Source organism: Nothobranchius furzeri, chromosome 1 (assembly GCF_043380555.1).
Source record: "Nothobranchius furzeri strain GRZ-AD chromosome 1, NfurGRZ-RIMD1, whole genome shotgun sequence".
Classification (NCBI taxonomy): domain Eukaryota; kingdom Metazoa; phylum Chordata; class Actinopteri; order Cyprinodontiformes; family Nothobranchiidae; genus Nothobranchius; species Nothobranchius furzeri.
The window spans coordinates 88,931,125-89,075,303 of record NC_091741.1 but is presented as its reverse complement, the minus strand read 5'-3'; the positions used below and the strand labels follow the sequence as shown (position 1 = coordinate 89,075,303).

At 41.9% G+C, this 144,179-nt stretch overlaps 3 protein-coding genes across 3 annotated transcripts; all 3 read left to right on the top strand.

Moving 5' to 3' along the window:
* The first annotated feature begins 88,147 nt into the window (after positions 1-88,147).
* Positions 88,148-92,975, top strand: pmt (phosphoethanolamine methyltransferase). The gene is made up of 12 exons (XM_015946698.3): positions 88,148-88,307; positions 89,232-89,403; positions 89,604-89,759; positions 90,611-90,747; positions 90,828-90,979; positions 91,073-91,261; positions 91,517-91,606; positions 91,710-91,799; positions 91,923-92,045; positions 92,163-92,294; positions 92,592-92,708; positions 92,819-92,975. The coding sequence occupies exons 1-12, from the start codon at positions 88,298-88,300 to the stop codon at positions 92,927-92,929; spliced, it is 1,479 nt and encodes a 492-aa protein (XP_015802184.3). The 5' UTR covers positions 88,148-88,297; the 3' UTR covers positions 92,930-92,975.
* A 1,859-nt stretch (positions 92,976-94,834) lies between these two features.
* Positions 94,835-118,984, top strand: zgc:152774 (MORC family CW-type zinc finger protein 3). The gene is made up of 17 exons (XM_054739123.2): positions 94,835-94,894; positions 95,024-95,096; positions 98,630-98,762; positions 98,952-99,172; positions 99,434-99,581; positions 101,213-101,366; positions 108,406-108,534; positions 109,562-109,681; positions 109,764-109,867; positions 110,042-110,170; positions 111,110-111,226; positions 111,525-111,602; positions 111,884-111,923; positions 111,998-112,368; positions 112,476-112,962; positions 115,883-116,001; positions 116,286-118,984. Exons 1-17 carry the CDS (start codon positions 94,856-94,858, stop codon positions 116,440-116,442), a joined length of 2,619 nt encoding a protein of 872 aa, XP_054595098.2. The 5' UTR covers positions 94,835-94,855; the 3' UTR covers positions 116,443-118,984.
* Positions 118,985-119,751: 767 nt separating this feature from the next.
* On the top strand, positions 119,752-135,414 carry f8 (coagulation factor VIII, procoagulant component). The gene is made up of 27 exons (XM_015946712.3): positions 119,752-119,980; positions 120,404-120,504; positions 120,606-120,728; positions 122,527-122,739; positions 123,268-123,450; positions 123,600-123,703; positions 124,954-125,074; positions 125,154-125,421; positions 125,499-125,664; positions 125,833-125,920; positions 126,532-126,749; positions 126,838-126,982; positions 127,106-127,315; positions 127,406-128,187; positions 128,264-128,406; positions 129,888-130,053; positions 130,147-130,386; positions 130,459-130,687; positions 130,759-130,941; positions 131,162-131,278; positions 131,595-131,666; positions 131,852-131,937; positions 132,235-132,387; positions 132,597-132,741; positions 132,887-133,035; positions 134,757-134,939; positions 135,093-135,414. Exons 1-27 carry the CDS (start codon positions 119,814-119,816, stop codon positions 135,240-135,242), a joined length of 4,905 nt encoding a protein of 1,634 aa, XP_015802198.3. The 5' UTR covers positions 119,752-119,813; the 3' UTR covers positions 135,243-135,414.
* Positions 135,415-144,179: the final 8,765 nt, after the last annotated feature.

Sequence of the window (144,179 nt, the reverse complement as noted above, 5' to 3'; positions counted from 1 at the left end):
TAATAGGATGTGCCGTGCAATAATGTATTCATGAATGAGGATGAGAATGTGAGTGCATATGTGGAATGTGTTTTATTTATTTACTCATTTATTTTATTTCTTGTTTTTATTGTTTTTTTTATCATTTTTATGCACCATAGGAGATGGCACCACTTTTTAAAATGTTGTTGTACTTGTATAATGACAATAAAGGCATTCTATTCTATTCTGTTCTGTTCTGTTCTGTTCTACTTATTTTCCTCATTGTAGATAAAGATTGCTTATTTATTTGTTTATACTTTTATAAGAGCCATTCAAATGTCAACAAACATCTACTTACTACAACAGCTATGCCTCCTAACTGCTGTAAGAGAGTGAAGAGGTCCCAGCAGAGGTGGGAAGTCCCAATTTCCCCAAGGGAGGAGCCAGACACCCCTCAAACACCACCTGAGTTACTGATGATCCCGATGGATGTCATTCAACCTCTTCCAGATTCCAAGAGGGTTATCACATGCTATGTCTGCCACTTTAGTTTGCATGTGGGTCCTGAACGCATCACCATGGCCATTTTACATCGCTGCTTCCTTCTCCATCCTCGTCTCAGGCTCACGACTTACTCTGCAGCCTAAATGGTGCTGCTTCACCTTCAAAATCATGCTGGAAAGAGGAGAGACAATAATCTGAGTAAGTAGGCTACACTTGTTTTGGTCTGAAATGACAAGGATTCTTCCTAAGATTGATTCTGGTAGACTTGGTGCAGAATAGATAACATAGGTAGGATTTACATCAGCATTCGGTGTAAAGTATCAAATGTCACCTGCTGCCATTGCCACACCCCTAAAGAAGGTTACTGTTATCTGACAAATCTGTGCTGGATCTACTGGAGAAGGGTATAAGAGCAACAAAGAAAATAGAAGAGAGGTTCCTACTCCCCTGCTGACCCCAGGCACATCTGAACCAACTTCTGGAGCAATTCCAGCTCCTCCGTCAACCTGCCAAATTAACCCAATCAATTTTCCACCTGCTTCGAGACCTCCACCTCCTCAGAGCACACACACCTTGGCTACTCACCCCCACCCACACTCACTAGTTGTCTCAGCAGCCCAGGTACACATACCTCTCAGGAGGATCAACCCCTGCAAAGCTGCAGGACCTGATAACATTCCAGGCCAGACTCTCAGACTGTGTGCTAACCAGTTGGATGATATTTCCTCCTCCATCTTCAAACTCTCTTTTTCTATCCCCACCCCAACAAGATAAGCAGTCATACCCCTTCCTAAAAAAATCCTCCATCCTGTCTGAATGACTACAGGCCAAGGGAACTCACTCTAATCTTCATGATGTGCTTTGGGGAAGAGAGAGAAAGAGAGAGACAGAGGGGTGCTGTCTCACATTCAGAGCTGTCTACCGGTCACCAGTGACCTCCTTCAGTACACATACACATCTAACAGTTCCTCTTCAGATGCCGTCAGAGGGTATAAGATTGGATATTTTTCTCATAATACCAGTTGGGCAGGCACAGTGAGGCAGAGGGCCCCTGTGACCCATAATCTGCATAGTTTCTCCAACCCCATAGACAATCTCATCTTTACGTATTAAGTTAAAACTCCCATGAGCCATTGCTTCCAGACTAGATTATATTTTGATAGTAATTAACAAAGTCATGTCTGTGAGTTAGTTAGCCAGTGTTGTCAGCATACATGTAGAAAACGAAACATAGTGGAGTCATAAATATATCATACAATGTTTCTGGGCACACCCCAAACAGAATCACATCCAAAGGTAGAGTTGACCAGGGTCAACACTGGTTACATGTAAAAGAAAAAGACACTTTCATAATTTTTTCATACCACTGCAGTCACAGAAATGATTCATCATGAGTCAACAGAATTCAATTCAAGTTTATTAATATAGTGCCAAATCACGACAAGAGCCGTCTCAAGGCACTTTACATGGTAAACATTCCAATGCAGGTCAGTTCATTAAGACAATCAGACAAATAAATCCTATTTAAGGAACCCAGCAAATTGCATCAAGTTACTGACTGGTGTCAGTGACTTTACCGCAATCCTCATACTAAGCAAGCATTTAGCGACAGTGGAGAGGAAAACTCCCTTTTAACAGGAAGAAACCTCCAGAGGATCCTGGCTCAGTATAAGCAGCCATCCTCTACGACTCACTGGGGATCGAGAAGACAGCGCAAACAGACACACACACACACACACACACACACACACGCACGCAGGCGCACACACACACACACACACACACACACACACACACCAAGTAATGTTTCTATGGTTACATTGTGATTTCTCAGTAATTATTCTATTTGGTGAGGGATAAACTTTATTGTAGTTATCCTAGTGAATCTATGATTAAACGGGTAAACTAGTAGTAGCACATTCAATGTCAAAGAAAGTAAAATGTTATTATCAGGAGAGGGAGAATGATTAAATGGTTAGCAACAGTGTTCAAGCCGATGGCCCCCTCCATGAGGCCACCACAGCTCAGCAGAACATCGTTGTAACTTCTTCTGGGGGAAAAATCACTTAGAGAAAAAGTAAAGTTAACAGCCGAAATTGCAGGAAATAATACAGTTAAGAGAGAAATTGTAGAAGAAAGTAGTCGAGTGTGGAAAGTGGTCAGTATGTCCTCCAGCAGTCTAAGCCTATAGAAGCATAACTACAGATACAACTCTAGATAACCTAGCCTTTTAGATGGAGGCATGTTGGAGGCAGGGCAAGGGAGAGTCATCTTTGCCGACTGTGCACGCCTCCTCCCTCTCCCCCACTTGTCCAGATTTAGGCTAACTTCAGATTTTAACCATAGGCCCTATCAAATAAAAATGTTTTAAGCCTATTCTTAAAAGTAGACAAGGTGTCTGCCTCACGGACTAAAGCTGGGAGTTGGTTCCACAAGAGAGAAGCCTGATAACTAAAAGATCTGCCTCCCATCCTATTTTTATATATTCTGGGAACCACCAGTAAACCTGCAGTCTGAGAGTGAAGTGCTCGGTTAGGAACATATGGAACAATCAGATCACTGATGTATGATGGAGCTTGATTATTAAGAGCTTTATATGTGAGAAGGAGGATCTTAAAATCTATTCTGAATTTAACAGGTAGCCAATGTAGGGAAGCTAAGACAGGAGAGATATGATCTCTTTTTTTAATTCTCATCAGAACTCTAGCTGCAGCATTTTGGACAAGCTGAAGACTTTTAACTACATTCTGTGGACTTCCTGAGAGTAATGAATTACAGCAATCCAGTCTTGATGTAATAAATGCATGAACTAGTTGTAGGGGTAAATATAGTAGCTTTTAAGCTTAATATATTACCTTTACTTACAACCAATAAGCTGTAATATTCTACATAAATGAAGGATGTCAACCTTATTGGTCTTCGAATGTTTAATCAGAAGATTCTAGGATTCTTTGCTTTTTCAGCGATCAAACACACTTTGTATCAATTCAGACAGAGTCAGGTTTATAAAAGGTAAGAAATTTATTTTCTAAACAAATTAAAAACAAGACAAGGTAACTAAGACGACTGTGATGGGTGATTCTAAGTGGATGGGATGTGATGTATGGTGATTGAATGGTGTGTGTTTATCAGAACCTTGTATCTCGAAGAACTGAGTTCTGGGTGTGAAAATAATTTGGTTTGCATTAAACTATGAAGTTGGATCTTATCAAAACGGCATCAGACACAGTCATGCTGTGTCTACCTCACCCTTTCTTTGGAGAACCTCTCTGTGGATCCGGAGGTCAGGAAGGTCGGATGACCTCTGGGCACTGAGGTTCAGTAGATTAACAGCAGCACTGACGCTCCAGTCCACAGATGTTGCCAGGCACACAGGTTGGAACTAGTTTGCGTCTAGAGCAGCTGTTTCTGAATAGCTGAAGGAACCGTTTTGCTGTGTCAGCTGTAGGCAGCTTTTAGCTTGGCGAAAGCTTGACAAGAGAGGCGGCGGCTAGAGAGTTTTCCCCCGGTGGCCAGTCCGGAGTTCTGCTCAAACTAACAGAATGCTGACTCACCGAATGCCGAATCACTCCACAAGTGATCCTGTTTTAATATTCTCATATTATGATTTACTTGGCCAATCGGGACGTGTCATGTTAAGAGGGGTTAACAAACAACCCTCAGAACATCACGCCTTCTCAGATACAGGATGCTCTGATTTGTGGGTAAGAAAATATCTATGTGCAGTGACGTTATTTTAACTTTAATTTATCTCTAATGAACATTGTGTCTGAGTGTAGATAATGATTCACTTGTTAAACCAAACATTACTGATCATAACATCAAAATGTGTCTTTGTAACATTAAAATTCATTTCAACTTCATTGAATTAGGCACAGATTATTCAGACATCAATATTATTATTCATATAACATTTGTTCATTCAACCATATTATTATTTAATGATTATTTAACTTATGAGTAGTAAAAGTTCATCTTTTGTCCTGTGAAGCAAGCAGAAAGATAAGGCAGAGAGAAACCTTGAGGGAGGAACTTGATGTTGACAATCAGAGTGTAAACACGCAGTGGCGAATCTTTCTTGGTAGCTTGGAAGATTAAGAGATGCAGAGAGGCAGATTCATGTCTGTAGATGACCAGTCACCGAAAAGGTCAATATGTAGGTGAAAACTGACGGTTTCTGGATGTTACATAGTTTTTCAGCATCACTCCTGGAAAGGATGCTTCTAATCTTAGCAATATTCCAAAGGTGGAAAAAGGAAATCCTAGAAACCTGTTTAACGTGGGATTTGAATGACATGTCCTGGTCAAAGATAAAACCAAGTTTCCTTACTTTGTTCTCGGAGACTAATTTGATGCCGTTCAGGTCAGGTGACTGACTAAGCAATTTCCTTTTCTGAATTTCAGGACCAAAGATGAGAACTTCAGTCTTGTCTTGATTTAAAAGCAAAAAGTTTTGAGTCATCCAATTTTTTTATAACTTCAAGACAAGCCTGTAATCTAACTAACCGATTAGGTTCGTCAGGGTTTTCAGATGTTCTGATTTGTGGCTAAGAAAATATCTGTGTCATGATGTTTAACTTAACTTTAATTTATCTCTAATGAACCTTGTGTCTGAGTGTAGATAATGATTCACGTGTTAAATATAAAATTACTGATCATAATATCAAAATACTACATTTCAACCACAGTAATTTAAGCACAGATTAATCAAAACATTTCATTAGTATTCATATAACATTGGTTCACTTTTTTCACGACTGATTAACTCATATGAGCTGAAAATAGTCACTTTATTCAGAGAGTGAGCTATCCTGCAGTGTTATCAAAAGAAGGCTTTGTTTGGGAACACAGGCTGACATCATGTTCCTCCTGAAATGTCAACAAGGTTTGCAGAACCTTGTTGCTTGTTGGAAGGTAGGACGTAAAATCTACCTTAGAGAATGGAATTTGTGTCTGGCATGCATGGGTATTGTCCATGAAGGAAGCCTCTCCTAAAGCCCATGTACCAAAAGCACACCTAGGATTTGCTAGGGCCCATGCTGAAAGAGATGAAGACTACTGGCACTCTGTACTCTGGAGTGATGAGACAAAGATCACGCTTTGTGGAACTAATAGTTTCAAAACTGAATGGCGTCATGAAGGTGAGGATTTCAAACAGAAATGCATGGTGCCTACAGTAAAGCATGGTGGTGGGAGTGTCCTTATGTGGGGCTGCATGAGTGCTGCTGGTGTTGGGGAGCCACATTTCATTGATGGTATCATGAACTCAACAATGTCCTGCTCTATACTGAAGGAGAAGAGCCATCACTCCATGCTCTTGGTCATCGTGCACTTTTCCAACACGACAATGATCCAAAACACACATTTAAAGCTAGTGTTGCATTTCTGAAGAAGAACAGGGTGAAGGTGACTGAATGGCCAAGTATGTCTCCTGATCTGAACACCTGTGGGAATTCTGAAGGTTGAGCATCGCCCTCCATCCAGCATCCAGGCTCTAAAAGAGGTTATTCTTGAAGAATGGAAAAAGATAGATGTTGCAGTATGTCACCAACTACTTCATTCCATGCCTAGAAGACTTGGTGCTGTCCTTGAAAATCACGATGGTCATATAAAATACTAAATGTAGTAGTTTTTGTTGCAAGGTGTATTCATTTTTGCTTCAACTAATTTTAGTAAAATGGAAGATTTTGTGATCTAAGTTATATTATTACCTTAATTTTATTTTATGAAGTTAAACAAGTTTTCAATGAAACCCAGCCTTGGAAAAATTCTGGAAATTGTTCTTTTGTTCATTGAGCTACTGATTAACTTCATAATTTTTAAAGGGAATGTACTCATTTATGCTGAGAACTGTACATATCGGATCTCCTTCAGGTTTATATGCCCAGCAGGCCTCTAAGATCCTTCAGAAGTGGTCAGCTGGTACAACCTCTGGTCAGAACAGGGTGAAGCTGATTTTAGCTACTATGCTACACAGATGGAATCAGCTTCCTCATGACATCAAATGTGCCCCAACTCTAGAAACTTTTAAATCAAAACTGAAAACTTTCACGTTTTCGTATGCCTTTGAACGCCTGTTCTTATGGTGCACCTTCTGCACGGTATTTGCTCCCCCTTTAACGTTTAATTTGTTTCTTTTTAATTTTTAAATTGTGTTTTCTGTCACGTTGATCTTAATGTTCTTGTTGATGTGAAGCACATTGAATTGCATCTGTGGATGAAATGTGCTATATAAATAAAGATGCCTTGCCTTGCCAGTACCAAATGTTCCATGATCCAGTTGTGGCCCCTGGCCCAGTGATTGGGAGCCCGTACTTTAAACTAAAACAGTTTTTATGAAATTGGCCGTACTGAACCTAATCTTAACTACCAACATTTGGAACAACCTAAGCACAGAAACAACCTAAAGACTTGGTCAGTAACTTTGGTTACAGCTGTGGTTTGAAACCAGCTTGAAAACAATGATAAATAAATAACACTGAAGTTCAATGATTGTTTCAGAACACCAACGTTTTCACACACAGCTGATTTAGACGCTTCCCTGTGAACTTTGAACCTTTGAACTATGTTTGGTTGGCTTGAGCGCTAGACTGGAAATGCTTGCACAGAGTTGTGAAAATAAGAAAAAGCATTGCTTTAGTGATAAAAACAGAAAACACACACACAGGTTTCTAGGATTGTCAGATTTTCATTAAAAAAAACTTCAACACATAGATCATAGTTAATGATAAATGGCCTGCACTTGTATAGAGCCTTTCAGACTCAGAGGACTCCAAAGCGCTTTACATTACAGTGTATCATTCATCCATTCACACACTGATGGTGATCAGAATCAGAAGGGCTTAATTGCCATGTGTGTGCAAGAATTACAACATTAGGAAATTGCTGCGGTACTTGGTGCAAGAAATAATAAATGATAAGCAAACATTTGAATTAATAAACACACACAATGAAATGATAATAATATAGGGAGACAATTAGTGAAGCAGCTACTTTATACAGGACAGTGTAGGCACTGGTCAGAGTGGGTCAGTTCAGGTGTTAACACAACACCGGGTCAGGTGACTGGAATAAAGCAGTTGGAGTGGGCAGTTCTATGATTGGCATTAACCCTCTGGAGGCAGGCGTTGCAGATTTGCAACGTTAAAACCTACCTGGTTACTCCACATACGTATTTCATGAGCATTTTTTTACTCAGAAGTACCCCTGAAGGACTTAGTTGTTCGTTGTTTCATCAAAACTTAAGTTGAGCCTGAGGGTTATTGATTAAGTGATGAGCTACAATGTAGCTGTAAGGCAGTGACTGGAATAAGTCACAAGGTATCACTGTTGAGCTGGATATATATTGTAGATTTTAGCAATTTTGACCATTTGTCCTCTGCAGGACACCATAGTTCAGATTTATCGTTTGTGTGGGTGCCATTTTGGGTTCAGTGTTTACTGTGATTTGTAAAGGTAAGCACTATCCGTGGTGTACTGCAATGGTTTCATTTAAAATAAGTGTTCCACTGTGTAAAATGGCGGTTTGCTAAGCATATAGTGTGTTTGTTGGGAGGTTCGTGTGTTGTCTGATAAAAGTATGAGTAGTTTGTGTGCACGTTTCGTTCTGTAATAGCAGCAATTTCGGGTTACATCCCTGCTAGTTAGCATAGCACCCATTTGGGCAAAGTAATGCGAGATGAAGCATTAGCTGTTCAGTTACGGTTTGCTGATAATCCTGCAAACTGTGTTTTGGGTCATACTCATTCCTGAGACCGAAGAATTGTGTTAAGATGCCTTGACTACATGATTATTTCTTGGTTAATGTGTTTTATTTTATATTTGTTGTTGGCTTACGCTATGATTTGATAATGATGCAGTGTTTACTGTGATTTGTAAAGGGCCAGCAGTGGAGTCGGAGTGGTGTTTGCCCCATCATCTAAATAAAAAAGACGGCGCGGTCCGAGCCACAAATTGAACGCCTGTGTTCGACTGGTCTCTCTATTGTGCACCCCAATCCAACACAAAATTACACAACGCAGAGTCCGGGGTGTAGGGAGGCCCCTGCACGGGTTGGGTTACATAGCCATAACTGCCCTGGGGTGCACTGACAGAGATGAGGCCTGCCGAGCACGGACACCATCATTCCCTCCAACCACCACCAACTGGCAAGGTGGGCTGAGTGTCTTGCCCAAAGATATAGCAGAGTTCTCAGTCCGGAGCCTTGATCGAACCTGCAACCTGCAACTCGCTCGACCTCCTGAGCTACTGCTGCCCCCAACAACTTTCCAACAACAGCTGATGTCATTTACAGCTATCTAGTTCAACCACAACTCATTTAGACATTTAATTTTAAGAAAGTTAGAAAAGCACCCCCAAAGCCTCTTTCACACTAAATGCAAAATGGATGTGGACCAGACGTTGTACACATGGAACAAAAAATTGTGAGTCTGACCAGAGCATTCACAGTGGCTGCAGTGTGGTGCGGATCCCAAACTGGAGCTCCGGAAAATTTCCAGACGCCACATGCGGATCGTCATGAAGTTAAAGAAATTACATGAGCCAGACAGGAAGTGAGACGTGAAACCGCAAGGTGCTAAATAAGGTAATAAAAACTGTGTCACATTATTTTTGTCAGCTTTTTATTTTATTATTAATGACAGGGATATCAGTTCACGGAGTATGATAGTTAAAGAGCAAGTCACCCCCAAATAAACTTTTTTTTGCTGATAAACTAAATAAACGAGTGTCTAATCGTGCTGCAGACACGCGTCGTCTATAATTTGGTACTTCAGTGCATCTTAGTTAAAATTTAAATATTCTGCCTAAAACTGGCAGTGTTGTGCCGTTGTCAGGTAAAAACTCTGCACTGTATTTTAATTTAAATCTGCCACCGCTATTGGCTAAGAGGTATGCTATGATGTAAACTGGTACATTATGATGTCACAATGCTGTCGTGAGCCTGTGTGTGTGTGTGTTAGCAGCTCTGCCCTCTCGGTCTGCCAGGCAACAGCATTTGTTGCATTTTTCAAACATGAAGTGGGAGTGGAGTTAGACTCTGGTGGGGGTTGACTTGCTCTTTATCGTTATTTTTAAAGGTTTATTTTCAACCCATTTATGTCAATGACATATTAGAGGTGCTTCAGCTTTCATAAAACAACAAAAAGGTGACTGAAGGCAGAAGGAGGGAATAAACAGGTGAATTACTCTGACATTCATTCACACAGCTGCTGTTATCACTTCTGCTGGCTGATGAACCTCAATGTGAAGCAGGAGGATGATTTCAGCTCTTGATGACTGCTTATTATAATTGATGGGGTGTAGAGATGATCCCTGTCCAGGAACAATTATGAGACTGATGTCTGCCCAGGTATGTCCTCGTACAAAAAAACTGCACTGCTGCTCTTACATAACTGACAGTTATGTAGGACGATTAAAAATGAAGGAAATAAGGTGAATTTCTTTTAAAGAAATTCGATCTGAAACTATTTTACACTTTGCCTCTTTACTACAACCCTGATTAAATATCCTGCAGGATCCGATTATCTAAAGTCTATGGCAGAAAGGGTTTGATCCTTTGGTTTGATCTCCTGTGCAGGAGTACACACCCATATGACTTCACTCCATCTATTTCGGTAGACTGGTTTCATTTTGGGGCTTGTGATTGGAGGCTTGTCTACCTTTCCATGTGTGACAGATTCTCTGGCAGTGGAGTGTGATACTCACCCTGCATCTGCTTTCTCACACCACTAGCCAGCAAGCAAGCAAGCTGTTAAAGCAACTCGTAATTACATTTCTAATTGCAGAATAATTAGGACTCCCTGTGAAGCTCGTTAAGTCATTTGTCACCAAAGATTCAAATTCACAAAGGCTAATTAAGAGGACTGCAACTTCGACAAGGTAAGGAGCATTTCACTACCTGTAGTTATTATTATTAGTAGTAGTAGTATTAGTATTATTAGAATCATTAGCATTATTATTATTATAATTATTAACATTCTTCTGTGGGTGTAATTATTTTATCGGAAGTCCCATTTTCAAGTGTGTTAAATTTCTGAATATTTAATGTGTGCACCTTGCATTGATGAACCCGTCTTTCTTCTGCTTCCTCCTCATTCCTCTGCTCTTTTCCAAGCACTCTACTGAAGTGGCTCCTAATGCCAGTACATTATTTTGTGCGTTTCAAGATCCCTGTTCTTTCTTGGAGAGCCCTACATGGACAACCTCCAGTGTACATCCATGGTGTATTGCATCCTTACGTCCCCATCAGGTCCCTTAAGTCCTCTGACCAAGACCTGCTTGTATAAAAAATAAAAACAGGAAACACCGGTTTACTCGATTCTGGAACTCTCAACCTCTGGGACACTAATGACTGACCTCAGCCTTTTGAAATATGCTTATTTTAGATGCATCTTGTGTTTTTGTTTCTTTTCTTGTGGCAGCCGTTGGCAGACATAGACGGAGGCAGGAGGTACCTGCTGTTGTGACGAAATAGTTGCAGGTTCACATCACGCTCAATCTGTCTCAGTCGTTGTGTCCTTGGGCAAGACAGTTCATCCTTCTTGCCTGCTGGTGGTGGTCAGAGGGGCCAGTGTGTAGTCATTAATTTGGCAGTTTAGTGCAACTTACTTAAACTGTAATATTTCAGTCCAAAACCTTCATTATATCTCCATCTTCAGGTTAGAACTCTGTTCCACACTAATTTAGAATCAGCCATACCTGATTGCTGTAGAGGTGCAGGGTGACGTCTGAACCGTACTACGTGGGCCACAATGCACTGGCCTCAAGCTGAGTTTTGGCCTCACCTCCAGCTGGCTCAGCCACTCACCTGCTGACAGGACACATTATGGCTTGGAGCTGCTCGCCTCCTTAAAAATATCATCCTACTACCCGCTTTCTTCTAGTGATCATAATGGACAGGAAATCCTCCAGCATGCTGCAGTTTCTGTGTCTGCTCTTCTCCTGAGTGGTGAGCCGACTATGTGTCAGCTTGTGTGCACGCCTGAGTGTGTGCACGCTTGTTAACAATTCGTTTTTCCAAATGAGAAACTCTGAGGGCATGTTGGGGAGGGGGTTGAGGGCAGGGCTGTCAATCACTCCAACAGACCCGCTGTCTCAGTCCGCCAGGCAACGCCTACTTTGGAAGCATTTCTATAAAAGGAAGTGGTTGAAATAAGCCTGAGTACCTGAGTGTTCACCTCAACAGTAAACTGAACTAGTCCCACAACACAGATCCTCTGTATAAGAAGGGCCAAGCCTCCACTTCCTGAGGAGGTTGAGGTCCTTCGGAGTTAAATTCCCAGCTGCTGAAATCCTTTTCTCACTTTGTTGTTGGATCTGTTATGCACTCTGCTGTGGTCTGTTGGGGTGCAGGCAGCTCTGACCGAGACAGGAACAGACTGAACAAGCTAGACAGCTAGCCTTTTAATTATCCCTTTTCATGCTACAATCAGTGCAATATTCAGTACATGTCAAAGACCTGTGCAATACCCACATTTACATATGTCTTGACTTTTAATAGTCTACTGTGTTTGTGTATTATTTACCTGTGGGTTTTTTTTCCCCTAATCTTTAAGTATATGTGCTACTTTAACAGAGGAATTTCCCCACTTTGAGATTAATAATAATAATAGAATACAATTTTATTCTAGTAAAATATTTTGTTTGTTTCTTTCATATCTACAACTCCAGCTTCAATGGCAACTTTCCACCAATAACACGGGTCAGACCGAAAGCAACCATTGGACCATCCTGTTGTCCGTCTGGGCAAACCGCCGCAATGTTTCGGGGTCTGTTTCGCCTTGGCACCCAAATTGCCTTCAAACGGCCCTGGGTGTGTGACTGAGCTTTGAAGGTGATCTGAATTGTATCAAATGTATAAATATTACATGTGTATAATTTATACACATGTAAAAACGTGTAGTAGAGATAAATCTACCTACATTTAACTTGTCAAACATTTTTCTTTGTTTTCTTGTTTTTATTTAACTATTTTCTTGTCCTGTCTATCTCTCATCTTCCTGCTTCGCCTCTAAACTCTCCAGAAAATCTGCTGCCTGGATTCTTACTTTTCGACCTCATCAGTTACTTTTGAGCAGATCAAAGGGATCTCCTGACCGTAAAGCGGAGCGCGTTTCGATGCTGCGTCAGTGAGGTGAAATCACCGCAGCACACAATGAGTGAGAGCGTCAGGCATGATTAAAAGACCAGAGGATATAAGCGGACATGAACAATCGTGTGTTAATTATAGTTTTTTTGGTTGCGCCACTTTGAGAATGTGCCGTGCGCAGAACGCAGCTGCCTGGAGCGCACCAACGATCAGCGCTCTTCCGCTCTCTGTGCTCTCCGCTCAAAGAACTCCCGGTAGCTGAGAGTCGATAAATGATGTAATATAGGTGGAAACATTTTCCAGGCTCTCCCTGGATGTGTAGGATATCCAGCCCCCACATAATTTATCCCTGCTTCTGGATGAAAACCCGGACATTATCATCAATACAAGAAACCCCCGGACGCCCCGGACAGATGTCCGGCCTCCTGGTTTGATGCCAGCTCCGGCTTTCTCCACGCAGTTTATGGAAGATTTAAACACGAAACGGGAGACTGTCTTAAATGCGAGACAGATCTTGGTCATGCTACTCTCCAGGCCACCGCATGTCGGCATGAAGCGCACGTGGGGTGTGGGGTGGTGGTGGTGGTGGTGGGAGGGAAGGGGGGGGGGATGCGTTCAAGAGTTGGGTTTGCTAAGCCGTAGCGTGGCCCAATCTTGGGGTTGCTTTAGCAACCCCTAGCTACCGCCTGGTGCCGCCCATGCTTGGGATCACCAGGAGAAGAGTGTTGTTTAGAGGGATGTCAATGTGTCTTAAAAACACCCAACTTTGGAAAAGCAGAGAGAAATAGATGTGTGGAGACCTTTTTGTGGTGTTTGTAGATGTTGACTATCAATTTATGAGCAGACCCTGCTGTCTCTTCAGTAGAAAATAGCTGTGCAACAAAAAACAAATATATTAGAAAACATTTTTTTTAGCTAATTCAACCAATCAGATGAAGCAAGAGACCAAGTGGAAGGAGTCAGTGAAACGGTTACCTGACTGCAGTGTCAGTAGTGTAGTGTAGTGACTAATTGGTCAAAAAACATTTTTGGTACCCAAAAGCAAATTGCCACAAACCTGAAAAATATTATTTGTGATAGGGATGAGACGAGATGTTTTATTCTTTTTTTTTTTCTCATAAAATTTAGAAGTTGGTTGTCTATGTATACATACAGTGTTTAACTAACTAACTAAAGATGTACTTTCTTAGTCCCAAAGTTGGGAAATTCTGAACATAAAATAAAATAGAAGATCAAATTAAAATATAAATGTCAACAAAATATTAACCAATCACAATCTCTCAGTACATATGCTACTTGTTACAGACTGTTCTGCAGTAACAACAAAAGTGAAAATATTAAATTCCCAGTTACTGTTGTCATTCTTTATGATGTAAACCAGTTTGTGGTGTACAATCTCTCTCTCTCTCTCTCTCTCTCTCTCTCTCTCTCTCTCTCTCTCTCTCTCTCTCTCTCTCTCTCTCTGGATATAAATGATTGACTTTTCATTTAAGCAATCAACTGAGGAGATTTATAAACAGCGCTGATATAAATTGGACACACACATCATTCCCCTCTTAGTCTTGCAATTTCTACAAATATTAATCCCAATAGCATTTCTGCTAATAATCTAATAAACTGTGCAAACAGTAGCAGAGTTAATGCACAACCACAGTTTGGGGCTTTCCATTTGCATATTTATTCACTTTCTGAGGGGTTTTTTTATGCACAGCTCCTCTGACTGGACTTTATGCAAATGACCTTGTGTCCTGCAGGCTTTGCAGCAAACCGAGCCTGTTTCTAATATTTCAGTTTACTGGTCAAATAATCCTAACTACATTTGTTCTTTAATGGCCATCTGCGTGTCAGTGATGTGTCACTGCGGTTCAGGCCTGATGCAGCTAAAGATGTCCAGCTGAGTTTAATGAAGCACAATTCTGCATCAATCCCCTCAGCAACATTTCATCGTTATACACACCTGCTCACACTCCTCCCACTGTGCTCTGATATTCACTCGCACATAACTGGTGGTTTAATTACTATCTGCTTAGGTGCATGACAGGCTTTGTTCAAAACCTGCATAATTTGGAGGGAGAGCTGCTCTTACATGGGATAGTTTGACAGAACAATTGGGAGTGGAAGTGAGCCAACTCCAGGGTCTGGTTTTTGTGGTGCCTGATTGGCTGGGGCTGTTCCCTTTCAGTCGATTCACTCGGTACAACATATATAGTATGGGATATCACGTCCTCGCGTGGTCTGACTGAAGAACACCTCCCACTCAACCTGTGCTAGCTACCACTAGTTAGCACTCTTCTTCGCTGTGTTTTTTGGGAGCTAGCTTAACTGTTCGTGTTGAACTAGACCGTTGCCTGCTGGTAAGTGGGCCTACTCGCCGACCACTAGCACCGTTAAACCTCGCTAACACCTCCGCTGTTGGACCTCGTGGTTCGAAATGAGCACCAGGTCTGACCCAAAGAAGCAGAAGTCCACTATACGACCCTGCCCGCAGGGATGTGGCTTCACACAAGGATTTACATGAAGCTTGCCCTGTTTGTCTCTGTATTGTCCACGCCAGGAGAGCGTTGACGGAGCCAGACAAATGCTCGTTCTGCAGCTAGCTTAAGCACTTGCAGAGGTGGAAAGAGTACTAAAATTTCCTACTTAAGTACAAGTACCAGTACTTTGATAATTTTTTATTCAAGTACAAGTAAAAGTACTTGCCTAAATTTTTACTCAAGTAAAAGTAAAAAGTACCATAAATAAGATGTACTCAAAGTAAAAGTTACTTAGTTACATTTTTGTCAGCGTAAAGATGGTTACATCAGTGCAAAACCACAACACCAGTTCACAACACGCTCGTGTGTGCACGCACACACACGGACACACACATAGTTTGATGGAAGGATTTCTATCCAGTCAGTGAGAACAGGACGTGCACATTGATTGGACGAGGTTTTTCTAGGACGTTACGTTTCAATTGTGATTAAAATTATTCTTTATTTTGAAAGAAAAATGTAATTTGTAGATGCCATCAGTATGTGAGGTATCTCAATTTTCTCATGACAAAACTAACATGAGACTGTGCTCTAACCTGTCACATAACAAGCTAAATGAAAGTCAAACATTTCAGATGGACCGTATGACAGCTGCTAACGTTGGCCCTGCCCTACTTTACCTCTACATTACAGTTCCTTTATCCATGTCCATCCTAGAGCTCCTCTCATGCTTATTTAGAGCAGCTGATTTTTAAAGTTAGCAGAGTTCATCCTTGGTGGTGGGTTCACTCACTCATTTAAAGATATCGGCCAGAGGCAAAATTCGTTTAAACAGCATGTGTAAATGTGTATTAAAACCTTAGATGAAAAAGGTTTTTGGATTTTGACGGCTGGAATTGTAAGAAAATCTGATGTTTGTGACCGGCGCGGGAAAAACAGAAACTAACTTCCGGTCTAAGCCCTGGGCAGCTGGTGACGTTTCACATGGAGCTCTGCTGAAACAGCTGTAGTAAACAACGTCTGACTCAGCTGTTTCTGCGTTAGCGTTATAAAACAGAAAAATGTGTCATCAATCAGATGTAGCTTCTGAAGCCTCTACTAGTCGGTCAGATTTGTTTTTTCTCTAGGATACGGCAACGAGAACAGATATTGGATTACCGGAGAAGTTCAACCGAACTCCGACCCCGCCAGCTGGATATCACTACTAGAGGTGCAGACACGTTTTAGACCATTTGGCTCAGAAGGCCTGCGACCCGATTTGGACATAGAGGAGGATTCTGTTCATCTTCAGAACCAAAATCGGTACAGTTTGTTTACTTTTCTTAAACATTTCATTTCTGTGCTCCTCTGGGAGCTCTAAGCTGACAAGTTCTCAGCTGGTTTTAGCTCCATTATGTGTCCCAATATAGTTCAGTAATCTACAGTTTTACTGCTGTGTGTATTTATTGATATAACTCTGGAAAATATTTAACCGACAATTTACCAGAATAAATCCTGATGCTGGAGTAACTCCTTAGCTCAACTCGTTGTTTGCACTAATTCAGGATGTCATGGAGGTTCCAATGTTGAAATATAGAGATCATCTTTTAGATTATATCTGTGTGTGTGTGTGTGTGGGGGGGGGGGGGGGGGGAGCTTTCCCAAAGGACTTGTTCTTTCCTCACCAGAGCTAACACGGTTAGCAGTTTGCTGCAGTCATGCTAAGAGTACTCGTCTAGAGTCCAGAAGTAGCGGTGCAGTTCTAGATGGATTTATAGATGTAGGTTATTATTTTAGATCAGATCTATGTTATTTAAAAATGCATGTAGGACACCGTCACATGGCTCAGACCCAGTGGCGTCTGGCCAGTAGAGGGCGATAGGGTGCCGCCCTCCCAGTTTTCCCCAGTGTTTTTAATTTTTATTTAAAAAAATAAATAAATAAAATTAACAATAATCACTTATTCTAAGTTAATTGTGTGTTTTATAACAAAAACAAATCATATATTTATATATCTATATTGATGAGAAGCTCTCTGCCCGAGCGGTGGAGGCGACAGAAAGGCTGTGGGCTGTGTTTCAATCGCCCAAACACCACGGAACCAGCCGACCAATTGCTGACAAGAAAATCAAATGGTAGGAATGGGAATGTATCCAATCAGCGTCGACGTTGTTTCAGAAGCATGATGGGCGATAGAGCTACCGCCAAAGGCTTTCGTTGGTGTTCGATAGAACTCGGCAGAGTCGTTTTTGGTCGTGACGCAGATGTAACATGGACGCCGCCAGTGACTACAACCAGCATGGACCCGGATCTCAGCAGCCACTGAATTCAGTTTGGTCTCTTCTCCAGTATCCGTTCGAGAGGAGAACTATGGTGGAAAAACTTAATGTCAAAGAGCTTGGACCAGATCAGCCCGACGTAAAGATAAGCCAGCAGGACAAGGAGAGAGGTAAACTGTACACACGAGGCTTCTCCCGACATTGGTACACCAGGAAGGCTTGGCTAGCTGGATGCAATCACGCTAATGCGTTATTTTGCTTTCCGTGTTTGTTATTCAAAACGACTGGGACAGATAAGGCATGGATTGAGTCAGGAGTTTCAGACATGAAACATTTTTCTGAGAAGGTGAAGAAACACGAGTCATCCCGGGCACGCATGGACAACACGGTGAAGCTAGCCATGCTAGGCAGAGCTAACATTGCCATGCAGCTCGACGAGGGAAACGGAAGAAACGGAGGACGTTTGGCCAGGGAGAACAACAGCAGCTGGGTGCAGAGGTAAGCTGTAAATTACATTTCTGTGAACAAGACAATCAGAATCAGAAATCCTTGGTTGTCCCACAAACCGGGACATTTGTTTAATAACATGTTTAATGTGCAATAACTGTAAAAACTCATTTCAACACGCATACTTATACATATTTAATCACGTAAATGTGTATTTCATGTAAATTTGTACTTACATCAATCTGATTCCATTTTACTTGTTACACTTCTGCTGCAGCAAACACATTTCCCAATTTTTGGGACAATTAAACATTTCTGATTCTCAATTAGATGTTTTTACCTCAAATGTAAAAACATCTGATTGAGAATCAGAAATGTTTTATTGTCCCAAAAACTGGGAAATATGACATTTGTAAGAGGATACTGATGACATTATTTCCTATGAAAGTATTTCCTATGTACTTATCTGTTGATTTTTTATTTATCTACTTTAAAGAGGATTAAGACTTTCCTGAGGAACACCATGACACAGGATGGGCTGAATGCTCTTGCCATGCTCTCCATGGAAAAAAAAGCTTGTCACAAACATTCCTGACTTCAATAAAAAGCTCATCGAGAGCTTTGCCACTCAGAAGGACAGAAGGGCAAAATTTCTGTACAAATGAGGTATCACACACACACAAATGCATCCACTTGATCTTTGTATAAAGTTGACCTTGGCACAACACTCCAGAAACATTTAACAGTGTAAATTTCTGGCATTTTGTCTAAGTAGTGTTTACTACCATTACTGTAACAGTGACCTGCTCATAATTTTTCGTGTTCACTCAAATGTTGAAATTAAACAAAATGTTTTTGTTACTTGCCTCTTGCATTGCCTATTTACCGTTTATGGTCGTGTTATTTTATGTGCAATTTAATGCAGTATTTTTCAACCTTGGTCTGCAAGGCAGCGTGCCAATAGTCAGACACACCTGGATTAATCAGTTTGTCCAATGATGTAAGACAGGAAATAAAAGAGCTGTGCTTAATTCAGGAAATAGTGAAGTTGTGCACAAAGCTCAGAAAGCACAAGTTTGTTTAAAAATAAAAAATAGCACAGCCCCACCAAAAATATTTTTCACCAGCCGCCACTGCTCAGACCTTTTGCTGCATCTGTAAACACAATTTTACGTAATAACTAGGAGCATAAAAGTAAACAAATAACAGTGACTCACAATACTAGCAACAGCAGCTAGCTTGTTTTATGCTGGAGTGACGTATGCAAAACACAGTTCTTCACTGTCTGGAGGAGAGGATTTGGATTTTCTGTAATGATTTATGACAAAAATCCTTAACAAACTAAAAAACTGAACACAGTACAAGTTTACATAGATGGTAAAGTGTAGTTATTTTGCATTTCTACAATTTTAATGCCGAGCCAATACCTTTAACCCTTCACCATTGAAATCAGTTTGTTCATTCATTCCAATCCTCCTAAGTAATCCTCCAATCATTCAGCTGGAATCCTTAAGGGTCCCGTAACGTCCATCCTGTCAGAATAGGCCTTGGGAGTTCAGGTGTTACTAGAACTAATGGTGTCCCCTCACCAGCGTGAGCCTCCAAACTGTGAAGGTTGGTCTCCAAACATGAACTTTAAATTCATGCATTTATCTCCTCTTGTAGCACCTTAACATGTTTTAAAAGGCTTGTATCATGTTAAGTTACACCTCCCAGACCAAAGATAGGTCCGATTTAAGATAAAATATTATCATAACACTGTAGAGACGTCATTATTTATGAAATATAAGTTATTTTCCTGAGCCATTACTTCAGCCAAGAAATAAGATGCATTAGATGAAACCATGCTGTCTCATGCATTCCTATATGTGTAACACACACACACACACACACACACACACACACACACACACACACACACACACACACACACACACACACAGTAGAAGCTCAGAAAGCTGACAGAACTTTACAACCTTACTTTGCTCTAGCAAGTGGTGGTTCTAAGTCTTCGAATAGTACGACCAGTTATTTAGTAGAAAAGGACATATTTTATTTTGATGTTGGGTTCAGCCCTCTGCTAAAGGGGCCGACTGGGGGAACATAAAGCAGATTGTCGTCCCTGTAGAGTTCCGTTCCCACATTTTGTCACTGGCTCATGAGAGTGACTGGCCGGGTCATTTAGGGATAAATAAAACATATGATTCCATTTTGCGCCATTTCTTCTGGCCTGGGTTAAAACGTCAGGTCTCGGACTATTGTAAGAATTGCCCAACATGTCAGACAGTGGGTAACCTGAACCAGACCATACGGCCAGCATTTTTACATTCCACTCCTGTGATCTCAACCCCCTTCGATCACATAGTCATAGACTGCATAGGACCTCTTCCTCCATTTTGTACTGGGAAAAAATATCTACTCACCATCATGTGTTCGGCTACCCGTTTTCCGGAAGCCATTCCTCTGTCATCAATTACAACAGCAAACGTCATTAAAGCCCTGACTGGTTTCTTTTCTGTTTTTGGCATGCTTAGAGTCATCCAGTCTGACCAAATTTCACCTCGCGGATCTTTGCCCAAGTGGCAGAGACCCTGAACATTAAGCATCATAAGTCGTCTAGCTACCATCCAGAAAGTCAGGGAGTGGTTGAAAGATGGCACCAGACCCTTATGACGATGCTTAAAAAGTACTATTTTACCACAGGCAGGTCTTGGGAAGATGGACTTCCCTTTGTGTTATTCACTGCTAGAGATACCATTCAGGACTCCACTGGCTTCAGTCCTCACCAACTGGTGTTTGGCCACGCTCCTCGAGGCCCTTTCAAGGCCCTACAAGACAAGTTTTTATGGCCCGTTCCACTCGCTGGATCTAGTGTACCTCTATATGTGGACTCTTTTCAAAAAAAGATTAAGAGAGGCAAACCTCTTGGCTCAGCAACATCTAAAAGATGCAGAACAGAAAATGAAGAGAACCTTTGACAAAAAGTCAGTTGTCGTAACCCTGCAACCTGGTGACCAAGTTTCACTATTGGGTCCTGTAGTTGGTTCTTCTCTGTTTCTCAAGTTCGAAGGTCCTTTTGAGATTCACTCCAAACAAAGCGAGTGTAACTATGTGATTAAAACTCCGTTAATGCGAAGGAAAACCAGGATTTGCCACATTAACTGTTTGAAGTTGTTTTGTGCCCGTGATGACGCTGTGCTTCAGTCTTGTCTAGTTTCTGCAGAGGGCATTCCCCAGTTGCCGATACCTCGCAAGACGACGCTGTACCGTGGAGTCTGAGCCCTCCGATAACCGACTAAAGCCCCCTTCAGACAGGCCATGAAAAACGGAAATGTTCCAGAATCTGTCCGTAAGACCTTTCTGTCTGAATACAAACATCCGGATAACGTGTTCCGGAATTTATCCGGACGAAGCCCCTAATAACAGGTCCGGATTTGTTACGGACAGGGTGGCTGCTTCAGACTGGTGAGGTAAAGTTCCGGACAAGAGGGAGGGGAAGGAGGAGGGGACCGGGGGACGCTGTGCGCACATATAGCCCGCTGCTGTAGAATGCGGCGAACCACGGCAGCTCGCCTCCTACGGTACCGCCTAGACCCGCGACGGAGCGCTTCACACCGCTTCAGTGATTCCTTTAACCATTGAGCTTCATCATCCAGGTCTCTTATGCGTCTTCGTGTGCACAGAATTATGCTTAAGCGCCTCGTGATTTTTATCTTGAGAGGCGCTATAGAAATGATAATTTCTTCTTCTTCTTCTTAACATAAGTCCGATTCCCCCCACCCCCCACCGCCGTCAGACATCTGGAACTTTTCCCTGCTGTGTGAACGCAGCCGAAAGGACAAGTTCCGGTACAAAAGTGGTGTGTCTGAAAACACAGTTCCGGTTAAAAACCGGATTGAATTGTCCGCAAATGTTCCAGAATGTCTGTCTGAAAAGGGCTTTTGTAACTCTGAAGCACTCTCCACCCTGTCGTCTAGTTTGAGCCATCTCACCTCTTCCCAGCAGATGGAGCTCTCTCGCCTACTTCACTCCTTCCCAGAGTTGTTTTCCGATGTACCTAGTCAAACTCACCTGATAACACATGATATCACGCTTTCTGATCCAACTCCTGTACCCTTACAGGGCTAGTCCGATGAAACAAGAGCAAATGAAAAATGAGGTAATTTGGTTGGTTCTTTTCACAATTCATTTTTTTTACTCCCTCCTTAACCATCATACTCCTAGTAGAGCTGAGGGACGTAAAATAAAGTCACTACTACTATTTTTTCTTGGCTGCCATTTCTGCTTGCCATGTTGGCATTGATGGAGTGACACCAGGTACACACCCCTTAGAGGTTTGCTTCCTGAAAAGGGTCCACAGACTGACACCAGGAATTAAACCAAGCCTTCCTGGGATCTAACAGTTGTGCTGGATGCTCGGTGTGATGCACCGTTTGAACCATTTGAGTCGGTTGATACTAAAATCTTATACAAAGCAGCTCTGCTTCTTGTACTGGTGTCTGCCAAACGTGTGAGCGACCTGCATGCACTTTCCGTGCACACGTCATGTGTGCAATTCTCTGTGGATGGCTCCAAGATCACATTACGACCTAATGTTTCTTATCTCCCAAAAGTGCTTGCACCTAGTTTCAGCTCCATGATCATTGAGCTGGCTAGTTTTCATCCATCTCCTTTTGCTTCAGAGGAACAAAGTAGTCTTAATTTTGTGTGCCCAGTCCACGCATTACGTATCTACGTTAACCGTACTCAGAGTATGCGGTTATGTGATCAGCTGTTTGTGTGTTTTGCCAATCCAGCCAGGGGTAAAGCTCTATCCAGACGAAGACTGTCCCATTGGGTGGTGGAGGCTATTTCTCTTGCTTACTGTATGTCAGCAAGGGTCTCCATTTACCTCATGGAGTGAGAGCTCATTCGACCAGAGGTGTAGCTGCATCTTGGGCCCTTTTCAGAGGAGTCTCGTTGGGTGACGTGCGCTGCTGCCAGTTGGTCTTCACCACACACTTTTACTCGGTTTTACCATTTGGGTGTGACTGCACTGTTGCTGGCTCACTCTGTTTTGTCTGCTGGATCACAAGGCTCACACTAAAGCATCACCTTTTGGGCCTGATTTTTTGATGACTGCTCTGCGGGGCATGTACATATGTCCCATACTACATGTGTTGTACCAAGGGAATCGACTGAAAGGAACATGTATATAACTACTGTTCCCTGAAGAAGGGCAATGAGGCACAACACCTTTGCTGCGCCGCCGTGCAGCTGGGCTCGGTGAAGAGCGGCTATCGAACTGGAGCATGATGTGTGAGTAGGGGTATGTTTATGTTTATGTTTATTTATTTAGCAGACGCTTTTGTCCAAAGCGACTTACAAGTGATTTATAAGCAGATGGACCCTGCCCCCTACGTCACACGTCATGTGGCCTAAAGGTGTGCTTAATGGTGTCTTCAGTCAGACCACGCGAGGGCATGATATCCCATACTATATGTGTTGTACCTCGTTCCTCTCCTTCAGGGAACAGTAATTATCTGCATAACTTAATGTTTTTATTTCTGCTGCTTCATGTTCAACCACTCCACCTTCACCTTTGTTAATTTTTATTCTAACCACATAAAATACATGAACATAAAACGTTACTTCATGAATCATAGCTAAGTGGTAAAAAAATGTCTTATTTTGAACCTTTTGAGACAATTATTGCTTTCACCTCTTAAATTAGGATGTATTTGATGGAAACGAATAAATCTTGGCTGCCTGTCAGCAGGTTGATGGAGGACAGCTGTGAACTCCAGGAGATGAGGATCTGAACAGGTAGTAGACTACCGAGCCTGCTCTGCTTCCCTCTGACACCAAAGTGCTCTCTCACACTGCTCACAATCAATACTTTGATTAATCTCTGGGGGTGGAATCAATCAACACTCCCCCTGTCGTCTCAGAGAGCCCCAGAGGTTTGATGATCCTCCTGAAAGAAAGCAATATGTTCTTGTGTTTGAGAACGATCTGGGCCTCTCCATCTGAGGACGACAAGGTGCAAGTAAAGTTGAGGTATTGCTGCTAGAGGTGACGAACATGAAAAAGAGCAGGATTTGAGGATTTGTCCTGTCCGTTGAGGAATAAAAACGAACCTGGACTTACTAAATACAGAAGCTTTATGTTTTAATGACTGAAATGTGTATTAAATCTCAAAGAAAGATGATGTTGCCACCTTTTGTGAGTAATGAGGATGTTTAACATCTGTTTAACATTTTAAGATGCATTTGTTTCAGTTATACTGTCACGATGTGGGTGTGGATGACGGTGGACCATGTGTGGCAGAGCTGACCAGGAGGTAAAAAAATGCAGGCTTCAGTAAAAGTAAAATGGTTTTAATAGAGGACTGCGAACGACAGGAACAAAACACAAGGACTACAAGCAACAATGATCTGACAAAGGACAGGAGCAAAACAGGTGGTATAAATACAGAAGGCTAATTAGGGAAACATGGGCAGGTTAACGAGGGACAGGTGAGAACAGTACAGACTAATCAGGGCAGGAGTGAAACACAGTCAGGAGGGCAGGGGCAGAACGTGACAGTACCCCCCCCCCCCCCCCCCCAAAGGGCGGATACCAGATGCCCACAAGGCTACACAACACAAGAGACCGGGAACACTCGACTAGAGACTGGAGACGGGAAACACTCGACTAGAGACGGGAAACACTCGACTAGAGACTTGGGACGGGAACCACTCGACTTGAGACTTGGAACAGGAACACTCGACTTGAGACTTGAACAGGAACACTTGAGGAGCAGGCGTGGGACCCAGGCAGAGAACTGCAGGAGCATGAGACCTGCAGGCATAAGCCCCACCAGCATGGACCAGGAAATGGACGATCTGTAGGAACGACGCGAGGAAACCAGGACCGGCGGCAGGCACTCGGCAACCGGTCAGAGCAGGTGCACAGCACGATTGCTGGGTTTCAGGCAGAGGCTTGGGTGCAGGGAAGCAGGAGAAGAGCGGGGAGACCAGCCCTACCACCCCGGAGAACAATGGCGTGCGTAGGGGGTGTAACTCCCTTGAAGCTCCAGGATCCGCGGCTTCCATGAGAAGAACGGGACGGGGCAGAAAGCAGGAGAGGAGAAGGAATTCGACCACCCCGGGAACGAGTAGGATGCGCCGAACCCCCTCAATGGTTCGACCACCCCGGAGAACAGGTAGGATGCGCCAAACACACTGAGTCCGAATCTCCCTCCGCTAAAGGAGAAAAAGTAAAAAAATTAATCCTCCAGGGAGATGAAACAAAGCTCACCACAGGTCCAGGTTGTGGTCAGATCATTCTGTCACGATGTGGGTGTGGATGACGGCGGACCATGTGTGGCAGAGCTGACCAGGAGGTAAAAAATGCAGGTTTCAGTAAAAGTAAAATGGTTTTAATGGAGGACTGGGAACGACAGGAACAAAACAAGGACTACAAGCAACAATGATCTGACAAAGGACAGGAGCAAAACAGGTGGTATAAATAAAGAAGGCTAATTAGGGAAACATGGGCAGGTTAACGAGGGACAGGTGAGAACAATACGGACTAATCAGGGCAGGAGAGAAACACAGTCAGTAGGGCAGGGGCAGAACGTGACATATACTTAGCACAGGAGCTTGAAATCCCTTAATTGAATTATGTAAAATGCTATTAACAGCTTTATAATAATTTACTGGGGTGAAGATTTTTCTCCCAGAATATGGTGGACATGTGCACCCTGGAGATTTCTGTCTATTGGCCAGTAGCGGTTTTAGGCACGGGCAAACAGGGCAGTTGCCCGGGGCGGCATTTTTTCATGACACAAAAGGGGCGCACAAGCGCAGAGTAAAAAAAAAAAAAGGAAATCTGCGCCGCACCGAGGTTTTCTATTATCTGTCATATGACAGTGTCTGGATTGGAAACAGCGAGTTGGCGCCCCCTGCAGCTGCAGGCGCTCCTGCTGACTGAGAACGTTCACGTGCACCGTGTGTCTATGAAGAACAGGAAGGGGAGGGGTGCGGCGGGGGAATTCACCTCTGCGTCTTTCCCAAATGAAATGAGCGTGCAGGGGCTGAATCAACTGTATTAACGTGGCTAAAGTCAATCACATCTTAAAGTTCTTCCATATTTCATTCATAATATCATAAACACAGGCCTATCATTCTTTCAGGTTTCTCTGAATTGTATGAAATGGCCGAATAAAAAAAGGAAAAACAAAACGATTTTGTGGTCACCCCCCCCCCCCCCCCCCCCCCCATCAAGGTCAAATTGTTTAGTCCTGACTAAAGGAAACTTACTGAGTCAGGAGCCAAACAGAAGAGATGAACATAAAAAGGCTAAAACCACCAGGTGCCCCATTCAGGGGGAAAAAAAAGAAAAAAGAGGAGAAAGATAAAGGTATGTAGCTCTCATGATGCATGTTTTCAATTTTTTGAACCAGTTAACTGGGATTTTAACAGTTAAATGCGGTCAACTAATTGCTAACAGAGCTAATAGGGCTGAAATATTGAAACGAATATTCAAATGGTTCGAAAAAAGTCCTTGAATCATTTTTTACTGATTCAAACTAGGATTTGTTAAATGCTCGCTGCAGCCTGTGGCCTGCCTGAACAACAACAAACACATGTTGATCATGTTCACATAATAATAAATAAAACAACTCTACAAGCAGAAGAAAACTCCCAAGTCACCACTAACTATCCTGTTTATTTATTGCATATGGCTGCACTGATTATTTTTTACCTGATTTTTTCTGTAAAAGTTGGCATTTTTGTTAGTCTACAGTTTTTTATGTCAGTTTAAATTACAATTTCAGAGGCAGTTCTAAAATATTATGGATCATGATAAAGATCTATTGGAGATCTACCCCAACTTTTGGACTGCTCTGCCAGTCACTGTGGCTCAAGCTGAGAGGAGCTTTTCAAAACTTGATCAAGTCATACCTGAGGTCACCTATGTTTCAGGGGCGGCTCACTAACCTGGCTCTGATTAGTATCAATCACTCATTAGGGGAGCAGATTTCATGTGATGACATTATTGATGACATTGCATCAAGGTTAGGTTTTAATTTTAGTTTGTGTTTTCTGTTCTAAGTGCAATGCTGTAGTGATTATCTTTAGTTTGTTATGTGTGAAATATTTTTGCTATTTAGAATATTTATTATCTATTATGTTCATATATTCTTAATATTTAGTTATTGTTTGTTTTTGTATATTTGATTCTATATATTTTGATACAGTATATAATGTATAGTGCTTTACATTCTGACAACTTCATAGTAATTAATGTAAATATGTGCAACTTAGAAAAATGAATGTTCAATAGTCATTCTAATAAAACATGCCTGTTTGTAGAAAACATGCGTGCGTTCATGCAGGTGGGGTGGTGTGGTGGTGGTGGTGGGGGGGGCGGTTGGGGGGGGCGCTCAAAGGGGGCCTCGCCCGGGGAGTAATTCGATGTAGAACCGCCACTGCTATTGGCTTATTATTTATTCAGTTCAGTTCATGCATCTCATTTTTTATCTGCTCTGATTGTTCCTTTTGTTTAAAAAAATTAAATAGGTTTAAACAAACATCCTTACATTTGAGAGTTAATCTGGTGATTCGATGAATTGTGATAGCATTGAAGGTGCATTATGTAAAAATGAAGTAAAAATTACATCCTGTGGAAAAATTTGGTTACTTCAACCCCTTTAAACAACTCTGGAGCTTTTTGTCAGCCGCCATCAAATTACCATTGTCTGTGCTGCAGTATTAGCTCCCAGGAGACACGGGACCCCCACAGCCACTGATGGTAAACAGTTGTTACGTCACTCCTTCCTTTGTTTTTAAAGGAGAAAAACTGACAATCCCCACAGCTGGATATGAAATGTTGCAGTATAACCTTCCTTCCTAAATGACTGAAACATTAGACTCTTTTGGGATTTTCTTACTGTAAAATTATCTCTATATTCTTACATGCTGCACTTTTAAATAAACCATTGATAAGCAGAGGAGACAAAAAAATTATTAAAGGGTCATTTTTGGCCAGAGATGAAGATAAAGAATGGGTTCTTCCTTTGTGACAGTGGAGATTCAGCAACAGGCAGTAAAACAAGTAAATCTAGGTTTTATTTCATGAAATGATCTGAAATAATCTAATGAGAAACTAAAATGGCTCAAGTGCCCTTTCTGAAAATATATATTTTCAAGTATAATTATTGAAATTTTGCATATTTTGATTATTGTGTACCTACAGTATATCATTACAATCAAATGTTTCTGTGTAAAAGTAGAAAAATATTAACTGATAACAGGGCTGATGTTTATTTCTGGACACATGTCAGTAATTTCACCAATTGTTTTAATATCATTCAGTTTTAAAATGATTTCAAGCAGCAAATTAGCAAAAACAACAACCATCCTTCTCATAAAAAAAATGTTTTAATGAAAAAGCCCTTGACCGCCTTCAGTTGGTCCAGAACTCTGCAGCGAGGCTCCTAACTGGAGCAACCAGAAGAGCACACATCACTCCTATTTTGCTGTCTCTGCACTGGTTACCCATTAACTTTAGAGTTCATTTTAGAATCCTGATTACAACTTTCAATGCTCCACATGGCCAAGCTCCTCCCTATATTACTGAACCCTTAAAGCCTTATGCCCCAACCCGAGCCCTCAGGTCCACACACCAGAACCTTCTAGAAGATCCAAAGACCAGATATAAAAGTCGAGGTGGTCGCTTCTTCTAGACTGTTGCACCCCGGCTCTGGAATGATCTTCTTTTATCCTTACGCAGCATTGACAGTCTGGACACTTTTAAAAAACAGCTAAAGACCCTTTTATTTAAAGCTGCTTTTAACGAAACCTTTTATTTTCTTATTTTTAACTCAAATTTTTAATCTTTCATCTGTTTATGAAGTTTTATAATAACGTTGTTTTGAGATCATTATGATTTTATGACTTAGTTTTATTTTGTTTTGATCTATGTGAAGCACTTTGTGATTTTATGTCAGTGATAAGTGCTATATAATTAAAATTTTCTTACTTATCTCACTAGAAAATGTAACCAATGAAAGGCATTATTTGAATCTGATGTGAATGCCAAAGGCTGTAGAAAACAAAACGTGTGTCTTATTTCATATTTTATTAGTTGGATTTTCTCCTGAACATACTGGTTCAACATTTAAATAAAATTTTACAAGAGAACCACTCATCCAAACAGATTAACTCTGCCATTAGTATCATTGTGTTCTGCAAAGGTGTATCTGAAACACCAACCAGTGACCAGAGTTGTTCAGTGAGGCTGCAGCATTTTAACCCTGTCCATTAGATTTTGTGCTTCTATCTAGAAGAACCAGTTCAGGAGAGGTTTTACTTTGGCCAGAGGGAAAAGTGTCTCCAAGGAGCTTTTTACACTCCCCTGCAGTCTCTTTTAATGAATGAATAAAATCCACTCAGGACTTTCTAACTGATGACCTTGGGCTTGCATTTTATACAACATTTATAAACTAGATGGTTGGAGCCAAAACATGGACTTGGTCGTGTATTTTTGAACATCATCATAGAGGGCTGGTAAGGACTTTTGTTCACAGAACAAAGCTCCATCTAAAATGGTCAAAAATGCTGAAGTAGCTGTAAAACAATCTTTTTCTGTGAAATAAAAACCAACACAAGCTACAAAGAGACAGGTAAACAAACTGACATTAAGATTTCATGCACACGTAGCTTTGTTTTCAGCATCTTTTTCACCGGCATGACTGCAGGCAGTTGAAAAGGAAACAGAACAAAATTCCTTCAAGCACTTCAGGCACATAAAAGCATAAGTGAATTATTATCTGAAGCACTGCTATAACTCCCTCCTTGGGGAGAGATGATAAAAGCATCTTAATCATTTTGTTTTGTGAACCATAACAATGCTTTCATTCATGCATGTTTGATCCAAATACTAAAACACCTTCACCATTTAAACGGTGTACTCCATTTTCATTAATACCAAATGGTCTCCCTCTTGTCTGTCCCTCCTCATTCTCAAGATCTCTTTCATACTGATGGAAGCTCATTAGTCTCTGGTGCTTTCAGAGTGACATGGTGGCTTCATTTAACAGAGGACGTATAATAAACAGCTGTCCTTGGTCCGAATGATCCACCTGTCAGGATTAAAGATAGGCCTGACACGTAAGGGCAGAAAAATTATGAATCATGGCTACATCACTGTAATAAAAACATTTCTAACTTAATCTTGCTTGTATCTATTTATTTATTCTATTTGTTTTTAGCAGCTGTCACTATTCTGTTTTCACTGAACATGCAACGGCACTAGAATAGAAACAACTTTTTATCTGAACAAATTTTCAAAACCTCATTTATTTTCTTCTGAGCACATTTTCATTGTAATAATGTTTTTATCTCATTTTATTCTGTAACCATTTTGTTTAGGTAAATATTTGTCAAGAAGTGAGAAAAAAAGATTATATAACTTAGATTTGTTTGTCGTTGGGAGCTGGTCTCCAACAGAGAATGAACAGTTTGTTCCCCACAATGAAAAAAAAACAGTGACTTTCTTTTTCTTTTCATGAATCTTAAACATGAAGAGTTACAATTAAACAAAATTTTAAATATTCTTTTCTATTAAATACTATCACAAAAATGTTATGAGAATGATAATAAAATGAATAAAACATTATTAATTCTTTTTAGAATTATTTTGTTTAGGTTTATTGTTGCAATGAAAATTTTTGCAGCTTTCAGAAAAATATAAAACAGCCATTCTAATCCACAGAGCCATGGTACACAGCTGGGTCAACAGCTCTACCTAAAGGTCCACAAGAAACTTCCAGTTTTATACGTGTGGGCCGCAAGATGATTGGTTGCAATACAGGATTCACCTTCTACAGCGCAGATGTTGATCTGGACAAAGAGCAGAGCTACAATGACTGACAGTTCAGTTTTCAGCTTGTTTTTGTTCAGCACTGCATAAGCCTCAGTGGTGGTGTTAACCACTGCTTCAGGGCATTGTGTGTTGCAGTCCTCAAATGTGTCTCCTTGCAGCGGCGTAGTGCTGATCAGGTGCTTGGTAAGGGCAAATGTCTCCTTTGCATGGATCAAGATATTGTCACAAAACTATAAAAAACTGCTATTGAATAGAGATTAACTTCTGTTGTGCATTCAAAGTTGCAATAAATATGTACACTACCAGCAAGCATAGAAATGACCATGTTTCTCATGAAAAGGGACACGCCTTTAGTTGTTATCATCATTGCATGTGGTTTTATAATGATCAGTTATCCTTTTAAATTAGACTCCTGTGTTGATCATCATCTTTATAGACAACAGTTGCTCACATATGAGCTGCTAAACATGGAGAGCATCTGAGCAGCTAAGGCCGGAGTTGGCTCGGTGTGTCAGGGAGGAGAGATAAAAACTGTAGCAGCCACAGAGTCGTACTCTGACTTGGGCGTGTCACTTAACTGGACTTCATTCAGCTCCGTCTGGAGGCTGGTTGGTGCTCTTTCCAGGTCAGCCACAGACGGACTAAAGAGCGGTTGAAATCACAATTTCTGGGCTTCACAGTTGGCAAATCGCTGAGTTAACTCGACACTAAGGAGCATTTTCAGCTTAAAACTGAGGAGGGTATCACTGCAGAAGCTAATTCTAGTATGCTAATGACTGTAAACAGAAAGGAGGTAGCACTTTGACTGATGCACTAACACTGCAGTCTTGTAGTCTTTGCGGAAAATGGGCCAGCGGACCAGTTTTATTAAATTTTTATATTTGATCTCGCAGGTCAAATAAAAATTTACCGTGAGCCAAATTTGGTCCGAGCGCCTGAGTTTGATGCCTTTGGCCTAAGTCAAGAGTCCCAGATGTGCCCATGCCCGCTGGACATGCCCGTGTGGAGGAGCAACGGATCTCCAAGCCCCTCCCGGATGACCAAGCTTCTCACTCTATCTCTAAGGGAGAGTCCAGCCACTCTGTGGTTAAAACCCATTTTGGCCGCTTGTATCCGCGATCTTGTTCTTTCGGTCACTACCCAAAGCAGTGACCATAGTTGAGGTTAAGAATGTAGTTTGACCACTAAACCGAGACCTTTGCCTTCCGGCTTAGCTCTCTCTTTACCATGACAGATCAGTACAACACCCGCATCACTGCAGATGTAGCACCAATACGCCTATGGATATCATGCTCCATTTTTCCCTCACTTGTCAACAAGACCCCAAGCTAATAACCTAGTTTCATCATCAATTTAATTTTAAAGATTCAATAAAATTGATCATCCATATTTTTATGGAATATTACATATTACAACCATGTTACATCCTCTTAAAGGCTAAAGATAACTAAAGAGTCCTTCTCTAATCCAAAGATAATCTAACTAAAGGTCCACAGCTAATCTAACAAAAACACCTAAATCAGAATGAGCCCCGGCTGCTGTTATTGTGGATAATGGAAAGGCTTCTAGAAACTGGGTGGATGTGCACATAATGGTTAAAAGATATTTCTTACCAGATTTACTTCTGGTCAACGGACCTACACAATCTACCACAACGGTGTCAAAAGGATTCCCTACTACAGGAATCGGGTGGAGAGGTGCTGGGGCTGGCAGCTGATTTGGTTTTCCTGAAATCTGACCGATATGACAACGTTTACAATAATCAGCAACATCCCGCTTCATCCCAGGCCAGAAGAAATGTTCTAGGATGAGCTGGTAAGTTTTCCTGATGCCTAAATGTCCTGCCCGCTGACTTTCATGAGCTAAACTTTATTTCTTGTACTTACGAGGAACCACTATCTGATTTATAGTACCCCAAGGTGCTCCTTTGGTGGCAGGATTATTCCAAAATCGCATTAGCACATCATCATGTAGAAAACTACTGGATTTTTCGCCTCCAGGATTCTCAATATCCTGAAAACATTTATTCAAAGTTTCATCATGTCGCTGCTCCTCTCCTAAACTCAGCCGGGTTAAAGGCAGACGCCCAGACGTGAGTGACACATCATCATTTATAGTGGCCTCTGCGTCCAAATCCTGTTCGTGGACATGATTGTCCGGTTTGTTTTCTCCTTCATCAAAGAGAGAGGATAAATTCAACATTTCTTCCCATTTTCGTGTCTGAGCACGGTTTATGACACAGGCTGGGTAAATTCCTGGTTGAGAGTCCCGACATGGAACAGCTTCTGAAGCAGGTTTACTTAAGGCCTGTAGCGGAGGGACCACATTTCCTCCAGCCACATCGTTTCCAAGCAGGAGAGTAACTCCAGCGACAGGCAAAGATGGACAAACAGCCACATCAAAATAACCTCTGGCTAAATCGCATGAGAGAAATACTCGGTGTAAAGGCCGAGAAATCGGTTCATCATTTATGCCATTCAGAAGAACTGACACTCCAGTGGCACTGTTTTCATCAGAGGGCAAGACATTGCTAGATATGAGAGTTTGTGATGCCCCAGTATCACGTAAGATGATAACAGGTGCATGATCTGAAGTGGAGTAATTTATCTGTACCACACCTTTGGTCAAGAAGGGCTGAAAACAGCCATTTACTTCTGACACACTGGACTGCTTGTTTTGTGTTATAAATCCAACCTCACGAGGGGACGTTTTTCTGTTCATTTCTCCATTTTAACTTATAACAGTCCTTTACCACATGAACTGACCGGTGACAGTAAACACATCTCAGCTGGCTTACGTTCACAGAACCGGTGGAAGCGGGTCTCACCGTAGGAGGCCGCCTGGCATCTCTGGGTGGAAGTTCGCCACCAACGCGGTGGATTAGTGAAAACCCATCCGCCAACATTGCTGCAGAAGACAGGGTTGCTACCTTTTGTTCATTTAAATATAAAATGGTGCGCTCCGGTTAACATCTGAAATTCTTCTAAGAGAATTAATTCTTTTAGCTCCGAGAAAGAAGTCACCTTTGAGGCTGCTACCCATTTTTCAAATAACAATACTTTCTCTCTGGAGAACTCAACGAAAGTCTGGTGTGTTTTTTTATGTGACAAAGCTCCAAACTTCTGTCAGTAAGCTTCTGGCACAAGTTCATACGCATTCAAAACAGCAGTTTTAACACATTCATAATCCAAACTGTCATGAACTGATAGAGATGCGAGTATCTCTTGAGCCTTTCTGGTGAGTTTGCACTGAAGGATTAGTGTCCACACATCACAAGGCCACTCAAGAGCTGCAGCAATGCGCACAAACCCCTGGAAGTAGCTGTCCACCTCAGCCTTCCGAAACGGTGGCACCAACACAATGCATTTGCTAATGTCCATTTTGTGTCGCTCTCCAGGTGTAGATTTCTCCTCCGACAGTTTCTCCTAGTGAGGCTCTGTCATCTGCACAGTTCCAGAAACCTCCTGTGGTCTCCAAGCCTTTGCCTTCTCCTCAGCCTCGTACTTCAGTCGGGCCAAACGGACTTGCAATCTCAAGCGCTCCAGCGAACTCGAAGTAGTGACTGGCGAGATAGGAGCGTATTTAGGCAGAGTGAACAGTGAAGGAGGAGGAGGAGTCTTACTTTCAGCCGGCAGTGTCTGGAAACCGGGAGCCGGTTCCTCTGGAACCATTGAGGATGGTCCAGCTCCGTCGTCATCTCCAGTGTAATCATCAGCAAGCGGGGGCCGCATCTTCAGGCTTTCTACAGTGGAAAGTACAGTCTCTTTTAGCTCCTTCTTTGCCATTTTGCTGGCACCACGGAGATCAAGGTGTGCAGCCACCTCCACCAGATCACATTTGCGGCAGGCCTCAAGCACTTCCCGTGACAGTGCAAGCAAGAACTCCTTCAGAGAACACATACAGTGGGGCAAAAAAGTATTCAGTCAGCCACCGATTGTGCAAGTTCTCCCACTTAAAATGATGACAGAGGTCAGTAATTTACATCATAGGTACACTTCAACTGTGAGAGACAGAATGTGAAAAAAATCCCTGAATTCACATGGCAGGATTTTTAAAGAATTTATTTGTAAATCAGGGTGGAAAATAAGTATTTGGTCACTTCAAACAAGGAAAATCTCTGGCTCTCACAGACCTGTAACATCTTCTTTAAGAAGCTTTTCTGTCCTCCTCTCGTTACCTGTATTAATGGCACCTGTTTGAACACATTATCTGTATAAAAGACACCTGTCCACAGCCTCAAACAGTCAGACTCCAAACTCCACTATGGCCAAGACCAAAGAGCTTTTGAAGGACACCAGGAAAAGAATTGTAGACCTGCACCAGACTGGAAAGAGTGAATCTACAATAGGCAAGCAGCTTGGTGTGAAAAAATCAACTGTGGGAGCAATTATCAGAAAATGGAATACATACAAGACCACTGATAATCTCCCTGGATCTGGGGCTCCACGCAAGATCTCATCCCGTGGGGTCAAAATGATCATGAGAACGGTGAGCAAGAATCCCAGAACCACACGGGGGGACCTGGTGAATGACCTGCAGAGAGCTGGGACCACAGTAACAAAGGTCACCATCAGTAACACACTACAACGGCAGGGAATCAAATCCTGCAGTGCCAGACGTGTTCCGCTGCTGAAGCCAGTGCATGTCCAGGCCCGTCTGAAGTTTGCCAGAGAGCACATGGATGATACAGCAGAGGATTGGGAGAATGTCATGTGGTCAGATGAAACCAAAGTAGAACTTTTTGGTATAAACTCAACTCGTTGTGTTTGGAGGAAGAAGAATACTGAGTTGCATCCCAAGAACACCATACCTACTGTGAAGCATGGGGGTGGGAACATCATGCTTTGGGGCTGTTTTTTCTGCTAAGGGGACAGGATGACTGATCCGTGTTAAGGACAGAATGAATGGGGCCATGTATCGTGAGATTCTGAGCCAAAACCTCCTTCCATCAGTGAGAGCTTTGAAGATGAAACGTGGCTGGGTCTTCCAACATGACAATGATCCCAAACACACCGCCCGGGCAACAAAGGAGTGGCTCCGTAAGAAGCATTTGAAAGTCCTGGAGTGGCCTAGCCAGTCTCCAGACCTCAACCCCATACAAAATCTGTGGAGGGAGTTGAAAGTCTGTGTTGCTCGGCGACAGCCCCAAAACATCACTGCTCTCGAGAAGATCTGCATGGAGGAATGGGCCAAAATACCAGCTACTGTGTGTGCAAACCTGGTAAAGACCTATAGTAATCGTTTGACCTCTGTTATTGCCAACAAAGGTTATATTACAAAGTATTGAGTAGAATTTTTGTTATTGACCAAATACTTATTTTCCACCCTGATTTACAAATAAATTCTTTAAAAATCCTGCCATGTGAATTCATGGATTTTTTTTTCACATTCTGTCTCTCACAGTTGAAGTGTACCTATGATGAAAATTACTGACCTCTGTCATCATTTTAAGTGGGAGAACTTGCACAATCAGTGGCTGACTAAATACTTTTTTGCCCCACTGTAATTAGGTAAATTTGGCTCACCTGGGTAGAGCCTGAAACACAACCAAGGAAATTCACGCAAACGAAAGTTTCCCAGGAAACTCACCACACTCTCTGAATTATAACAAACCATAGACAAACCTATTTATTTACCGGGCAGAGTAATATCCAACACAGATATTAACAAAAATACTAAAACAAATTCCCGGATGAGCCCCCATTATATTACGTCCCCTCCTGACCATCCAGGAGGATGAGGGGACAAACACAGTGAAAATAGGTGGATGGGTGTGACGGTGCAAATAACGAGGTGAGGAGAGTAAAAGTTAAAAGGTTTATTAACAAAGGGAGTCCTCTTAAAGGCTAAAGATAACTAAAGAATCCTTCTCTAAACCAAAGATAATCTAACTAAAGGTCCACAGCTAATCTAACAAAAACACCTCAATCAGAATGAGCCACGGCTTTAAAGTCCTTGGGGAGAAATGCACTCAAAACAGAGTCTAGCTCTGTAAAAAGACCAAGTCAGGCAGGATTAAAGGTTAACGTCTAACAACTTCTAACAAGTCCAAAATGGGCAAAGACTGTGGCTTAGCAGTAGTTTAAACTAGTACAGACTAGTATACCGGCGCAGGAGGATCGCAGACTAGTTCTGGACCTCCTCGAATGAAAGCTGGCATCTCCTTTTGTAGTCCTCCCAGGTCTGCGTGATGGCTGATTCAGTTCAGCTGCTCTCGCTGCTGGCGTGCCTCTCTCCAAGGTGCTGAATGGCGCAGGGAGAGTAAGCTGCTCTGAAACTGTCCTTGGTGCTGAATCTTCAGTAGGGATGAGGCCAGAGGCCAGAGCGCAGATAAAACATGATGATGAGGACCGACGGGACGAGGGTCGTCACAAACCGTTACACCTCTATGAACGAAAGCCTCAGCATATAGTTCATCTACCCTGGAATAAGAAGCCCTTAGGCACCTTTCTCTCATCTGTAAGTGCCTTGACTCATGGGGCTTAGCTGGGCTTAGCTTGAAAAGGCTAAAGGAAGCCACTTTCACATCAGCTGTGAGGAGAAAAACAAAGGTCAAGTGAAATATAAACTGAGTGTTATTCAAGGACTGTGCCCTGGACGTGCTGATCCCCAGCATCATACACTGGCTTTAGGTGTGTTAAAATCTAAATATAGTTCTGTTTATTTAAGAAGTGAGGAATTCAGTTGTTTCATTTAAAAGGGCCACAAACATGCAAAAGGTTACTGTCATTTTTGTGAGTCTTCCTTTTCTGATGTGCCACAGGCTATACAAACAAAATTCAATATTTGGCAGCTGATCTCCACATCCATCCAAAATCCTTTGACAATCTGCCTCTTCTCATGGTGATTCATCCTGGATCCAGCATGCTGGTATATGAATCAGAAACCGCATGGATAGGACCTCTACGTTTATAAAACCCTCACCCATCTTAGAACCAGGACTGTAGGATGCCCTCGCTCTTTTTTTATCCTCTCCATCTCTTGCAAGGCATGAAAAGCAGGATGCCTGAGGCAGGAGATAATATTATCTTCAGGCAGAAACTCACCACAGCTATGCATTTCTATCTCCCATCTACCTTCGATGTTCTATAAATAGATACATTTCACTGTGGTAATGACCCTGGTGTTTCCTGCATTTTTGGCTGTGGTTAGAGTTAAATAAAGCCCAATTCTTCCTGTTTTAAAGAGTAGATTTGTATCTGCTTGTAATGCTGAGTACATGTAAAAAAGATCATCAGGTATGGTTTAGATCCAATTGTAAACCTGCTGCAATCACCACAGGCTGAAAAACTCCACTCTCTCTTCAGTCAGCTGATATTTCACAACAGCCAAAATCTAAATGTCACCATGTGAGGCGTACAACTGTCTCGCGTTTCTGTTGAAGCTCTGGCAGAGCTGTGCAACTGCTCAATCTGGCTTGCAGTTTCATTTTTATTATTGCAAAAACGGGGGGGGGGGGGGGGGGGCAACAGCAACTTTAATACTGACTATTGATCAGGAGTGGTGTTAAAAGAAGTCAGACAGAAGTTAAGCTGCATCCTCAGAGCTTTGTTTATTGAGAAAAATGGGTCAGTTATCTCTCCAGAACATTGGAGTTTAAAAGTGTGGGAAGCAGCGCATGTTTTTCTTTACCTTTACATGGTTTGAGAACCTGGTTCTTGGTCAGGTACGAGGTCCTGCCTTAAGTGGAGGAGTTTGCGTATGTTGGGGTTTTGTTCACGAGTGAGGGAAAGGTGAAGCTTGAGATTGACATGTGGATTGGTGCTGCGTCTGCAGTGATGCAGGCTTACCGGTCTGTCATGGTGAAGAGAGAGCTATGTTCCTACCCTCACCTATGGTCACACTCTTTGGCTAGAAAGATCGTGGATGCAAGCAACTGAAATGAGTTTCTCTGCAGGGTGGCTGGGCTCACCCTTAGAGATAGTATGAGAAGCTCGGTCATCTGGGAGGGGCTCGGAGTAGACCTGCTGCTTCTTCACATCTAGAGGAGCTAGTTGAGGTGGCTGTGGCATCTGGTCAGGATGCCTCCTGGACGCCTTCCTGGCGAGGCTTCCCGGGCACATCCAACAGGAAAGAGACCCAGGACACGCCAGAGGGACTATGTCTTTCGGCTGGCCAGGAAACACCTTGGGATTTCCCCAGAGGAGCTGGCCCAAGTGGCTAGGGAGAGGAAAGTCTGGGATTCTCTTGGCTGCTGACCCTGTGGCCTAACTCCAGATAAGCAGCTTTAACAGACTGTTGAGCGTTTTTTTTTTCTGACTGTCACACTGGTGGAGACTGTTGTGGAGGAGTCAGGGATGACAACAACACTTGCAACACTGAGCTCTCTTGCTCCGTGTTGGCTGTTAAATATTTGTTGCAAGAACACAGCACATTTACACACAAACATTAGCTCCCTGCTTGAGGCAGGAAGCAGCAAAGCGTCACCAACATTTACTTGTAAACAGTCAAATGGCCTGGGTGTGAGTGTAGCCTCTTTTGGCTCTTTTCCATTGCCAGGCCTGGAATGGTCCGGTCTAGTTATTTTTGGACCAAAGTGTTTCGGTATTGGTCTGGAATTTTCAGGCGTTTGGGCCATCACGTTGGCAGGCGGGGTTAAACGAACCATCGTGTATGATTTTAAAAAGTTGTGCAACAATTCAATATTTCTGTGCTGCAATAAATAGTCTACAGAGCTAAAGACAAAAACTAAATGTTTACCACAGCCTCCACGTGTCCACAGCCTCCAGAGTGCAGTCACTAAGTCCAGAGGCGTGCCTCGGCTATAAATAGCATCCAGTGTGTTGTGGTAGCTCCGTGTATCCCATAAAAAAAATCCACTCCCCGTTGTTTGTCCGTAACTATTAACTATGATGTGCTTTAATTTCTTCATCTTGGACCGACACAGCCGACGTCCACTCTGATCCTTCGGCTGCCATCCTCTGAGATAAAACTACTGATCCATCTAGCTCCTCCTGTGGACTCTATTGATGACGGTGAGACATGTATGGAATTATGGATGGAGTTTTACAATCAGAACAGAAAAATCAGCGACCCGATCCTTCCCATTCCATGCTAATGTGGGTGAAGGAAAAGACCTATTAGTGCCCCCCCCCCCCCCCCACACACACACACACACACACACACACACACACACACACACACACTGCCACCAGCTTCCTACAGTTTTACTCAGACACAAATGGCTTCAGAAAATGGATGACTTAGGGTTAGGATGGATGGACAATACTGATGAATGGATGGTTGAATTTATGAATTTGTGGATGGATAGACAATACGGATGGACGGATGGATGGATTACTGATGGATGTATGGGTTAATGGATGGATGGATGGATGGATGGATGGATGGGCAATACTGATTGATGGATTGACAATACGGATGGATGGATGGATGGATGGATGGATGGATGGATGGATGGATGGATGGATGGATGGGCAATACTGATTGATGGATTGACAATACGGATGGATGGATGGATGGATGGATGGATGGATGGATGGATGGATGGATGGGCAATACTGATTGATGGATTGACAATACGGATGGATGGATGGATGGATGGATGGATGGATGGATGGATGGATGGATGGATGGGCAATACTGATTGATGGATTGACAATACGGATGGATGGATGGATGGATGGATGGATGGATGGATGGATGGATGGATCAATGATACTGATACAATGATACTGATTTAAAAGAGAGGTCACAAGTCTTTTGAACATTATTGTTACTTTAGCATTTTATTGCACCTATTATTTATATGAAAGAATATTAAAACCAACTGTTCTTGCATTAAAGCAAGCTGTGAATCCTGTCTAGTAAGCTATTAAAAAACCACAAACTTACAACCCAAGCAGTGTGAAAACCCATTGTATTCGTGACCATTTAAATCTTTTGTAACTATTGTAGAAAACTTATTGGAGCCAGTTTCTTCAGTGCAGCAACCTCCAAAACTCGGATTAACATGACACATAATGCAATCTAAAAATATGTTTCCACATAACTCAGAACATCATCTCTGCTTCTTTTTATCAATAAGTAAATTTATATTTTTGTACTTTACTTTGTTGGTTGAATGGAGGGAAATGCTGTGTCATTTAACACTGCAGAAGAACCTTGAGCGGGTACCCAGTTTCTCCTGTCTCCTGCCTGAGAATAGCAGGCGGCTGCCTGTTCCCAATTCCCAGGGCAGCTGGGCCAGCTCTGAAGGAGGCTGTAGTCATGCTGGTCAATGGTGGATCTCAAACACCTTAATTAACAGACTTGGTGACTCGGTTGGGATCTCTGGAACTGTTCTAGACTGGTTTAGATTGTACCTTTCTAACAGAAGTTACAGTGTCTGTATAAACCAAATCATGTCAGATTCTACTGATCTGTTCTGTGGGGTACCCCAAGGCTCTGTTTTGGGTCCACTGTTGTTTCTGCCGCACATATACCCTCTTGGACAGATACTTGATTATTTTCATAATGTCTCTTATCACCTATATGCAGATGATATTCAGCTGTACTGCTCCTTTAATGATTCTGAGTTCTATAAACTGTCTGAATTACTAGAGTGTCTATCAGCTATCTCCAGCTGGCTAGAAGATAACTTCCTTCTGTTAAACTCTGAAAAGACTGAGTGTCTGATCATTGCCCCTGAGAGCATGGTTCCCCTGATTAGTCTAAAACTTGGTAATTTATCCTCTGCCGTCTAGACAAACTTAAGGAATTTGGGTGTTATTTTTGATCAATCAATGTCTCTTGAAGGTCACTCAAAAGCATAGGTCCGAAACTGTTGTTATCATTTAAGAAATATCTCCAAATTGCGAGGGTTGGTGTCAAAACATGAACTTGAAATGGTTATCCATGCCTTTATCTCCTCTCATCTGGATTACTGTAACACACTTTTCACACGTTTTAACAACAAAGCCCTTTACTGCCTTCATTTGGTCCAGAACTCTGCAGCAAGTCTCCTAACTGGAGCAATCATCACTCATTCTAATGTCTCTGCACTGGTTACCCGTTAACTTTAGAGTTCATTTTAGAATCCTGACTATAACTTTCAATGCTCTACATGGTCAAGCTCCTCCTTATATTACTGAACTATTAAAGCCTTATGCTCCAACCCTAGCCCTCAGGTCCACACACCAGAACCTTCTAGAAGTTCCAAAGACCAGATACAAAAGTTGAGGCAATCGCTCCTTCCAGACTGTTGCACCCCGACTCTGGAATGATCTTCCTTTATCCTTACGCAGCATTGACAGTCTGGACACTTTTAAAAAACAGCTAAAGACCCTTTTATTTAAAGCAGCTTTTAACTAAACCTTTTCTTTTCTTATTTTTAACTCAAATTTTGAATCTTTAATCTGTTTATGAAAATTTATAATTTCATGACTATTTGTCCTGATGTTGATCTAATTCTGTTTTGAGAGCATTTTGATTGTATGATGTTAATCTATTTATGATTTTATGACTTTGTTTTATTTTATTTTGATCTATGTAAAGCACTTTGTGATTCTATGTCTGTGATAAGTGCTATATAAATAAAATGTACTTACTTACTTACTACTAAACTGGAGAACATAAACCATCGGGCTGAAGGCCCAATCCATTACTCCATCCATCCATTACTCCAGTTGGCGCCTTCAGCGCCTCCACTCCGGTTGCCACCTCCTGCCAAGTCAGCGACTCCCCCTGCAGCGGCTCCGCCTCCAGTCACCGCTGGCCCTGCCCTCACCAGGCGCAAGCCTCCCAGAGCCCGTCACCGTCTCCTCCTCTGCCCCAGACGCAGGCCCCCTAGACTCCGGCCTCGCCTCCTGTGCGCCAGACACAGGCCCCCCAGATTCTCTCTTGGCCTGCGTTGGGCGTCCAATGCCGCCCTTTAGAGGGGGGATACTGTCACACTCTGTCCTGTCTCCCCGTTCTGTTCAGTCATGTGTCCCTGTTTATTGCTCCCACCTGCCTCTCATCACCCAATCTCCCAGCTCCTCATGTATTTAAACCTTCTCAGTTCTGTGTGTCTTATCGGTTCATTGTTTCCATGTCCTGTGTGCGTTTATCATTAAAGACCTTTTACATGTTCCAGTTTGTCTGCCTGCCTGCTTCCTCCCCAGCATTTGGATCCTCACAACCGCTCAACCCACCTGCACCGTGACATCTTGGCATCGTCCTCTTGGAATATGCGCGCACTATCATGGAAAAAAACATCCATTGATGGAATAACCTGGTCCTTCAGTATATACTTCTGAACAGTCGGAGGAAATTAGGTCTGATGCATTCATGAAAATATCAAATTCGTTTAGCAGTAGATAGAGTAAATAAGCAGCCAGAGGCCAGATCCTTTTTAGCAGACATGATTTTATATTTGTCAGCTCTATTCTCATGTGCAGCAATGTATTCATGTGTCACCTGTTTATGTAACGATCCAATAATCTCTGCAGCAATATGTCAGTTTATTTCTGAGGATGCTGCCCTGATTTAAATCACTGCAGGTTCAGAGACACAAATAGACATGTGGTGGTTTGTTGTTACACAACAGGAAGCTGTGAGTCTGAGTTTTTATCTGAAAGAAGCACATAAATCTAAAGAAAATGACAGCAAGTCACATTCTAATCGATATAAACTCCATACGTTCAAGTAGCTCATTGTAAATCTCAGCACAAGCAAACTAAAACCTACCGTATGTTACTGAAAAAGTATGACCAGGTAGATGAATGTATGAAGGATTTCCATATTTCAAACATGTGTGGTGCACATCCACACTTATTGTCTGTCATACTGCTGTCCTGTTTCACCCTCGTCTGATGACAGTGGTCGGAAGAACAGGTGGTGCCAGTGTACAGCAGCTCCACTCTGTCAATTTGCCCCAGGGCTGTTACATGATGCATGTGAATGTGTTAGTGTAAAGCACTTTGGAGTCCTCTGACTCAGAGATATGCTCTAGAAGTGCAGATACCTTATTTATAAAGTCTGATTACTCACATAACGGGTTGTGAAATCTGCGTAAGTCACTTTGTCTCAATTCAAACAGAGTCAGGTTTATAAAAGATAAGAAATTTATTTTCTAAACAAATTAAAACAAGACAAGTTAAACAGAGCAACTGTGATGGATGAATCTAAGTGGATGTGATGTTATGTATGGTGATTTAATGGTGTGTGTTCATCAGAACCTTTTATCTAGAAAAACTGAGTCCTGGGTGTTCAAAGAAATGGGGTTGCATTAAACTATGAAGTTGGTTCTTATCAAAACGGCATCAGACGCAATCTGGCTGTGTTCTACGTACCCCTGAGGAGACTCTCTTTCGGATCCGAGATGCCTGGTGGGTGGGGTGGGGTGGGGGTGGGGGACCCCAAAGTACCGAAGTTGTAGAAAAGACAGCAGTACGACCAGGTTGGTCCAGAGTCGTCTCTCGGATCACAACAGATAGATGAAATAATTTGCGTCTGGAACAGCTGTTTCTGAATAGCTGAAGGAACCGTTTAGCTGTGTCAGCTGTAAGCAGCTTTTAACTTGTCGAAAGCTTTGGGTTAAAGAGGGTTCGCTCCGGATGGCCTGTCCGTAGCTTTTTCTACAATTGTCTGACCATCTAGTGAGCTTTGTTTTAATATTCTCATATTATGATTTCTTGGCCAACCAGGACATGCCATGTTAAGGGGTGTTCGCAAGCAAACCTCAGAACGTCATGCCTCTTTCAGATACAGGATGTTCTGATTTGTGGCTAAGAAAATATCCATGTGTCATGATGTTTAACTTAACATTAATTAATCTCTAATGAACCTTGGGTTTGAGAGTAGATAATGATTCACTTGTTAAATCTAAAATTACTGATCATAAAACCAAAATGTTTCATTTCAACCACAGTAATTTAAGCACAGATTAATCAACCTTTTTAATTATTCATATAACATTTGTTCATTCATTTCACGATTTATTAACTCATATGAGCTGAAAATAGTCACTTTATACAGAGGCGATAAGGGAAGCTTAGGCCTTGAAACAGTAACAGTTTGTTGACGATATGTTATCATGTGTTCCGAGCTGCAGAGAGGTCCGGACTCCAGCTGATGGAATGGCAGGATCCGGCAGATTAAAGGCAACAAATGTAGACTCCTGTCTCCATATGACCAGATACTGAAGGGGTCAAACTGTACATGAAAAACTGACCATTTGTGGACATTACATATCCCCCCTTGTCAAGGACATGGGGTCCTGGCAGAAACCACGATTCTTTGAATAATTCCAGAGGTCCTAGGGCCTCAGTCAAGGAAGGAAAGGTTAGTTCCCAGGCAGAAACAACAAGAGTGAGAAAAGGCACACCGCCACTGGAGAATAGTCAAAGGTACTCCCAAACTTGAAGGAATAATTCCAAACAGGCAATAATAATTCCACTTAGCGTAATCCTTAGGCAGTAAGCAGACGAGCAGGGACCGGACCAGATCCCAGGTGAACCGTAGAACTCCAGCAGCCAAGGCAGGAGCCACAGGACGTCCAGACCCAAACGAACCGGAACCCAAAGCAGCAGGTAGCAGAATCAGGCGATGAAGCAGAGAGGTTCTCTCGGGAGCGAGGACCATTGGCCAAACTCAGGAGAGGAGCAGAGCACACACAGAGGGCACATGAATGTAGACACGCATAGATTGCATCTGATGTAAAATAACAAATAAAAAGAAACCAAGCACTACATGTCCCTAAATATGCTATGTGAAAGCAGATTATGTGAACAGAGTCCAGGTGAAAGAAATGGATGCAGTAAACTATGTGTACTGGAAAAGTGTTGCAAAAAGAACAAAATTAACAAAATCTTCTAATATAGGTAAGGGAAAATTAACGCTTCTGAGCAAAAATGTTATCAGAAGAGAAGGGCAAAATAATCCCACAACTGGTAAAAATTAAAATAAAGGAGGTCACAATAGATATGACATAAAGGAATCAGCTGTAATGAAATAATGCAGAAATGTATATAAATTAGGGCTGGGACTTGATTTAAAAAAATTAATCTAATTCATTAGAGGCTTTGTAATTAATTAATCTAAATTAATCGCATTTTAATCGTTCAGGAAAATGTGCTCTCAAAGCAAAACTTTTAATTAAAATTATGAGACAGATAATCAAACATTAGACATGGTTATTACTGTAAACTAAAGCTTTTAAAAAAATAAATTTTAATTATTCAAATGTCACTGTGTGATATAAAACAAGACCCAAATCAACTAAAATTTATAATTACAAATAGAAAACACTTGCAAAGGGTTCCTGAGCCTTTAAATAATCTCTCTGTCTAGTTGAATGACTGAAATAAATTTGACTTTGCACCAGATTCAAATTTTTCCAGTTTCACTTGTTTGTATAATTGGGAGTTTTTATTAGCATTTCTACTCATAATGTAGCAAAAATGCATATAAATAATAATCCTTCTAAATGACAGTAGAACAGGCACAAATATGATCTAGGACTTAAACGTACTATTTTTTAACACCAGAGCAGGCGTGACATATTCTGAGAATGATCAGGAACACTAACTGGTTCCAGTTGGATGACTGGAGGATGATGGGAAGACAAAAAATCATGGCGAGGAAATAATGATCTGACGAACAGGTGAGCGGACCTTCCTTACATGGGAAGTCCTGCTGTCACATTAAAAAGGGGATGCTGCAGACCCGCAGATTCATGCCTGCAGCAGCAAATCTGGTGTGATCTCCAGCCTGATCACAACTTTCTCGTTCCTCGCTGCCCCTGATACACTTAAGCATCCGCCCCTTAGCTGATGACAGCTTCAACACACCTGCTGCTGAATGATAGTAATGCAAGTGATGTTTAGACAGAGACTCGTCTCAGAAACGTATAACTCCCCGACAGAATTGTTTAGAAAATCACCAGAAAAGTTTCAGAGTGTTTCTGTTTTAACTTCAACTTCTGTTTTCAACTTTAAGACACGTTGTTTGTAATTGTTTACAGAGTAGTGAGGACAGGGAGCGTTCTCCTAGCGGCAGCCAGGTGCCTCTCGTTTGTCTGACTACTTTCATAAACTACTGTTAGGGCAAAGAATTATTCTGTCTGGTGCTTTCAGCGCTGCACAGATGTTACGTAAATGTTAAAAATATAGCTTACCGCAACTTTTGTAAAGTTTCCGGTGCCACCGAGCAGCCGCAGCAGTATCGATCTCTGAATAATGCCCGGAACACGGACTCCGTTGTTGTCTGGAAGTTTTTTTTCCAAGTTAAGAAAAGAGGCGGACGTGTTTCCTAAATCCTGCATCAGTCTAAGCAAGGCAACTTCTTTCTGTTTTTATTCCGTTTTAGTAGCCATTAGCACTGTGCATTGTTGTGTACGTCAGTGATGTTCAGTCTACGAGGAAGTCGTGCAATGACAAAGGTTCCGCCTTGCTCGAAATGCAAACTGCGATTAAATGCGTTAATTTTTTTTTTACGGGTTATTTTTTTCTAATTAATTAATCATAATTAACATGTTAAAGTCCCGGCCCTACTATAAATGAATATATCTTTAAAGAAGTAATAACATAAAGAAGAAGAAACACTAGAATGTAAATAAGTGATGGTAGTAATTAAACCTATATGTGAATGTACCACAGTATGAATCAGAGATCAGTAGATAAAACGAAGCATAAAATGAACTTAAATCAGTCACAAAATGTTTAAAAATTGCTAAAATTATCAAAATCACTAGGAATTGAAAAATAAAAGAAAATGGAATTTGGATCAAACATAACAGTTAGTGGAGTACTCACTGTTAACTGTCCTGAACTCAGTCGTATAACTATAGAAAACCCACAGCATGACCACAACAAAGTCAACCAAGTCTGAATGTTATGTTTAGGCATGAATTCTATCCACACACACATACACTACACATACACTCAACAGAACTTGTGTGACTTAAATCAGAGAACCGAGCGAGAGCGGACGGAAAATTCACCCCCCCCCCCCCCCCTTTTGGTTTGATTCGAGTTGGGTGATCAGATTTGTGGGTTGTAATATAATCCAAATTAGTGGAACCCTTGTGCGGTTTGATTTGGTTCCTGTGGACCCACTTATAGATGGGATCTTTGTTTCCTTTGGTGATCTTGGTCTGATACACGACCAAAGACAGTTTTTCAGTCACCAGGTATGGACCTGACCACTTTGGCAAAAGTTTCTTAGCCAGCTTACCAGAGGTGACTTTTGTGTGACCAGTATTAGGAGCAAAGATGTAGAACCAGGCCTCATCACCTACGTTGAGTTCAGAATGTGAGGCCTTCTAATCGTAATAAGCCTTCCTGCCCCCAGCTGATTCCTCCAGATTTGTCTGTGCCAAAGAAAACGCTGCAGGCAGATGGTTCTTCAGGCCCTGCAAAGACTGCTCGCTAGTGTAAGCCGGAGCAGCACAGGGCTGAACTGACTGGTACAGCAGGTGAAGTGGCAGGGTCATCATCATTTCTTGAGTATACGCCATTGCAGGGTCAATTTTAACACAGATCTTTTGTGTGTTAGTCATCAGTAGACCTGGGCGCGCTCGGAGAGTGATACCCGAAGAGGGCCCAGGTTTGTACGGTCGTGTTAGAGGAGGCTGTTGAGGAAGCTTAGCTGAGTTTGACATCAGACAGACACACGCAACTAGCAAAAGATACTTTGTCAGTCCTGACAACTGAAACCAAGAACGCTTTAGACTGGAGACTGGTGCAAGAGCGGCCTTGCGAGGGTTCGGCACAGGCGTGCGCTCTGGAGGGCCCTCGGTCAACTAGCAGGTGTGTTACGATCCCTGGGTCTAGCTGTCCCGTCCTGCGGAGGTCCAGCGGCCCCATGGTCTCTTCAGTCGTCTGTTTTTACCGCACGGAAAATCAGCACCCTGGAGAGCAGCACTTCGGTCACGCTCGGCTGGTTCAGCACCATGGAGAGCGGCATGCCTTGGATCCTCACCGGCCCAGCTGAAGCGGATCAGAGCTTCATGAACTGCATTTAAAGACTGGTGCTTGTCACCCGTTCGAGGAGGGTGTCAGATTCTGTCTGGAGCTCTCCATTCAGCACGTTAGAGCTCTTTTGTCCGTAAGAGACTTTATTATTGGGTTAAATTCCCTTTGTGTAAAGCTTTATAAGCTACACTGTGCTTTAGAGCTTTACTGGCCTTAGCTGGACTTTCGTGGTTTTAGGGGTTCTATAAGCACTCTCAGCTTTACCTGAAACCAGCTACCGTTTGTAGGCTCTCTTTGTTCACACAATAAATTCTACCCACGTTCTACTTAGTTATGTTTTATAGCAACCTCTTTTAGTTAAATCCTTTATTTTAGATTTAGACCTCGTTTCTATTAGGTTTTGCCCTCTTCCTTTTGTAGAGGGGCTGTTTGTTAAATAAACCTTTTTCTAAACAGAGGCTACACCTGGTTCTCCTTATTTTCCTTAGGTGTAGATTTGTTTTCTTGTGTTACCCTCTTCCAGATATCCTATCACATTAATCCACTTCATATCCATCATTTCATTCATATCTTGTCATGTATAATCATTAGTTTAGGGAAAAGAAAAAATTCATTTTTAGAAACTATATACTTGACTCTGTCTAAATTAATACGAAGTGTGTTTATTGTCCCTGAATAAGTAAAAGTTACTATAATCTTCTGATTAAACATTGAAAGATCAATCAGATTGATATTTCCTATTTATATGGAATTATCACATCTTGTTGGTCATCTTAATAAATATGTAGTGCACTCATCAACGCTACACTTTAGATCTGGAGTATCAATCTCTGAGTGCTATACAGCTGTTTGGGATGGCATCGATGATCATTGCCATCTGAGGAGTTGGGATGTGATCCGAACATTATAAACTTATAGAAGTATATAAATGCATCAAATAAACTGTTTTGTAAACATTTATGAAAACTTGCACAAACATCTGTTAACATAATTGCATGACTAATCAGTGATGTGAAATAAACAAGGACACATAGTGCTGCTATAACAGAAGTATGCAACAATATTGCATAGAAATATGCTTCATCAAGGTGTCATAAGTAAAATTAATGTTGGTAGATTTGTATAGAAATCAATGTGTGTGTACCCTTGTTCTGCCATCTTTACATGCACTAACTCTTTAAAATATTACCACAAGATGCTTGTGAACTTAGCAATTGTGTACACTATGCAGGTATCACAAATATGAGCATTTGTGCAAAATGTAGCAATATAACTTCAATTTTTATTTTATTTGATGATCACATTATTTTTATGAACATTTGGAGCCTAAATTGAAATTGAATTCTAAATGTTATCAGTTAGGTCATCATGACTTTGTATATCTACAGTGACATCATGTGTCTTGTGTGACATGGATTCTATAACCTTTCAGTAAAGTGTAAGTATAAATTAATTTTGAAAAATTAGTTTTTATTAAATAGAAAAAAATGGACAAACAACACATAAATAGATACTAGATACTAAAAGATACTATTCTGATGGTATTTTTTTACCATATTTTTTAAAACAGTTTTTCTGAAGTTAACGGGGATACTGCTAAATCAGCTGAACAGCAAAAGTGTAATATAGTGTCTCATTAAATGGCTCCTTACAGCGAATACATAAAAACTCTGTCGGCAGGTATCTGAATGGAAATCCTCCCGACACGCACTCTTTTTGTACCTGAAAGGATAAAACTGTAAAAGTCATTAATCAGAACACATATGAGACACTTTCTGATTCATTAAGAAGCAACAAAACACATCTTTCTCTTTTGTCTTCATGGCGGCCAAAGTCTACATCCATCACATTGAAACTGCAAGTGCAGACATTACAAGTTGTAAAACGAATAGCAAATTATTAATTCAACAAGGTCGTGGTGCTGAACAAGATTTCTGGCTGCATTTGGGTTAATCTGATTGTTTCCTGGAGCCAATCAGTCCAGGGTGGAATTACTTTTGCTTCCGGTTAGAAAGTCCCATACATAATTCTGTCAGAATCTATCAATGTTCAAATCTGCAAGAAAACTTGTTTCTATTATCTTTACTTTTTCTAAAATACATCTAATACTGAGTCAGTATCTCTCCAGACTATCATTTATTGAGTTTTTCTCTTATTGAGTTGCAATTTCAAGTGAAAATGTCTTCATATTGTGTGCCGAGAGCTTAGTTTTTCTCTTTTATTGTTTGGCTTCATGACTTATAGAGAGAGGTCTATTTCAATAAGACAGACAAAAACTGGTAACCTAACCTTGAACTCTGAGTTGCCTAAGCTCCAGATCAATGCTGTGGTTTTGCTTAACGCAACAGGAGAAATAAACGTCTCAACAGCAGCGGTGTCCAAAAAACGTCATAATATTCACTAGAGGTGCTATTTTGAAATTTTATTATGAAGTTTTGGTCATAATTTTCCACCTGTTCAGTTTTTTTAATTTGTCTAATACATCTTTTGACTATGCCATCACAATAACCGCCAAGAAAAAGCTGTCACGTGAGAAGACAATACCAGTGTAAGAAGGTTAAATCTGAGCGCAGAAACACAGATTTGAAGGAGAACAGAGTGAATTTGAAAGAGAGCAGACATTTTGAGCGCAAGCATTACAAGTTTTGAGAGCAATAATATAAAATATTTTTCTGAAATTAAAAAGTTGGTCTCTTGATATGAAATTCTGCTCTCAAATTGAAAGTTCAAGTGCTACATTTCTGACACTTTAATTCTTCCACGCCTCCAGAGTGCCAAAACTCCCAACAGCCGAGTGAGCAGGATCAGAAACCGAGCGCGCAGAAAGGCTGCCACACGCGCAGTGAGGCTGCCGCGCACATGTTTTCCTCTGTGGTGTGCTCGTTGGCCAACGCGCGCATGCAGGTTTGTCACTTGTGTACATCCTTGTGCGCTCACAGACACAGTTTGCTCCCTCTCAGTGTACAAATGACCTCCTCGCCATGCATATCTTTACTCGTGGAGGTTCTAACTTCCACGCGCGAGTCCCGTTCGCACGCGCGATGTGGACAATACGCGTGCACGAGATATGGCGGAATTCTGACGCCATACTTTCACCTCTGTGAGAAATCTGGTGTACTCTTCTTGGAATCTTGGCTCTTTGTCAAACTTCCGTTTAAGGCTCTTCAACCGTTGTTCAGCAACAGATTTATTGTTTGGCATGGTGATGAAATCTTCCTTAAAGGGTAACTCCATACAAAATAACCATCTTGCTGACATGTAGATCTTTCTAAAACAGCCATAAACTTCAAGTCCTCTTGTGACATTTCCTGCTTTTCCTCCAGTCTTTTTTCATTAAAATCCTGGTTATACTGAGAGATCAGCAGCTCTTCCAACTTGACAATGGATATCCTGTTTGCATAAATGGCTGAACAGCCTTTCACATTTCTCCTTAAGAGACCATTAATGACCCACCCCAATAAAGTCTTCATGGCATAGGGTCCATCATCTTGGCTGTTTATAATCTCCCAGGGTTCCATAAACTTTGCTGCATTAGCCCCAATCAGCAGTCCCACCGCCACATCCAAACTTGGGATTTTAATACCTTTCAGATAATCCCATCTTTTAATGTCCTCTTGAGAAGGAATATGATTTGTAGAGATAGGTATTGCTTCTTGTGAAAAGGTTTCTGGAAGATCCATGAATTTGTCACTATTTAACTCAGCCACTTCCAGATCGGAGAGTACTTGGGTTTCCACAACCTTTTCCTGTCCCATGGTACGTAAAAGAATGTTAGTTTTAACACTCTGCGCGTTCAGTTTTTCCATCGCACCATTTGTACAGAATGTTGCACTACTTCCAGGGTCCAAAAGATATGTTTTTATCACTTTATTATGTCTTTTGGATTTCAGCTCAACTGGTACAACAGAAAGCAAACATCCATAATCTCCGGCCCCAGTGTATCCACAGGTTTCAAGACTAACATAGGCATTATCAACAACTATTTCTTGATGTTCAACTTGATTCTGACTTTTGGCAAAATGAAGAAAAGTTGGATGCTTGAAGCCACATTCCTCACAAGTTAAGTGATTTCTACAATCTTTGCTCACATGTCCAACTTTAAGGCATCAAAAACAGATTCCCCTTTGCCTTAAGAATCCAATCTTTTCCTTTCTAGGAACACCCTTGAACTTTGGACATTTCATTAATGGATGTGAGCCTTTCCAATAACAACAAATCTTGAACGACGTTTCTTGAGACATCTCTGGTTACTTGAAGGTTTTATGTACTGTGGCTCATGAAGGGAAAGTTTGATTCAAGGTTTCAGTAGATGTAACAAAGCTAGCACGTTTGGTCACATTCCTTTCTGCCATTTTCATTTTGGCAATGCTTCCTGGGTGACTTGGTTTGGGATCTGAAATACCCCCAAAAGCTGGATGAGATAAATTTCTGACTTGTTTTTCCAGAAAATCCACAAGGTCAGAAAACATAACTCTGTTTCCTTGTCGCTCTTGTATGTCGCAAACTGTAGTGCACCATCTTTCTCTTAACTTATATGGCCACTTCATGATGATCTTTCTGAGGTTTGCTGAAATATTCATTTCTTCCATGTATTCAATGTCTTCCATAGTGTTACAACATCCTTTCAGAAAAAGAGCTAATTCTTGCATTCCTTGAGCATCCTCAGCTTTCAGTACTGGCCAGGCAAATATTTTGTGTATATAGGCTGCAACTACTTTATGCTCGTCCTCAAAATGTTCTTTCAGCAGCTCCTTTGCCCTTTTATATCCTTGCTGAGGTGTCATGTGCAGACAGCTTCTTACTAATGCTCTTGGCTTCCCCCTGGTATATTGCTCCAAAAAATACAAGCAATCTTGGAAATTATTTGTTCTGTGTTCCACACAATGTTCAAATGTTCTAATGAATGAATGTACTGCAATGGGTCTCCATCAAATGGCATTATTTCTCTTTGTGGCAAAGTGGTGGATGAAGGTGGGGCACGTTAGCGAGTGCCTGGTGGCCGAGCTTTCATCCATGGAGCCCAGTCGGGCATAGCTTGTAGAGGTAACGTGGGTTCCCCCTTCTGGATGTTGTAGGGCTGTGTTGGCTGATGCAGCTCTGCAATATCACATGGACATTGGGGGTAGTTCTACCGTATTGGCAGACCAGGGTGGTGGTGCCCTATTTAAAAAGGGGGACCGCAGGATGTGTTCCAATTACAGGGGATCACACTCCTGAGCCTCCCTGGTAAAGTCTCTTCAGGGGTTCTGGAGAGAAGGGTCTGTCAGATTGTTGAACCTTGGATTCAGGAGGAACCATGTGATTTTCATCCTGACAGTGGAACACTGGACCAGCTCTATACTCTAATGGGCCATTCCCATCTGTACCGGGTCGGTCCGGACCGGGTAGCGTAGGTTGTTTACATATCTGGGTGGCCTGGTATTTTTCCGGGCCAACCAAGGCTCATTCTCAGCCCTCTTCTCGAGGGGGTCTGCTTCAGGCCGACCAGGGCCAACACACCCACTGCTGACAGCAAATTCACACCTTCCATTAGAGCAAGCCTCTGATTGGTGGGTAGAATCAGCCCACATGGGCTTAAGGCAAGGATGTGTGGAATCAACCGGGCCAGGCTGGAGCCGACTGGGGCTACCCGGCCAGGGCCGACCCGGTACAGATGGGAATGGCCCATTAGAAGGTCCTGGAGGGTGCGTGGGAGTTTGTCCAACCAATCTACATGTGTTTTGTGGATTTGGAGTTCGACCGCATCCCTCGGGGGGCCCTTTGGAGGGTACTTCTGGAGAATGGGGTACATGGTCCTTCGATACAAGTTTTTAGGTCCCTGTATGACCGGTGCCAGAACGTGGTCTGCATTATTGGCAGTAAGTCGGGCTCATTTCCAGTGAGAGTTGGACTCCGCCGAGGCTGCCCCTTGTCACCGATTCTGTCATAACATTTATGGACAGGATTTCTTGGTGCAGCCAAGGTGTTGAGGGGATCGGCTTTGGTGGCATGAGAATTGGGTCTCTGCTTTTTGCAGATGATGTGGTCCTGTTGGTTTCATCACCCTAGAGATAGAGTGAGACACTCGGTCATCCGGCTGGGGCACAAGGGGCACAGATCCGACTGCTCCTCCACATCGAAAGGACCCAGTTGAGGTAGCTCGGGCATCTAGCTAGGATGTCTCCTGGACACCTCCCTAGTGAGGTTTGTGGGCACGTCCAAATGGTTGGAGACCTAAAGGAAGACCCAGGACATGCTGGAGGGACTATGTCTCTCGTCTGGCCGGTAAACGCCTTGAGATTCCCCCGGAGGAGCTGGCCCAAGTAGCTGGGGGGAGGGAAGTCTGGACCTCCCTGCTTAGACAACTGCCCTGCAACCTGACCCCGGATAAGCAGCTGAAAATGGATGGATGAACTTTTTTCCACACAATGTTCTTCAATCTGTTCCGTGTTTGTCACTAAATATATTCAGCACTTCATTTTTTGTATTGTGAGGGGAAAATGGCGGTGCTGTTGAGTAATTTTAAGGAAGCAATATACTGACTAATCACAGGCTTGCGGCCTCCGTCACTTGCAATGTACGTTTTATAAATAGGGCATCCGTCACTCGCTAAGGCCCTGTTGCAGAGCCTTTGCATTGGTGCACCATGGTGTTACTTTTCTCTGTACAACAAAAAGAGAAGTATAAATCAGGTTTTAAAACAGACACAGATGGCATTAGAAACTCTAAAGTAAGTATGACTGTGTGTTGAACGTCAGCAGAATGTCCTGATTCTTAATCCAACTGTGCACGGGAAACAGAGGAGGGATCTGCTGATAAACAAGTCTAGAAAACAGACACCACGCAACATTAGCCTGGAGAATAAGTGTTTACTTTGCTCCAACAGCCTCAGATAATGATTTACTGAATCACTGCGTAGATGTTTGCCAGAACGGCTGAAAAATTAGCCTTGGTGATTTGTTTGTTTGATTCAAAACAAATGATCTGCTTTCATTTTTATAAGGATTTCTTTTTATCACACGGATGAACAGTTGTGCTTCCTAACAAGACTATATATATATATATATATATATATATATATATATATATATATATGTATACGGTATATACACACATGCACGCACACACACACACACGTGTATTGCTCTAAGTTATTATTATTTAATTTTGTGCATGTGAGATGATAGGCTCTGTGATTTTTTTGTGTAAATCTTGGGCATGTTTTTGAGTAATGCGTGTCTAATGGAAAGCATGTCTATTGGACTATGGACTCTGCCACAGGCCAAAACATGCACACAGCACTGCCAACAACTTTACTCTGGTGATTAATGTGGCTTTGGCCATATTACTGCGTCCTATGGAAGATTGTGTCCCTGAAAGTCAGCACAAAGAGAAGGATGGATAAAAATGCCAGCTGCAGTCTAGAAAAACACTGGGACTATGCAAATAAAATAGTTTCTGATTGCAGAAGCTAGAACGAGGCAGAAGATTGTGTGGGGAAAAAAATGGATATCACCAAAGTTCTTGCATCTAATAATAAAAATACTGCAAAAGTAAAGTGATATGAACTTATTGTTGCATCATTCAGACAGAACCATAACACACACACACACACACACACACATATATATATGTAAATATATATATATATATATATATATATATATATATATATATATATATATATATATATATATATATATATATATATATATATATATATATGACATCCTGATGGGTTTTAAAATGAAACTTGATGCTTTTTTCTCTATTATCTGTTTGACATCTGAGTAGCCATGTGTAATATCTGAATAAATACATTTGTTTAAAGGCCGGGGTCACTGAGAAATCTTTTTGTTTGTTTGTTTGTTTGTTTTTACTTTTTACTTTTGAAAATGATCAGTCACTCTAAATTTAACATGCAGGCTGAACATGAAAGTGGTCTTCTACCCCTATTTTCAATATTAGCTTCTGATAGAAAATAGATGGAAAAATGCTCAGTTCAGAAAGGTCTGACAGGTCTACGTTACGCAGTCACTCAACATTCATGGACTCACCCATCTTGGTTTGTGACGCGGAAGGCTGTTGTTGTGTCCAGGAAACAGCAGAGAACATCTTGACTAGTAGAAGCTAACTTTTAGCATTAGCAACTTTACCACATGGCAGGACTCCTTCAGGCTTGTGTTTTCTTTAGAGATAAAACATCAACGTTGCAAAGCAAACAGTCAGTGGTAGAGTCATGCTGCTGTCATCCAATCAGAGGTAAGATGTCCAAAAATCAGGAAATAAGACTTCAAATCTTCTGCCACTTTCTCTTCTGGCTGTCTTCTGCGTCTTAAAACAGCATCTGAGCCTTTTCCACAGAGTACAACTTACATGGCATTCATTCCTACTGCAGTGCCCTTAAGCAAGACACTTAACCCACCTTGCGTGCTGGTGGTGGTTGGAGGAACTGGTGGCGCTTGTGCTTGGCAGCCTTGCCTCTGTCAGTACGCCCCACAGTAGCTGTAGCTACAATGTAGCTCATCACCACCAGGGTGTGAATGTGTGTGTGAATGGGTGAAAAACTGATTGTGTTGTAAAGTGCCTTGACGGGTTCTAGGACAAGGTGCTATATCAAATACAGGCCATCTAAAGCCCATGTCCCTTCCTGGTACCCTCCCAAATATGTGTAAAAATTTCAAAACATTCCCCTAAGAATAAATGTTTGAATTGTCAAGGCAGAAATCAAGTGGTAAATTATAGGTCTGTCATAGGAGAAGTGGTGGCAGGCAGGAAAGCACCTCGGGGCTACTGATACCTGAGTTGATGGAGGAATGAAAATAATTACCTGAGACTTTTTGATTTATGCTGTCATGCAGGCTTGGGGCCGTGCCTTTATGTCGCTCCGCTGTCTGATTCATGGCTCCTTTGTCCCTGGTCCAAGTCCTTGGGTGTCAGTTAGGGTATGGAGAAAACTTCAGCCGTGTGGAGTCAGAGAGGAGAAGCACAAGCAGCAGCTGTCTTCCAGACTTCAGCTTTACTGTTTCATCCAAAAGGAGCAATAAAATGCATAGCTAGGAAAATTGTTGAGCTGAAAACCAGTGAGCCAGTGGAACTCTTTCATCTATACTTTTTATGGTACGGCTGTAAAAACATTATTTTAATAACAAAGGGTGGCTTGAGCTTTTAAGAATTTATGACCTCAGATTAAATAATAGTATAAGGAGTGATTTTTGTTTTTAAATTTGACTCATTTTCTGTGTGTTTCAGATTCAGAGTTCACAAATCTGAACTCAACAGATTCTTCATCTCTACTTATCGTCTAATGATTTAAATCATGCTGCATTCAAGCACTTAACTTGTTTGAGCTTGCTTTTTGCGCTGGTATTAACCGCTCATTTTCAGCAGCACTTACGCTTGTTGACTTTAAACGAAGGTAGCTAATGATTAAAGTGTATTTTTTGATTCTATGTCCTCGTTAGGAAACCTAAATAACAGTTTTGTCAACTTTAGTTCTTCTGCAACTGGAAGTCAACACTCCCCACTAACTATAAATGCAGTTACAGCTGCAGCAGCCTACTGACTGTGATTCAGGGATTCATTAAGTAACTTTCAGATTGCCATTACATGGTTGATGCATAGAATTATGTGATTATTAGAAAGTGTACAAAGCAAAAGCTAGCTATAGCACTTCCTGTTTGTTTGGTGCACTTCCATCAGAAGATCATTAAATCTTTCCGTAATAACTGAAATGTGAATGCTTATAAGACAGATTCTGAATGAACTACCATGAATTCAATTGTGATTAAATATGTCTTGATAATCAAGTGATCTACTTTTAAATTGACTGCACACAAACCTTTCACTTGTCCGTACAGAAACTGAGGTCGTTCAGAGCAATGTACGACAGGTAGGACATTAATTGTTCATGTAAATCCAAGTTTTAAAATCATTTCTGAAAAGCTACTTTAACCTATTTTGAAAAGAGCTGCTAAGAGTCCAGAAGGGCTCTTTTTAGTGAAACATGTTTCTCAGTGGAAACTGATCTTGTTGGCAGCAGGGATGGTCCTCTGATCCTGTAATAGTCATTCACAAACACCTGCATTTTTCTGCTCCCTGTAAAACTAAAATAACACCATCAGTACTGATTCTGCAGAGGGAAAGTGTCTTGTAATGATTGCACAGTTCATGTTCAGTGTGATCACTGAGGTAGCTCTGCTGTTTGTACAGCTCTTACACTTAGTCGGGATAAAGGTTTGCTCAAAGCTAAGCCTGTATATTATCATAAGCTCTGGTAATTCATAAGCCTCCTGAGAGAAAATGTGATTAAAAATCCAGTCTGATAAATCCTAAAAGATTTCAAGCTCTCACTCTAAAAACTGATTATCTTGTAAAACAAGACATTGCTAGTGGTCCAGTGTTCCAAAGGTCAGATAATCTGTCAAATACAGCATTGGGTTTTTAAGAGTTTATTCTTAGGATGCATCAAATCACATTACTGATGATGAATATTCAGTATGGGATATAAAAAATTAACCAAGCAAAAAAAATGCAGACGAGGTTGTGATTGTGTACCATCTTTGTGGAATTGGATTAGAAGTTCCAAAGTCCCAGTGGGATAAACTGGAAACCTGGAACCGAAAAGTTTAACTTTCAGACAAACAAGCAGACGTAGAGGTCGGACAGGACGGAGGGGAAGGTTATTACAGCTCTCGCCAACATCATGAACACATGGAAACTGAAGGTTAATAAGAGCTTTACGTGCTAGCTTAAGAGTGCTATAAAGGAATGGCTGGATGTGTCTATTTACTGAAGCAGACTGTTGAATCGGTTATTGTTACTGATTGTGTCCAAATAAAACAGTCACCGAAAAAATCAGACCTGTGGTTGCGCAGAGCCGGATTAACGCAAAGGCAAAGTAGGCAAGTGCCTAGGGCATGATTAGCTGGATGGGGCCCAGACAGAAGGAAAAAATTAAAAATAAATAAAATGTACAAATGTCCTATGATAGAATTTGTAGATAGCACTCCTATCTACAGTTTATTTCAATATTTATTAATTAACTAAAAATAGTAACAATGTTTATCTTAACCATAGACCGTTACATTAGCTACATCACATTAACGCCAGCCTATGACTGTAGCCTACAACTTGGGCGCCACCCAATTAAGGACGTCAGAGAAGCGGTCAGAGTCAGAGCGGGACACAACAAAGCTAGCAGGTGTTTTTGAGTAGGCTAACTTTCACGATGTTTTCTGGTGTGGCAAAATGTAAAAAGAAAAAAAATGAAGAGGAACAAAAGAAGAGACAGCGGGGGGCTTTACAGAAGTTTGGGCTGCTCGGGCAGCCGTCCGACAGCTGTGAACCTGCTCGAGTCAGCAGAGCCAGAGGCCGGGCTCAAGCTAGACCCGGAGGAGACACAGCCCGAAGGCGCGGTGGAAGATGCGGCGGAAGAAGCTGTAGCGCCAACACCGTCAACATCAACGCCGTTCTGGCTGCTCTTGAGTGCCGTTCTGGCTGCTCTCGCGGACTGCCTGTACCTGTTTTGTCTACATGTGTGTGTGTTTAACCTTGGTCAGGTTGTGTTTGCGGAGTCAAGTTCCTATGCTCTGGGTCGCTGGAGCGCTGGCAATAAAGCTTATTCTGATTCTGATTCTGATTCTGATTCTGATCAACGCTGTCACAGAAGGACGAACTGGAAGAAGAGCAGCCAGCCAGTAGTGAGCACAATATAGTCTTACAGGAGCCTCTAGACCCAGAAAGGGTTTTAACTAGCTACCCTTCTGATCCTCCAAAGTAGTACCAAACTGATGGCACGATGCGTGAGTACTTTGCACTAAACCATCCCTCTCAAAATATTGGATATTTCTCTGCATCACAGAGGAAATATGGAGACATAAACCAAAGCTTAACCAAGGAACATTTCTTTAGACGTGTTTCTGCTGTGATTGAGGCCCTGTGATGCTGGAAGGCTGAAGATTATCCCAGAGTGGAGCATGCTAAATGGTTTCCTTGGTAAGTGTTGCTGGTTTTATTAATATTTTTATTAATGTTCAAATAGCATAACAAACGATAAGTTCACACTCAGACAATTCACACCAAATTTCTGATTTAGCAGAGGCAATAACAGCCTGAATGAGCATAAAGCAAGATCAAAACTTAAGATAACGTTTTCATTTTATTAAAATAATTTCTTTTAAGATCATAGCTTGTATTAAATTTATACTGTAACAATTTAGGCTGCATGTTTATAGTTTGTTTTTGCGCCTTTAGATCAAGCTTCAGTCCATTCAAATTAATCTATTATATATATATATATATATATATATATATATATATATATATATATATATATTATATTAATCTAATTTCCAACATTCTTGAATGTCTTTCCACCATCATGTGATTAATTTGTCAACATTTATAAATGTTGTAAGCTATTGCATTTTGCAGAAAATCTTGTTAATTAAATGTTGTGATTAAATGTAAACAGAGCAAATAAGAGAAACATATTTGCTCTGTTTGCATAGTTTAATTACACCTAGTGGTTATTTACTGGTACTACCGCCTTGACAATTACACTCCCAATAGATGAGGATAATTTATTAGCATTTAATACAGCTGTGTAATGACGTATAAATTATTAATATCAAAAAATTGTCAGATAGAATGTTTAACATGCAACACATGACTTATTTTGGCACACAAACAACCAATTTGTAACCAAAAACTAGGCTAAGTAAAATGTGAATGAACTTTTATAAGTAACTTTGGTAAGTTTCAGATTTCAATTCAATAAATTACATCGATGGAGGGGGGTCTCAAAAAAATGCTGCCTGCCTTGTGTAGTCCATTCTTTTAATCCGGCTCTGGTTGCATGAGTGGTAGGGGTGGACTGGCCTATCTGGCATTCTGGCACTGTCCCAGTGAGCCGCTTAGCCAAGTGGACCAGTTGCCCAGCTTGGGCCGTTCCAAACCAAGCCCAGCTCTCACATGCGGTTATAGAGACAAGTCCACGAGCAGCACACACAACAACCCCCCCCCCCCCACACACACACACACACACACACACACACACACACACACACACACACACATTTGGCGAGATAGATGAGTCTCGAGCAGCAACCTCCCCTGCCGAGGGCCAACGGTTCATAAAAATGCCAGGGCCAAATTTTGGTCCCGGTCCACCCCTGATGAGTGATTTTACACTAATTAGTCAGATAAAGCTAACTTCTTTTGGAAGTGATGATAGAAACAATGAACATATCCCCCTTTTGTCCGAGTTAGTGTCTGACAATGACTTTTCTTCATTTTTGTGTCATTTTATTCTCAAATATTCTATTAAACTCTGTTTCCTTCCCTTCTAGTTCTTTTTTAAAAGATTTACATTTCTGTTTTTGTCTACCAGACACTTTTCTAGTTTGGTTCAGGTTAGTTGTTGCTGCAGCTGCAGCCTAAAGCTAAGTCACAGCAGTGCATCCTGGGGTTTTTTGTTTTGTTTTATTTGTTTAATTAATGTAATACGAGATCATTCAAGTCTTGGCATTTCACCAGTTGTTTGTTTATGTTTAATCAAACTACGATACACATTAACACACATTTTATTTATTTTCTCAATGTGGACTGCAAGCATGAATGACTTTCATATCTTGGTATCTGTGCTTTAATCCAGACACACTGTTTTCTCCAACAGGGTACATATATCTTTAGTTAATACTTTTATTTTCATTTGCTGCAAAGAAAAACCAAAGTTCTAAACAAACACTGTAAAAATAAATGGTATGTCACAACAACAAGCTGGTGACTAGGGATGTTCCGATCACGTATTTTGTTTTTGTTTTTTTGTTTGTTTGTTTTTGCTCCCGATCCGATTCCGAGACATTAGATTTTGAGTATCTGCCAATACCAAGTCCCGATCCATTACTTTTCAGAAAAGCATTAAAATCAGCAGGAAAAAAATTTATTATTTTAGCAAAGCATTAAAATAAGAAACAAAGGGGATGAAAAAAATCAGGAGAGCATTAAAATAAGAAGAAAACATCCAAATTGTTCTTTTGAGTTTCACTTTCATTTTTTTAGGAAGTACACCAGTTGAAAACTTGTTGATACTTTGAATATACTTAAAAGTATCAGCATTGCTCTTAAATCAAGCTGTTTACTCCCTCTATATGCAGCTGTGAGCAATGCGTGTTCACGTGACGGAGCAGGCAGGCGGAGCCTTCGGCAGACAGGGTAACTTTTCTCCGCATAACACCTGTACCTGCAGCACGCAGCTCCAGTACTGGAGAACTAAAAACCCTGATGTTTTTCTGTCTGTTGGCAATTTCTCTTTGTTTAATAGCATAACTTTCTCTGTCGGCTGGTTCTACGTTTTTGTCTGACTTCACTGTGAACTGTGACTATTAGTGTTAAACTAGGGATTAATGGAAACCGGTGATTTGCTTTGTTTTATGCCCAAAGAGAAAAGTCAACAGCGAAAGTAGCTTGTTTGAAGGCAATGATTCATGGAGCTGTGACCAGCATGTTGAATGCCCAGTTTGCACACATTGCAAGTGTCTGTAGCTCTGCCTTTGCTGTCCAGTTTTAAATACCACCAAGCTTAGCTCTCCTGAGGAGACATGTTAGCTCTGTGTTAGCAAGCTTGCTAAAAGTGGCATTTGGTGTCTTCCTCTTCCGGCTCTTGGAGAGTACAGACGCTTTTTTTTTCTCCTCTCCCTCCCTCCTCATCCCAAGGCTCTTTGTCCTGTCTTTGTGTGTACGGCGCTTTCTGCATTTTTTCTGGAAACTGGAAATTACTAAAAATGGATCTGGTCAGTTGGTCTCTCAACGCGATTGACAAAATTTTTTCAATGATGAGAACGGGAGAAGGGGCTCCCGGATGCCCCTCTGGGAAAGAGCCAGCTGGGCATGTCATGGACTCCTGATATACCTGTCTCAACTGTCTGTAGAGGATTCTGAGGATGTTTGGATATTTGTCGTTTTGGTGTCGGGATTCCTGCTGTTTGGCCTGAGCGGTTATGTTTATGTTTATGTTTATTTATTTGGCAGACGCTTTTATCCAAAGTGACTTACAATTTATAACCTATAGGGCATGTTGTGATCTGTGGGGGAAAACAGAGAACCCGGAGGAAACCCACGCATGCATGGGGAGAACACGCAACTCCGTGCAGAAAGGCCGCAGCCTAGTTTCGAACCTGCAACCTTCGTGCTGCAAGGCAACAGTGCTAACAACTGTGCCACCATGCAGCCAGGTTACCTGGCTGACCGGAAAGTTAACAAGCTTTCGAGGAATATTGGCTCAATCCTGGAGCTCAGAGATGGAATGCATCGTGCTGTGAACGCACAAACTCATATAATTGTCGAGATGAGTCGTAAGCTTGGAACTTTGGCTGAGATTCAGACTCTGGCACAGAAGGTTGATTCGATCAAGGAGTGAGTGGGCGATCAGCATGGATTGGGATAGATGAATTACATCATTATTGGATCTAGAGGGGTTGTAGACCAACAGAACTCTAAGGCAGAGAGGAAATTATCTCTGTCTGTCCCCAAAACAATTCTTATCTGAATCTGGTGCCCTTGGAGCCTGTGATGTAGAAGTGAATACTACTCCTCAGAAGAAATGTGGAATGCTGCCGTCGCTATGAACTCTTTCTCCCTATCCCAGCCTGGGCGGGACTGTGACCGGTGAAGGCCGTGGAACTGTATCTAGGACTCAATGTGCTCTCTAACCCATTATCTCCCTCCCCTGTCCAAACGGAGGTGATGAGTGCTGCTCTTGCGGCTGCACGCACTGAAGTGAGGAGAGTCCCAACCCTACGTCCCCACCTAGTGGACACATGTTGTGTAATGTCTGAAGTCTGTGTGCACATCTGCCTGAGGTGTTGTTTGCATAGCAAAGCTACCCTCTCTGTTGAGGGTAACTCTGAAGTGCCTTTTTTTCCCTCCCCCTGACTCTATCCTCATATAAGCCCTCTTGATCTATAACGGTAGCGCGACTCGTGTTGCGAATGACCACTGTCACCAATTCTTGTCATGTGTCTATGTATGTATGTGTGATCTTAGAATTGTGTGTACTGAAACTCTAATTTCCCTCTGGGATTAATAAAGTATTTTTGAATTGAATTGAATTGAATTGAATTAAATTAAATTAAATTAAATTGAATTGAATTGAATTGAATTGAATTGAATTGAATTAAATTGAATTGAATTGAACTGAATTGAATTGAATTGAAGTCCTTGCCTGCTATAAATTGTTTGACGTTGCTGTGTTGTTTTTGTATAAGAAACGGATATTATTGATGTAGAGGGACTTATTGAAATTAAAACTAAGCCATTTTATTCAATTTGATCATCTTTATCTAAGGATGAATTTAATATTTCTCCCGATTCCGATCCTTTCAAAAACACGTGATCTGGCCCTATTTCCGATCACATGATCAGATCGCAGCACCCCTACTGGTGATCTTTATGTGTGATGTTCTCATATGGGTTGTTGTTGTGAAACCAGTTTTGTATCATCCATGGAGCTGTCCCCAAGGCTTTTTGATATGTGGAATTGTTTTAGTCAATCACAAAAGCTTCAGTAAATTGTCAGATTAGATCGTCTCCACCATCATTCTTCCTTATATATCAGATTGTTGTTGATTGTGATTGTTTGCAAGGGCATCTGAAATCAACCGTGTTACGAACAGCATCTCTTATTCATCTCCAGCCTGACAGACAGCCACTCACAATGCCCAATAGAGAACACACACACACACACACACACACACACACACACACACTTACACACACACACCTTTCAAGGTCTCCTTCATGTCTGAGCGACCACAGAAATTATGTGCCGATGACACCTTATCCAAATTGTGTAATTACTTTTGCCCTGGTGGCCCTGGCCTGCAGAAAGAGATTTCCGAGTTTTTAACTCTGACGGTTGCAGGTCCAGATTTGTGGTGCTTGTGCAAAAGTTGAATTCAGCTGACTTTTATGATGACGTGTTGTATAAATACAAGTAAAGTCCAATCTGGATAAGTGAAATGCACTGGACTAAGAGTTAGGGATAGTGTAAATGAAACTTCATTATTAATAAAAGTGCTCTTAGCATATTACTTTCAAATAAAAAGCTGATTATTTGGGTCGAAATTAATAAATATCTATATTCAGCTCCTATTGGCTAATTTACTGGTTACTGTTGTTTCATCTTGTTGTTTAATTGCACATTTTATGTCATACCTGACAGTTGAGCTAACTGTTAAAAAGCTAATCTGTTTATTCTGCAGGCAACTCGTTAGTCATTGTTGGGTTTGATGCCAGTTGTGAGTATTTGTGCCGATGCATGGGACAACATAAGCTTACTAAGGGTTATGACACAAGCTTTTTATTATTACCTACAAGAGAAGCCATGGAATAGAGTAAGATATGTAAATTGCAAACATTGAGAAACAGATGCACTAGGAGGTTAAACTCATCATATGCTCCTTTTTCAGGTTTGCAATATTTGAAGATGTCATTATCAGTCTCCTGGGTGTTTTTTCTTCAGGTTTCCAGGGTGGATGAGAATCTCAATAAATGTCAGATTATTACTGAAGTCTGATTTGTTTGCAATTTGGCAAAGAAAGACTTCCGACTAAGCAGGCAGTCTGAAGATTCAACAGATTGCACGTTAAGACAAGATTTCAAACAGTGGGACAAGCGAGGAATTGCATGAAGGACGGATTTGGCCTATGTGTTACCTGAATGATAAATACATGAATTTGGCAAAGAGCAGAGACAAACCCAGAAATTATGTACAGCTCAGTCTGATGAGAGTCAGGTAGATTCCCAAAGATCTGGAGGCCACACAGCAGCTCACCTACAGCAAAAGGGAAGGAGGAGAATAAAATAATAAAAGACTCATGTCAAAACAACCCTGAAAACAAAACACCAATAATGTTCTCCCCCAGTCCATCATTAATTAGGAAACTACTGAATATTCATTGTTGCAAAAGAGTTACATCAATTCATAACCATGTCTTGGCCAACACAAATGTCATGCTGAAGCATCCCGGGGGGACTTTAAATAATGACAGATGGTTTGGGAGGGAGTGCGAAGATTGATGTCACCTCAGTTCTTAAAAAACAACTACAAATTGGAACACAATGGGTTGTCTTTGAGTTAAAAATATCATATTTCAAATAAATGTTTCATAAGATTTTTGTGTTTTCTGTTGATTAGATATCGAAAGTTTTTGTTCCCTTTGACCTCCCAGATTCATCTGATATCTGTGACATGGTCCACAGATCTAAATCCTTCATTTGTCATCTTGATCCCCTTCCCACATCCTGTCAAATCAAGAGAATGTAATTCAAACTGCTCTTTCCAATGATCCAGCACCCTCTAAAGCACTGTCCAACCATTTCTAAGAGTTCAGAGCTTCATCGTTCACCAACCCTTCACTCATCTGACCAGTAAGTCAGTGATTTTCTTCTCTTGTGACACCTGTTCGTTCTCGTTTCCCTTCGAGAAACAAATTGACGTTCCTAGACTAACTGTGTGTCTTCAGCTTCCAGTGCTCATACTTCCACTTTTGGTTCTCACCAACCCCCTAAAGTGGATTGCTGGAGGACCAAGCTGGAAAGGTCCTTACTGGATCTGACTGGGGCAAACTGGAAGGGACTGAGTTGCACATGACTGGAAACCGGACAGGGCTGGAAGGAACCAAACTGGACTGGACTTGAACACATGTGACTTGAGTAGACAGGAGTGGACTGGACTGAACCTTGACCTGAGAGGAGTGAACTGGACTGAACCTTGACCTGAGAGGAGTGGACTGAAAAGGGCCAGAGTGGAGTGAAAGAGATTGGAACTGGAATGAGGACTAGATCGGAGTAAAAGGACTTGATTGGGTTCAAAAAGACTGGAATGGTCCTGATTGAAAAGGGTTGGATTGGGCTCAACTGAAACCAGCTGGAGAGGGTGAAATATGAAAGAATGGGAATCTACTTGACTGGAGGGACTGGACTAAAGGGAACTGGAATGGACTTGACTGAAAGGGACTTGACTGAGGAGGACATTGTTGGAAGGGACCTGACTGAAAGAGACTTGACAGAAACTTGGCTTGAAGATACTGGACTAGAAAGGACTGTACTGAAGGGAAATGGAGTGAACTTTACCGAAGGGACTTGTCTAAAGGGGACTTGGTTGGAAGGGACTAAACTGAGAGAGACTTGACTGAGACTTGACTTTGCTTGAAGAGGTTGGACTGGAAAGGACTGTAATGAAAGGAACTGGAGTGGACTGGAGTTGGCTGAGGGGAACTTGGCTGAAGGAAACGTGGCTGGAGAGAACTGAACAGGACCGGAAGAGTCTTGACTGGACCTGACTTGTAGTGGACGCTGGCCAGCTGGGCTGAAAAAGTTGACTGACTGGACTGGACAACTGATTGATTGGACTGCTGATTGGCAGAACTGGAAAGCTCAATGAGAAACAAGGGCGTGGCTACGTTCCAGAAAGTAAAAGGTACATGCTTACTAATTGGTGTGTTGGAGATGGTGTAGAGGAGCGTGGGAGCGATGGAATGGCCCGGCCTGAGTGATGAGCCGTGGCAATGAAACGGGTTGAGCTGTGGTCGTTCGAACTTAACTGGATCGCCGATAATGATCAGGGAGCGACTGGTCGGGGTGAGCATGGACGCTCTGGGTGCAACAGCGTGACAAACAGAGCCGCTGTGCTGGAAACGTAAAAATAAGGCTAAAGTAAAACACGCTACTGAGAGAGGTGCCATAGGATCCAAGCGGAAAACGCCCAGACCAGTGGTTCCCAAACTTATTTAGCCGCGCATCCCCTTCTATAACCCGACCATGTCGACGCACCCCCCAGCCCCACATCAGGGCATATATATATATACATATATGTATATATATACATACATAAATATATATATATATATATATATATATATATATATATATATATATCAGATGTCACGCTAAACATTCACTCGACACACAGGGTTAAAAAAATATGATCGACCTTTTTCCCCATCACTTTCATTTTTATGTTTATGTGTATTTTTGAAATAGTAATTAGAAACATTCAATACCATTACAATTTCCTTTGATTTAATTTTAAATCAATATTTAGAGTGCCCAGGTAGCACATAAACAATGCAATTTAACGGTTTTCTTAAAGCAGGAATGTTTAAACAGAGCTCTCTCCTTCCTTCTGCTCTGCGTAAACCTGAACTGATCACCTACTTGTGCATAATCAAATGTCTATAGGGGGAAATATGGAAAAGCCATGAGGTTCACTTTTGCCTCAGACTTATTGCTGTTTTATGGCGTGGCTGAATCTGCGATCCGCTGTCACGCAGACTGGAATAACAAATGCTGCAGTAACATGAGTTGTGGTCATGTTCATGAGGAGTCACTGGCTGGAGCGGACTCGATTTTAATACGTCATCCCAAAATGGAAGCTAATATCATAATTCGACCTTGAATGAAAAATGTTTTTATAAAATCTCTTAAAAGTTTTTTATCACGGAAGCGGCAGCGCTCATTTCTGCCTTCAGTCTGACGGCGCAGCGCAACGCCACACAGCGTGTGCTTATTGAATCTGTGTGTGTGTGTGTGTGTGTGTGTGTGTGTGTGTGTGTGTGTGTGTGTGTGTGTGTGTGTGTGTGTGTGTGTGTGTGTGTCTGCGGCACAGCTCCATGAGCCGCTCCAGTCACCGCGTCTCGTTATTGGCGCTATTCAAACCAATGTTGTAAAAGCACTTCTGCCCAGCCCAGATGTGCTCACATGTGCACCCGTGAGCCGTGGCTCCGCTGGAACGCGTCTGGCCTCTGACAGACGCACTCTGAACTTCAGATCTTCAGCGCGCTGTTAATAGCCTGACACGTTTAGAATGCTGTCCCACAGTCAGTGTGCTAATATAATAATATAACAATGCTAAAATGCTCAGATGGGAATCATTTCTTGATTTATTTTGTTACATCCACAATGTTCTGTGTGTGAGGTTTACAATGTCAGAACACCTGCATGAGACAGGTGTTAATTACAATCTGCCAGAATGACTCACCACCTTCAGATTCCTCCAACATTGTTAAAAATGATCAAATACGGAACATATCTTGCTGTTGAAAGCGTGTGCAGGTCAGAGTGCTGAAGCTCGGAGCGCATTATTATTATGAAGCAAGGGCACATGCGGAGGACACACACACGCAAAATATACTTGTTTTCAATTATATTTATTGGGCCCACTTACTTTTTCTTAGGCCCACCCACAAATTAGTTTCTGGCTACGCTAATAGTGACATATCACAGACTTCTCTGAGCTCCGCAGCCATTACACTTTTCACCTCACGCACCCCCTAGCGGCAGCTCGCGCACACCACACTTAGGGAATCCCTGGCCTAGACCATGGACAGAGCTTAGAAGCTACGATGACCGATGTTCCTGCTCTTATAGGGTGTGCATGGAGAGGCGGAAACTGGTGCGTGGACGAGTGGAGCTGATGCTGTTGTGTAAGTGGCAATACAAACTCCCTGATCTGCCTCAGTTTATTCTGAGATCAAACCTGACATCATCTGCTGCTTAGAAGAAACAAGATCTGCAGACAGCAGCTAATATTTTTATTTATGTAGGTTCTATTTGTAACACTTATTTTCATTTGCATGAAATTTGTGCTTTTATGTATCAGCACAGCTGCAAAATAATTGCAACTCTGCAAAAGAGAACAATTTATTGTTCTGCAGATGTTCAGAAATGACCAGATTAAATATGCATCTTTTCATCGCATTTGGTGCAATATGAATCATAAAGACGTGGGTTAATTTTTTCTTTCCCCCCCCCCCCCCCCATTTGCAAACCTTTTCCTGTCTGAAAAGCATGTTACTTATTTATATAGTAATACCATATTATTTTAACACAATAATATGCTGCAGTAAAATCCTACTAGTTTTGTTTTTTTATCTCTGTGATATACTGTAAATCAGGTGCAGGTTTCCTTTTAGTGCATCCTTTAGCACTCCTTTTGGCGATTCGTGTGTCACCTCAGTGGGCTGTTTGATCTTGTGCAGAACAATGCAAGTGAACTGTGTCTGCAGTGTGTATTCTTGGTGAGTTTCATTTTAACTCTCTGAAACCACAACTCAACAAAAGTCTGGTTTAGTGAACATTCAGCACAGTTACTATTAAACATTTTTGGTGTAGTTTGTTGTGAGCTGATATTTAAATGGCTTATGTGATCGTGTCAAACAATGTAATCAGAAATTGAGTAACATTTATATTTTATTTCATGACAATTTTATGACCTTTATACATCCAAAATGATTTGAGCTCTATGTTTCCTTATATTAAACCTTAAAGCTACAATTGCAAATTTGGAAAATAAATTTGCTTAAAACCTTTTTTCAGCCCTCTTAACAACATTCTAACATTATCTAGCTATAGATGTTTTGTAGAGATTAAAAACAAATCAATAAAACTAGTTTGCATGCCCGTGCACATGCACGGATTATACGAAGGGGCGTGATCAGTTGCCCAATCCCATTTTATCAAGGCTGTGCAAACAGAGCTGGGACTGAAACTTGCAAGGAGCACTGCGGCAGTGTCACGTACATTTAGGAAACCACTCAAGATGGTGGTGTTTAAAAACAGCATTTATTTGATTAATTATATAATTTAATATGGCCACTTCTGCCATTGATTTTCTTGTTGCACACACACACACACACACACACACACACACATAGGGGACTGTATATTCACTAAGGTTCTGCTTTTCTTCTGGTGTTTAAAAGCAGCGTTTATTTGAGGAATTGAATAATTATATGTAGGGTGACCATATTTCCATTTCCAGAAAAGTATGGGATCTGTGCCTACCGATGACATCACACTATGGCAAAGCCACACAAACCACGTTGGGACCCTTTTTTTTCCAAGAGCTAAAATTAATATCAGATTCTGCCAACAAAAAGGCTCTAAAACAATTCATATGTAAAAATTTTGCATATTTATTGCAAAATCTCCTTTTTCTGTTGCTTTAATGCTGCAACAACATTATATTAATAAGAAACCATTATACCTTGTGTTTTACTACAGCATCGGATGCCAAACACCGCAACGCTCAGTTTATCATAAACAACAAAGACTAAAGCAGAGTTTGCTGATACTCTTTCCTCTGTTTAAACACCATCAGCAGCATCGTCTCTCCTGCCTCCATCCTGTCCTACAGCCTCCATCCACTCTGTTACAGACTGTGAGAACTTTCTGTCTTTCTTTGTGGACAAAGTCAATAAGGTTAGATCTAGCATCTCTCCTTCAGCCTTATCGCTGCCTCTCCCGACTCCAACCAGACCCATCATCCTAGATAGCTTTGCTCCTGTTTCTTTGCCTGAGTTAACCAAACTAGTTAACTCTATGAAGACCTCTGCATGCCCCCTCGACATCTTACCCTCATCTTTGTTTAAAAGTGCTTTTCAGTCCATCGGTCCCAGCGTGCTCTCTATAATTAATGCTTCTCTGGTCTCTGGTCAGGTCCCTGCTTACTTTAAGAACGCTGTAATCCACCTGCTTCTTAAAAAACCGAGTCTCGACCCCTCTCTCCATAGCAGCTTCAGACCCATCTCTAAACTTCCGTTCATCTCCGAGATCTTGGAAAAGGTTGTGGCTAAACAACTCACAGCTGCTCTTGATGAATATAACATCTATGATAGCTTCCAGGCAGGTTTTCGTAGAGCTCATTCTACTGAAACAGCTCTTCTTAGGGTCTCTAATGACCTTCTGACTCACAGTGATGCAGAGCACTGTTCTGTTCTGGTCCTGCTGGACCTGACTGCAGCCTTTGACACTGTTGACCATCACCTGCTACTGGAGAGGCTGAGAGACTGGGTAGGCCTATCAGGAACTGCTCTGGAGTGGTTCTCCTCTTATCTTTCTGAGCGCTCCTTTTCTGTGGCCGTCTCCAAGTTTAGGTCCTCCACCACCTCCCTTACTCATGGTGTCCCACAAGGTTCTGTGCTGGGGCCTCTGCTCTTCCTCCTCTATCTGCTTCCTCTTCAGCACATCCTGAGCTCCTTCAAAGGAATCTCCTACCATCATTATGCAGATGACATCCAACTGTACATCTCCTTTAAGCCCCATGAGATGTCTAAGCTGCAGCTGTTACACACCTGCTTAGACTCTTTATCATTTACTGAATTAATTTTATAAATGTAAGTCAATTCTATGTGAAGATTGTCTGCGTAAACCTGAACAGTTCCAACCTCGTCTTACTGTGAGACCGGGTTGACGGGTCACGCTTGTGCGTAATCATATGCGCTTTCTGAGCTGAAGAGGATGTGAGATTCTGGGATTCTCCTCAGACAGCTCCTGGATGTGTCGCCACATTGGAGACAGGAACAAGCACTATTCAGCCAAAGTTTCATAATCAGGGAACATTTTCTAAGTGACAAGTCTCTCTGAGAGACAGGGTTTGGAAAACACTCGCTTCAGTGGGAGGAACCTTCCCGCATGCGCTCTGGTTCTGCGATGCGCTCCAAGCCCCTCTCCACAACTTCAGCTCGCTGTGCACATACGCGCTGACAGCGATCTGCACTGAGCAGTGCCAAGCTCAGATGTTCAGATGGGAATCTTTTCTTGGGTGATTTAGCTACATCTACATTGTGCGTAATGAATAAAATGTCAGTTCGTCTGCATGCGTCAGGGTAATTCTTTCTATTCTTTCTCCGTCAATAAACACAAGCTGCAATTCTTTTAAACACACGTAAAGACCACCACCCACATCAGTAACCAGTAGTGCCAGTGTATGGAGCATTGGCGCTGCACTTCACATAGGATGAGTCTGGCAGGGCAGGCTATATATTCACCATAACAGCTTAAATAAAGGGCCACCCTCCCCATACTCCCTGAATATCCCTACCAGGATGGCTCTGGGGACATGGTCGTACAGTAAGCCTTCTACAGAACCACAAAACACATAGACTGGCTAGGCTAACTCTCATGGCCCCTCCATCACGCTAGCAAGGGTAGACCTTGTCCACAGTTCTGCAGGATAAGTCAAGTCAAGTCAAGTCAAGTTTATTTATATAGCGCCAAATCATGACAAGAGTCGTCTCAAGGCACTTCACATAATAAAAATTCCAATTCAGGTCAGTTCATTAAGCCAATCAGAAATAATGTTTCCTATATAAGGAACCCAGCAAATTGCATCAAGTCACTGACTAGTGTCAGTGACTATACAGCAATCCTCATACCAAGCAAGCATAAAGCGACAGTGGAGAGGAAAACTCCCTTTTAACAGGAAGAAACCTCCAGAGAATCCTGGCTCAGTATAAGCAGCCATCCTCCACGACTCACTGGGGATCGAGAAGACAGAGCAGACACACACACACACACACACACACACACACACACACACACACACACAGACAAGTAATGTGTCTACAGTTATATTGTGATGTCTTAGTAAATATTCTATTTGGTGAAAGATAAACTTTATTGTATTTATCCTAGTGGATCTATAATTAAACGGATAAACTAGTAGTAGCACATCAAAAGTCAAGGAAACCAAAAAGTTATTATCAGGAGAGAGAGAATGTATTAGTGGTTAGCAGCAGTGTGCTAGTCGATGGCCCCCTCCATGAGGCCACCACAGCTCAGCAGAACGTCATTGTCGCTTCTTCTGGGGAGAAAAACACTTACAGAGAAAATAAAGTTAACAGCTGAAATTGCACAAAATAGTACAGTTAAAGAGCAGACTGTAGAAGAAAGCAGTAGAGTGTGAAAAGTGGTCAGTGTATCCTCCAGCAGTCTAAGCCTATAGCAGCATAACTACAGAGATAACTCAGGATAATCTATCCTATTTAGATGGAGGCATGTTGGAGTCAGGGCAAGGGAGAGCCGTCTTTACCGACTGTACACTCCACCTCCCTCTACTCCCCCACTTGTCCAGATTTAGGCTAACATCAGATTTTAACCATAGGCCCTATCAAATAAAAATGTTTTAAGCCTATTCTTAAAAGTAGACAAAGTGTCTGCCTCACGGACTAAAGCTGGGAGCTGGTTCCACAGGAGAGGAGCCTGATAACTAAAAGATCTGCCTCCCATCCTAATTTTAGATATTCTTGGAACCACCAGTAGACTTGCAGTCTGAGAACGAAGTGCTCGGTTAGGAACATATGGAACAATCAGATTACTGATGTATGATGGAACTTGATTATTAAGAGCTTTATATGTGAGAAGAAGGATCTTAAAATCTATTCTGAATTTAACAGGTAGCCAATGTAGGGAAGCTAAGACAGGAGAGATATGATCTCTCTTTTTAATTCTCATCAGAACTCTAGCTGCAGCATTTTGGACAAGCTGAAGTCTTTTAACTACATTCTGTGGGCTTCCTGAAAGTAATGAATTACAGTAATCCAGTCTTGATGTAATAAATGCATGAACTAGTTTTTCAGCATCACTCCTGGAAAGGATGCTTCTAATCTTAGCAATATTCCGAAGGTGGAAAAAGGAAATCCTAAAAACTTGTGAAACCTGGGATTTGAATGACATGTCCTGGTCAAAGATAACACCAAGGTTCCTTGCTTTGTTTGCGGAGATTAATGTAATGCCATTAAGGTCAGGATAAAAAGCATATTGCTCCTGCTCAACCTGAGATTCAACCAAACTGATCATCCTTTCCAGTACCTTAGAGCAGACCTTTTCCAGGAGGCTGAGCAGTGTCGTCCCTATAGTGTTCCAGCATACACTCTAAACAAAGGATTTGTCTGTGAAATAGAAATATCTATTATCCATCAGATATGGTTTTGTAAGAGGAAAAAACTATTTACATATTTATATATTATGAATTCCAAAACTTCTTCTCAAGGTGTCTTTGGCAGGTTTTGCTGCAGAGGAATAAATAGTATAATCTATTCATTGGTCTCTACTGTTTCAATTTTCCCTACAAATGTTCTGGTTCTGGTCACAAACTGGCTGGGGTTCAAATCCCCCAGCAGCAGCTTGAGGATTTTCCACAATAGGTAGACAAATTCCATGCATCAGATCCTGCTCAGCAAGCATGCTGGCATCCCCAGGGATTCTGCAAAGTCCTCCAACATTACCCAGCAGGTAAACACACGCCTCCTGTCACCATGATTCCTTCCACACGTCGCTCTCTGATGGGGCCTCTCAGCTGGCCCCAGCATTCACTTTTCAGGTGGCACCGACTCAAGCACAGGCTATACATTTCGAAGTTGTTTTTCTTCACTGTGAAGCTCTTTGGCCAAAGTTAGGCTAAAGGATTTATGCATGCTGCTCAGTGTTACGTCCCAGACAGGAGGTGTCAAAAACACTCAGCAAGATGCCAACTTCAGATAGAAAAGTCAGAATGGGAAGTTTTTATTCTGTAAAAAACAGAAGGCTTCAGAATATGTCTGTTACCCTTCTTTTCGCCATTGTAATTGGTTTGTTTTTCAGATCTGGTGTTCCAAATTGGATTGTTGAAATCCTAAAACTATCAGACTGTTTTTTTCTTTGTCTTTTCTGCTATTAACCAGAGGTGTGGGCTCGAGTCACATGACTTGGACTCAAGTCAGACTTGAGTTATTATTTTAATGACTTCTGACTTGACTTGATAAAATCTATAAAGACTTACGACTTGACTCAGACTTGAACACCAATGACTTGCTACTTGAATCGACTTGCATCTGTTGACTTGATGATGACTTGACCATATTTGATATTTTAGCACAAAAGTAGCATGACATGGACAAAAATCATAAGTCATTCTTCGTTCTGGGTTTGATCTTGTACTGCTAAATGCAGCAGCACTTTGTTTATAATCAGTTTCAGTTGCACTTCCTGCTTGTTTGGGCAAATTAATGAAGGTTTAAGAAGCTTTACTTCTGGAATTTATTATTATCATTGCCATTAAATTAAAGATGGACAGATGACTTGATTATGACTTGAAAATTCTAAGTTAAGGACTTGGACTTGACTTGGACTTCCACATCATTGACTTTGAACTCAACTAGAGCTTAGTTGTCTTTGACTTGGATTTGACTACTCCTGACGCGTCGGGGGTCCCAACGCGTCAGGAGGTGACGCACTGTGCCGGAGCGTCTCTTTCCGACGCCCGCGGTAAAACTAGATTTTAGCAAACTGTGACCTTTACCCTCTTGCAATTTAACTGTCCCCTCACCCCCATACTAACCATTAAAGGCCCGATGTGTGAAATCCAGTGAAATCATGAAGAAAAAATTTGACTCTTTAGCGCCATGCGGTTCAGAGAAAGCATTGCAGCTACGGTGACTCACTCATGAGTTTGATATAATCAATTTCCAACCTAGCCTAACCCACAAAACGCTTAAAACTTGATCTTTTTAAAAAAGTATTTATAATTATGACTGTTTTATCAACCTACCAGGTCAGAAAGAAACAAGCTAGTTCTGTTCTTGAAGCGGTCACGGTTCACACACTCAGGAGGGATGACGTTAGCCAGGAGGTCAGGTGTTGTGAGAAATTGTGTTCCCCAGAAATATTCTGTCCCCCGTGTCTGGAGATCGCACTTTGGGCTATTTTCACAACATTTGTGATAAACTTTTACGGGAAAATGATGTAATGTAATGTGACAATATTATGCTTGTGATTTTTTATCTGTATTTCCTCCTAAAAACAATAAAAAAGATACTGTAAAAACATTCTTGTTCACCCTTTTGCAGCAAGCTTATTTATCATTTTTGAAAGTTATGTAAAAGGATGTCATCTTGCTCAGTTTAACCACCTTTTATTTGATGTAGTTTAGTCCTCATAATGGACAAATTCTGTGAATTTGGAAATATTTGCTCTCAATTTAAAATGCTCTGTCCGAGTTTCAGTTGCTTCCTTGGCACAGTCCAATGTCTTTTTGCTCAGATAAATAACCACTGTCTTTATTAGTGGAGATGAAGACATCTTCAAGTCAAAATGGAGATCATGAATCCTCATCAGAAGTTAGAGAAAATATTTTTATTGGCATCTTCTGAGTCTTTGTCATTGATTTCAACAAGATGCTGCAAGTATTCTGTCTAACCTGAGCTCTGCTTGAATAAGGACGGCTGGGGGAATTTATGTGTGGTTCCTTTTACACTATGTAGTGTCCTTTGCTTGGATATTTCCCTTAACTTTTCTCACAGCAGTGTGGAAAACCTGGATGACTTGATGTGGTTTGTGAGCTTTCACATGAATCTTTCATGTGGAAAGACTCTTCTTCCCTCCAGTGACGACTCATCTGCACTCAGGTTCAAGTGAAGACCAATTACTTTAGTCTCTCTCAGGGACTGAGCACGTCCAACACGTCTCCGGTAATTTCCCATTTCATGGGGGGAAATGCAAATGTTTGCTTTTTTGCTCAGCTCCTAATGTCTAACAGCAGCAGAACCTGTCTCTCTCTGTTTGGAGAAACTGTTAGTAAAATGGGCAAAGATGCTCTTCCATCCCAGGAGACACAGCTAATTTTAGAGCTCAGTAAACAAAACAAACCATCTTCACATGAAAAGACCTCATGAATATTTAAAGGAGATAACCGAATGGAGGTTCATTATCACGACACCTTGCTACATGTGTGAAATGCAGGTGCAGCTCAAAATCATCTCTAATATGTTAGTTTTTCCCAGAATAAAAAAATTCAAAAATTTCTCAACCAAAATTGTAATTTTGATTTTTTTACCATTCCAGTGCATGTCAAATGATATTCTAAAATCTGTTAAATAGTCTGAGTCACTCATTAATTATGCATGTGCTAAACTCAAATATTGAAAGTTATCCTCTGCACTGTTGATTCACACCGTATTTGCTGTAATGTAAAATACATAAACAGCTTAGTTCCTTAAATAAAAATGTTTGAGTCACTGAGCATAAAATCTGAAACAAAATAACAAAAAAACAGGTTTTAATTTCCCAAAAATGTACATTACTCTTGCTGTTCTCAGCTCTGATCATGATTTTACTGATAGCTTAGCTCTTTGCTCAGTCGTCACTATCAGAGACCGCTTCCGGTCGGTAACAAGATGGCGCCTGTGCTTGGCTTAGCCGCGGTCACCGGCCACTTTTTCAAACTTTCCTCCACTAACCTCCTCTTTTCCACCTTGCTCCTGTCTGCGATCCTCTTCAGCAGTGTCCCTGCTACCATCTCCTATGATCGCCAGACTCTTTTGTCCTTCCGCTCATTCACGATCGCCCAAGATGCACCAAGGACATAACTCCCTGTTGTTTATCTGAGTGGCGCACTGGCCTGGAGCCAAACGACGATTCCAACCAGGGCACCTCCAGCGATGTTTATCCGGTCCAAGGAAAACGTCGGAGGAAAATAGGTAAACGAGCAGGAATCCAGGTGAGATAGGACTTCTCTTAAAGCGTGGTTTATTTAGTAAACATCGGCGGGATCTTCTAGCTTCTTGTTCTTTGTTTGGCGACTTGAGTGCCACATCCGCATTCCCGCCAGGCCTCGTTGTGGCGCAGTTTCTCCGTCCAAGTTTTTTAAGGTCAGTTTATCCTCATTCTTCAGTGGTTTCTCCTCCTGTTCCCTCCATGAGTGGTTTTTATAAACACTGTGGATCTAACTCTGCTAATTTACGTCCACTAACTCCAGCTGTTTCTGTAGTTTCTGATTCCGCCTCACTCCGCATGGCTCTATTAAATACCCGCTCTGTTAACAATAAGTCCTTCCTGCTCAATGATCTAATTCTCTCTAAAAACCTGGATTATTTATTTCTGACTGAAGTTTGGCGGCAAACATCTGATTATTCTGGTCTGATTGAACTCTGCCCGAGTTGTTATTCTTTTCTTAGCCAGCCCCGGGGTTCTGGTCGTGGTGGAGGCCTAGCTGTTGTTTTCAGAGACCATCTTCCATGTAGCTCTACAACCTCTGGTCACTTTGCTTCCTTTGAACTGCAGCTGATTAAAGTTGGGCGTAAGAACCCGTTCTACTGTGCTGTGGTTTATCGTCCACCTGGTCCAAACAGTTCTTTCCTTCAGGAGTTTAGTGACTTTCTGTCCTCCACTGTGAAGCTGTCCAGACTGGTGATTGTTGGTGATTTTAACATCCACGTTGATGATCCCTCCGATCACTTTGCCATGAATTTCTCCAGCCTTATGGACACCTTCAGCTTTACCCAGCATGTTTCTGGCCCCACACACACCAGGGGGCACACTCTGGACATTGTTTTTACCCTGAGTCTAAATGCTGACAGTGTTTGTCCTGAGGACATTTATATTTCAGATCACCATTGCATTTTCTTTAACTTGTCAGTTTCTGTGTCCCCACCTCCTGCTCGCCGTATGGTTAGTTCTCGTTTTCTTAATGAGAGCACAGCTAGCAATTTTTCTGCTGCTTTTGATCCACCCTGTTCTTCTGATAACAACCCAGATTCCTTAACTTCTCAGTTTAACGAGCACTGCCTCTCCATTCTGGACAACATCTGTCCCGTCAGAACCAGATCAGTTCCTGCAGTGAACCCTACTCCCTGGTTTAATGACAGCCTTCGCAGCCTGAAGCGCCATTGCAGAAAAATTGAGCGTTTGTGGAAGAAAACTCATCTCCACGTCCATCTGCTGCACCTAAAGGATCTTCTGACATCCTTCAACTCTGCAGTCAGAGACGCGAGGGTTTCCTATTTCTCCAACCTGGTGTCCCAGAGCAAAGGGAACCCCAAGGTGCTGTTTAACACCATCAGCAGCATCGTCTCTCCTGCCTCTCCTACAGCCTCCATCCACTCTGTTGCAGACTGTGAGAACTTCCTGTCTTTCTTTGTGGACAAAGTCAATAAGGTTAGATCCAGCATCTCTCCTTCAGCCTTACCGCCGCCTCTCCCGACTCCAACCAGGCCCATCATCCTAGATAGCTTTGCTCCTGTTTCTTTGCCTGAGTTAACCAAACTAGTTAACTCTATGAAGACCTCTGCATGTCCCCTCCACGTCTTACCCTCATCTTTGTTTAAAAGTGCTTTTCAGTCCATCGTTCCCAGTGTGCTCTCTATAATTAATGCTTCTCTGGTCTCTGGTCAGGTCCCTGCTTACTTTAAGAATGCTGTAATCCACCCGCTTCTCAAAAAAACGAGTCTTGACGCCTCTCTCCATAGCAGCTTCAGACCCATCTCTAAACTTCTGTTCATCTCCAAGATCTTGGAAAAGGTTGTGGCTAAACAACTCACAGCTGCTCTTTATGAACATAACATCTATGATAGCTTCCAGGCAGGTTTTCGTAGAGCTCATTCTACTGAAACAGCTCTTCTTAGGGTCTCTAATGACCTTCTGACTCACAGTGATGCAGGGGACTGTTCTGTTCTGGTCCTGTTGGACCTGACTTCAGCCTTTGACACTGTTGACCATCACCTGCTACTGGAGAGGCTGAGAGACTGGGTAGGCATATCAGGAACTGCTCTGGAGTGGTTCTCCTCTCATCTTTCTGAGCTCTCCTTTTCTGTGGTCCTCCACGATCTCTCTTACCCATGGCGTCCCACAAGGTTCTGTGCTGGGCCTCTGCTCTTCCTCCTCTATCTGCTTCCTCTTCAGCACATCCTGAGCTCCTTCAAAGGAATCTCCTACCATCTTTAAATGGAAAATGGTAAATAGCCTGTATTTGATATAGCGCCTTCTAGAGTCCTGTAACCCCCCAAGGCGCTTTACAACACAATCAGTCATTCACCCATTCACACACACATTCACACACTGGTGGGGATGAGCTATGATGTAGCCACAGCTGCCCTGGGGCGCACTGACAGAGGCGAGGCTGCCGAGCACTGGCGCCACCGGTCCTTCCTACCACCACCAGCAGGCAACGTGGGTTAAGTGTCTTGCCCAAGGACACAACAACAGCGACAGACTGAGCGGAGCTCGAACCTGCAACCTTCCGATTACGGGGCGAGCACTTAACTCCTGTGCCACCGTCGCCCCATGGATGCAGATGGCATCCAGCTGTACATCTCCTTTAAGCCCCATGAGATGTCTAAGCTGCAGCTGTTACACACCTGCTTAGACTCTATCAAAACCTGGATGGTGGGAGCTTTCTACAGCTGAATGAAGATAAGACTGAGATCCTCATCTGTGCCCCAGACAAGCTGGTTCCCAAAGTCAGAGACTCTCTTGGTCAGCTTGCTTCTCACGCCACACCTTCTGTCAGGAATCTTGGTGTGACCTTTGACCCGGCTCTCACCCTGGATTCTCATGTCAGTTCTCTTGTTCGCTCTTCCTTCTTCCATCTCAGGAACATTGCTAAGCTGAGTCCCATTCTGTCTCACTCTGAACTTGAGACAGTTATCAACACCTTCATCTCCTCACGCCTAGACTACTGTAACTCTCTTTTCACGTGTCTGAGCAGAACCTCCCTGAACCGTCTACAGGTGGTTCAGAATGCCTGTGCTCGGCTTCTGACCAAGTCCTCCAAACACACCCACATCACCCCGCTTCTCCTCCAGCTTCACTGGCTGCCAGTCAACTTCAGGGTTCATTTCAAGATCCTGGTTCTGGTCTATAGGGCCTTACATGGACAAGCACCATCTTACATTGGTGATCTTCTTAGTCCCTACACCGCCAGCAGGTCCCTGAGGGCCAGTGATCAAAGCCTACTGGTTGTGCAGCACCAGGCTAAAGACCAAAGGTGACAGATCATTTGCTGCTGTGTCTCCCAGACTCTGGAACTCTCTCCCCCTGAGCCTGAGATCAGTGGACTCAGTGGTCTCCTTTAAAAAGCAGCTGAAGACTCACTTGTTCAAGCTGGCTTTTGTATGACCTTCTTCACTACCTTCCCCTTATTCTGCTCTTTCTACCTATTCCACCTTCCTCAGGATCCACTGATTTCCCTCTTTCCTATTCACTCTCTCTCTTTCTTAACTTTTTCAATCACAATTGTCTATTTTTGCTCATTTTAAAATATTTTTATCATTTTCTAAATTATTTTTTATATTTTTACATTTTTTGTTTTTGTGAAGCACCTCGTGATTTTTATCTTGAGGGGCGCTATAGAAATGATATTTTTTCTTCTTCTTCTTCTTCTTCTTCTTCTTCTTCTTCTTCTTCTTCTTCTTCTTCTTCACTCTCTTGAAACCCTAATTTGTCTAAATGATAAAATACAGAAATGGCCACGTGGATCTGGATTCCCTCATTGACGAGTTGCATAAGAGCAGAAATTTGTGTGAAGCTGCTGTGCAGAAATTGACTGGGCTCTGTCTGACATCTAGTGGATGAATCTGAAATTATCAAAAAATCTAAATACTTATTCAGACCTCAAGCACTGGAAAAACAGAATTCATTACATATTTATTGTGTTCATTTTTATAACTGTAAACATTTGGAGGTGCAACCTGAGTATTTTGTTCTTTATTTTTTCCACATAATCTTGTGTTGTAGTTTTTTTAAATAAACGGCATAAACAATGCCAACGTAATTACTCAAAGAATATAATATTGCTATTGATCAATTAATACCAAAGCATGAACCTATAATGTTTGATCTCATAGTGAAAAGTGAATGGCTGTTTGAGGTAATAAACCAACCCATTTTGTTTTCATAATCATGCCCAACATTATAGTGACATCATCAAGAATAAATAGAAGAATCCAGCTAAAACTGAACTACAATCAGGAACACATCCCAGACCGTTATCTATCCCGAGTTGTGATCTTTATTGTTGAGTTTTTTTCTATTTTTTATCTGGTTCGTTTTACTTCCATTCATGTGATCAATGCAAATACATAAATACATCTATGTAGGGATGACACCGATACTGGTATCGGTATCAATAAAAGTTAACCGAAACCGATGCAGTTGTTTGAAAGTGGCTTCACTGTAACTTGCTATTTCTGTTCACCTAATATTTTAGTTTTTTGATCATTTCTATTCATATATTTAACTTTTTATCTACCTTACAGTGTTTTCCTGTTGAAAGCAGAGAAGAAAATAAAATCTGTATTCCAATTCACTGCATTTTTTGGTCTGGTAGAAGTATCGGTATCTGTAATCAGTATCAAAAAGTACTCAGATCCAAGTATCGGTATAGTATCGGTTTGGGAAAATGTGGTATTGTTGCATCCCTACATCTATGAATGATTATAACTGTGCAATAACTGATAAATAGGTAGGTCCACAGTCTCATTGATAAATTGATTAATGATATATTGTTTTATTTCATTATTTGCTCTGTAAGCATTTCTTTACACACTTTTTGCAACATGGTCTTTTTTTAGACAATTTTATGTCGGCTTTCTGTCATTTTAAGTATTTAGGTTTGAATCATGTTTTTTTTTCCTTCTTCTGTCAAGTGTTGGATTTGCATTTATATAATTTTAAAATATGAATCATATAACATCATCATAATCAGCTGCTCCTCGCCCTTTGGCAGCACCGTTCAGCTGTAAATGTTTCAAACTCAGAGCAGAAAAGCTTCTGATTGAGCAGTTTATGCTTTGTTTGTTTGCTTTTTGTTTGCAAGTTTTGAATTAAAACGTTTTACCTCTGTTCTTAATATTATGTATTTAACCTAAATCCAGTCTCCTCTCTGAGTTTTACAGGAAGAAAACCAGCAGAAATCCAGATCAGACGTTAGTGTGAATATTTAACCCTCTCAGGCTCAAAATGAGTTTTGATAAAAGGACGAACAACTAAGTCCTTCAGGGGTACTTCTGAGTTAAAAAATGTACATGAAATACGTATGTGGCGTAACCAGGTAGGTAGGTTTTAACATTGCAAATCTGCAACGCCTGCCTCCAGAGGGTTAATCTACAGACATGATTAAACACTTTATTTAACTGAATTCATAAATGACTCACCAGGTCCATTTCAGCTCCCAGTGCTATGCTACAGAACACCACCTCATAAACACGTATGCTGAAGATGTATTGACTAGTTAAAGGACTTCTTTTTTCAGCTTCATGTCACTGAGGCTGACGTCACCGCCTGACCTCATTCAGTTTAGTGTTGCCACTGTGAACTTTGGACATGATGAAAGTGTACAGAAAGTCAATTTGGCCCACTCATATCACACACACACACACACACACACACACACACACACACACACACATACATTTGTTTTCCTTACAATGCGCTGTTGAGTCATTGTGCACAGTGCACGGTCATCACATTTTCTAATCATCTCCAAAGGCGAAACACTGGATTTAGAGCTGAGAGACTTACCCATACTCTGCTTACCAGACCACTACCTTCACTTTGAAAATAGCTTTATCTCTTATAGTAGAACCTGACAGAAATACAACAGGGACAAAGTTCACATCCAAATTCACTTTCACCGGGTCAAAGTACAGAGCAGGTTAACAGCTGAAATGATGAAACGTCTGGACAAACAAGTTAAAGGAATAGAAAGTAAATCAGCAACTGGTAGACATTTGCAGCCAATTATAAAAGAGTTGTGGTGAGAACTAAAACAGCAGGAAAGCACCAACCTGTAGAGAAATGTGACTTCTTCATGTTCAGTATTTAGTGTGATAAACAGGAATTCACAGCGCACCCATTCCTGTTTAGACAAACTGTCTGAGAGCTTCGACAGAGATACGCTTTTAGCAGGCCGTTGGAATGATCCTCGTAGTTCTAAGGAAAGTATAATATGAAACATAGTTAAAGCTATTATATTTATATATATAAATAATTCCCATCTCACCCTCCGTGGGTGGTGTCGTCCTTCCAAGCTCAGGTCCTCTACCAGAGGCCTGGAGCTTGAGGGTTCTGCAGTAGCTGTTCCTAGACTGAGATGTCTGTTTTTTCTGCTTTAGCCACTCCTCTAGTTTGAGGGTTACTGCCCCGATGACCACAGGTACCACCGACATCTTCACTCTCCAGGCTTTCTCTAGTTCTTCTTTGAGGCCCTGATACCTCTATAAAGCTCCGGGAGTTGACGTCACTTCTCCCGGCATGCAACAGTTCAAATCGAAACTGCACCATCTTGGCAGGCAGAAGCCGGCAGCTGGACTATTTGTTATTGTCAGAAAACTCAATCAGACAGGAAATATGGTAGATTCCTGTTGTGCACCAGGATGCAGAACAGACACGGACGACATAAGGAATGAGCCATCTACAGGATTCCCCAAGATCCGGAACGCCGTAAACGTTGGATCATTGTAATAAAACGCGCTAGTGACCGGGCTAAAATGAAACTGTGGGATCCCGAGAGTAAAGGTTTTTGCTTATGCAGCGACCACTTCATATCAGGTACTTAAACCAACATTTCCTCAACTGTGTATGGTATTTATTTTAAATGCTTTTATTATGATTCTTAGTGGGCTTCCTAAACTTATTTTGGCGTGGCTTTTTCTGTCTTATTACTCATAGCAACAAGTAAACATCACGTAAAACGTTGCCTCGTGATTTCTGCGTGCTGCCGTTTACGTGTTTTATGATCACAGCAATTAACCGGCTAAGCTGTATTTAATTTTTAAGCAATGGTTGATCAATTGTCAGATCACACATAAAAAGCACTTTGGATTGCTATTATCTGTCTCACCGAGACAGATCTCAGACAGATCCTGAGACGCTCCTGCCTGACATTTTTATTTTATTCACGAAAAAAAAATCAGACTAGTGATTTCTCTTGGCGTTCAGTTTATACATTCAACAGCACAGCACTCTATTTAAACTACTTACATGTAAATCTGTTATTTGTCCATCCATCCATTTTCATCCGCGTATCCGGAGTCGGGTTGTGGGGGCAGTAGCGTCGAGAGGCCCAGACTTCCCTCTCCCCAGCCGCCTGAGCCAGCTCCTCCGGGGGGATCCCAAGGGGTTCCCCGGCCAGTTCCAGTAAGAAGTCCGCTCCGACAGCTTCTGGCGTTTTTAAAAAGTATCCCAGGGGCACGTTAAGGGTCGGAGATGTTTAGTCTATTTAATTTCTGACTATGTAAAATGATTTCTTTGGTTTTAAAGTGTGAAGTAAACTCAGACGAAGTAAAATCCAAGCCGATCCCGTTCACGTTCATGGTTAGATCCGTGTTTGTTTAGCTTCTTTTACCTGCCAAGATGGCGTCTACTAACTGAGAGTCACGTTGGGTCCGGAGCTCTATAGTTTCTCACGTTCCTTTTTCCTGATGTTGCCATCACTTGGTACTGCTACATCGACCACAACGGCTGTCCTCTGTTTGTCCAGTTGTTCCAAGTGGGAACGTCTTCTCAGCTGCAGTCAGAAGCTCTAAACTGATGTTATAAAACCTTGTCTTGCTAAAGAAGCATGTGCACATAAGGTCTGTGATCAGACCCTTTTAGCATTAAAAACAGAACACTGGATATACTTCATATGATTCAGGGAAGTCCTATGTGTTTGTGATTGGGTGTTTATATTTGTGTTTGTGGAAAGTTCTGTTTGGCAACACAGCTTGAAAACAGAGATCTGGAGGGCTTGTACGTGGCCTTTAGAGGAACTGCTGTCAGCAGTGACAGCCAAACCAATTCATTATATAAAAGATTTTTTAACTATTTACTTATTATTTACAACCGCCCTAAACTCAAGTGAAGCTGTGTTGGGGGGGGTTGATGATGGTCGGCAGGTGAAGGAGAGCATTAGAACCAGGAAAATCTGGTGGGTGATCCAGAAAAGTCATCCCAGGGACATTGAGCCAAAATCTGACTCCTTGCTCTGGTTTTCAAAAAAAAGTCCTGGTGCTTAGTACCAGGCATGCAGCAGTGCACGACTCTGGGCAGAAGCAGGAGTCATATCTGAGCACATGAACTCAACCAGAACCATGAGGAGGAGCGACCGGATGCAGAGAAACAGGCCTGTGGATGAGAGCCCCTCTCACTTTTAATTTGTTTTATTTTGTTTTGATCTATGTGAAGCACTTTGTTGTTCTATGTCTGTGATAAGTGTTATATAAATAAAATGTACTTACTTACTCAATTGGAGTTGATCACCGCTCAGCTACAGCATTCAGCATCTGCTTACAGGATGGTGTTCGAGCTTGGCAAAAAACGAATCAAAGAACAGGGTAAGACTATCTGTCTTTTTAAACCTTTAAAGCCATTCTGCTTCTTGCTTTTTATGAATTTCTAAAATGCATACATTCGGTAAAAGATAAAAACTCCACATTTATGCAGAATGAATAGCTGCACCTGTAAACCTCAAGGGTTTTCTTCCTGCTGAAATCACCTTCTCAGATGTCTCAAACTGCATTCTTTTCGGAACTAATGTTTTCTCATCCATGCATCATTGTGTTTCAGCTCCGGAAGTACAAGAAATGTTTGTCTTAACACGTCAAAGATATATAAGAACATGTAGCAATGCATGACTTCTTTCATTATTATTTGATACACTGGCTTGCCATAAAATATTATTTGATACACTGGCTTGCCATATCGCCGTGAAACATCTTGTTTCCTGTTGCGTCACTTTTTCTAGAAAATGACCGTGTGAATTATGTTATTATTATTATTATTATTATTATTATTATTATTATTATTATTATTATTATTGTTGTTGTTGTTGTTGTTGTTGTTGTTGTTGTTGTTGTTGTTGTTAACTTTTCTGGTAGTTCGGTTTCATCAGCCTTCCCATCGTTACCAACATGAGGCAATATTGCGTGATATTCGTACGCTGCGGCACGTTTCCGTCGCGTCAGCACGCAGAGATGAACTGAATCCAGACCGGACAGGCTGCGGGGGACGCAGTTAAGAGCGCACCAGTGATTGACAGCCGTCTGGGGTCTTCATGAAGTGTAGACCTCCTCTGCGGAGCCTGTCCGGGCTCCACCCCCACCCCCTTCACCGTATTGGGTGCGTTCAGATGGTCAGTCACCTGGAGCCCACCTCCTCCGCGCGCAACCATGTCCCGTTATTTAAAGAGCTCCACCATGAGATGAACTACCATCATAGAGTGTTACACGTAGGGAAGTTTTCGTTTCCAGGAGCAACATGGAAAGAGGTATGCGCAGACTGTTTTACTGGTTGTGACGTTGTCTGGGTGGGAATATTGACACAAAGTTAGGGCTTTGTTCGAGCTGCCACGTGCTGTTTTTGTTGTAATTGTTCACTCAGCTGGTTTAACAGTAATCCATACTGGGAGCACTGGGCTGGAATGTAAATGATCCCTGGAGCGCTGTCAGCTCCAGTTTTCACCTGCAGCTATTCTGATTTGATTATTTTAGGCAAAGGAAATGTATGTTGTTTTATAAATGACATATTAAATAAAGGTTTAAAGTTGTTTTATGATACAAAGTAAACTGTCAGTTTTAAAAGCAACACATTAAAAATGAGATTATCGGATTATATTACTTTTTGAAATTTACTTAAAGTTTGTTTGTTTGTTTGTTTTTGTTTGTTTTTTAATCAAACCTCTGGTAACATTATTCATGGATTACAAACATATTTGGGGGATTTTGGCACATTTTCACAAAAATTTATTTCTAATTTAATTTTAGTCCAGATTAAAAACTCATCAGTGATTTTATACCAACCATAAGCCTAAACGACTCCCTAACCTTCGATTGGGAACACGTGTTAACTAAAGGTGGCATAATCTATTTCGACTAATGGTTAATCCATGAGAGAGAATGCCTTTAAAGGAGTTTATGTTTGGTGATGTAACTGAAAAAGTTGGTTTGAAATTAAGTTCAAGTTACAAAATACATGTGAATACTATATTTGTCCACGTTGGCATGAGTCCCAGAGGTTCAAAAGTTCTAGATAAACAAAAGCTCGTCCTTTTAGGAGCGATAAGATCGATCAAATTTATACAGCAGTTATTCTGATGTATTTATTGTAATTAAAGTTTCCTAGTTTTATTTTTACTTGATTAAGCTGTTGGAGAGTTCCTCCTGTCGTTTTGTCGTCCTCGCTTGTTTGGCAGTTCGCAGCAACATGACAGAGTTCTGGAAGGAGCACTCCAAGGACGCCACGATGGAGGAGATGATGCTGGATTCTCGCGCCAGGGAGCTGACAGAGCAGGAGCTGCCAGAAATCCTCTCCATGCTGCCTCCTCTGGACGGGTACCGAGTTCTGGAGCTGGGAGCTGGGATCGGGTACGCACACAGCTGCCTTAGACTGAGAACACCTGTCATGTCAGTGTCTTATACGAGACACAACAGAGGAAAAGGAGGATTTCTGATACATGTACAAATATAATATAAATTCTCATCTTGTCTGAACCAACCAGCTAAAGTTGCCCGACTGCAGTGCACTGTACATATGTCATATAGAACACTGCCATGTGCCTCCGCAGCCGTTACACCAGCCACTTGCTGACCATGGCCACCCACGTGACGACTGTGGACTTCATGGAGAGCTTTGTGGAGAGGAACAGGAGGGACAACGGTCACCATGGAAACGCCACCTTTGTTCAGGCTGACGTAACAAAGCTGGCTTTGCCTCACCACAGGTGCATCTGACGATTTCTTAGAATATGTTTCAAGTGCTTTACACCTTTTTATTGTTACCTTTTTATTTTCTTAAATGTGAATAGAAGAGAAACGGTGTGTGTTCTAAGTATTTTGATCAACGTCATTATTAGGGATGTGTATTGGTGAAATTCTGGCGATACAATACGTATTACGATACGGGGAGACGATACAATATATCACGATATATTGCGATACATTCAGTCAGACGATATTGGCGATTTTTTAGACCAAATTTATTATAGGAAAATTAAATAAACAGTCCAAACTGATACTTAACATGTTTAACCATAATAGAGGGATTTACATTTCAATGGTACAAACAAAACCCATTACACACTGCTGCCAACTAGTGGTCGGTGTTTGCATTGCACCACAAGAAAAGAAAATACACAAATGTTTCCATGTAAATTCTTCCAAAAATTAGATACACGACTTTTTAATATCGATACATATTGCAAGAAAAATATCACAATATATTGCGATATCAATATTTTCGATACACAGCTTTTGAATATCGATATAATATCGCTGGGGAAAATATCACGATATATTGCCATAATAGACATTTTCTTACATCCCTGGTCATTATCTATCTTACATGATCACCAAGTCTGGGCCTTAAGCTTCCACTTTTTGTACATGTAACTTAACAAGACAAAAACTACAGTGACTGACAGGATGTCATAAAACCAATGCTGCTGAGTAGAAAAGTACCAAAATAAAGCTCTACTGCATGTTTACACACAGTCAAACTGCTCTAATTTCTATACACTTTAAATACGTTTTTACATGCCATTAAGCATTAAATGGCTTATTTAATTTTTTTCAGCATTAACTTCATCTTCTCCAATTGGCTGCTGATGTACCTGAGTGATGAAGAGCTGACGTGCTGTCTGGAGAAGATGCTCAACTGGCTGCAGCCTGGAGGTTTTCTCTTCTTCAGAGAGTCCTGCAACCATCGCTCAGGTACTGGACTAAAGAAAAACTTGCATCAGTCGCGGCGTTCAGGTCGGTCACAGGCAGATTCACTTTAACTTTCTCTAAAGGTGACTGCAAAAGAGACTTCAACCCCACTTGTTATCGCAGCGAGGCCCAGTACAGTCACTTAGCAACATCAGCGCAGGTGGAGGCCTCGGATGGGAGCCAAACGTTTGGTTTCGAAATTGTGTTTAAAAAGAAAGTTCAGACATATGTCGAGGTACGGTAAAAGCTTTAACTGTCTAGTAATTAAGGCATTTAGCAGATATTTAATAAACGTGTGACAAACAGCGTGTTCTGGATTTTGTTTCAGATGAAAAACAATCCCAATCAGATCTGCTGGCTGCTGCAGAAGGTCCCTCGCTCCTCCAGCACACAGAACCGATTCAGCACCTTCCAGCAGTTCCTGGACAACCAGCAGTACACCAGACGAGGCATCCTGCGCTACGAGAAGATGTTTGGGGCTGGTTATGTCAGCACAGGGGGACCCAGCACCACCAAGGTAGAAGGGAGATGTGGAAGGCTCTACAGAAGGATGGAAAATGACTAAAATACAGTTCATGTCTTTGTATTTGCTACAAATGACCTTCAGGAAAAACAGAGGTCGTTAGTAGAGCAGCTTTATCAGAGGAAACTCCTCCATCATCCAGCAGCTTCTCGCTGAAACATATGTCATCTTTGTCCATGAGAGGCTGCACAGTTCTTCAGTTTCTTCATTTACTTTGACAAAAACAGAACATTGTTCATGTTCGTGCAGGAATTTGTGGACCTGCTGAACCTTAAGCCTGGACAGAAGGTTCTAGATGTCGGTTGTGGTATTGGTGGAGGAGACTTCTACATGGCCAAGGTAAGAGACCCTAAATCTGCGACAACTACTGCAAAAAACTAAATGAATTCAAGTGTTTCCTAAAATGAAAATGAAAGCAGAGGATGATGATGGTACATTTCAGACCTTTGGGGTGGACGTTCTGGGCTTGGACCTGTCTGACAACATGGTGGACATCGCCATGGAGAGGGCAAGAACTGAGAGGCTGCCATCAGTATGTTTATTTTTCGATCTTCAGTTTGTTTAAAATGAAACTTAAATGCCTTGTCAGAAACATCTGTAACATCTGTGGGACACGTTTGAAATGAAAACAACATGAATCCACATCTAACTTCAGGTGCAGTTTGAGGTAGCTGATGCCACAAAGAGGACGTTTCCAGAAGGTTCATTCGACGTGATCTACAGCCGAGACACAATTTTGCATATCAATGATAAATTGGCACTTTTCAAGCGTTTCCACGTGAGCATTTTTTGTTTGTTTGTTTGTTTGGATGAATATTCCATCTTGCAGCATTTTTGCCACCTTATTAATCCTCTATTCTTTTTCCACTTCACTTATCCTTGTCCTTGCATCCAGTCATGGTTAAAACCAGGCGGCCAGCTGCTCATCAGTGACTACTGCTGTGGAGAAAAGCCCTGGACTCCAGCGTTCGAGGCTTACGTCAGACAGAGAGAATATGTCCTGTATACACCGTCAGAGTACGGCAAGGTAAACCAGCAGACAAATATCATCATTTATATTAAATAAAAGAGCTGGCCTAGTCATCTGACTTCTTTAATTTAATTCTAAAAATGAATTAATGTGGTATGAGATCATTTATTTTCTACTACAACACACCTGGTCACATGGTGAAGAAACCTGTTCAGCTCAAGGTGTTACAGCAGGAAAACCTCTCAAATTTAGAGCATCAATCACAAGGGCTGGACACTGTTGTGAATGTGTAGTACTGTAACCTATCAGATGGTGGTGCTGTTCCCTCTCTACATTACCTCCGCTCTGTCCCAGTTCCTTAAGCAGGCGGGGTTCTGCAGTGTTCACGTGGAGGATCGGACAGCCCAGTTCATCCAGGTGATCCAGACTGAGCTGCAGAGAGCAGAGGCCATTAAAGAGGAATTCATTCAGGTTCAAGGACACGTCATATATGCAACACAAGTTTTGCTTTGACTGGGATAGAAAACTCCATGAGAGAGCTTTTAAAGACTTCTCTACATGCCTGTCATTTTCCCATGCAGGAATTTTCTGAGGAGGACTATTTTGCAATTGTTGACGGCTGGAAAGAAAAGCTGGAACGTTCTAAAACTGGAGACCAGCGATGGGGACTCTTTCATGCCATCAGGAAATGAAGGACTTTTACATAAAGTGGAGGAGAGAATAAAAAATTAAAGATTTCTTCTCGCTTGAATTTTATTACAAGTGTTTTACAACTGGTTTTAATCTCTTGAAAGGAGCTAACATCGACAAAGACGGGAAACTTTTTATAACAGAGCCTGGTGTTAGCCACAGCTTGTTTCCCTCCTGCGGTTAAATCCAACACAAACTAGCAATCGTTTGGTGTGATTCTTTTATGTGCTGAACAGCTAAATTTAACGGGGTAATCAGGGGGGTTGACAGTGAGCTTGTGGATAATCATGTTTTAACTATGACAATGAGATTAGCCATCTCAGCTTTCCTCTAGTGAGGATCAATACCATTAAAGTGCAAAATAATGTTTATTTAAACTAAAATAAGTTTGTATTTTTGAAATTCCATCTGTGTAGTTTCTGGCTCGTCACACAATTAAGAATTTGTCTTATTCCAGTAACAGTGTTCTTTGATGCTCTACACTTGTTTACAAATACATTATACCTGATAAAGATTGTTAAAATACCAACAGCAGCACAAGCTCTTTAAAGAAAAGTGTCATTCTGGACAAAGCCTGTGTGAACAAATCTAACAGAACTAATGAGTGATTTGTGAATATTAGCTCTGAGGTTGTTGACACTGACGTTCCTGGGAAACCCGTTTTGTAGGCATCCTGGTATTTAGCTGCATCAGCAGGTCTAAACATCATGGTGGTGAGTCATGTTTGACTTACACAGGACAATACCATTAGTAACTGCTGCAAGGGGTTCAATTAATTAACACGTGAAAAATTCACTGCTCAAAAGTAAAGGGAGCATTTCAACAACACAATTAACTCAAAGTCACTTCTGTGAAATCAAACTGTCCCTGTAGGAAGCAACGCTGATTTCTCCTGCTGTTTTGCAAATGGAATAGACGACAAGTGGAAATGATAAGCAATTAGCAAGACATCCCCAATAAAGGAGTGCTTCTGCAGGTGGGGATCACAGCTAGACCACTTCTCTGTTCTTCTGCTTTCTGGCTGATGTTTTGGTCACTTTTGAATGCTGACGGTGCCTTCGCCCTGGTGGTAGCATGACACAGAGGAACAGGAAGAGCACTGGCAGAATTCTGCACAATGACCTGTAGGCTACAAATGTGCACAAGTCTGCTCAGACAGAAACAGACTCCATGTTTTTAGACTGTGTGGTGCGCGTGGGCACACACGCACACAGTGTAGCCTGGCGTTACAGATGATAATAATTAAATACCACCTGAACAGAGATGAATGCTATGTACATCCCCACTGCTTATATTATCTCACTATGCAATAATTTAAATCTTTAAAAAGTATTTATCATTGTTCAAATTTTACCTGCACTCCTTCCTGGTTGCATTGTGCTTATATTGTTGCAGATTCATTTCTCAACACTTTGGACCAATATATTACATTTTTAGAACTTTTTTCATTACGTTTTCCTTTAATTCTATATTTCTTTAATTATTGCCCAATCTAAAAACAGTGCTGAATTCTATTTTCATGTGAGGTGTCAAAACAAACCTGTTCATCCCTGATTAGCTAATTATTACTGATTATTAATCTATTTGGATTGCTGGAGAGAGAATTGGTCCAGAGATCTTTGTTACTGTTTAGATTTACAAAGACACAGATAAGAAAATTACTGGTGACAGGAAACCGCAGGAGCAACTGGAAGACCCACAGCTGCAGGTCTCAGATGAAAACACAATTTGACGGATTTGTGTGTAAATTAAGATGACGTAGGACTTCGGATGTCTTACAAGTCGGCTCAAACGGACTTCCTCCGCGCGAGAGCCAAATGACGTACCCACCACAGCGCGCGCATGCCTGCGTGTGTGTGTGTGTGTTTGCTACGCACCTTCTGTCAGTGAACACACACCACAAGAGGCAATATTTTCATTGACAAAACATGGCGAGGCTGAGCGAGCAGGGTATTCGGCTGAGTTCCGTGAGTTTTTAATCAGATAATTAAACACATTTAGCTGTTTTATTTTATCGAGTTGCATAGAGGGGCATGTAAGAGGAAGAAGATTTTTATTGGACAATGAAAGGTAGACTATGTTTGTCCTTTCTGCAGATGAGCCCTTCCTTTCTGAACAGCAACTCCACCAGTCACACCTGGCCCTTCAGCGCGGTGGCAGAACTCATAGGTGAGCCTGTCGGGGTGGATTGCGCTTTCCCTCGTGCACCTGCGCGCTGCTGAAGAGACTTTCTTCTCGGTGTCAGTCTCTTCCGCTGCTGCAGTGAGTAAACTGCGTGCTTGAGTTCAGATGGACTTCCTCCAACGAGCACAATCTGCGCCTCTGCAGCGGGACGTCTGCGTATTTATGTTTTTGTCTAAAAGAGTTTTTCTTGCTGTTAGTTTAAGATTTTTCTGCACACCAAGCAGCATGTTTTTGTCTCATTGGATCTGAACTTGTTTTTGTTTTGTATAATGAGTTGATTGATTGCTCACGAATCGGCTCTTTGTGCTTCAACATGTCATAAACCATGTCTGGTTTGTCAACTTTGTCATCCCTCCACTCTGTGCGCTTTCATTGGCTCAGACGTCACCGCCATTAGTGAGCTGCTGGCTTTTGACAGCAACTGCTGGAGGGGTGGTGTAGGTAAGCTTCACAGAAATCAAGCTACTGATGTCTGAGTCCTTAGAGATGCTTACAGATCCCTGGATCTGGGCTCTAAACTCACCTCAAGGCTTTAACATCCGTATATTATAGAACAGAAAATATGCCCCAATCCGGCAGAATGCACTATTACAGTTTGCTGTTGTTGTTTTAAGTATATTTTGGTCATTTAAAGTACTACAATTTTAAATCCTGTTTAACTCAAAAGCATCTTGAACAGCCTCTGTTTGGAGAAATGGAGTCAACACTAAAGTAGTCTTACAGTGACAAGGTGTATTTTTCCTAGTGATAGGCGGCAGTACATACCTAAATCATTGCAAGCAAGCCATATCTTTTGTTCGAGTAACACCCAAATTCCACTACCTCCGCTCCGCTGCGCTCCGCTCCGACACGAACGCCGGAGCAAAATCGGTCCCGTTCTAGCCAATCAGAGCTATTCCACTACTGCGGCCGTGCTCCGGCAGTGCGGCGCCGTGCGCCGCCCTCTGTTCCGGCGTCCGGCAAAAATAGAATCGATCCTATTTTCGCCGGACGCCGGAGCACCTCCGCAGTAAATGGACAGAAATCACAACGGCCCAACAGGAAAAGGAGCAAGCACAATTTCCGTATTTCACAATAAATCGATAAACAAAAGGCATTTTTTGTTTCATATGCACAGATTTAACAACTTTTAACCACTATCAATGGCGGCTGAAGTTTAAATGCACAAAATTAAGCCATAAATACAGTTGCCACTATCAAAGTAGACACACTTTGTTGATCCAAACACTGCTGATCTCTCAACACACATGATAGGCAGATTAAACAGTTCATTTCGATGCTTCTTCCACACAACGGGTGTTTGGATCTAACTTCCGCGTTTATTGCTCGGACTGTATCGCAAGATCTCGAAAATCCCGCGCATGCTTGTTTGCCCCCCTCAGGTCTCCACACCGGAGCGGAGCCGTTGTAGAGCGGGTACCAGTAAAAATTGAGTTCGGAAGCGAGCGGCTGCGGAAGGCAGGGGCGGACCGGAGCGGGGCGGACCGGAGCGGAGCGGAGGTAGTGGAATTTGGGGGTAAGACCAACGGATGGCCGTTCGGGTAAAAAATCCCTGGGAGTGCAACCTCCAGCAAAATGACAAGCACATCAGACTCCCTTTCAGGGTTCGAATTACAGGGGAGCTAAGGGGAGCCCGGGCTCCTCTGGAAGCCCTCAACTCACACACCCAGTTCGTTCCAAAGTAACACAGGAGGTGAAAATATTAGCCTAGTAAACTAGACCAAATTCTTGCTTTGCAAAGTTTGGTCTAGGCACGCTCCAATGGAACCTCCGCGGTTCCTACCAGGACTCTGGCTGGCCAAGCACAGCTCTCTAGAGGGGTTTCAAACACATAAAGAGCTGTGATTGGTCCATAATGGTGGGCCAATCATAGTGTTCTATCTGCTTAGTGAACAAATCACAGAGCTTTATCCGCTTTGTGGGCCAATCAGGGCACTCTATATGCCTGGTGGGTGGGATGATGCAGCAGAGTGAAACAAGAGTATGTCACATTCGTTGTCCAGTGGAATGCGGAGATCATTTGAAAGACAACGGTAGAACCCGCCCCACAACCGAGAGCCGTCAGTGGAGCGTTGCAGGAAGCCAGGCAGCAGTTTTTTTGTAGGATTGAGAGGAGATGCAGGAAGAAAAGGGACAGACAGGACAGGAAAATTGGAAAAGAAAACAAAACAAAGTGTTTGAAAAGGAAAATGTAGGTACATTTACCCCACTATATGTTTTTAACTTTATAAAGCAATCATCTATAAGCATGTAATATTTATATATTTGATACAAGTCAGATCACCTGTGTAATTCGTACCCTTCTCCCTTTCATCACTGCCAATGATCGAAGAGGTTAATCTGTAATTAACTAAACTTAAAGGTGTGGTTCACTCGCTTAATTAATACACCTGCAGTGGTCTCACGTAGGAATGAAAGCCTTTTAAGTCATACTGGGGGTGTAATGAATAAAAAGGGTCAATTTTCACCATCAAATTCACACGGTAACCTTTCATACACGCCAGAGCTGCAAAGTCAAGGTTACACCAGCTGGAGGATCCAGACACACAAATCAACCTTTTGCTCACTTATTGTTCTTCAACGCAGACATAAATAAACTGTCAAGGTCTCCCGCAAAAGCCCTTCTCTTCTCTGCCCCAGACTGCTGGATTCCTCGCTCTGAATAAAAGTGAATCCACAGGAATCCTACAAAGCTTTACAACTTATAAGTTAAATAATCATATGTGATGAACGAGCAAGATGTTTAAATCAAATGTTCGAATAACCAGTGCTTAAATCAATGTATTTGACATGGATCATTGTAAGAACAATATTCGTTTCAAATTCATTGATAAGCACGAGTTATTCGAACATTTGATTTAAACCTCTTGTTCATCTTTGATTAATTAAGCTATTGTGGCAGCTGATCAGTGAGTGTAAGAGAAAATGTGCTGTAAATTTGTTCATCTTGGTGTTGATCAGTCTGAAAATGCTTCACACTCAACATTGATGGAGCACAGCTTGTTAAAATCTCATCATGTGTTTATACATAGTGTTCTGAATGCCAAGAAGAAGCTTCAAGCTGATGTGATATGACTCATCACAATAGCTTTGTCACGTGAGACCGTTATATCAGGAACACTTTACTAATGAGGTTCATTCTGAACTTGCTTGCACAAAAGCTAATTTTTTTCTTCCTGCTCTGCTTTTCCAGTATCAGCAGCATGACCGTGTGGCTTTGCTAAACTATTAAGTGAAGTTCGATCTGTTGAAGATGCAAAACATGACACTAAAGCTTGAGTGTACACTAGTTTGTAGCTGTGGTTGTAATCAGATCCACATTTTTCTCCCTGAACATACATAGCCTGACAAGCTCATCAGTCTGATCAGGGTGGTGCTTTCCTGATGATGCTTGAGTTAGCACCACATACTTAAGTATGAACTAAATGCTAATTAAGAGCAGGTACTGTCCCACACGTTTCTCTATGCCTTAGTCATACTTTTAAAAGCTTGTAAACGTTCTCTTCACCTTGCTCTAGACAATGCAGCAGACCCTGGCGTGTTGGCCAAACAGATCTGGATAGATGTAGCGACCGAAGGCGATCAGCTGTGTCTGACTTTTACTGACAACGGCAACGGCATGACCCCCAATAAACTACACAAGATGCTCAGGTGAGTCTCAAACAGAGGAGCAAGAAGTTTACACATAAAGAAAGAAAAAAACACTAATTTTATACCTATCATTGCTGAAATACGCAAATGTTTTTTTATTACCTGATACGGTTAATTCTACTGTGGTAATATTATCTATAAGTCCCAGAAACATTCACCTTTTCACTCACTTTATTTGGTCTTTTTTAGTTTTGGCTTCACGGAAAAGGGAACGGGAAAAGCCAGTCAGCAGGCCATTGGCTTGTACGGAAACGGCTTCAAATCTGGCTCCATGCGTCTGGGTCGGGATGTGCTCATCTTCACCAAAAATGGTGGCTGTCAGACTGTGGGACTGCTTTCTCAGACCTACCTAGAAAACATCAAAGCCCAGGCTGTCATTGTCCCCATAGTGCCCTTCAGCCAGCAAACCAATATCCTTTAGATGCAAAAAAGTAAACAAATCAGTTGCTAAACCTTTGCTTTATGATTTTGTTCATGTATTTTAGTTGGGAGGGATGTGACCCATCAGCATTGTGACCATGTACATCTAATTATTTGCATATCTCAGTGTGACCAGCCTACATGCAAAGCAGATTCAGCAACAGGCGCTGACTGAACAGTGTTGTGTTGGAGGTATAAACCATGACCAGAATGTGTGTTTCCTTTATGTTAAGACCTTAATTCTGCATCACAATCCCTGGTTGTGACTGAGGACTCAGAGGCCAGCCTAGCAGCCATTTTCCAACATTCTATCATCAGCTCCCAGGAGCAGATACTTGCTCACTTTGACTCCATCACTTCCAAAAAAGGCACCAAGATATTGATATGGAATATCCGCAGGTCAGGAATTTTCTTTCACCTTCTGTTAAGAACTAAAAGTTTTCCTTTTCTTTTGGTTTTAGTTATCTGAATGTAGTTAAAACACAGTGTGTGTGTGGGATGAGAATTCTCTGACCGACACAAAAAACAGAAGGGCAAATAGACACGTTGGTTTGAGCATGGAGTCTGGCAAATGAACAGAAATTAATAGTTGCATTTCCACCTTAGGAGTTCCAGGAACTTTCTGGGAGAGAGGAAGGTGACCGTGAAAATGTGATGGCTCGATCCTCTCGCTCCAGTTTCACACTGAAAGCAAAACGTCACTACTTCAAAAATAATTCATTATAGTCTATGGACTGTTTCCAACCAGCAGCGATGCAGCAATTTCCAGGCGCATCCCAGGAGTGGCACGCCATGCCGCGTCGTGCCGCTAAAGATAGCAAGTTCTGGCCAAGCTGGTCTGCTAAATACAGAAACATAACATAAACATTTATCTTTCAGTTTAATCGATCTCTCACTTTTCTCAGTTTTCATAGTGTTTTTGGGTCTGTGTGGCCAACGGGATCTTTGGCTCTGTGTTTTACACTGAGAGCTTTGAGCAACGTGCCTCCACCACACATTTGCTGCAACCAGTTCATCCCTAAACTGCACGGTGCACCTGCACTTTGACATATTGTAAACAGCTGCAGAGCCTGGGGAAGACGGGATGAGAGCGGTTAAACGCTGTGGTTTTCCATACATCGGACCAGTTCGTTTTGATTCTACCATATTCATCTGCTAAATAGGATGAAACGCGGACATTTTCATCGATCTATAAATGCTCCGCAAATTCCAGGGGCAGACCGCGGAAGCGTACGTGTCTGGAAAAAGGAACTTTTGATCACCTTAGTGAATGGAATAATAATACTGGAATAATCCTGGAGTGACCAGAGAACATGAAGTGACAACTTTTTGTTTTCACTGTGGTGGTGGTGGTCTGTCATAAAGGGATCTCCGACCGGTGATCAAAATCTAAAGATAATCGGTGTCTATGTTTGACATTTATGACCACATTTGACATACATATTTAAGTTTGTAGAACAAGCGTGTGATAATTGACTTACTGCTGGAAACCGCTGGCTTTTTGATTCCTGCTTCCTGTGAGCCTGCGGGCTGCTGTGAAGCTGTGAGCGGGGCAGAGCCGGCAACCCCGCCCGTTGGAAACAGCGTGTGTGGACCGACCGTACCAACTTGAGGAATTGGGGGGTGGGGGGTGGGGTGGGGGGCACTATAATTTCTCAACAGTTAAAAACACATTGTTTTGTATTTGCAGACTAACTTTTACGTTGTGGTTTTAGAAGACAATACAGGTTTACTGATAGCATTTATGTGTTTACAATAACTTTTGTGGGGGGGACAACTTTGTGTGAGGGGGGGACACGTCCCCCCCCCCCCCCCCCCCCCCCCGTTTTCCCTGGGATCTCCGCCTATGCTCACCAGTGTGATCCTAATCACTTTGTACAGTGTACTGCAGAAAAGCAGAAAGCTTTGGGTTTTTGTGGATCAAATGTAGTTTTATTAAAATAAAAATTAAGGCTTGAAAAAAGTCTCAATGTTTCCAAATTGGTTATTTAACCCTTTCTAACTAAATAATCTTAATCCTAATCTTCCAGAGCCAAAGATGGTAAGACCGAGATCGATTATGACTTGGATTCGACTGACTTTCGTTTGCCTGAGATCCAGATTAAGGAGCTGAAACAGGGTTTGTGGAACAGTGGGTTACTAAGACCTGAGCAGAACCTCCCAGACATGTATTACAGCCTCAGGGTAAGTCAGTACAACACATTTCATCTCAAGTCACCACGAGTGTTAGGGCTCTTTTCATATGTTCCAGTTTTGTTCAAATTTAAGAGTCTAGATCAGCAATCTTTAATTTTGCCTGACAAATTGAAAAACATGAACAGTTAACTCATTAGAAGAAGAAGAAGAAGAAGAAGAAGAAGAAGAAGAAGAAGAAGAAGAAGAAGAAGAAGAAGAAGAAGAAGAAGAAATCTTTCACATATAAAAACCATGAGGCGCTTCACAAAAACAAAAAATTTAAAATATAAAACTCAAACTGGTGAGTTTTCAGCTGCTTTTTAAAGGAGACCACCGAGTCCACTGATCTCAGGCTCAGGGGGAGAGAGTTCCAGAGTCTGGGAGACACAGCAGCAAATGATCTGTCACCTTTGGTCTTTAGCCTGGTGCTGCACAACCAGTAGGCTTTGATCACTGGACCTCAGGGACCTGCTGGGGGTGTAGGGACTAAGAAGATCACCAATGTAAGATGGTGCTTGTCCATGTAAGGCCCTATAGACCAGAACCAGGATCTTGAAATGAACCCTGAAGTTGACTGGCAGCCAATGAAGCTGGAGGAGAAGCGGGGTGATGTGGGTGTGTTTGGAGGACTTGATCAGAAGCCGAGCACAGGCATTCTGAACCACCTGTAGACGGTTCAAGGAGGTTCTGCTCAGACACGTGAAAAGAGAGTTACAGTAGTCTAAGCGTGAGGAGATGAAGGTGTGGATAACTGTCTCAAGTTCAGAGCGAGACAGAATGGGACTCAGCTTAGCAACGTTCCTGAGATGGAAGAAGGAAGAGCCAACAAGAGAACTGACATGAGAATCCAGGGTGAGAGCTGGGTCAAAGGTCACGCCAAGATTCCTGACAGAGGGTTTGGTGTGAGAAGCAAGCGGACCAAGAGTCTCTGACTTTGGGAACCAGCTTGTCTGGGGCAGAGATGAGGATCTTATCTTATCTTGGTCTTATCTTCATCAGCTGAAGAAAGCTCCCAGCCATCCAGGTTTTGATAGAGTCTAAGCAGGTGTGTAACAGCTGCAGCTTAGACATCTCATGGGGCTTAAAAGAGATGTACAGTTGGATGTCATCTGCATAAAGATGGTAGGAGATTCCTTTGAAGGAGCTCAGGATGTGCTGAAGAGGAAGCAGATAGAGGAGGAAGAGCAGCACAGAACCTTGTGGGACACCATGGGTAAGGGAGGTGGTGGAGGACCTAAACTTGGAGACAACCACAGAAACGGAGCGCTCAGAGAGATAAGAGGAGAACCACTCCAGAGCAGTTCCTGATAGGCCTACCCAGTCTCTCAGCCTCTCTAGTAGCAGGTGATGGTCAACAGTGTCAAAGGCTGCAGTCAGGTCCAGCAGGACCAAAACAGAACAGTCCCCCGCATCACTGTGGGTCAGAAGGTCATTAGAGACCCTAAGAAGAGCTGTTTCAGTAGAACGAGCTCTACGAAAACCTTACTGGAAACTATCATAGATGTTATGTTCATCAAGAGCAGCTGTGAGCTGTTTAGCCACAACCTTTTCCAAGATCTTGGAGATGAACGGAAGTTTAGAGATGGGTCTGAAGCTGCTATGGAGAGAAGGATAAAGATTGGATGTATTAAGTAGTGGGTGGATTACAGCATTTTTAAAGTAAGCAGGGACCTGACCAGAAACCAGAGAAGCATTAATTATAGAGAGCACGCAGTTGAGCTCCTTAGTACATTTAGGCTAATTCATCATCAATCTTTTAGATAAACCATTTTAAGAAACATGGGTGCATTGGGGTGCAGCTGGTAGCACTGTTGTCATGCAGTGAGAAAATCACTCAAGATCATTTCTGCATGGAGTTAGCATGTTCTCCCCATGCATGCCTGGGTTTTATCTTGTTTCCTTCTACAGACCAAAAACATACATGTCAGTGTAACTGGTAACCCTAAAGTATCCCTGCATGTGACTGAGTAAGTGGAGTGTTGTTCATCTCTATGTGTAGTAAACGCAACCTGAGAGCAATGCTGTGAAAAGTTGTAAGAATTTTTGCATCCGTAAACCTAGAAAAGTACATTTTCAAGCAAATTGTATAAATTCAAAAGGATGATCTAAGCTAAAATGACTGTTCTTGAGTGCCTATGGGAGTCCAGTGCTAGATTTTTGTCATGATGTGCTCCTGCAGCCTCTTGTGTCTCGTCTCCTCTCGTTAAGTGTTGATGTGACTCACCTGCCCCTCGTTATCCTACCCACCTGTTTCCCACCACGCCTCCCTTCGCTCTGATGGCCAGTGAGACGAGAATCTACAGTTGCAATTAAACACTCATTCTTTAGAGGGCGCTGTCTCAAAAACGATTCAGGCCTGCAACTGCGGTCGGCCTGAATCTGCGGTCTTCGGGTCTGCAGCCATACACAATTGGGTGGGACCATCGACATATAAATATTGGACAATGGGTTTCCATAGGCTCCAATAACATGTTTTTGAGGAGAAATGGGAGGTGGCCACCACCGCCATTTTGACCGTGTCACAGGTTCCGTCAAGCCCAGACAATTCCACAAAAGGGAAGAGAGGTGGAGCTGAGGGTGGGGCTGTAAGGCTGGGATCAACTGACGACACCCAGTCGAACTAGCTACAAGCTAACTTGAAGCTAACCCAAAGCTAACGCGGAGGTGGGAGCTAAACTAACGGAGGTAGCAACCTAGCTACAACCGGAGTTAACTGTGCACAACACCAGAGCTTCTGAGTCAGAGATACGCCGGGCTGACCGCCGGGTAAAACCGGGTGGAACACAGAGGTCTCCGAGACCTCCACAAGACAGCAGCCGCACAGCAGACAAGCGCCACTGCGATCTGAGATGCGCAGAGCTGCTGCTGGGGAGAACTGGGTGGAAAGGTTTCCATCCCAGAGCTCCACAAGCCATCAGCCCGCGCAGCAGACAGAAGCCGCGATCAGACAGAGATGCGCCGAGCTGTGGGAAGGGGAGAAAAGGTGGAAAACATCGGTCTCCTGAGAGCTCCACAAGCCGATAGTCGGAACCCAGCTCCACCAACATGTTATATTTCAACCCATTTTCTAAAGTGCAGCATTATGTTAAATGCACTGGGTTTTACCCTATTACATTTAAATTTCATGGTTAAACAGTACATGTTAAAATCTAAGCTCAGCTCGGCAGTGACCTAAAATACATAAATATAATTTTACCTACCGATAAAAATGAAGTGGAGACTCCTTGGACGCTCTATTAGTGCAATTAATGCCACAGCAAGTCATTTTGTCCAACAATTGCACAAAAAATATCCAAAAAAGAATACACAAACACGGAGACTCAAAATCCCGGAGCAGTTTCCAAGCCAGACCGAGGCTCTACTGAGGCCTTTCCACGGAGCTAGCTCTGTGGTCACGTGGGTCTGATGCTCATTAATTATACAGAATTTTAGGCTTTTAATACACTTAAACAGAAGAGTGAGAAAATAATTCACCCCCCTCAGAGTTGTCATGAGTGTAAACTAGATCATTTAAACCAAAAACATGTTTTGGTACCAGGCTGTAAACATGTTTATTTCTGCTGTGAAATTGGTATTTTTAACATGGGAGTCAATGAGGATTTGCTTGCTTCTAACACCAGCCCCCAGCGGATGAGGGTGGAACTGCAATTTTTGGCACTTCCGGGATGGCCTCAATTTTTGAGCCGCATTGTGGGGGCTTGGGTGGGACGGACACATTTCCACATGCATTTCTCTGTGATGTCTCACATTGGTGACATTCTTTTATTGATGTATGAAAGTTCAGTTGAACAAATGTGACATTTAAGCAGCAGAAAATAGTACGAATGATGTAAAAAGAATAATTTAGAAACAAAATTCTGATGGATCAAGGAGAAACAGAGAGGAACAGGATCTAACAAGGAAATAAAATGAAATAAAAAGAACAAAATGATCCCTCACGGACCACCATCTGTTTGCTTTCTGGCTCCATGGTGTGTCAGTAGAATCATTTTGCTTCAAAATATATACTTTTGGCAGAAACTAATCCCATTGACAGATGGAGACGCCCCTCCATTTAAACATGGTTCTGCACTTCACTGACAAGTGAAACAGCAGCTGTATCGGCCATGTGACTACTTCCTAAATAATACACGCACCGACACGGGGTCTCGCTCTATGAGTTAAATACATGCGCCGACGCATCAGTGTTGCTCGACCCACCACTAGGTGAGACTAATGATATGTACTGGTTACGGTCGGTATTTAGTTTTGTCAGAAAACCTCACAGAGCTCCATTCTGCCACGTGTTCACTTCTGTTAATGGGTGATGGGGTTTTGTTGATTAAAGAGGTGAAATGTCAATCCAGCTCAACTGTTTTACACAATTGTAAGTAATAATTATTTATATAACACTTTTTGCAGAAACAGATTCCCAAAGTGCTTCACAGAAAGTAAAATGAACTATTAAAATAATAAACTCATTTAACCATGTACAAAAATTCTACCCAAATATTGTGCCAGTAATTCATGATAAGTGATGCAGCTTTAATGTTACGTTGTGTAAAATACAGAATGTAATTTGACTGGAATCTCTGTTGACAGTTGGGCCTGTTGTATTTCAATACAGAGTTTGCATGTTCCTCCTGTCTGTGGCAGTTTTCAATCAATCAATCAATCAAAGCTTTATTTATAAAGCGCCTTCCGCAACCCTGTCAGGAAGCCCAAAGCGCTGAACATTGTACAGTTGTATGTAAATATATTGAATAAATCAACAATAAAAGAAATTCAAATTACAAAATACAAATTACAAAATGGAAATTACAAGATAGATGAAACATTCTGGAGTTTCATTCACACACACCTCTCAAATGTTTTCTCCAGGATCTCCGATTTTCTCACACAAACCAACAGTTATGTTGGGTTAATGGTCCATTCTAAGTTGACCATAGGTGTGAGTGTGTTTGTGATGAATTGCCTGTCCGAGTGTGATCACTTGTCTTAAGTGTCCTCCACCTCTTGTCCAATGGACATAGGCACCACCCCTTGTGACCCTGAACAGGAACAAGCAAAGTGTTGATGGACATTACAGCAGTTGGGGAATTAAAAAAAATTAGCTTCAACATATATATAGTCTTAAGTAGTGACTATGAAGGCCTGAGTCTCTCTGTGTAAATGTCTTAAAGGTGACAAAGAATGCAGTTTATCAGCAATCTAAAACACTGCTTTGAATCTAAGAAGTATAAGACATTTTCTTTTAGCTTTCATCTGTCCCAGGAGCCCTGATACAGGCCATTCTACACCCCTAAATCAGCCTTGCTCTGAAAAGAGCTGTTTGCCCTCCCACTTGGCCAGGACATGAATATGCTAATGAGCTGCTTGCTGATTGGTTGGTTTAAACCAGAAGGCCTCAGACACTGGACACTGCAGACTGGAGGAGGAAGGGCTCCACATTGTGACGTTTTTATGAGAGGTTTCTCAGAAAAGAAGTTTTTATCTGGCATTTTTAAACTTTCTAATTTACATAAAAAGTAGGTCACACACACTTTTTGGCATGCTACTTCTGACCCCCCAAGCTGTCTTTCTTCACAAAAAACAACAAAATGTTGGCTTAGATTCTTTGTCCCCTTTAAATTAGAAAATTTTGAACCTTTTTGGATTTAATTTGTTCCGCATGCAAGGTGCTTTTGTGATTTTCTTCTGGCTGTGCTCATCCCAATACTTTTGCTTTTTTTTTTTTTGCACAAGGAAGCGCAACATTCTGCAAGATCATTTATGTCTGCAGAAATCTAGATAACCAAAGAAAGGTGAAGTTGTTTTCATGGTGACGTAAACTTCAAAATGTTACACTTTAATGTGATGCAGATGAGTTGAAACTTGCGAGACAGTGGCTCTCCGAGACCATGTTTGTACACTTTTTTCTCACTGAGACTGGAAATTTCCATTCTGCTTCTAGTGAGGATAGTGACTTTCCTTCCCCTGATGTGGCTGTGTCAAGCAGAATCCAAAACAAATACAGTGTTAGAAAGCATGGTGTTCCCATGTACTACAAAACCAAGAATACAAAACCATACTGGTTTTGTATTCTTAAATAGCCTGAACTACTCTAGACCAGTGTTTCTCAATTAATGCTCCCCCCAATAGGATCTTCTCACAGACAAAATGTATGGAACAAAAACTTGTGCTCCCCTTCAACGGCTCCACACTTTGAAAACCTGCTCTTCCACATAAATACATCTACTGCCTTGCCTTGTCTATTTTAGCTTGGCCCATTTCCCTTTCCAGCTGCGTCACATGTTGAAAATCTTTGGAAAATGGTTGAACAATAATCCTCTCCAATGTCCGATCTGGGAGTCCGATTTGCACCATCCCCGACAGCGCTGTGTAGTTACTTCCCGTGGTAACATATTTAGGGTACGAAACTACAACTTTATGATGATCGGAATGACTCAGACCCACAGGCACCCATGCAACGCATACTTGCTTGTCTAGGGCTACATCCCAGACGTATGTCTCAATCCATCTTTAGCTACTGTAAAGTACACTATTCCTTATATTGTGCAAATTGAATGGGAATTGCTCCAAGAGCAATGCAAAGATGTCTTTGATGCAGTTGTGCAAAAAGTTCATTCTCATTGTTTTAAGAATTAAACGTCCTTGTGATTTAAATAAAGTACATTTACATGTGTAGCTAAAATAAAGAGATGTAGAGAGTGTCATATTGGGGTTTAGAGCAGACCCAAACTGAAATAGAAGCAGTGGTTTTGGTTAGTCTGGGTAAGTCCCACACAGCTCGGGGGGGGGGGGGGGGATGCAGCATTTGAACTCCATTTTCAGTTACAAACCGAGACGTTTTCCACCACTAAAGACGTGTGTGGTTTTATGGTAACACTGCTCCAGTTACGCTTTACAATCATTAGTTATTTGAATTTCACATTTGTTTAACAGTACAGGTCTTTACTAGGCTCCATCAGGTTAAAAAGGATGTACATGGCTTAAAATCATTTTATAGTAGATTTTTTTAATTTAAAATGTCACTTTTCACATATCTATGCTTCTTTGGTTTTTACAGGCCTACATCAGTATTTTGTACCTGAGGCCGAAGACGCAGGTCATACTGAGAGGGAAGAAAGTTCTGGCCAAGCTGGTATCTAAAAGTCTGACTCACATTGAACATGACGTGTACAATCCACAGTTCAGTGTATCCTTACACGTATATCCTGCCAGAAGTAGGAAGTGAGTAGTTGTGGGGATGAGTCAAGGAGTTATATTTGTAAGGACTTGTCAAGGCAACATTTTTGAGACTTTGAAATGTGGAAGTTATCTCAGGTGCCACATCAGTACAGTAGACTTGTGGTTTAGTCCTGTCCAACAGACCAGATTAAACAAAAGGGAAAATCTGTTTGTTTGTAAGTCCTTAAAGAGCAAGTCACCCCCCCACCCCCACTCTCTCACACACACACACACACACACACACACACACACACACACACACACACACACACACACACACACACACACACACACACGACTTACTCCACCCACACTTCCTGTTTTAAAAATGCTCCAAAAGGAGGCGTCGCCTGGTGAACCAAGAGAGTGACTGACAGCACACACCCCACCCAACCTTGCTCCTGGAGTTTCTTTGTCAGAGAAACGAGCTGTTAACAAGCACACACACACACACACACCTCAAATGAAGAAGCAGACAGAGAAACTGCTGCAGGATTCCTAGTCTGGAGAATTTTGCTCCAACTCCATCAGCAGAGGGAAGGGAGGAGGGTTTAATGGATGGGGTGAGGCTAGGCTGTATTCTTTTGTATTGGCTCATGATTGTCGGACACGTGGCTGAGAGTCAGCTGCATCAGAAATATTAGCTAGCATCAAAACTCACTGCTTAGCCATTGGCAAAGGTTGATTCAAATTTAAATGCAGTGCAGATTGTTTACCTGAAGATGGCACCACATTGGTTGTTTCAGGCTGAATATTTATATTTTACATTAGATGCATGAATATGGTAAAATCATGATTACATTAATCTATAGCAGTATCAGACACTCATTTAACAGTTCATCAGCAAAAATAGGTTGATTTGGGGTGACTTGCATGCCAAATAGCAGGAGCTTCTATTTTGAAGGTTTCATGTCATTTCGGTGTTTGATAAAGTAATCAATGACTCTGAAAGCTGCTGATGTGCAGAGCTGTTATCCTTTACTGGTGTTTGTCAGAAAGAGAAAGTGAAAGTGACTTTTGGACTAAACCCTAAAAGGAAGGAGCACTATGGCATCATGATGTACCACAAGAACCGTCTCATCAAGGCCTATGAGAAGGTGGGCTGCCAGCTCACAGTAAGAAGAAATGTACATTTTGTATATTTTATTGAAAGTAGACTTGTGTATGTATGTATGTCACACCCTTAATCTTTTCCAGTCTTCGGGTCAAAGAGCAGGGATTGGCATCATTGGCATTGTTGAGTGCAACTTTCTCAAACCTGCTCACAACAAGCAAGACTTTGAGTACACTAAAGAATACAGGTACGATACAAATTTAAAAAAAGTTGTCATGCTTTTGAGCTGTGCCTTTGTCACACCAGTGACACAAAAGTCTTTTAGTAAACTTGACCAATAAAATCACATTTTTGGCCAGTTGGAAATTGTACATAAACATACATTTTATTGTAAACTGTTGGGATTTCTTGTGCTCCTAAGGCTCACCCTTGGCGCTATGGGCTTAAAACTCAATGACTACTGGAGAGAAGTTACGGAGAAAAAAGCCAAAGAGCGAGAGTTTCAGGCTCTAGAGAAAGGCGACGATAATTTGCAAGAAGGCACCAAAGTGTAAGTGGGATTTCAGTTCACAGTTTTGCAGAAAGTGGAGGTCTTACTTTGACCTCGACATCTCTTTCTGTCTTATTTCTGTCTTAGCACCCCTTGAACAAGTGGCACAGGTTTGGTGAAATGGTATGTTAATGTTTACGTCAGTGCTGGTGTATCTACTCAGGAGCCGCTCGGTATTGCCTTCCTGCTTGAAACCACCAAATAGTTCCCGAGCACGGCCGTGTCTGCAGCTCACCACTCCCCACGGGGATGGGTCAAATGCGGAGGACAATTTTCACCACACAACACCACTGTGTGTGACAACTATGGGACTTTAACTTTAACTCCAGAGTGTACGCCGTGCCAAGACCTACAAAAATACAAAATCAGCCATTCCCATCTGTCACAGGTGTCTTATAGGTTCTAACACCAGTTATACTAAAAAGCTGTTTTTCCACCAACATAATTACTTATTACTGTTCTTCTATATTTAGGAACATTTCTATGCTTAAGTACAAGATGATAAATATTATACAATATGTAAAATTGTTCCTACGCATGGAATACACACAGATCTGTGCGGCGGTACTGTTGATAAGTAAGGAGGACCCAACATGGAGCAGCTGACTAACCCCTCACCACTGACACAGAGCTATTCTCTGGCTGATCTCCTCACACTGAATATGACACTGTAAAAAACACATAGAAAATGAAAGTAACAGGTCTACAATCTTCTCGTTTGTGACGAAGACAAGCCAAGAAGACTTCAAAACACAGACATGCAGCAGCTTGTTAGATCTGAGAAAACTAAACTACATGTTCTTGATATCATAGAAATGAGCAGCCAACTAAAATAGAATTTTAATGGAACTAAATAGGAAAATATGCATGAATTCAGTAGAACATGTTATTATTTCAATATCTTTATTCATCATTGACTCTGTTTTTGTTTGGTCACAGCGGCTCCTTATGGTTACAGTGTGAAGACTGTCTGAAGTGGCGAAGCGTCCCTCCAGATCATTATAAAGTCACGCCTGAAAACTGGACTTGCAGCCAAAATCCCAACTCACGTCACAGGTGCATAATTCATTTTTATTTAATAATTATATTTAGAAATAACCCAAATTTAGTAGTAGCATTTGTGTCATCAGATCTGATTTTTTTATCCCGCTGGTTTATTTGAGCAAATGATGTGATTCAAAAAGCCCTTTGGGATGAACGGGGATGTATTTGGTCAGACACTTTGTCACAGCACTGTAAAATTGTACATATCAAGCATTCATATCTTGCATATTATATGATTGTGGGTTAGCATGAGTGTGTTTACTTGCTAAACCATCTCATGCCTGCTTGTTGGACTGCTTTGTGTTTGTAGAAAATGTTCATCACCAGAGGAATCGGAGGAGAGCGAGGAACTGTTAACACCCAGCTACCAGAAAAACCACAAGAAACTGTAAATTCCTATTTCTCTAAACCTCTCGCTCAGACCTTTCATACTGCCTTACTTCCTGCATGTGTGTATGGTTATAGTGTTGTTGTGGTGTTTCCAGCAGCTCTTTCATTTTGTGGTTGCACGTTTGACAGAGCTTGTGTTGAAAATGAGGATTTAGTGAAATATTGGGTTGATGATACTCGTGTTTAACTTGTTATTATTGGACGATCAAACCTACTTATTGCTATGTGCAATGTCTTCCTTGTGTTTTAATGTCTTCATCCTGATCTTTATAATTGCAGAGAGTTGTTTAAGAGCAGAAAACGAGATAAATCTCTAGAGGTCTGTTGTGTTTGACTACAGTTTTCTTTAACACATCTATAAACATTGTCATGACAACACTCGCTTATTTGTAGGTTTGTCCATCAGAGGAACCAACAGCTAAGCAACAAATCCTGTCACACAGTCCATCAGAGTCCCCGTCCACACACAGACCTGAGCACACAAGCTCCGACACACAGGAGCTCAAACACCATGAGACAAGCACACACATTCTGGAAGAAGCCCACAGAGATGAACACACGAATGATACACAGGCACAGTTAGATGTGGATACTGATGAGAGAGAGATGACAAAGCAGGATGAAGCTTTGCAATTATCCATAACACCGACAACACACGTGGAAAATTATCAGAGGCTTGAAGACAAAGAGAGAAGCAGCGAGAGTGAGACACGGACGGAGACGAGGCAGAAAGAGGAGGAGGAGCAACACGCAGATCCTTTAAGGTAGGGGGTGATTGAAGTTCAGACTCTTGTTTCTGATTAACAGAATCAGCACGAGATGATTCATGATCTTTTATCAACTGTCACTTTATTTGTTTTTCTTCCCGCAGTCACAAAAGGAAACCTGAATCTGTATTTAACTACGCGATGAAAAAACGCTGGAGACAGCAACAGTCAGACCCAGAAAACATCTCAGAGGATTCACGTCCTGGAAAACAAACAAACACATTCAGAAAGGCCATCCGCAGCCACTTAGACAAGTCTATACCTCTACAGCAAAGCTCAACCAGTAGCACCTGGACCTACTCACCTCTCGCCACCCAGACTGTGATGGTGTCTCCCCTTAGCAGGACCAAGGGGCCGCAGGGCAGGACGCTGCCTCCAGAGGGGGGAGATCGAAACGCTAAAGTGCAGAAGCTAGCAGCACTGGAGAGGGAGGCTCAGAGGTTACAGAGACTTCTGGGTTTGGAGGTCACCAAGACAACTCAAAGCACAGTGACAGCTGATCAGTTACCTGACTCAAACAAAGGAGGTTTGGTGAGAACGGTGGAGTCCAGAGCAAGCAGGGACATTGGCTGTCAGACTGTCAACGCTGAGGTCAGCTGAGTTCATTCTAACAATGTAAACTAAATCATACTCATCCTATTTTATGTAATTAATCACACTTTAGGTTTCACATAATCAGAGTGGTCCTGAGGTGGATAAAACTTCCACTGTGGATAATTCAGTAATCCTTAAAGCTTCTTTCCGGAGTATTTATTTTATCCAATGGCACCATCTAGTGGCTGACAAACGTATCACACAAAATGGCTGTTCCTCTTTTTTTTTAAGATGGCACTTCAAGTTTCTGTTTATAAATGTGCTTCTTTAGTTCTGGTCGGTGCTCAATTTCCTATTGCACGGAGCTCTGCCGGGCAGGGGGCGTGCTTAGCAAAAAAATAAAAATAGACGTATCGCTTACATTTTATCACAGTACATGATAAGATAATCACTTTTACGGATTTCTGACAAATTATACATAATATCTTAAAGAGGAAAACTCCGGAAAGCAGCTTTAATATAAAACTTAGACAAACATTATTTAATAGTTTCTAGTATTTTAATTAGTTAAAATTTGATTTTTCAACATGTATGTTCAGTAATGCACACTATAGCTGATCTGAGTGCAGCTCAACAAAAAGGATAGCTTAGTAAGCCATCTTATATGTGAATATACACTCACTGGCTATTTTAATGGGTACACCTGTCCAACTGCTTGTTAACGCAAATTACTAATCAGCCAATCACATGGTGGCAACTCAGTGCTTGCTTGTTGACATGGTCGACTATCCGCCTCAGTTCAAACCAAGCTTCAGAATGGGAGAAAAAGATGATTTAAATGACTTTGAACGTGGCATGGTTGTTGGTGCCAGGCTATCCTGAAGGCAGAGGTAGCCATGTGACCCCAGTTTGGGCACGTGTCCGCTGGCTACCTGTGGCTTTTAGGGTAAAATTTAAGATTCTGCTTTTTATATATAAAGCCTTGCGAACGGTCTGGCACCATCATATTTGTCTGACCTACTCACACCCTCTGAGCCTCTGCGCTCAGCTAACCGCCTGCTACTCTGCACCCGACTATGAACTGGGGAGCGAGCCTTCGTGTATGTAGCTCTCACTCTCTGGAACGTACTGGCTCTCACTATTCGACATTCACCATCCATTGATGTGTTCAGGTCACAGTTGAAGATGCACTTTTATGATTTGGTTTTTAGATAGTGATTCTTTTTTAAGTTATTTTTTTGTGATAACTTTTAAAGTTTTTTTTTTACTTTTTTATTGTGTGTTTTGATTGCTGTTTTTATCGATTGTTTTATCTGTATTTTTACATGACTACGAACAGGAAACTGAGGCCACAGTTGACACAGGTTCACTAAAATTGGACAATAGAAGATTGGAAAAATGTTGCCTGGTCTGATGAGTCTTGATTTCTACCGCAACATTCGGATGGTAGGGTCAGAATTTGGTGTCAACATGAAAGCATGGATCCATCCTGCCTTGTATCAGTGGTTCAGGCTGGTGGTGGTGGTGTAATGATGTGGAGGACATTTTCTTGGCATACTTTGAGCCCCTTAGTACTAATTGATCATCGTTGCAACGCCACAGCCTGCCTGAGTGTTGCTGCTGACCCTTTATGGCTGCAGTGTACCCATCTTCTAATGGTTACTTACAGCAGGATAATGCGCCATGTCACAAGGCTGGGATCATCTCGGACTGGTTTGTTGAACATGACAATGAGTTCACTAAACTCAAATGGCCTTCACAGTCATCAGATCTCAATCCATTAGAGTACTTTTGGGATGTGGTGGAACGGGATATTCGCATCATGGATGTGCAGCCGACAAATCTTCAGCAACTGAGTGATGCTATCATGTCAGTAGGGACCAAGATCTCTAAGGAATGTTTCCAGTACCTTGCTGAATCTATGCCATGGAGGATTAAGGCAGTTCTGAAGGCAGAAGGGGTTCCAACCCAGTACTAGCAAGGTGCACTTGTACCCAATAAAATGGCCAGTCAGTGTATAATCTGGCCATTTCCCATAGACAGAGCTCAGTCGTGGGGAGGGGTCTACTTTTGTCTTTCAAACTGTCTGCATGCTGTTGGACAACAAATAACATGACATAATCACCACTACAGATGTCAGTCAGTGGGGTCATTTGCCATACACTATCGAAGAAGACACAAACACATCCTTTTTGTAGTAAAAGACTTAAGTACCTCTATCTGCTCTTGACTCAAAGAAAAGCTCAAGTATAAATAGTCCAAAGTTGATGCCAAAGCCATTTGAAACAAGCCACTACCATCTTGGTGGTTTCGCTCTGTCACAGTAAAATCTGCCCACCAAACCAATAGAGCTCTGTGATTGGCCCACCAAACGTATAGAGCGCTGTGATTGGAAAGACACAAAAATGGTCGGCCTTCTGAGGCTCAAATGGAGCGTGGCTAGATCGACCTGCAAAGCGAAATCATTTTGCTCTGCAGGTCGGTCTGGATTTCTAGGAGAAAAGAGAGAAATAGGATAAAACATCCATCCTTGTTTTACTGTTGAAGACGAAAATCGTCGCAAAGCATCATTTTACCTGCAGTTATTCACTGCTGAAGCAACTCTTAACATCTATGAGGACAAGAAAAACATGAAAAATGAATAAATGAATCAAGAAAGCAGGAGTAAATGTTATTTCCATTTTTACATTTTTTTCCTTCAGTTCAAACGACCTAAAAAATTGTGTTTTCATCACATTTAGCTCGTATTTTATATCACTCCTAAAATGTATCAGACTTATTAGTTATTGTCTTATTAAATGTTTCAAAGATCAGTGCTGAGACACAAGTCATGTGACCTAAACAAACGCATGTGCATGTAGTGATATTTTTGTTTGTGTAGAGCCAGCAGGCTGTGTTTGAAATCATTCAGATTTGATTTTTGTTTTCATTTAAAAGCTAACGTTGTGTCCTTGTTGTCCCCACCCCATCTACCCAGCAGTGCTCCACCTCAGTATCTGGCCTGACTGCAGGTCTAGAGAACAGATCAAAGAAGGAGAAGACTGAAGATCAGAGTAAGACGACTGTGAGCGACGGAGAGGCTTGTGATGACCTCAGGTGAGTGTCTCACACACACTGATATGTAGGTATAAGAAATATGTGACTGAATTTCTATTGATAAAATCCATGCACGATGCTCAAATCTGAATACTTGACTTGTTTGTAATCTCAGGATTTTTAGTAAAGGTAATGAAGCAGTGAAAACCATTTCTTTAAGCCACAAAGTCTCAGAACACAATTCATTCGTTCTCAGTCCCGAGTAGGGTGGCGCCTGTATCAGTGCTGTTTTGAGACCACACCCAAACTGTCCTTTTGATGATGATTTATTTTGTTCTCATCAGTCCAGTGCAGCAGAGTCTGCATGACATCCGTCACAACGTGGTGGTTCTCCTCACGGCCCTGCTGCCCCAGTTGGACCTGGCCGGTATCAGTGTGGAGACAGCGGATGTCGACAACATCCTGCAGCAGATCATAGAGGTTAACTCGCTACAAGAATGACTGCCATCAAGTCCTGGAGAGGATTGTTATGGTTCAGCCACAGTGTGTGGCTGCAAAGTGGTAGAACCCACTGAAAAAGCAGGTGTAGTGTGATGAATTGTCCATTTCTGACCTAAAAGGCCCTGCTTTGTTTTGCTCTGCTCAAAGCAAAACCAGAAGTTTCTGACACAAACCTAATTACAAGGATGGGTCAAGGTCTCATGCTCTGGTTCTAAACTGTTTCTTATTTTCCAACTCAAGAGAAGAAGACAAACACTTTCTTTTTAATAAATCAGAAGAACTCTTTCTCTATTTTTAATAAGCTAATCAAACAAAGTGTTAGTCCAATAATAAAATGTGAACCAATCTGGGAAATGACAATGTTTTTGATCAGTAGTTTTTAATAAGTAATATAACTTTAAACTAGCTGCACTAGACATTCTCAGCCACGTAATGCTTAAAGTCACATGACACATTTCCTTTTTCTGATCCAATCAGAACCTACCAGATCTGACGTGAGGCGTAGTTTTGTTGGTGCTTAGTAAATCCCCTCTTGTCCTTTTCTGATTCGATCGTAAATCAAAACATCCACATTATAAAACTATGCCCACATCATCTTAACTTCAGTTCAAAGCGTTCTAGAGAAGTTGTCGGAGTGGCCAATCCGTAACTTTCCTCTTAAAGCCGAAAGAACCTAACGACAAGCTGGATTAAATCTGTTGCATGTTCCACCTGCTGCAACGGTTCCTTCAGAATAAAAGCTGAACCATCACGACCTTTCAGGGTCTTGCTAGATACCAATAAAACTGTTGTGACCTGGAAGTATCTCAAGACTGGTCTGGTCGGCAGCCGCTGCTTTTCCGGCTTCGGTGCCAGAGTAGGTCAAGCTGGACCTCGACATTCCTGATCTAACGGGGACTTCCGCCAAGGGTACGTAGGCCAGCCGAATGGCGTCTCAATATGTGTTATGAATCTCCAAACCGAAGTTTAGAGCGAAACATCATCTTCACTCCCGTCAGAACTGATTTGCTGGTTCTGAACATATTTCACACATACACTATCCTCAGTCTTACTTCACCTTAGTTACACCATACACCTAGTGTTTAAAGTTAGTTTTGTTTAATTTGCTTAGTAATAAATCTTTAAACTTTTAAACCTGACTCACTCTTTTTTCTTGAAGTTAATACAAAGTGTTGCTCAATCCCTGCAATAAAAAGATCCGATCCTCTGGTTAAATTTATTCAAAGATCCATTAAGGTGATATTTCACATTTTGTGATATTTCACATTTTATGATTTCTAATTAAATGTAATGACGTATTCTCTACACAGGTCTTCCCACCATACGGTTATGGGCCTTTTTCACACTTCCTGGGTTTTTAAACTGAAAATGTCACCTGCCTGAAAAATCAAGAGTTATTGCAGCGTACCAGACTGTTTTTTTATGCTCTGAAGCAGCCCTACCTATATTTCTATTTGTTTCTAACATCTATTGATGCAAGACAAAGGTGGGTAAGGGCAATCAATCATGAGGAGGGGCCCAATTTTGTTATTGAATGGGGTAGCGCACTTTACGGCTGGGGCTAAGAGTTAACCGCCTTGACGCAGATGTGGTACCAAGTCTGTTCTCCAGGAATAACTTCACCCCAGGTACCAGTAAGGAGTATGTGTATGTTCAAGGCCACAAATGGTAGTTTGTGCAGCAGTTCCTGCAGGAATGGAAGAGCCAGGAGCTATAGAGAGTGACAAGGCTGGACCATGATATACCACATCACCTCACTGCAGATTAAGTAGTCCAACGCAAACTCTGCTAAAATGTAAGCTCTTGTTTGTGTTCATGACAAGTAAATGGTGCCAAACTCATAGTTAGTTTAGAGCTGCAACCCACGCAAAATAAAATTAGAGCGATACCACGTTAACAGTTTATCGTTCAAACAATAGAATTTTCCCATTCATAAGCATATTCATCACAGTTTTATAATCTAATAATCATGGGTTTTATTATACAATATTATACACGTGTATATTGTTAGAACATGATATTTTAGTGTTTAAATTTGTATTTTTTACTGTAAGAACATGAAAATGGTATTGTTAGAACAATGAAATGATCATTTTGTAATGTGATATTGCTGTAAATTTAGTTTTCATAAGTGGCAGCTCTACAGTCCTGTATAATAATGCTGTCCCTTTTGTGGTCTTTAGTGATCTATTTTGAATTTTAAAGAGGGTAAATGTAAAATGCTTGTAGTGTAGACAGGATCCATGCTGATTGAAGACTGACCTAGTAAGGATCAAGGAATTCCCGGTGATGACGTTCTTCAGTTTTGTGTAAAGTGTCTATTATCAGCAGTTAAAGTCCTCTCAATCCTTAAGCTATTACTTCTGTTCTCTTAAAGACGTTGTAGAATATGGTGCTATGTGTAAACCTTGCTTAGAGGCTGTCTACTGTACAGATGCTTTTCTTTTTATCTAAAATTATCATTTTTTAAATATTTGTCTTGAATTTGTTTTGCTTTTTGTTGTAGTTGTTGTTGTTTTTTTACTTAATATTTTAACGTTGATGGAATGTTTTATTTGCAACTTTTTGTTATTAAAGAAGTTTGCAATAAAAATCTGAATCAGTTTATTATTTCGTGTGAAGTGTATATTAATGCTACTTTTCAGCGTTGAAAATGCTTGCAGTACTGCTCTTTTCCACAAGATGTCAGGAAAGCCAGTAAAAAGAACACGTTGACGTTTAGACCAAATCTAATTAAACCGTCATTTCTTTGCACTTTATCTAGCCATTTAGGGCATTTTATCTTAATGTTGTTTATCCTTTTCGATTGTTCTATGGAATTAATATTCTTTTATCCAATTTTCTCTTTAGTTTAAATGTGAGTTGTGGCCATGTTAATAGTAGTATAGTTGTCCAGGAAATAGTTGAATCGCTTTCTCTATGAATACAGTTTAGTATCAAAATAATTACGAACAATTAAAAACTGTTACAAACCATGCAATAATGATTATTTAAAAAAGACAAAAGTTATTGTGTCTCCAGTCATTTGAGATGATTAATTTTTAACTAGCTTTTCTGATTTGTAAAGTTACTCATATATGTTTAAGTGCAGTAATTAAAAGTTGGGCGCTTTAAAAAGTCAGACAGAAGTAAGAAAAACTCTTAAACTCATAAAACTGATCGAATATGGCCCATTTTATATTTCAATCAAATTTTAAAGTCATGTTTACTTTGACGAGAAATGAAGTCTAATCTGACGTCATGATGGTCTCCCCACGTGCCCATGCGTTCCCCCTGTTTAAATCTCCCTCCACACCCTGCCCTTTAAACGCCCCGCTCCCGAAGACGGAGCACCAGAGCCCGGCCACCGTGAAGCAGACCGGTGCGACGTGATGGAGATGATGCGAAGCCTCCACCTCCTGCTGCCGCTACTGCTCCTCCACTCCTCGCTCGGAGCGGAGGAGAGGTCCGCTGCTGTCCGGGAGTACTTCATAGCAGCGGTGGAGATCGGCTGGGACTACATCTACCTGGACGGTGCTGCACCCGCGTCCGATCAGAGGTGAAGGTTTTATCCTTCAGAAAGCAGCATGATCTGAACTTGCTTTAGAAGGGAAAAACAAACGTATTAAAACATTTTTAGATTAAACATGATTAAACGTAACGTATAGGCTGTTTGAATTGTTATGACTATTATTTAATGTTACACTCTAAAAACTGCTGGTTTCTTTCTGTTAGGTGATGTATCAGTCTGTTTTAAGATACATTTTAGAGTTTTAATTAAGGATACAGGAATGTATACGTTCATATACTTCTTTCATACTTTACGTTTTAATGTTATTGTCTCACTATTTTGGCTAATTTCCTTCACTGGGACACCAAAATCATTCAAACTGGGTCAACTTTAACTCAATATTTATTTATTTATTTATTTATTTACAAAATGTTTCGTGATACATTTCCTTATATGATTTATTCTTGTCAGGGGGAGATCAAAAGAGGTTGCTCAAAAATACATAAAGGCAGTTTACAGAGACTACACTGACTCCACATACACAGTCCCCAAGTCAAGAGCAGCCTGGACAGGTAGGCCGTTTGTAGTAGTAGTAAGTCATCTTTAACTTTTAATTTATACATTTGCGTATATTTTTATTTAATGCATCAGTGATTTTATTTTGTGTTTACAGGTATTCAAGGCCCAGTAATCGTCACCCAGGCCGGTGAAACAGTGGTAGTCCACTTTAAAAACCTGGCCTCTAAGCCCTACAGCATCAGCCCTGTGGGGATCACCTACTGGAAACAATCTGAAGGTGAGACAACCAAACACTTTTCGCTGTTTCTCGTATTTCTGCGTTTCTGTAATGCACTGATGATGAGTTTTAGTCAGCAGCATTCTGATATTTTTGCCTTGACTCAGTTTTGCGGACTCATGATCAGCTTTGGAAGGGAGTTTGGGATGCTTTGTGACTCAAGGCTCAGTGCTGCTGCAGTATTTCTTACATGGTGACACTTCAAACTGAATCTATTCCATCACAGCTGAGCCGTGGATTTTCCCTCTTAAATGTGGGCAGCATTATTATGTAGTCAGATTACCTCCCACAAATGTATCAATATTAGCTATTTTAGGTCAATTAAGGAACCGTCATGAGCTCTTTAGAATTATTAAAGAGAAAAAAAAACGACTTCCTCGTTCTCTGGAAATGCCAGAGAGCAACGCCTGTCATTATCTCATGTGTGCAGATTTTAGGAAGGTGGTCCCCTCAGCTCTTTTGTCTTCATTTGTCTGAAAGCTCTGCACAGTAAATGTCCTTTCTTTTATTTATTTATTTATTCTGGGGGGGGGGGGTGTAATTTCTTTTACTGGAAGGGTGGCGGTATGATCTAATGCTGCTATAGATCCCAAACATTCTGTAAGCAGCTCATCTTTATGCTGACGGGTTGTCTCCAGTAAATGAGATTTTCATGATCTGAAAAGCTGTTCTGGTCACATCCAGGAATCAGCATTTATGGGGCAGGTTGAATGACTTAACAATGAATACTACACATATGGGCTGTGAAGTGGTGCAGTCGTTAGCGTTGTTGCCTTGCAGCAAGAAGGTCCTGGGCTCACATTCCGGCCTGGGGTGTCTCTGCAAGGAGTTTGCATGTTCTAATAGTGCCTGCATGGGTTCTCTCCGGGCACTCTGGCTTCCTCCCACAGTCCAAAAATATGACTGTCAGGTTAATTGGTCTTTCTAAATTGTCCTTAGTTGGGAGTGTGTGTGTGTTGATTGTTTGTCCTGTGTGTCTCTGTGTTGCCCTGCGATGGACTGGCAATCAGTCCAGGGTGTTCCCCGCCTGCTTAACCGAAGACTGCTGGAGATAGGCACCAGCCCCCGCAATCCTGCGTCGATAAGTGGGTTAAGAAAATGGATGGATGATACTAAACATCTCACATGAAGCAATTTCAGCAGTTTTTTTCTTCACGGTTTCAGTACCTTCCAGAATTTTAGCACTCTGTCACTTTAAAGAGCAAGTCACCCCAAAATCAACTTTTTTTTGCTGATAAACTACATAAACAAGTGTCTAATCGTGCTACAGACACGTGTGGTCAATAATTTGGCACTTCAGTGCATCTTAGCTAAAATTTAAATATTCTGCCTAAAACTGTCAGTGTTGCGCCGTCGTCAGGGAAAAATTCTGCACTGTATCTGAATTTAAATCTGCCACCGCTATTGGCCAAGAGGTATGCTATGATGTTAGCTGGTACATTATGATGTCACAATGCCATTGTGAGCCTGTGTGTGTGTGTGTATTTGTTAGCGGCTCCACCCTCTCGGTCTGCCAGGCAACAGCATTTGTTGCACTTTTCAAACATGAAGTGGGAGTGGAGTTAGTAAATTGTAGGGGGTGACTTGCTCTTTAAGAAAACAGCCTAGCTGCTCTATTAGTTGAGAAGTGTAGATATCTGGGAGGAGCTTGAAGTAGAGCTGTTGCTGCCATAGTTTTTCCATCATGCCATCTGTTTTCCGTTTAATTTATCATCCAGTAATGAAAGTTTTCAGCTTTTACCCACATCAACTGCTAAAATGCCTCAACTGAACCACATAGTATTTTTTTTCTTGCCAGGAGCTGGGTATGATGACTCCACAGCTGGAGAGGAAAAGGATGATGATGCCGTCTTTCCTGGAGGATATTATAAGTATGTGTGGAACATCAGCCCTAAAGATGGTCCGACTATCAGCGATCCAGACTGCCTGACGTACTCGTACTCCTCCCAGGTGGACACAGTCCGAGACATGAACTCAGGACTCATCGGGGCCCTTCTCATCTGTAAATCAAGTCAGTAAGCTAAAGGAAGAAAGACTATCATGTCTGAAAATTTTAGATTAGGTCATTTATTCTAGAAAAATCCAGATATTTCAGCCATTTAGACCAATTTAGGTGTAACATATTCCTGTTTAGAAATTTGGTTTTACTATGGGTGCATTTTATTTCTCCAATAAATCTTGAATCTATAAAGAAAGCAAACCAAACAAGAAAAATGCTTCTAATTATTTTTTGTTTGGTGGTGGTGGTGGTGGTGGTGGGGGGGGGCTCAATGGTCAAAATAGCAGTTAAACTGAGTGGTTTCAATCTTACATCACAAGTTTCACAACTTGTTTGATACTCAGGGTGAAGAAAACATCACTTTTACATGTTTCATGTTAAAAAAATACAAAACGGTGCAACATTTTAACCTAATAATGAGCCTTTATTGACAGTCAAAGACATTTTTTAACCCAATTTTGCTAAAATCTTCAAAAATAAAGAGTATTTCCCCCTTTCAGACTCTGCTAATACACTTTATTTGTGTTTCTGTTCTTACAGGTGTGTTCACAGATGAAGGCCATAGGAGATCTCCTGCCTTCGTCCTCCTGTTTGCAGTATTTGACGAGACTAAAAGCTGGTATGGAGAGAGGAGAGAGCGGATGACCAGTGAGAAGTTCAGGAGGAGCAGCAGCATGAAGGAATACCACACCATCAATGGATACGTCAACTCTTCGTTACCCGGTAAAGAAACCGTCTGGTCCAGATGGAGAGCTTGTTCTATGAAGGCATGTTAAAATGTTAAGTGTTTCTGACTCTGGGCCCATTGCACCAGCAGCTGCTCATATCTGATCGGCACAGAGGTTTACGTGTGTGTGGTTGTGTGTGTGAAGGTTTGACGTTGTGTCAGGGCCGTGACCCTGTGTCATGGCACATGATTGGGATTGGAACAGCGCCAGAAATTCACTCCATTCGCTTCCAGGATCACTCTCTGCAGGTAAAATGAGTCTTTAGATGTTTGTTCCACATCACATCCTGAGTTTAGTTTCTGTAAATGAAACATTTGGCTTTGCTTGGAGAGGTGTGATTCAACATTATAAATTTAGAAAGTTAAAAATAGTCATCTTTCTCTAAACTCAGACTGAGATAAGCATCCTTGAATATATGGTTGAGAATTTTGCAGAACTTTACAAAATAAAGAAAATGATCATTCGTGCCTTAAAGGTTTTTAAATGATAGTTTCTACTGTAAATATATTATTATAAGCAGAAATTTTGTTATTAAATGGTATTAGGCCAGATACTTTTCCATTCACTTGACTCACTAGATGTGTAAGACGTAAATAAAGGTGAAAATGATCAAATAAATTATATAATAAAAAAATCTTTATATTCTGAAATGGGAAATTTAATCATTATTTTATTTTAAAAATGGTTAAATTTACTATTTTAAAATACATTTTACACATTTTTCTGGCTGTTGAGATTCAAATGTGACTGCATATGTATGTAAATGCAGACATACAGTACTAGAAAGGTACAGTCTAACTCCATCAAACCACATTTGTGTTCAGTTTTTAAAAGTGTGGAACTCTAAAAAAAAACATAGTTTTTAATTAATATTTTTTCATGCAGGCTAAACATGAAAATAGTCCCCTACACCAATCTCCTGCTTTAGCTTCTGATAGAAAATAGAACCTGAAACTCTAGGATTAGAAAAGGCAGACAGATCTACATCACGCTGTCACTAACATTCATGGACTCGCCCATCTTGACCCACGACGGAGAAGGCTGTGGTTGATTAAATGTTCAGGAAACAGCAGAGGACGTCCCGACTAGTAGAAGCTAGCCGTTAGCATTAGCAATTCCACCACACAGAAAAAAACTTGTGTTATTTGTGGAGATAAAACATCAACGTTGCAGGTCGATGGTAAAGTCGAGTTGCTGTTATCCGATCCAAGATGAGATGTCCAAATATCAGGAAGTAAGACCCCAAATCCTGATGCAGACTTGCCTGTGCTGATGCACACAGTTCTGGGCTTATTTTTGCTTTAAACACAGTTTGCAAGGCATTAATTCCTACCAAGGTCCACTGCAAATGTATTGATTAAAAACAAAATTAAAATGTTGTCTTTGTGCATTAAAATAAACAGTGAAGAAAGAGGTCTAATATTCCTTTCCAAAACGCTGATGAAACTGACGTTCCTGTAAAGTAAATATGCTGCTAATATAAATGCTGTTTTTCCAGGTGCTGACTCATCGTAAAGTCACGGTGGAAGTGACTCCGATGACGTTTGTCACAGCAGAAATGAGACCCACCACCTTAGGCCGCTTCCTCATCAGCTGTCAGATACACGCCCATCGTTACGGTAAAAAACACAGCAGCAACAACCTGTTCACTTTGATTATATTTTAACGTACCTATTATTGTTATTTTTGTTTAAACAGATGGCATGAATGCTCTGTTCACGGTGGAAAAATGCCCTGAACCCATCACCGTGCCAAAAACGAGTCTGCGCAACGTCCAAAACAACGATTACAGTGAAGAGGAGGAGGAAGAGTCAGATGATCTTTTCAACACCGTCCACTATCAGCCCAAGAAGCCACAGGTCCAAGCCAGAGCCAGCAGAGGACAGCAGCCCACTATCTGGGAGCATTTTATCGCTGCTGAAGAAATCACCTGGAACTACGCTCCTCATCTCAAACCCACAGACAGGTGCAGGCAGGAATCAGAGGGTGGGAGAAGGGCAAAGACAGAGTTGTGATCTAATTCATTTCTCTGTCTTACGCCAGTGAGCTGCAGTCCAGATATCTGCCTGCTGAACCTCATCACCTCCACTATGAGTATAAGAAGGTCGTGTACGTGGAATACACAGATGGGTCCTTCACCCAGAGGAAGAACGCTGACATCACGCTGCTGGGTCCAACTCTGAAGGGAGAAGTCAACGATCAGCTTCACGTGAGTGGCTCAGACTCGCCCCAAGCTTTGGAGAAAAAAACTAAGATTAACCTCGTTTTTATAAAAATTAGAAAGTCAATTTAATGCATGTAGCTCTTGTAAAAGCACACTGTTCCTGAGTGGAATCCTGCTGATCACCTTTTGGTTTGACCTTTTTTATTTTTTCAGATCACGTTTAAAAACTTGGCTAGTCGCCCTTTTAATATTTACCCTAATGGCCTGTCGAAGATCTACCCGCAGCAGAGGTCCAGGAGCGGTAAGTTAAACCAAAGCTGCACTTCAGCTGAACGGTTTCAGGCTTCAGGGACTTTTTAAGTAACTAAAATATTTCTTCAGGCGTCTTGTGTCAGTGAAGTGGTGAGGTAATAGTGGAGATGAGGAAGTCAGCTTCTGCCGCAGCACACAACCTGGCAGCGTGGCACCTTTCCACGGAGCATAGCGTTCTCAGAGGACATGTTGGCATTTAAACTAGCAATGTCCGATATTATAATTCCAGTTTTGAATTAAAATGTAATATTAGAAATTATCACTTTTGATTTTTACTCTTCAGTGACACAACTTTTGCATACCACGCACTACTTCTACTCTCAAAATATCAAAATGACAAATCCAAGGTATAATTTTTTTTTTTGGCACAACTTCTGAAGAAGAAAAAGGTAACCTGTGTTTTGGACGTTTGTCGAGACTGTCTTAGAGCAAATGAGGCTCAGCTGCTGCAATGACAAAATAAATATGGCACTTTTTCCATTGCCAAGCCCAAATTTGAGTAGCTGTGATGTTTTACACAGAAAATGTTAAGTATGCATAACAGAAGATACGTCTTATTTCACTCACTGCAACACAATGTATCTACATTCCAAAAAACAGCTGCAGAAAATGAGTTGCGCTCCATGGAAGTTCCTCCCAACGGGACGTTTGGCTACATTTGGAGTCTAACAACAGACGACGGACCCTTGGAAGGAGACCCCCAGTGTCTGACCCAGCTGTACCAAAGCACCATTGCTCCTGAGCAGGACCTGGCCTCTGGGTTGGTGGGCACCCTTCTCATTTGCAAATTCGACGCCATAGACGTGAGAGGAAAGCTGGTGAGAGGACTGGTCAACCTTCAGCTGCGCGACAGTGCTTAAAAGTCATGCTGTTCTAAATGCTTTTTGTGTTTATTGTCCAATGCAGTTGGGACCTGATAAGAAGATAGACTTGATATTTGCTGTGTTTGATGAAAACAAAAGTTGGTACTTCAAGCAAAACATGCAGAAATCACGCCTCAGCTCGTTCAGTGATGCAGACCCTGAATTCTACCGGTCTAATGTCATCTACAGTGAGTTTAACACAGACCTGCAGTACTATATTCATCATGTTTGTGAGTGGAATTGTAATCACTCATTTGGAAATTATCAACCTGTTGCTCAGCCGAGTTCATACACAAAAACACTCTTCTCAGGTATAAACGGCATCATGTTCAGTGGGCGTCGGTTCGTCATGTGTCACACTGATGTGTCCTTCTGGCATGTGGCCAACGTGGGAACGCAGAGCGACTTCCTCTCTGTCTATTTCAGTGGGAACCTGTTCCAGTACCAAGGCCTCTACCAGTCTGTCCTCACCCTATTTCCCATGACTGCTGTAACTGTTCCTATGGAAACAGATGTCATCGGTGAGGCGAGATATTTACATTATTTACTATTAAACCACTGTATGCAAATGGTCGTCTTAAGTCACTTTAAATCACTTTTTTGTTTAACAGGTGAGTGGGAGATAAGCGCCTTCGACAACAGCCTCAAGAGCCGCGGCATGAGTGTCCAATACACCGTTCTTCCCTGCAACAGCGGAGAGATCTCATTGGTTGATCACGATGAAGATGAAGACATCTCTGATTACTATGACGACATCCAGCCAAGAGGCTCAAGACCCCAAAATGGCACATTGTTAGTCCGAGTGTGCAAGAAACTCGTCTCTAACAAGACAAATGTAACTTTGAACAAAACTGAGCGTGTTGCATGTGAGGTTAGGAGAGTCCCGGTGGCATCACTGGGAGAGACAAAGCCATCCAAAGATGCAGGAATACCAGAAGATGTTCTGCAAAAGATAGAGAGAGATGAGGATTGGACAACTCGTCACAATCGGACTGGAAAAAGGCAGACAAGACAGTTGGACGGTAACTGGACTAATGGAGATGCCGATTTTGGAGCCTTAGATGAAGAAATTCTAATGAAAGTTGATCGGGAAGATGCAGAAAACATGACTGATACTGACTCAGAGGTAATGACTAAAGGGAGGAATGAGGAGAACAGGAGGACTATAGAGGATGCCATCTTACCAACCAGGGAAGCATCAATCGGTGAAAAGATCTCATCTGCAGATTTTATATCTTTATACGACATGAATAATACCGTAGTACCTCAGGACTACTTAAGTACTGAGCCTGAGAGGCTTACAGATGTGTTACTGGATCTGGAATACAACTTCACTGATGCTAACGCTACAGATGTTATTCTGTCTCTCGATTACGACGACTACAGTGATGAGGTACTTTTACGCCCGTGCTTTTCTGTAAATACCATAACTTCAGTTCATCGACGTGAATGCTGAATGTTTTCTGCAGGGAAACAGCTCTTCAGATGTTTTAAGTAGTGATTACTTGAACATTCGCTCTGGAGAATTCAGACCCCGTCACTACTTCATCGCTGCAGAGGAGATCACTTGGGACTATGGCATCAAGACACCACTTCAGTTCATCAAACCTGAGTAAGCGTCCAAGATTCATGTGTCTATTTCAGTGGTTTCCAACCTATTGGGTCCTTTTGGCCTGTGGGACTCCAGAGGCAGCTGATGGGTACCAGCAGTCCAAGCAGAATGCAGCTCAGGTAGTGGGAGGAGCTTGGTGGGACCCTGGAGCAACACTTCTGTATGGCTTTGAAGAGCTTGTAGTCTACCTCAGGAGGTGAAAGCAGTTCACTGCCAACACTGTTTATAGTGGGGACAGCGTCCTGCTGACCTCAACTCGAGACGCTGTAGATCAATGGGCGGAGTCCTTCGAAGACCTCCTCAATCCCACCAGCACGTCTTCCAGTGAGGAAGCGGAGACTGGGAACTTTGGGTTAGGGTATCCAAACGTAGGTCACTGAGGTGGTCAAAAAGGCCCTTGTGGCAAAGCCCCAGGGTGGATGAGTGGGAGTTCGGCCAACCAATCTACAGTACATGTGTTTTGTGGATTTGGAGAAGGCATTCAACCGCCGCCCTAGGAGGGCCCTGTGAGGGGTACTCTGGGTGTTTGGGGTACCAGAACCCTTGATACAGGCTGTTAGGTCCCCGTACAACTGTGTGAGAGCTCAATCTGCATTCCTGGCAGCAAGTCGGGCTCTTTCCCGGTGAGAGTTGGACTCCGACACGGCTGACCTTTACGACTGATTCTGTTCATAACTTTTATGGGCAGGATTTCTAGATGCAGCAAAGGTGGGGAGAGGATCCGTTTTGGTGGCCTAAGGATCAGATCTCTGCTTTTTGCAGATGATGTGGTCCTGTTGGCTTCATCAGAGCATGATCTCCATGATTCGCTGGAGCGGTTCGCAGCTGAGTGTGAAGAACCTGGGATGAGAATCAGCTCCATTAAATCAGAGACCATGATCTTGAATCGGAAAAGGGTAGAATGCCTTCTCTAGACCAGGGATGAGGTCCTGCCCCAAGTGGAGGAGTTCAAGTATCTCAGGGGCTTGTTCACGAATGAGGGAAAAATGGAGAGTGAGATCGATAGGTGGATTGGTGCTGCGTCTGCATTGATGTGGGCATTCCAGTCTGTTGTGGTGAAGAGAGAGCTGCGCCAGAAGGCAAAGCGCTTGATTCCTACCCTTATCTATGGTCACCAGCTTTGGAAGGTTACCGAATGAACGAGATTGCAGATACAAGTGGCCGAAATTACTTTTCTCCGCAGGGTGGCTGGGCTCTCCCTTAGAGATAGGGTGAGAAGCTCGGTCATCCGGGAGGGGCTCGGGGTAGACCCGCTGCTCCTCTAAATCAGGAGGAGCCAGTTGAGGTGGCTCAGGCATCTGATTAAGATGCCTCCTGGAAGGCTTCCCTGTGGCTTTGCACTTAATTGTTGCCAGTCTCTTGTATTTATTTTTGGTTCTCTTGGGGCCTTTTTGACCAATGCTTGTCTTTTACAGTTACCCACCTACGCCTAAAAAGTATAATTAATAATTCGACTCTAAATTGTGTTTTGACTGCTTCAGAGATACACGTCGAGGGATGAGGAAGTTCTTGCCTGAATATAAAAAAGTGGTGTTTCGAGCTTACAGGGATAGAGACTTCCAATATCCCGTTAGCAGAGGAGAATTTCAGGAGCACTTGGGAATCATGGGACCTTTAATAAGAACTGAAGTTAACGATCTTCTCACTGTGAGTAATTCTGCACACTTTCTGTGATTTAAATTTTTTATTTTTTATTTTTTATTTGGATTTTGTTTGATGTGTCTCAACCTTTCTTGTCAGGTGGTCTTTCGGAACAAAGCAAAGAGGCCATTCTCCTTTCATCTCCATGGAGTGTACGACCGGAGTCAGGGGGCTGGCGTTGTACTGACCAGTTCTTCCTCTGCGCCAGCCGGAGTTCCCGGGGATCCTGTTCCTCCTGGAGAAGCTCGGACTTATAACTGGAAAATAAACAAAAAACAAGGACCCGCTGAACCAGAATTTGACTGCAAGACTGGAGCGTATTACTCCACTGTGGACAAGGTCTGATAAAATCCAATCGTTCTTCCCATGTGAATACGTAAATTAAATAGTAATTTTTCCTGCCATATGCAGGAGAAGGACCTTAACTCAGGTCTGATTGGTCCACTGGTGATCTGTAAATCTGGTACCCTGAAAACTGGCCGGAACAAGAAGCCAGACATCCGGGAGTTCTCCCTACTTTTCCACACCTTCGATGAAACTAAAAGCTGGTACCTGGAGGAGAACCTGCAGCAGTACTGTGCACCACCCTGTTGGGCCAACCCAAAGGACCCCTGGTACCACACTAGCAACAGGTTTGCAGGTAAAGTTTGCTCATGCTCCCAGGATCCTGTCAGGTTCTTGATCTGAATTAATACATGCGATCTTCTCCAGCAATAAACGGTTACGTGGCAGAGACTCTTCCTGGTCTGATCGTGGCTCAGCACCAGCCAGTGAGGTGGCACCTTCTGAATGTGGGAGATGACAGGGAGTACCACGCTGTGCACTTCCATGGTTTACCATTCACTCTTCACACTCAACAAGAACACCGTATGGGGGTCTTTAGCCTCTTTCCTGGTAAACACACACACACACACACACACACATAAAAAACAAGCAGGTTTTTATTTGAGCATTTATACAGCTTTTATAATCTTAGCTGGTTTTCTTATTTAGGTCCACTTAAAGACTCCATTACTGAAACATGTTTTCATCAAATAGGTTTTAGTTGTCTTTGCTAGTGTGTAATGCCTATTTCTTGCATCAGACTTTGCCTCATAAGTTGTATTGTATTAAGGCGTGTATGGGACTGTAGAGATGAGACCCCCCACCGTCGGGACATGGCTGGTGGAGTGCACCATCGGAGACTACCAGCTAGCCGGAATGAGGGCCAAGCTGTTGGTTTATAATCCAGGTAGGTGCACATGTGTCATTTTGGTACCTTCTGCCTCTGAAAGGCAGATACATGTTTTTGCAAATTTAAGTAAAATTTAAAGAGTGACACTAGCAGAACAGGAATATTCGGTTGTATCATAACATTTCCATGTCAGGAACTTTCCAACAACGTACACACACACAGTAATTGTGTTACTGCAAAAGTCAAACGTTGCCTTTGAAATATTTGAAGTTGGAAGTAGTGAAGCTACTGAAACAGACACTATTTAAAATACTGTATACTGATCACAACATGTAGCTTTTTGACCTGCTGAATTGAGCTTTCTGACCTTCAGATTGTGCCTTACCTCTGGGAATGAAATCAGAAAGAATCGAAGACTCACAAATCACAGCGTCAGATCACGCAGGTAAGACAGCTGGGCTTTTAAACTCTGTACACCAGGAGGGATTTTAATACCTGACAATAAAAAAGAAGAGTTTGTAAGAAATATGTAGTCCTCTGAATAACAACACCTGAGCTTTATGGAGTCAGAAATTCAGGAAATCCCTCTGGTGAGATGGATTTTGGTTATGTTTACGTCTTTATAACCAGGCGACTGGGAGCCGAGGCTGGCGAGGCTGCACCAGTCTGGTTTCATCAACGCCTGGGTGGGCAGAAGTGGCAAGTCGTGGTTACAGGTGAGACGGCAACTTCTTAAGCTTTTATGTCACATCAAATATAGCATGTCCTAATGTCAGGAAACTCAGATATAAACAGTGGTGACTAAGCCTTCAGGTGATGATGATGTTAAAGTTAAAGTCCCATTAGTCATCATCACACACTGATGAAATTACATCTCATTTCTTTGACCCATCCCCGTGGGGAGTGGTGAGCTGCAGCTGTGGCTGTGTGGTCATGTGTGTGTGTGTGTGTGTGTGTGTGTGTGTGTGTGTGTGTGTGTGTGTGTGTGTGTGTGTGTGTGTGTGTGTTTTCAGGTTGACCTTCTGAAACCAACCCTGCTGCATGGTATTCAGACACAGGGAGTGCAATCAAAGCTGAGGGATCACTACATCACCTACTTCTTCATCTCCTACAGCCTAAATCAACAGACCTGGACCACTTACATAGGAAACAACACCAGGAACAAGGTTGGTTCACAACTCTGTGCACAGTTACAGCAAAGCATGGATTGTTTTAAAATCAAGTCTGAACCCAGTTTTTTAAAATCTTCTGCAGAGCTGGTTTTTGCAGCAAATCTAATCCTGAAGATCACCCGCTATTTAAACGAATCCAAACATGTTTTGTTGCACTGAAATGTTCCATTTGCAGTTCTTTGAGTCTCATCCTTCTGCTAAAGGTCTTGTATGGTAACGTGGACAGCTCCAGGGTCAAAGAAAATCGCTTCTATCCACCATTCGTGGCTCGCTACATCAGGATCCAGCCACGCAACTACGTGTTAAAGCCCGCTCTGCGGATGGAGCTGCTGGGATGCGATCTGAACAGTGAGTTGCACCGATGACTCAGATTAGCGAATGTCAAAGCACCAAACATGACTCAGCTTGTGTGTGTGTGTGTGTGTGTGTGTGTGTGTGTGTGTGTGTGTGTGTGTGTGTGTGTGTGTGTGTGTGTGTGTGTGTGTGTGACCAGGTTGCTCCCTCCCTCTTGGACTCCAGCTGAAGTCGATGCCAGACAGCAGCTTCAGAGCCTCCTCTTTCCATTCATCTCTGCTGCGAGCCTGGAGCCCACACTTTGCTCGGCTTCACCTGACTGGAGGCGCCAACGCCTGGAGGCCAAAAGTTAGCTCATCTTCATTCATTGAAAAAAAAACATGCAGAACAAACCATGATATTTATTATCTTAACAAATAGAGAGCAGCATATTTCTGAAAGAAAGACTTATTTTTGCTTACAATCTGAGTTATTAAAGGGTGTCACACCATGGGTAGAGAATTACTTCACCCACATTTCCTGTTAGAAAAATGGGCCAAAAAGAGGCGTCGCTTGGTGGGCAGAGAGGGCAACACTGACGAAATGATTGATATCCACCCCCTTTTTTTTGCTCAGTCGAAAAAATGTCTCGTTAACAAGCGTGCACACTCACACACTCGCACACAGACAAAGCAGACTCACCGCTTTGGAGAAGAGCAAACACAGAAACTGCAGCAGGCTGGAGGAGGTTTTTTAAAGGAGACAAACAGCTCCGGACAGTAACGTTTTATATCGACTTGTGATTGGCTGAGCCAGCTGGAGATGCGGCTAGAGTCCATTGCAGTGCAGCCACATAGTACGGTACTGACAATGTCACCCTGCACCTGTGTAGCCATCAGCTGTGGCTGCTTCTAAATCAATTTGGAGCAGGGGCGGATTTAGGACTGAAAAAGATCCGGGGCTTAACATATGTGCGCGCGCACATACACACACGCATAACACGTACTAGTCTTTTCATAAAACATTCGGGGCTTGAGCCCAAGTAGCCGGGCCTAACGCCGCCCCTGATTTGGAGCAGAGTTTTAACCTGAAGATGGATATAATTAAGGTTTTGCACTGAAATATTAAACTTTAAGTAAGTTGCACTAAAGAATTATGACTACACATACACTACAGCACTATTAGACGCTCATCTGTACAGGCTAGCTATCAGCAAAATAATAAGTTGATTTAGGCATTACTCGCTCTTTAACTTTTTTATGCTTGGCTCCTTTCCTCCTCTTCAGCTTATCAGTGTAGCACTTTCCAGAGCTGACCTCTAGAGGTGTGATCTGTTCTCGTGTCAAATAGCTGTGCTGCTATCAGCACTTGACAGCCACAAAGAAAGGTCAACCCCTTTGACCGTTTACAATGACCACTAAAGATCTCAACACATAGAGAGTATTTAATGAAAGCTCTCATTCACTTGTATTATTTTCAATAAATCTGCAGTGGTCTCTAGGATGAATGAATGCCGTGTGAGTCATTATCTGTGGGAGAAAAAAGCTCTGAGGCTCCTGTTTCAGGGAGTACCAGTTAGCCAGGGGAGAAGGGAGTAGAAAACCACAGGATTTGAAGTCTTACTCATCAATATTCATGATATTCAGAAATATCTCCTGTGATTGGCTAAAAGAGCAACACAACTCCACCACTGACTCTGTTTGCTCTGCAACGTTGATGTTTTACCTCCACAAATAACACAAGTCTGAGGGCGTTCTGCTGTGTTGTGAAGTTGCTTATGCTAACTGTTAGCTTCGACAAGCTGAGACGTGCTCTGCTCTCTCGTGGATGCTAACCCAACAACAGCCTTCCCCGTCATGAGCCAAAATTATGAGTTTATGAATGCTAATTTTCAGTGTGACAGTGTTTTATTCTGACCCCGAGCGTTTTACCAGCTATTTTCTGTCAGCGGCTAATGCAGGAAAGACCTTTTTAACCTTCAGCCTGCATGTTAAATTCAGAGTGACCGATAGTCATTGAAAAATAAGTTCAACTGTTTCTTAGTAAACTTCATCTTTAACATATATTCTTTGTGTCAAAATTCATCTCAGAGCAACAACCCTCACGAGTGGCTGCAGGTCGACTTGGGGAAAGTGAAACGGCTCACAGGAGTCATCACCCAGGGGGCTCGATCGCTGATGACCCAGATGATGGTGACTGAGTTTTCGGTTGCTTATAGTCCAGACGGACATTCCTGGAGAACTGTGCTGGAGAGGGGCTCTCAAGGAGAAAAGGTAGGTAACATGTGTTTTTCAGCTCATGGTCTGAGTCAGCTCCGCCAGGAGTTGGGAGGCAGATTCCAGTATGATTCAACCGGATATTTGATAAATCAGCAAAAAATCTGCTTAGCGTTTTCTCAAAATATTAATTCCGTAATGTCTCCACAGATCTTTTTAGGAAACAATGATCCAGACGAGGAAGCGCTGAACGTTTTTGACCCTCCCTTGTTCGGCCGCTTCATTCGCATCTACCCGCGTGGGTGGATCAACGACATCGCCCTCCGCCTGGAGGTGCTGGGCTGCGACACGCTGCAGTGAATCTGACTCCACGAGACAAATGTGCTGCAGATGAGGAGATTTAAAATTCCTTTGGCTTCCTCTGAAGTTTTACAGGAAATGAAAAATGATAAATTGTTATGCTGGGCACTTAAATGACATAAAATCTGTCTGAAGTTATTACCTGTAGCCAGGAGATTGTTTACATTTTCACTTTTTTGTGTGAAATATGTTGAAGGCTTTAGTTGTATTAAAAGTCGTGATAAACTATGATAAAGACTTTTGTATCACATAGCTGTGGTAGCAGCTACCTTTTGAATGTGAGCTTGTGTAAATATTTCTGAAAAGTTTGTATGTTCTGACTAATTCTGATAAACTACAAGTTTAACAAGAGTTTCTGTTCAATTATGTCATCGCTACACATAAGCACATAAACACTAAGACGCATGCCAAACAGAACAGGTTCCCAGAACACTTCCCCGTGCTTTTTATTATTTTTCCACGTCTCTTTTTGCCAGAATGTTCCTAAAACGTTGTTTTGGCTTATCCTCTTCTATCCAGGACCTCCTGGGAGAACAAAAGTCAACCGTTTAAAGATGTAGCCATGCACAAAAGGAAGCAAACTCCAAACAGACTTTATCACCTCATTATCAGACAGGAAGTTTCCACGTGAGAAGAGAGGAGGAGGAGGAGGAGGGTTGGTGTTGTTTTGTTTGGAGGGCAGATCGGACAGGACCCGTGTTGGCAGAGATGTAGCAGTGGCGCTCTGTACCCACCTGGCTTTCACACTTATCTCTCTGGAAACCAAAACAAAGTTAGCAGACAGAGCATCTGCATCCATCTCCAGCTGAACGGTGCGTCAGACACACAATGGATAGCAGAGATGGAAGCAGATCACCTAACAGTGTGTGAACGCAGCAGAAATAACAAATACAGACCGGTTTCTGTCAAGGCTGCACTTCATTGCTGAGTCTCATCAGCTGGAATAAAAAGTAACTGTTCTTTAGAGTCTGAGGTTTTATGTAAAACTCATAGAGTGTGAAAAGTGTGTAGAAGTACTTTCATCATAAATGTTTAAACAGTTTTCTCTCGCTTTACAACTTTTGTCAATTTCCCATCTTACTCTTCCCACTACTCTTCGTCTCATGGAAGCTTGATGCTTTCTGAATGTCTCAGACTGAGGTATAAACTCTGTCCCGACCTTTGAAGACCACTGATTATTTTTCCCCCGATCATTTTTATACATAACGTGTTAGCAAGTCATGGGTGACTTTGTTAGATAATATCTCATGAACCACTGGAGGGTGTTTAATGAAACGTTCTGAGATTATTTGTACGTCTATAACTGATTAACATTTGAAGACCAAAAAGGTTTTTAACTTGGTCACTTTTATAGACATTGATTGAAGTATTAGGAGAAAGTAATTTTACGTTGAGGCTAAACATTTTGACACAGTGGCCAAATTTGCTAAGTTGAAAAAATACTCAAAAATAACACATTTAAAATAAAAATATGTGAAAATCATTTTAGTGAGGTCTTTTTCTCAACAAAGCATCAATCGTGTAATGTTTTAATGTAATATTTAGGTTTTAGTGGGAATGGATCTTTAAATCTTTGGAGACACGAGACATGAAAGGAACCTCGTACATTTGAAAGTAATTATAAATAATTTTAGTCCATTATCTGCAACAATAATGAGATCTGTGTCACTCTTTCTTCAGTAACATTTGCTGCTTTTTTGTCAAGTTTAATGAATAATGCCCACAAGTTTATTATTCAATGCAGTGTAGGTTTGTAGTCATATTTATTATGAAATTTATTTAAAAGTAAATAATACGATTAAAAAAATATTTTGTATTTCTACTTATCTACATTACGTTTTTTGGCCTCAAATTTTAAGTGTCTATCTGCATCAACAGCCTAATGCAACAGCGAACTTTTCATTCTTTAACTGCAGTCACCATGGGTGGTGGGTAACATGAGATAGGGACTGCAGAACCGATCTGACTATTATAAGGAACTTGTTTATAGCAGGAAACTATAACCTGGACCCTTTGTGACAGGGTTGCATCTAATCAAGACAACCTTTATAACACAATAGAAGCTAACGACGTCAATGACTCCTTGGGCCCAGGGAGGAGGGGAACTCATGGGTAGTTTCAGCTGGTTCAGCCAAAGTTTGTAAGCTTGACCCTCCCAGATTCCAGTCAGAATTGACAAAGCTCCTCGGATGAGTAGCGGGACGTGTTCAAAAAACCAAAGAAGTCCAGTTGCCTTCATCTGAACCCTTTGGTCATTACCATGACCTGGATGACTGAGAACCCTCATCAGCACCTCTGTCACAATAACTTGCACGTTGTCAAGTTTGTAAAATTTGCTAGAACAGTAACTTATGCCATGCAAAACTCACTCAGAATAAATACTAAAACTAAATAATTAAATTTATAAAAGGTATTTATTAGCTCGATCTAATACTGGTAACTTATCAAAAACAACAGTTGGATTTTATATGCTGACCTTTGGTCGAGATGTGCCTCCCTATGATTCAGTGCTGGCATGTTGGGATGTATGTTCGGGCCGTAGAATTTCTGCTCCACTTCAGGGCATTGTCCTGATGTAAAACCAGATTGCTGTGCTTCAGATTTGGCTCTATTGATGTCCAAATGAGTTATTGGTTGATTCAGTACCCTGGTGTCATATAGCTACAGATACAGCCCAGTTCTATGTAATTATTTGTATGTATGAAAGCACAGTACGTCTGTACTTTGCATATTTTCTTATTAAGGGGTAAAAATAAAAACCACACATAACAGTCTTCAGAATGCTGCTTTGTCTTTTGCTTCTTTAAACGTTGCATCAGCACACACTGAAGAAGCCATAAATGGTTCTGAAAACCTTTCTGACTGGGGGGGGGGGGGGGGCTGGTTCAGTTGAGTGCGAGGCCAAGGCGGTGAATGCCACTTCTCTTTCAAACAATGCAGTGGGAGTTTGTTTCTTTGTGTGCTGCTGCTCAGCCAGTGGGAGGAAGGAAAACAGTGACACAACTGAAGATTGACCACCATTTTATCATCCTCCATTACATCACTTCCTTGCCAGTACTGATGAGGCCTGAGCAATCTCTTCTTCTTTTTTTCTTTCATTTTTGTTTTCAGGTTTGATGGGAAAACTCAAACCTGTAACGTCCACACCGATTCTGATAAGGATCAAAACTAAAGTGCATTTCCTGTTGCCTGGATGACACATTAACTCATTTTCCTGGTTAACAGCCGTGCTACGAAGCTTGCTGCTCAGTAATTGTACTGTGGGGAGTTTTGAAGATTCTTCAAATTTCCATTGTGATGACACAAGCAAAACTCCCTAAAATTAGAGGCGTTTAAAAGAAACAAGGCTTGACATTCAGTTTCACAGGAAATTATAACTTTAGCAAGCTACATAAATGTTTGTAATCACGTAATTATTGCAAAAATATTCATTTTAATATCAAACATTATACTAATGTTGATGCTTAAACTAAACTTAACTGATTTAATGCTGTACAACTGAAACTAGATTTCAAATTCCTTAAATTTGATTGCAAAATATCCCATTTGTGTAGATCCTGTAGATTTGGTTTATTTATAACGGAGGCACTTTTTGGATGGGATATAAAAATACACCAGGCACTCTCTCCTTAAAACCTTTCAAATTCCTTTATTGCGCTTTTTTTAATTTGGACTGATCGAAAACACCAACACATTTTGGCATGACTCCCCAAGGCATCCTGAAAACGCCTCCCTGATGAGTTTTTGATTAGTCAAGATTTTAAAATGTCATCAAAAAGCATTTTGACAGGTTTTCCAAATGAGTTCCATGGAGTCTTTTTGGCACACGATTAGAGACTTTCTAGGTTTGGGCTTTTTATTTTATTTATTTATTTATTTCTTAGCTTCTGTCACAATGAATCTTTCTAATATGTTCTTTTCTATGAATTGAAAGAAGTCAGAAATGTTTTTTTACGCCGAAACGTGTTTTCACCACGGAAGCTCTTAAATGGAATCTTGTCCGTGAGACTGTGGCGACCTCTACTGGAGAATCTGCAGTGTTACAGTAATCCAAACAAGATCCTGGTTGTTTATCAGTTGCACGTTTGACACTGAATGAATGAATAAATAAACATATTTGTACTAAACTTAAATTTAGATTAATAATATATCATTTTCTTTGAGTAACTAATTAATTGTGTAACTAACTTGCTGACTCATGGCCAGGACTCCCTTGGAAAAGAGGTTTTTATTCTCAGTGAATGAATGAATGAATGAAATCTTTATTCAAACATTTTTATACGTGCAAAAAAATTATAATGATAATAATAATGTCATTATATAAAAATCGCACTGATAATCACACAATAAATTAAATTTTCATAAATGGGACTTTCCTTTTGTAAATAAAGATTGAATAAATAAATGAGTGACAGAGTATTGATAATTACTGAACGTTTAATAGTAATAAAGTTGTGGAGCATTAAAAAAACTGTTTTTAATGATTATTCCTGATTATTATCAGTAACTGAGTTTTTCAGTCTGAATATGAAAATAGTCTCCTACATCTATCTCCTGCATTAGCCTCTGATAGAAAATAAATGGTGAAACGTCTAGGATTTGAAAATCCTGACAGATCTATGTCACCCTTGTGGTGATTTAAATTACATGTTATTTAATGAGCCATAAGGCGTGGGATTCCATAGGAAATATGAAATCCACCTTATGGATCTGTGAGGTTATTTAAACCAGAAGATTGGATCTTTTTAATGCAGGGATTAGATAACCGCTTCGTATTCACTCAGAGACAACAGAAGAGAGAGAGAGTCAAGTTTAAAAGTTAAGAATTTTATTACTAACAAATTAAACTAGACTGACTTTAAGCACTAAATGTATGGTGTAACTAATGTGGATGAGACGGTGAATGGATGACGTGTGATGTTAATCAGAACCAGCAAATCCGAGGAAGCGATTTGTTCTGATGGGAACTGAAGGTGATGTCTTCACGTTAAGCTTTGGTTAGGAGGTTCATAAAGACATGAGACACCATTTGCCGGTCTACCTACCCTTCGTGGAAGTCCCCTTTAGATCAGGAATGTCGAGGTCTAGCTTGACCTTCTCTGGAACCAAGCCGGTAGGAAAAGCAGCGGTGCCGACCAGTCCAGTCTGTGAGATACTTCCGGGTCATGACAATTTTGTTGGCGTCTTGTGAACTTGATGGTTCAGCTTTTATTCTGAAAGGAACTGTTGCAGCAGTTGGAATAGCAACAAATTTTTCAGCTTGTCGTTGGTTCTTTTTGGTTGAAGAGGATAGTTCAGGATTGGCTACTCCGTCACTTTCTCTGGAACGCTTTGAACTGGCATTAGAGCTGACGTGGCATAGTTTTATACTTCGGATGTTATGGTTTATTGTCGAATGAAAAATTACCAAACACCATCAAAACCACGCCTTCGTCAGATCTGTCAGATTCTGATTGGCTCAGTGAAAGTAATGTGTTATATCTTTTAACGCTACGTGAAATGAGTCCTGTTGGAACATTTAAAGTCATAGTACCATTATATTCTATAGGATTACAATAAAGTAATTAATATTTTGACTTCACAGATTGGTCACATCTTATTTATTGACTAACACTTTGATGGATTAGCTTTATTACGATAGAGTTCTTTGATTAATTAAAAGAAAAGAGTTCATTCTTCATTCTTCTGTTGAGCTGAAAATAAGCAGGTTAGAAGCAATGCATGAGACCTTGAGACCATATCTCATGCAGACTAGTCTTGTGCAGAGAAGGAAAAAAACAGTCATTTCATTCCGTTACACCCTGTCATTTCACGTTCATGGACTCACCCATCTTGACTCACAACGGGGAAGGCTGTTGTTGGTTTAACGTCCAAGAAACCACAGAGAACAACTAGTTAGCAACTCCACCACATAGCAGAACCTCCAGGCTTGTGTTATTTGTGGAGACCAAACATCCATGTCGCAGAACAAACAGAGTCAGTGCTAGAGTTACGTTACTGTTATCCAACCTGAGACGGTGTCCAAATATCAGGAAATAAGACTCCAAATCCTGCTGTGTTAATTAAGCTAATCTCTGATGTAGCATAGTTCCTGAAACAAGTGCATCTGAGCTTTTTCTCCCCAGAGTAAAACTAGCAAGGCATTCATTCCTACGAGAGACCTCTACAAATGTATTGATTAAACAACTGTCCCACACCTTTAGGGTCTCTATTAATTGGCCAATGGTGAGACTGAAATGAAAACGTTGGATACGTATTGTAACCCCAGAATCTATGAGTTAAGTCGCAGCCCTTAAGCTAGCTGCTATTGGAAGGGTGATCTCAGCATCAGCCAATCATGAAGAGCTTAAATGTACGCCCACCAATGGTGGCCAGTGGCCACCTCGTGGGTATATAAGTGGAGCAACTCCACTGTTCGCCTCCGATGGCTCTTGGTCCTAACAGAACCAGTGGGGCCATTGGCTTAAGGGCTGCAACTAGACTCATAGAATCTGGGGTTACAATACGTAACCAATATTCTATTTCGTCTAGTCTTAGCCCTTAAGCTAGCTGCTATTGAAATAATGCGCAGCTGGATGAGTTTACGCCACACTGGTTAGCTCAAACCAAATGGGCACATCCAACATTTCTCTTCTTAGAGAGGGTCGCTCAGCCTAAGCGCAAGAAGGCTGAGTTAGCCAGAAAGAAGAGTGGGGTTCCCACTAAAATGATCATTCACAAGTGGATGAATTTAATGATCCATTGATGTAATCACCGGCTCATATATGAGGGGTGATAAGATAATAAGGAGCCTGGGGTGACAAGAGGGCAATGGATTGAATGGGACCCGTTATGAGGGGAACATAGGTAGTGATTGCGAACATATCCATCTGGATATGTATTATTGTTGCAGGGCCGATGTGAGGCCGTAATGTTTTCACTCAGCCTGTTGGGGTCCAAGCACTGAACGAGTGATGGATCCTGAAGAAACATCTCGTAAGTAATAACGAGTAAAGGAACATGGGGAAGCCCATGAAGCAGCTAGGCAAAGGTCTTCCATTGACACACCACTGTGGAGCCCCACAGAAGAAGAAATGCCTCTGGCTGAGTGAGCCCTGAGTGTCTCAGGAGGATCCCACCCTGATGATGTGTAAGCGAGTGAAACAGCATCACATAGCCAGTGTGAAAAACGCTGGGTCGACAGCACTTGCCCAAGGGAAGAGTCTCTGTAGTGTACAGGCTCTGTGAGGAACGAATCCCTGAAGTGCTAGACACTGTCATGCGAGCGCGCGCACCGAGCAGAAAATGTGGGAATCTGCCTCCTCATCAGAATTATGGGGAGGAGGAAAAAGTCCAACCAATGAAATTGACCTGGATTTGAAGGAAGTATTAATGTTTTTGGGCACAAAGGCTGGGTTGGGGCATAAAATAGCAGACCTGCCATCTTCCCGGATCCTGAGGCATGCAGGAGCCACTGAGAGGATGGTTAGGTCGCTCACTCTCTTGACTGATGCCAGTGCCAGCAGCAAAGCAGTTTTGAGTGACAGGAACTTGAGTGAGACCGGGTCCAAGGGCTCAAATGGGGCTTCAGATAAGCCGTGCAGAACCACCGTTAGGTCCCACTGGGGAGATAGTGGGCGGGACACAGGTCTGTTCCTTCTGACACCTGTTGGAAAACGTTTTGTGATGGGATGATTGAAAACAGATCTATCTCCAAAACCGTGGTGACAGGATGAGATAGCTTCAGCATATGTTTTAATAGTGCCGAATGTGAGGCCTCTGTCCATTGTAACAGAATGAAATGACTGTTTTCCACCAAAAGTAATTTCCCCCCTGTCCTCTGACACAGGACTAGTCTGCATGATATATGGCCTCAAGGTCTCATGCATGCATTATTTTTGGAAAGCTGCCCATTTAGCAGCATAAGATGCAACGGTAGAGTGTGCGCGCACTCTGAATCATGTTGACCACATCACGCGGCAGCCCAGAAGCTTCTCAGCGTGACCACTCAGCGGCCAGACCCACAGCCGTTGGCCTATTTCTGGAGGATGTTTGATTATTCCTCCCACCTGGAGGAGGGCGTCCTCCCTCCACGGGAGCATCCACGGAGAGCCGGACATCAGTGCTTTTAGGTCTGGAAACCATGACGCGGACAAGCGTCTGGGAGCTACCAGAATCACCGAGAGCTGTTCCGACCGAACTCAGTCCAGGAGTCAGGGAATCAGTGGGACTGGCGGAAATGCATACAGGAGCGTCTAGGCCAGGGCTGGTGTGAGAAGGCATCCGCTCCAAGCGGGGGGTGGTCCCCTGGTCTCAGGGAAAACCATAGGCGACGCTGTGCATTTCCGCGAGCCGCGAACAGATCCACAGATGGTTCCCCGAACCTGATCCAGATCTGTGATGCCAGTGCGGGATACAGACCCCAGTCGGAGTCGCGGGGTCCCCGTCTTGACAGGATATCTACTGCCACGTTCAGGATGCCTGGAACTTTGATGGAGAGCAGGTGGACCAGCACAGTAAATCTGTGGCTACGCGCAATAGTGGGAGGGATCGAACTCCCCCAATGGCGATTTATGTAGGCTGCCACCACCTGGTTGTCTGTGTGAACTTCGACATGACGGCCTTCAAGAAGGGCAGCAAAGTGTCTGATCACATTCCTCACTGTCATAAGCTCCAACACATCTATGTGCTCGTGCATGTGGGAGGGCTAACGAACTGCCACCATATGGGGTAAACACGTGCCTCCCCATCCTGACAGTGACACATCCATAAATACAGAGACGTGTGACGTCGGACATCCGATGGGGACCCCATGTGAGAGGATGCGGGGATTTCCCCAGTGTGAGAGATCCCCGCCCACTGAAGGGGGAATCCTCAACATACGTCTCTTCTGACGTATCGGGTGCACCCGGAGGCGGATGAACCAACGCTGGAGGCATCTTGTGTGTAGTAATCCTA

Bases quoted from the DNA above. Each gene is read 5' to 3' on its own strand.
- pmt (XM_015946698.3), top strand. The intron at 92,046-92,162 runs GTGAGCATTTTT...CCTTGCATCCAG, and splicing joins CACTTTTCAAGCGTTTCCAC to TCATGGTTAAAACCAGGCGG. The intron at 92,295-92,591 runs GTAAACCAGCAG...GCTCTGTCCCAG, and splicing joins CACCGTCAGAGTACGGCAAG to TTCCTTAAGCAGGCGGGGTT.
- zgc:152774 (XM_054739123.2), top strand. From the start codon at position 94,856: ATGGCGAGGCTGAGCGAGCAGGGTATTCGGCTGAGTTCC. The intron at 109,682-109,763 runs GTAAGAAGAAAT...AATCTTTTCCAG, and splicing joins AGGTGGGCTGCCAGCTCACA to TCTTCGGGTCAAAGAGCAGG. The intron at 110,171-111,109 runs GTAAGTGGGATT...GTTTGGTCACAG, and splicing joins TTGCAAGAAGGCACCAAAGT to CGGCTCCTTATGGTTACAGT.
- f8 (XM_015946712.3), top strand. From the start codon at position 119,814: ATGGAGATGATGCGAAGCCTCCACCTCCTGCTGCCGCTACTGCTCCTC. The intron at 122,740-123,267 runs GTCAGTAAGCTA...CTGTTCTTACAG, and splicing joins CCTTCTCATCTGTAAATCAA to GTGTGTTCACAGATGAAGGC. The intron at 130,942-131,161 runs GTAAACACACAC...TATTGTATTAAG, and splicing joins GGTCTTTAGCCTCTTTCCTG to GCGTGTATGGGACTGTAGAG.